Raw genomic sequence first — 144,179 nt, forward strand, 5'->3', positions numbered from 1 at the left:
AAACATTCTTGTCTTTTTTCTATCAAGAATCCTGAAAACTGTTATTCTATTCCTTATACCTTTTTTTTCAACGTATTTACTGTTCATAAAGTTGGTTGCGTAAAAATAAGTTATATTTTTTCTAAGAAATTCAAATTTTAATGAGTTTTAACAGTAAATATGTAAGTTAGAGGACACAAAAGAAACTCGATGTATGAAGTATCTGTTGATTTCCACACTGACATTCTTGAAAAAACACCATACATCATGGAATATTACAATCCTGTGGGTATATTGTGAATTCAGGGTTCAAGACTAACAGTAGCGTCCTTATCCAGTCATAGGCACTGGGCAAATCTTCATGAAGCAGATATTGCTGTGAAGTTATAAGAGATGATTTTATATTTATTCAGAACATTAAAATATAAGATTTAGAAAAACATAAAATTAAGGAGGCAAAATTTTATTCATGAAAAAAACTACATAAATTCGAAAAAAAATGACGTTGATGATTTTTTTAAGACTGGAATCTCTAATTACATCATCAAAATCTAACGAGTAGGTATTAAAAAAACTGAGGTACATAAATGCCTTGGAAGATACCAAAGAAGGGATTAAAAATGACATAGGACACTTTTCTTGAAACTTGAATCTCTAATTGGAGCATTACAATCTAATCAAAACGCTACTTCATTTTCAATTGATAGAACAGAGGAGCTGAAAGCCAATATTGTATTAAAATCGAATTTTTTCAATATCCATTTTAATCATTTATCCTCGGAAAGCTCACTTCTACAGACGCAACTGTCACTGGTGTACCAATAATCAGAGGTAATCTGATTTCAGCACCGAAATAATATCGTCGTTTCCTTCATATAGACGGCTAGCAGAATAATTGGAAGAGTTAGAGGACGTCATGGGGATACCCGAATATAAATATTAAACACAATAACACTAAGAAAATGGTGTGGGCGAGTCGAAGTTGTGGTGATTGAATTTTCAATTCAGTTTGTATTTTATTTTCAAACATAATATGCAACTTATCATAATCAACCATAATCCCACAATCAAGTAACACTTGATTGTGGGATTTTTATCTAGATAGTTTACAGAACCGCAGTCAGTATGAAAATGTTTGATAAAGCTTTTGTATAGGGAAACTCGTTTTCCCTTTACAAATCAAGAGATCAAATTGATCCTCGATTAAAAAGTTTTGAGTTCATCAATCCACAAATGTCGTTCTTCTAAATAAGGCAATCCGCTCTTTTCTTGAAAAAAAAAGACTAGCCTTAAATATTTCATTTGGAAATCTAGCCGAGAAACTAGTATAATTGATATAAACTATGGCATATATAAAAATAACATGGATCACATTTTAGTTTCATCTAGAGCACATAAGAACCATATGTGTTAATTTTTTTTCCACAAGCATTGGAAATACTACCCCTACTCTTGTCGTTCACTGCAATATATTTGTTTGAAGGTGGTTTACGGTGTTTCATGGTAAATTTCAATAGTTTGGACTTTCATTGTCTAATATGATATAAAATGATCTGAAATCCCTGAAAGAATCAATAAAATTTAAAATAGCTGAAAATAACAATTATAATAAGCAAAAAACCCTGAACTGAAATTACAATAAAACAAAATACAAGCAACAATTGAAAATTGAATACTTAAGAAGAAATAAAAACTAAAATATTTCAAGCCAAGTTACTTCACGACGTTTCGATTGTTAGTATCCACAATCGTCCTTGCAATCGAAACGTCTTGAAGTAACGTCTTGAAATATTTTTATTTCTTGTTAATTATTCAATTTTCAATTGTTGCTTGTATTTTATTTTACTGTAATTTCAGTTCAGGGTTTTTTTGCTTAGTATACTTAATTTCTATTTTCAGCTATTTTTTGAAATTTTATTCTTTCAGGGATTTTATATCATATTAGACAATGGAAGTCCGAACTAATGAAATAATATATATTGTTACGCTGTCGGCCGGTAATGTACCGCCACTGGGTGCAGCAGGCCCACGTCACCATGGCAAGGATTACTAAACCCGTAAGCTTCTACAAAGGGTGAGGAAAGCTTGAAAAGTTACTGACGAATATATGAATGTTCGTCCTGATGAAATATGAGGACATCGATGAGTTTGCTGAGGAGCTTGAGATAATTAACAAAGTTATCAGGTAAATGAAATACGTGCAATAATTATATAATGTAAAGTTGTTATATGAATAATTAAATAAAGTTTGGGAAAGAAAGGTTTTGGCTTTCTATTTTTCCATCATTATACAAAAAATGTAGTTAGCTTTCAAAGTACCGAAGATAGCAATTAATTTCGAAATAAACTTTTTACAAAGATCTGTACCTAGATCATGTAAAGAAGTAACTTTTAGACACAAATTGAAAAAAAGGCCTCTCGAAACAACTACTTTCATATATAAACATTGAATTACACGAAAAAAAAAACTTTTGAAACGACTACTTCAAATGAACAATGAATTAGACAAAAAACACTTCTTCCTATTCAGTTTGTACTCCAAACATTCGGTATAGAATTGATTCAGATATCATTCACAAGATTGCTATACAATATGATATATGATAGAGGTAAAAATTTCACTCACGTGGAACACTGACATCCTCAATGGCGAACATACGATGTTTCGGAATAAGACACTTCTCTTATTGCCTCTTCAGTACCAATCTGTATAACATTACGAGATGTACGCCATTGATGACAGTACGTTTTTTCCTCATAGTTTGCTCATAAATATTAAGGAATTTCTAGAATTTAACATCCAGTTACAACTCGATGTAAGTTATTGTGAAGTCATTTAATTATTTTTTTCTACGTTTTCTATATTTATTTACGGGCAAGCCCATTTAAAGTACAAACTACAACGTTAAATTATAATTAAAATGAAATAAGATAAAGTACTGAATTCTAAATTGCAACTACGAATAATAGCTTAAAATGGGGTAAATTTAAAGTTTAAAAGGGGTTAATTTTAGAGTATAAAACGACAAAAACAATGAGCGACAATAAAACATATACCTATACTACCTTAATTTACAATAAAACATTAAAGCACATTATTCTGTAATTGAGTTTTAAAATGATGCAATGAGATGTTAAACATTTTAAGATCAACGTTACTATTGTCTTATCCTAAGATTCTTGGAATACAGCTATTGCATGTGTGGTTCAAACGGTAAAATGGTACATAAAATGTTTGTTGCTGTGTAGTTGAGTGGTTTTGAACATGTAGATACATTTTTTCTAGGAGTTTAGCACGTCTGAATTTGCTGATAATAATATTGAAAAATGAGGTTTTAATAATTAGAAGTTTTAAATCATCTGCAAATAATAGTGCTTTGGTGTGCCGGAAGCAATGAATAATGTCGTTTATAAATAAATTGAATGAGGCCGAGATGTGACCCCTGAGGAACACCAGAGGTTACTTCGAATAACGTAGTGATAATTTGTATTGTTTAATGTTTTTGAAATGAAAATTATTATATACGCAAACGTTTTAGAAAAAGCATTGGTAATCTTACTAGAGATTCAAGTAGTATATTTGCTACGTGTCCAAAAAATTGTAGTCATTAAACTATAGTGATTCTCACTAAGTACCCTACTGACTCCCTTTCTTGTAAATTACAAATTCTCAACATCTTCCGTTGCTGAATGTATTTCATATAAATTATTTAATTTCTTTCCAGCTTAGATAGGATATTGTTTATATTGAAGGATATTTTACACATCCTTCCTATGTACTTACACTATAATAAATAAAAGAAAAACACCAAAATATGGACTTCTCATTTTTCATCCCTGGTCAACAATTCCCGAAAAAAAAAAAAAACATTTTCCAAAGGACGTAATTGTGAATTGGCATCAAACCTAAAACCGATTTCCCTCTTACCAACTCTGGTAAAACCAAGGAAAAAAATTGTTAAAAAATGAATGCTTTTCTCAGTAGTAACAAGTTGAACATGTGACTTGGCTTCAAATAATCTAAAAGTATGAATAATGCCCCGTTTGCATTACAAGTGACAATACATCTCAGTATCAAAGATGATGCAGTGTTTGATGATCCCAACAAAGTATTTCACTGCACGAATCATGAAATACTGTTGCATAAATTGAAAATAAATGAGTTCTGAGAATGCACTCAGATAGTTTCTGCCAACAGATTTCCAAATCTCGTTTGGTAATTTATGGGATTTCTCAGGGTTCGGTCGATTGTTGTTCCTCTCATACATGAATGGTCTATCTTTCATTAATATTGAAGGTGGATTTATACTTACTTTATTTGCTGATAACATCACAATAGCGCGGCACTCAAAGTTCATTCTTCTCAGCCTCAAGAACAAACTAGTGAAGGGAACAAGGTTTTTTTTTTGATGTGGTGGATGTGATGTGGAATTTGTTTCTGGAAAAAAAACCTTTCGAGTTCCAGTAAATGCGGTATTTGTATTGAAATAGATTGCCATTTGATATATTTGTAAGGTGAAACCCCAAGAATGTTGTAAATCCTTATATTTTTTCCCAAGAATTATTGGCATCATCTTTCATCTTTATTTTAGAAAGTGTGCACATGGAGAAACGACTTGACTACATTGAGGTTACGTTTCCCATAAAGGGGGCACTCTTATATGGAACCTGATAAGAACATGGGTCTGATTAACCAAAAATCTCCATGTGAGCTACCAAAGGATTGGCGTGAAGTATTTAGAAATGCCAGGACGAATCCCAAACCATTCAAAGTTGTCAACTTTCGACAAGAAAAATTCCGGGCTTGGACCAACTTTCTAGAGCCTAGATACAAAAAAAAATGCCCCTTCGGTACCAGAGCTGTCAGGATCTTCCAGACTGAAAAGAAACATCCTCGCCTCGTGTTTTTAAAGCAAACATACTCCGGCCAGTTCAATAGTTCTGTCTTGCCATTGACTGGCTCAAAAGGTTTTGAATGAATCCGGCTGCGGATAAATTCTATACTTCTCTGAAGAAAAATTAAATAAAGAAAGTTTCTGACATTATTATTTTTTATTGATATTAGCTTTCTAGAAACAATGAAAAAACGGGCTAGGTCCCATCTGCCATAGGACATGGCCTGTTTTTCCCCTGCGACTCGCAGATGGCATCTAGGGCCTTCTTACATTCAAAGCCATTCGTATAGATACCAACGATTAAGAAAATCTAAGAAAAAACGGTATATCATTAATAGAGTATGGCCAGAAGGTTTTAAAAGTTCAAAATTTGATTTCTCACGAATTTCGTTTTTGTGACAAAGCCCGATATTTCTCTGTGGTGTTCATATAATAGTTATTTTCAGCTATTCATTTCAATTTCATTGATTCTTTCAGGCATTTCAAATCATTTTATATTAAACATTGGAAATCCGAAGTAATGAAGTTCACCATGAAATATTATCAAACAACTATCCTGAGAGACTTTTACCTTCCATAGCTAAACACCTGCCATTATATATTTGCCTGGTGTAATATTTATTACTATATACATATATAACAAAACTAAATATTTGGCAATATCAATGAGTTTTTCATCAAAATATTGTCTTTGAAAAATACACATTCGATTCTGTCCTTTGATGCCTTCTAAATATGCCAACATTACAGCCTTTTCCCGGAATTGATGTGGAACAAAAAGATATAAATATTATGAAAAACATTTTATTTTCCAAATGTCATTAACAATTATATCCTAAGAATTTGACAGGAAGTTCTATCACAAATAGAATTCGTGTTTCCCGGGTTAATTTCCAGTCTGGCATAAGTTCCAGCTACATAGCCTTTCGTCAGTCTCTCAGGATTTATAACCAGACAATCTTGAATATTCTAAAAAAATCAATTATTAATAACATAAATGATAACTCAAAGGATGTTTTATTGAAAAAAGATTTTTCTATATTTGTCTTGTTTCGGGACTATTCAAGGTCATAGTGAGTTTCGATAACATGAGTGGACGACATTTTCAGGAGTACAATATTTTGTACTCTTCAAGAACAATTCATCAAAATTTTTTTCGTTACCCTTCATTCAATACTTACTTTGATGAAATTTTTCAAATTGGATGGTAATATTAAAACATGAGGCTTGCATTCCAAGGTACCGAACTGTTCCAATAACTCATGATCTATACACATCCCTTTAAATGGAGGATATAGAGGATAAAAACTGTGCTGGTTCAAAATATGTGATGCCATACGACCCATCCTGTCGATGGGACCAGAAGGATTTTTGTCACTGAAAAACAGTTGAGTGTAATTTTCACAATTAGTAACAATAACAGGGATTTACAAATGAAATATTGTGTTACTGTTGATGATGATTCAACGTATTTGAATAGGTATTTTATAACAAAGATCCGGTATATTGATGTATACATAATCTGTTTTCAAGAGATTATATATGTTATGTCTAACATAAACAACAGCTGTCCATAAGGTGACAGGAACACCCTAATTCAGAAATTCATTATTAATAACTTCTGATACTTTTGTGATAAAGTATTTACAAATACTTTCATGAATATGATCCTGACCATGGTTCTGAAATATAGGAATAAGTCGTTGAAGTTGGAGAGGTATATAAATATGCAGCAGTTATCGGTATAAGTGAAGTTTGGAATTCAGTGTGTAGAAGACAAGAACAATGATACAGGAATATGAACAGCACAAAATGAAAATACGCAAATAAGAATTATAGCGCAAACATTCAAATGCCTAGGATCCATAATATCAAAAGATTAAAAATATAATTACAGATAAAGGAAAGGTAGAGGTTTATCAGAAGGAAGTTGCATCAATATTTATACATGGATGAAGATATTAACAGAAGGACATAGGAAGGAAACTAACGGCCACAAAAATGAGATTTATAAAGATAAAAAATAAAAATTAATTAGATAGACTTGAAAACGTCATATAGACAGAATTTAGAGATAAAATCTAAAGACGAAAAGTTAGAAGAAAACCAAATCCGTTGGTTTGGACACATTCAAAAAAGCTAAGGAAGAATGGAAGACAAAATAACAAGGTTAGAAATGTTTTTAAGGATCGAGTAGTATTTGAATGAAATATAGATTTGTATCAGAATTTTTGAAAAAATTCATAACAGTTTTAGCTATGTAAGCATAATACAGGGTGTTTCAAATTCGATCCTCATCATTGGGATCTCATAAACTATGAGATACGAAGATGGTTAAATTGGGGCAAAGTTGCGCATTTACCTGACTAACAATATGCCGTTGAGAAAGTTCTGAAATTTGAGTACACAGAAATTTCGGAAAATGGTTTTTATTTTTTCTGGCTTCATTTTTCGAAGGATTCAAAAAAAGATTGCACTTTTACATTGCCACTTTTTCCCTGCTCTATAATGGTGTTTTCAGATTTGCTACCCGACGTTTCGTCTTCCGGCCACCATCATCAACTTTATTTTTTCTCATGGGTACTACACTGGATTCTTTCTGTTTTGAATAGAACCAGATTTCATATTTTCAATAATGTATCATAAGTTATCATTCTTTTCCGAAAAATTGAAGATATTGAAAAAAATTAATTCTTATAATAGGCTTTGACTTTGATGTTTCTAAATTTGACTTTCAATTTGTTACACAAAATGACATTTTGTTATTGTACAAATCATTGAATTTTTGGCGAAAAATTTCTTTCACGGATGAAGAAAAAAAAACATGATACAAATTTATTACAAATACGATAGAAACAGTGTTAGGACATCGGAAATGTATTTAAACTTGTATCCCGAAAGACGACAACCACATCGAACTATGTTCAAGTTATTGGATCAAAATATCACCGAGTTTGGTTCATTTGAAAAGCCAAGGAAAAATACGGAGACAGAATGGACCAGGAAACTAAAGAAAATTTGATAAATGAGGTATGTATGAGGTAAGTTAAACATTGTGTTCCTTTCAATAAAAATTAATGATTTGCAGATAAACATAAACCCGGGGAAATCTACACGTCAAATTTCCTCTGAAATGAATATTTGTCATACAAGTGCTTGGAGACATCTAAAAAAAAGCAGTTTAAAATGTTACAAAATACACATATCTCAAAAATTGCACCCAGGTGATCCTGAAAGGCGATTCTAATATTGTATTTGGCTAATAAGAAGACCTGATTTTCCTCTTTTTCTGGAAAATGTAATTTGGACAGATGAAAGCACTTTTACGAATTGTGGGATATTCAATCGAAATAACAAATACATTTGGAGCATAAACAACCCCAGGCAGTTCCGTGAAATTCGATCTCAAGTGCGATTTAGTACTAACGTGTGGGCAGGAATTTACAAAGATAGAATTTTGGATCCTCATTTATTTGACGGAATTCTGAATGGAGAACCCTATCACTAGTTTTTAATGTCGATTTTCGAAGACTATTTGGATGATCTACCTTTGGCTAACTATAACATCTGGTTTCAACATGATGATGCTCCACCGCACACTACCAGGCGAGTATCTAATTACCTGACTGAAAGGTTTCATGATAAATGAATAGGGAATAATGGACCAGCAAGGTATAAAGACTAAAGGGTTATTCATACATTATTATCGGGTACACTGAAAAATAGAGTTTATGGTCAGAGGGAATATCAAAATATTGAGGACCTTCAACACAGTATTGTTAGAGAGTTCGGAAAATTGTGGAGGAGGGAAGTTGATCGTGCAGTGAATAATATTCAAAGAAGGGCACAGTTGTGTTATTATGAACAAAGCCAGCATTTTGAGCATTTGCTGTGATTTACTTTTGTCTTTACATTTTAGTTGATTATTGTTATTTGTTCAAAGTTCTATTTTCATTGAAAAGGACACAATGTCTAATTCACCTTATACACACCTCATTTATCAAATTTTGATTGTTGATTCTATCTCCGTATTTTTTCATTGGCTTTTCAAGCGAACCAAACTCGGTGAGATTTTGATCCAATAACTTGCAACATAGTTCGATGTGGTTATCGTCTTTAGGGATACAAGTTTAAATACATTTCCGATGTCCTAACACTGTTTCTATCGTATATGCAATAAATTTTTATCATATCTCTTTTTTCTTCATTCGTGAAAGCCATTTTTTGACAAAAATGCAATGACTTGTACGATAACAAAATGTCATTGAGTTGTAACAAATTGAAAGTAAAATTTAGAAACATCAAAGTCAAAGCCTATTATGATAATAATCATTTTTTTTTCAATATCCCCCATTTTTCGAAAAAGAATGATAACTTATGATACATCATCGAAAAGGTAAAATCTGGTTCTATTTAAAACAGTAAGAATCCAATGTAGCGCCCATAAGAAAAAATAAAGTTGATGATGGTGGCCGGAAGACGAAACGTCGGATAACAAATTCGAAACCAGCATTATATAACAAGAAAAAAGTGGCAATGTGGAAGTGCAATTTATTTTTGAAACCTTCGAAAAATGAAGCCAGAAAAAAAAATTTCAGGATATCTCCGGATATACTCGGAATGTCAGATCTTTCTCAACGGCATATTACACCAATTCAACCATATTCGTATCTCTCATGGTTTCCTAGATCCCAATGGTGATGATCGAATTTGAAACACCCTGTATAAACATATGTGGCACATCCCCTCATGCAAAAAAAATACCTCCCATTAAATTCCAAACCATTCCACAACATTTTCAGTCAACATCACCTAAATAATCAGACAAAAAGTTCCAAATTTTTCAAATTCACTTTCAAAACTCACTGAAAAACTTACAAGTATAATTCAAAGTTGCTAATATGCAATAATACATCTGCCGATGTAGCTCCAATGACCAGTCCATTAATATTTATCATACAAGGATCAGGCACAAATGTTAGATTATTATACCGTTCCGCAATTTTAAATGGGGGCGTAGGATAAACAGGATGATGATGGGCATCTTTTTGAGAAGAAATTATAATGACGTGAGTGTCTATTGGTTGTACAGTGCCCATGATATTCTCCACCAATCCTTCGAAAAAAGAGTCGAAAGTTTGAGTGAGGCCACCGTCGTGTATGCTGTCATGGGTTCGTTCCAGAAATGGCCCCATTAAAATCAAAATATGTGGTTGGTATTCCGACACGTAGTGTAGTAAATCGTGTAATGGTTGATATGAGAGATTATCTTGCAACGTGAAAGGGCCAGCAGCAATAACAATTTGCATTTGATCTGAAAATTAAGGAAATGTATAAGATTACAAAGTTACAATAATTTCATAAATAATGACATATATTCTTGAGGAAAAAAAGGAAGAAATTCAGGATATTCCTTATCAACTCTTTTTATAAAATGATTGGATAGTTGTTTGATTTTTTTTGAATTATAGAATAGTTCTTCAGCATTATAAAATATATTTATAAATGTTGATGGTGTGAGTTTTTTACCCATTTCTCGAAAGCTCTGTAGATATTCTAGTCTTAAATGATACTAAACATTATCTTAAGAATAGTGATCTGTACAGTTTGTTTCTTGTATCATGTTTCTAGTTCAACTGGTTCGCAGATTTCAAGTAAAGTTGATTCAAACATAAATTATTAATCAATTTTTACCCAATCGTTAGTGCCTTCACATTGACATGGTGGTGAGCATTGCATACTTCACTGATTCCGAAAGCCATGCCGGCGGAGCTTAGCTACTGGTAGGGTCTCATGGGCTGGACTGGTCGAGGAAAATAAGTTAGACCAAGAAGGGTATCTCCCCCTGCGGTATAGGAGTTACAGTGAGTCTGTGGTAACCTTTGCTTTATCTAAGAGGCAACTAAAAAGGGAACCTAAACCAGTGGTGTTATGCGACCCGTGCTGAATGATGAATAGTTTCTGGGCTTCATCAGGTATTACCAACGGAGCCTCTGGATGCCAGGCGACCTCTCAGAGCCTTACACTCATGCAGATGTCTTTCTTTTGCCCATACTCGTGGGAACTTAATGGACCACGTCTATAAATGAAACGACTTTTAGCGACTTCTCTGACTCTCAATGAGAGTAGTTCAACCCAATGTACAAAACACCAAAGGAGCTTTGACGGTCCTTACAAAGATGATGAGAAAGTTTTATATAACTCTCATACTGAAACCCTGGGCCTCAAGGGGAAAGATCACGAGATACCCGGGGGAGTTAATTTATTACCTCGGAGATCCCAAGAACATGCATAACTATCTGAAAAGAGTTGAATATACTGCCTTTATATAACTTTTGTACCAGAAATATGAAGACGCTCAAATTAAAGATTGCTGGTGAGGTAGTTGCTAAGGAATTCGTCATTGGCTCAGCGTACCTTTTTTTTAAATAGTCAGAAATCGCCACCAACTAAGGATGCGGAAGAGCTAGTAAGTGCCTACCGAGCAGACAGATCACAGCTCATAATTGGCTGTAACGCCAAAGCACACCACCTGACCTGGGGAAGTACAGATACCAGGTGAGCATTTATTACAGTTTATTATGGCAAACAATTCGGACATTTCAAACGTACGAAATAAATCAACTTTCGTTATCATGAAAAGTAGGAAGTGATACAAAATTTGAAACTATGTTGAGAAATTAAATGTATTTGCTGGGGAAACTGGTTCAAATAAACGGTACATTAACTTTGAAATCGAAAAACAAACTTTGAAGCCTATGAGGCAGACCTGGAACCTTGTTTAGATCGGATTTGTAATATGAGATTCTACAGTTACAAATAAAAGTGGTGAAAAACATAGAATGTTTCATTTCTCATTTTTCATGATGATCTCCTACCACGTAGTAACTAACGGCTGCATCAATCAGTTTATTGAAATACTACCTCTTTCATATGTCATATTGTGTAGCGATCCTGTGAATGTACTCCGAATTTTTGGAGTACAAACTGAATATGAAAATGTGTTTTTTGTATAATTCAATGTTCATATAAAAGTAGTTGTTTCGAAAGAGAATTTTCCAAAGATAGGAAGAAAGCAATTTATTTCAAAATAAACTCTTTACAAAGATCTGTAGAACATACAAAGAAGTAACTTTCAGAAACAACCTGGAAGAAAACCTCTCAAAACAACTCCCATATAACCATCGAATTACAAAATTTTTTTTTCGAAACAACTACTTTTATATGAACATCGAATTAAACAAAAAGAAACGTTTTCCCATTCAGTTTGTACTTCGAATATTCATTTGGAAAATTATTTGAAAAAATTCTATATCTCCTAAAAAATATTTCCCCCTTCAATTCAAGCAAGATTCCCATGGCTGTCATCGACGACGTGAGTAGATTTGACTTATTCGTTACATAAAGTCGTAATTTTATGAATGAATTGAGTGCTTCATCTCATAATGTTATACATATTATTGCTGAAGAGGTAATAAGAAAAGTTTCTTATTCACCGTCAAACAACGAACTTCTGAAAGCAAAGATACTAGAAGAATTGACCTGGCAACCTTGTAAAATTGAGATAAATTATAAATTACAAACTTTGACAGTTATGCTAACATAACCTCAAAATTAATTAATAATCAATGAAAAATTGTCGACATAACAAATATTTTCCACAAATTTGAGATACATCACATCCAAAATATCTCGAAATAGTGACAAATAACTAGTGGACAATGATAGGAAGCAAAGTTGGACCGGCCCGTAAGTCTCTGGACATCCATAAAGATATTAAAAAAATTTAGAATATCTCATGGACTTTCAAGTTGAAGACCTCCAGAAGTCAATGAGATATGGACATAAATTGGATATTCAGTAAATATTCATCGGATATAATTTATATTTATAAGGCTTAGTTTGAAAAATTTGTCTCTCACTACCAATTAGTTTATCATTTAGATTCATGAGAGCATATCAAACAGATCCACACTAAATAGTATCTAAGGGCATTTTTAGTACTTTTTGAAAAAATAAGATAATGGTGTTACACCGTCGTCGCCGACGCAACCAAATTTTTTTTTTCAAACCTCGTTTGATATGCGTTATGCGGATAAATATAATTTCAAAAACAAAATGTATTCAAAACTCACTTCAGTTTATTCCAATAAATGTTCGAAATGTTCACATTCTCTTCCTGATCGACAAACCCAAATGAGTTTTCATTTGATGTTACGTTTCGCCATGATGAGGTACTTCCTTGACTAGATAATTATCCAAATTGGTGGATAGGCAACTGTGATCCCCTAGTTCACCTGATATAACACCTCCAAATATTTATGTGCGATGCATAACATTCAACTGTACCAGACCCAACCGCAATTCATTACAGAATTCGTGAATATAAAAAGAGGTTCTTGCAACAAAATTACACCAGAAACATTTGATAATATAAGAAATTAATGCTACTTCATTATTATCAGGAAGTGAAAACATGCACTTGAATACATTTTGTTTGAAATTATAATCATCGAACGAACATAAAACTAAAACTGTTCAGATCCGATTTGGTAAAATAAAAAAGTGCCGGATAGAGAATTGAAGATCCCATTTACTCAAAAGGTAAAACTGGAACTTCTGGCCTAGAATAAATCCAAAATAAGCATTTTTCCCAAAAACCAGAAATGCAATAATCTTCTCAAACTTTTCACCAACCAAGTTGACGTCTTCAGGGAAGGAAGAAAACTAACTCATCACTCTAAAATTGGCTCTATTTATATTTACCAGGTTGCTCTTTCACTTTCTGATACAATAGTTTCAGATAGAAATTTGCAGAATTTTTTTTCGGGAAAGTTCCCGCAAATTTTTACAGTGATTCACAAAATAGAATACAATGGGCTGTTTGGATTGGGACCTTTGTTGCATGTTTTGTTTTGTGATATCAAATTTCTAGCCTGATATTTTTTTAGGAAAGTGTTTATAGAAAATAAAATGGTAACACAAAAAGGAAATGAATTATGATCTCAGATGGATCAAGATACCGCATCTACATCTAATCCTATGAATCAAACAGAGATGGACAAATCCCTAATAGTATTTGTAAGACAAAACACAACCATTTGGGATAGAAATTGTAATACTTATCCAAACAAACATGTGAAGAGTCAACTGTGGGATAGTATAGCAGCTAGGCTGAATTTGAAAACAAATGCTTGTATGTTGCGGTGGAAAGCATTGAGAGAAAAATATATTAGGCAAAGAGTCAAATTTCAACATGAAGGAGAAAAATGGGAACTCCTTGATGAGCTAAGTTTTTTAGGTAAGTTAAAAACAACTTTCACTGACCTCTGGAAAATGTTAAATGTTTCGATAAAAAAATTGATTTCATTATTAGCATATTATGCCTTTCACCATACAGAGGAATTTATGAATTTTCATTTTGTTTTAAAGTATATTGTATCATATAGTATTCAGTTACATCCATTTCAACCATTAACGCCTCATTTCTAACTAGTCTAATAAATTTGTGTGATATCAATATTTTCCATTCCATCAAGTGAATTTCTAGATGAATAAATTACTCCTAGTCTATTTAGTTTTGAAAATGCTTTGACCTACAAGTAATCGTATTTCAGATAAAGTAATACAATACAGAAAAAAACAAAGTGACGATACCCATTACCAAAAAACGAATTCCGAAATTATCCGAAATAATTCACCCCCAAGCATGACCACGCAACAAGCCACATCACACCTTCTGGAACGTAAAAACAATTTCTCACAAATTACATTGAATTATGAAACCGAAGATGAAAGTTCATTGAATGAATCAAATGACTTTGGAGTAAAGGAAGAAAGTATGGCTATAGAAGTGGCTGACAGTTCTTGTTATTCCAATACTACAAGGAAACGATTATCTAGTACTCATAGTGAGGCTGCATCAGAAAAAAGAGAGAAAACGGATGATACTGTTCGGAATCCCAAATCACCTGAGGATTTGTTTGGAGATCTTGTGGCTGCCATGTTAACCAGGAAACCTGAGAAGGACAGGAATTTTTATATGATCGAAATCATGAGAGTATTATCAAAGTGATGAATATATTTATTACTTATTTATTTATTCATGTTTATCATAATAAAATATATTTTCAAAAGCATGGTTCCAATAATATCACTACTAATTTTTACATGTTTTATTCAAAAAGCGATGACTGACTTATCTGGAAAAATAAGTTTTCAAAAATATTCGGATACTGATGAAAAATGAGACAAGAAATAAACAAAGTAACTTAAATGAGAAATAAATAGTTCTGCGACATCAAGTTTACTATAATATCAAAAATGTTGGATTCACCACCAAAACTCACCAAGTCATTTGTAAAACTATTGAATAATTTGCATAAATTGATAATTCCGTCAATTATTGAATTACCCAGAGATGTTTCATAATTTTTCGGAAATGATTTTCAGGTTGAGTGAAAAAACATCTCCACTGTATTTCATTCATTATAGGATTTTTTTGCCATATACAAGCATATTTATCATACGATTTTTACGTTTAGATTTAGTTTATTTTAATTTATTTTAGTACTGCACTAGAGAATATCTATATTGAAACGATTGTCAATATGTAGTCTCGTTTACTAATAAATAATGTCCTTTTCTTAGTCTTTTGCCCACAATTTGTAAACTTTTAGGACTAAGACCAGTAAGACGTCAATAATGCGCATACCCTACAGGTATTTATTTTTCAACTTATCAATTAAATGGCCTACAGGATGCATGGAATATTCCTGGTGTGATTTGACCTTTTCTCCATGAAAAATGTTTTGCCAAAAAATCTCGAACTACGGCACTCTTGATAAAGAAATAATAAAAGATACAGCAACTCACGATTGAAAGGTGGCGAGTTCAGATATTCGACCAGATATTTTTCTCGAGGGGAATTCATCTAGTTGAAGTTGGGATGGTTCTGTAATGTTACACGGCTAATGGACTGTTTATAATCATGATGCTCCCTATGTATAGTCTATACGAAGTCAATCCGAACATTGAAATAAAAGACGAATGTACCGGGTCTGATAAATTTACTAGTTAATACCATATAGAACCTTCCACGTAGAAATAATGATTAGACCTCGTAAATTATACCACGCCGCCCATGCCATACAACGAAACTGCCGACGTTCGGTAACTATTTAGTTTTTATGCTATTCGAGTTGACTTCGTATGGACTATAGCTCGGGGAGTTATCAATATTCCCTATTCAGAACACGAGTCTAATGGCCAAAGCAGTTGATGCCATTGAGATCTCAAAAAAAATAAAAGATACAATAAATGTCAGCACTTCATTCATAGAGGTGCAGAGTACACAAAAGACACACAACTTGACAATGTTTAATTGGCACTTCAATTTTCAATGTTGTTTATATTTGGATATGAATTGATATTAGGTGAAAGACTTTTTTTACATCGTGGTCCTAAATTAAAGATCTTGACAAAATAATGTGCGACATATTTCGATTAACAGCTGATGATAATTTTTTTGATTCTATAGATAAGGTTTTATAATTTTTAATAGGTTTTATCCTTAAGGGTAGAATATTAAAAATTTTAGATGGTGTGTAAGTTAAAAAGCAATGACAAATATTTTTATTGAATTTTGGAGTGGGTAGCACTTCGTTTGTTGTACTTCTAGTAATATTAACTGTGGGAACATCATTGAGAAATATTTTGTTTTTGAATGCATACATACATAAACTATGAAAGTATAATTTTCGAATATTACTAAGATCTTCTGAATATACAAGATTAGTGTGATATGTTCTTTTTTTCTTCAAGATTATTTTCAAAATATAGTTCTGTATTACATTCAGTTTTTGCTGAAATTCTTATACATTGCTCCCCACACCAGAATACCATAACGAAAAAGTGATTCAGCTAGAGATTTGTACATTAATATGAGTTTATTTTTCGATAGAAACTTTCGTAGCTGGTAAAGTTTATATATTTGCTTCCTCACATTTTTTGTTAGATAGTCAATATGATAGTTCCATTTTAAATTATTGTCAATAATTATGTCCAAATACTTCACCTCGTTTATTTCTTTGATTTCCTCTCTCATACCTGAAACTTTATTAGAGATATTTGGTTTATTATTATGCAAAATGAGTCTTTAAGAGCCACATTTGTTGAAATTGGCAAATCGCCCAATTACGTTTCAATTGGAAACAAGTCTTAATTCTATAGTTCAAAATTATGCTGTATAAGTTGACCACTCTTAAAATTTTTCAAGACAGACTAAAATGGAGAAAAGGGCTGGGTTGTATAAATCATCCCTAAACTGATCAGCCTTAAAATTTCTTAATTCAACTACAGAGACTAAAATGGAGACAAATACTATATTATTATAGGTCAGCCTTATTTATAATTTAACGGAAGTCCTTCATAATGTTGAGTAAAATATACATATACAATAAATAATAAGATGGCTAAAAGTTATACAAATATACCTACAAGTCAATCATTCCAGTTTTTGAGAAAAATTTTGAACCCCTGCAATGACACAAAATTATTCGAATCAGTACTGAATTCGTTGTACACAGTTTACATCCTCGTAATAGGACTATTTTGAGCATAGTTGGTGGTATGGTGCAATTCCATGCCAAAAAGCCTGAAATGCTTAGTTCTAATGAAAGTGTTAAAATTCAATAGACTCGGTAGTTGTTTTGCCTTGACCAATCCATCCACCAGTTTGTGTCAAAATATTAGATTGTTGTTATGTCAGCGCGTTTCTAGAGTAAGGATATTGACAGTATTGAGCAACCCAGAGTAATCAGAGTTCAAACTATTAACCCTTTCAAGGGTATCCTTGTGTACATTACAGACTAGTGACATACAATCCCGAACAAAAAAAAATCAGTAAATGTTAAAATTTCGCGGGCTACGTACATTCAATTCATTTTTTATGTGGGAAAAGTTAGAAGTGTTTACGTTTTCGACGATTTTCTGTTATCGAAAAAAATGGATCAAAGAATTTCCATCAAATTTTGTGTGAAAAATGAAATCAAGTGCTCAAAAACACTGGAAATGTTCACAGTAGTACACGGTGATTTTACTCTTGAGTTAGAAAAATGTTTATTAGTGGTACAAGAAGGTCAAAAAGATGTGAATGACGACGCTCGCCCTGGATGCCCCAGTACATCAACAATTGATGAAATTGTTGAGAAAGTGAAGAAAATTATTATGGAGAATCGTCAAATCACTATTAGAGAAGTTGCTAGAGGCAGGTGGCAGCAAAGTTCGTTCCAAAATTCCGCTGAATTTTTACCAAAAAAAAACCGTCGCATGAGTATCGATCAGGAATTGTTGAATGACATCAACGGCAATGTCATAACTGGTGACGAATCATGGGTATAGGGTATGACATCGAAACCAAAGTCCAAGTGTCTCAATAGAAGAGCCCAGGAGAGCCAAGACCGAAAAAAGCAAGCCAAGTTCGATTAAATGTCAATCAAGTTTTCCTGTTTTCTTTGAGTACCGTGGCGTAGTACATCAGGAGTTCATGCCACATGGTCGTACGGTCAATAAGGAGTATTATCTTGAAGTTATACGAAGAAAACGTCCAGTATTGTGGAAAAAAAATTCATAACATCATTATAGATAATATATGATGATTTGAAAAAACTAGGTATGTCAAAACAAAGAAAACATTATTAGCTGCACAAATTGCTAGTTTCCATTCATCCAGAAATTATGAGCTACATGTGTGTCAAGATCTGATATATGGAGAACTCATAGTTTCTTATGACACCGGTAAACACCTATTGCTTTTTATTTAATACATACCAGTCTTCAGAGGAAATTCTTCAGGTAAATTCAATGTTGCGCCTGTGAAAATTTTTTCGGCAATAAATGTGCTGGAATTTACATTGTTTCCTTGGATAGCTACTACTTGACCAGGAAAAAGAGAATATTTTTGTAGTTTATTTATATTCAAGGTTGTAGTATTACACAAGTTTGTTTCTTGAGAACCTTCTAGAAGAACAGATTGGACATTTATTTTACCATCTGAATCTGAAACTATTCTGCCGTATGTTGTCATTTCTCCCTAAGAAATTTAAATGTAACGAATTTCGGTTCAGTAGAGAAATTTTGACACTTACCAATTGAGTTCTTAATAGACCCTCAGAAAGACTTAGACCGTGTGTTTCCAAAATTGCGTGTCCTAGATTGTAGGTGATATTATCAAGACACTTCGATTTCTTTCCCATAACTTCGTACATATATTTAACATCTGATGTTAGACTGTGTTCATTTTGATTTTTAACTGATAAAGTAAGGTCGGATTCTCTTTTATATTTTGCCGACTGTGAACCATAGTAGCATTGTACCGATCTTGAGTCTGACCTCTGAGAATATTTTTCTGATGTACTAAAAGAAAAGTGAAAATTAAATATAGAAAGATACGTAACACACACATTTCGTTAACTATATTAGCATTTTAAGATGATTATAACTAAATCAATTTATGTATCACGAGGAGAAATGACAAAAAAAATATATATAGATATGCATAAAAGGATTTACAAAATTTTGACAATAGACACACACACACTGGGTCACAGATACAACTTTAAAGTATCACTGGATATACTGGATATGAAGCCATGAGCAACTCTTTGGAAGTCGACACCATCATTGTTAATGAGCCAGATAAACCTACCCTACATTTCATAGGAAAAACTTTCAACGTAGTATATTAGAATGTTGAAGGAATTGGAAATTCCATCCTTTTATGCGTCGATCACGTCGCACACGTCTCTTTCCCACTCACTACCGTAAGTACGTCCCCTAGGGAATACGTAATAGAACTCTTGTATCTGATCTACTGAATTGCACAGCGTAAAATGAAATTTAATTGATGAAAAATGGGATATTATTTTGTATGAATGAACATTGAAAAAAAACAGCTCATGTCAAGTCCAATCATATTTTATGAAATGGCCAAATTTTTCAGTAGAAACGAATGCTTCAGGTGAACTGTACAAAACAAGGCATTACTTATGACAAAATACAGTATCTCACATGCAGAACAGTATCAATGACGAAAAATCTCAAATGGAACAAGCACTTAGATACTGTTACAATTTCCTGGAAGATTTTCACTATACAACGCAATACAATAGCGTTCACAAGTGGGAATGTTGAATAACTAGAATTTGCAACTATTTCATACTTTCATATCCTCCTATTAAGTATTGACCCGTTCTACACAATTTGCATATAACTTTCCTTAACTAACATAAGGTTAAGTAAGCCTGGACACCTCCCCTTATGACGACGCCATCTATGGGTTTGACAGAAGAATCAAGTCAGGAATATCAATGATATATCTTTATCATTGCAAAATCAAGCTTCGACATCGACCAAAGAACAGGATTTGTCTTTCATTGGATCTTCGTACGGGAAAATGTATGTGTATACTTTTACTCAGGCTTGTTCTTTAGGGACAGTTGAGTTCAACAATGGTTTCGCCTAGCATCTCTGATGGTACCCATGAAAGTTCGAAATACCTATGTCTGTTTTTGTATCACGAATGATTGAAAGAATTGAACACTTTTGTAAGATCAATAAATCATATCAATGGTACTAACCAGGTAATGGAGAAAGGAAGATGAAAATTCTGACAGAAGTCTTCTGTGGAATCAACAGAAAACTGAGACCCTAATTCATTTCATTATTAATCATAATTTAATAATAATAACAACCTTTTTCTTTTTACTGAAAAAATATTTAAGAGCACTGAAACAGAGAATTTATATATGATGTACATCCAATTATACTTACATTGCCGGGCTGTTAACATAGCTATCTGACAGATTTTTTGCTACAGGAGTCTTTGGAGTTTGCTTATTCTGTACAGAAGTATGTGAGATATTACGATTGCTCTGGAACAAATAGAGACGAATGAAAAACCAATATTCACATACGTATTTTATCCCGATTAAGAAGATGAAAACAAAAAAGCATGTCGAATTGTGGCACTCATTCAAATTGTATATGAAATATATTCTGAATTCAACAATATGAAGTTATTTTAGGATTTACATTTCCCAATCTGATTCCGTATCATAGATTTGGTACGCACACTCGTCAGCTTTTTCGTTGCCCATATTACCTGAGTGTCCTGGCACCCAGTATATGGTCAATCTATTCGTATCCACCAGTTTCCTCAGTTCCTCACGGCCGTTCCAGACCAGTCTCGATGCCACTTTTAGGTTATTCAGTGCTCCTAGTGCAGCTTGGCTGTCTGTAAAAATATCGATCCGCTTATTTTGTTGAGGCTTCAAATTAATGTTCCTTGCACATTGCAAAATTACATACACTTCAAACTGTAAGACTGATTTGTATTAATTTGTTTTCAATCCACCTGTTTTCTAAGTGTTACTGCCGAGCATGTTCTCGGAATGACTGTTCAAGTTTCACTCTTCGAGGTCTAAGACTTTAACGGCGTTTCCAGTCTGAATTGGCCCACTCTTGCTTCCCCATTGCTACAAGATGTAAACGAGGAAGATTCAAGAGTATATTTAATGCAGATGTTGGGGAGGTTTCAATTGCTCCAGTTATTCCCAAACATGAAAGTTTTTGCCCCTTGCTCAGTTTGTTAATAGCGATACTTACTTAGTTTCATCTTTGATCATCAGACCATAGACGCATGTTATCATTGGTATAACCATGTAGAGCCAATACATCATGTCTGGTTTCAGCATCCATGTCTTTCTATAGGTGCGTAATAATAAATCACTAGGGTTCGTTTCTCCTACCACGTAGTAACAGCTACATCCATCAATTTATCAATAAATGTTATTGGTTGGATTCTTCGCATCATTAGAGATATATTAAAAAAGTCCACAGTAGCAAATTTTAAAACTAATACATGATTTGATGCCCGCACATCCGCAACTTATGGTCTGATTATATTTCTGCAGAAATATGGTAATTTTTATAGCTCCTGATCTTTATTAGGCTTGTTGAATTTGTCATACCGTGTGGCAAAAAGTTAACTATACATCATAGCTATCTCGGTAATGGTAGAAGATACGATGTTGGTTGCAAGAAATATAATGAAGTATAATAGCAACAGCAGAGCAGAAATATTAAAATCAATGATTTAAATTTTTTCCATTATTTCGAGAATGACTCACGATAGTCAGGATTTCTGAATATAACTCCATTGCATTTTAATTTTTTCGTCTAATTACACCAACATCGTATCTTATACCATAAGCGGGATAGCAACAGTGTGCAATTAATTTTTGTCACAGGATATATATGAAAAATAATTTGATATTTTGACTTACCTTCAACATTCCTCATCAATTGAACACCATTATAAGCTTCTACATCCATTTAAACTTTCAATGTAAAAAACTAGATCGAATTAGTAGACATTAACCTGAATTAGTATGAGTTTATTAGAAAAATTGATCTTTGAAGAATGTAAAGAGTTGCTGAATATGATTTTTCTCAATGAAAACGGCTTCGAAAAATATGTAGATCTCATACAGATTTCATTCACTTACAAATTGAAAAAGAAGAAAGAAAGGTGGTTTTGGCTGTCTACTTCATCTTAATTCAAAAAATGTGGGAATCTTCCAAAAAAAGGAATGAAGAAAGCAATTAGTTTGAAAATGAACTCTTTACAAAGATGTGTAGATCATGCATAGAAAAACTTTCAGACGGAAACTGGAAAATGAAGCCCTCTCAAAAAACTGCTTTTATTCAACATTGAATTACATGAAAGAAAAAATACTTTCAAAACTATTTTCTCTATGAAAATTGATTAGACGGAAATTAGATTTGTGTTGATGGTATGGACTGTGAATTTAGGATCACAATACTAAATAACGAAAAACCAATTTATTGAAAAGTTAGTATTCTTAAATTCAAATTTACAAGGATTATTTGTTCATTTTTCATATTCTTGAGAAATAAATTTTGAAGAAAGTTCCAAGTTCTCTTTAAATGAGACTTAGAAACAGGTCATTTAAGTTTTAAAAATGAACACACCCTTGAATCTTGTTTCGTAATTAATTTTAAAGTATACCATAAGGAAGTCAATCTATTTTTCACATATGCTTTGAATAAATTAAAGAATGTAAAATTTCTGTTTTTACTTCATGGAAACTATCTTCTCTGAGAATTACCAAAAATTTACATATGTCAATGGCTACAGGTTTTCTTAGAAATATTTTCATTGAAATAGTTGACTTTGGAAAATTATTTGAAGTACCTATCAAATAAAATTCTTATACCTCAATGATTATTTATCTCGAGTTTTCTTCCTGTAATTTATCAATAAACTTTTCTCCAATATAAAAATTATCCAATAGGATATCACTCACTAAATTTAAACACAAGAAATAAGAAAAAAAATTTCCTGATTTCTATTGAGAGTTTAACTTGTAACTTTACTAAGATGAGACATTCATTTATATTCCCCCTTAGTAAAAAAAACAATCAATTCCTCAATACAATTTATTCCAGACATAAACTGCTGCACATTCAGCAAAGATAAAAATACAATATGCATAAACACCTAAATAAATGAACATGTGTTAAAGATGATCTGACTTCTCAAGGTATACAAATATTTACATCTTCATGCATTTGGAAAAAATTGTAATATATGAAAATATTGTTTTTACCACAATCTCACTTAACAAAATCTAATACATTTTGGATGCCAAACAATGTGTTATTCAAAGATAATAAACCCCCAAAACTTGAGGAGCAGAATATGCCAAGTCAACGAGAGCCAGATTTTTTTTCAATAAGGGGACGTCATGACTCACAAAATATGATTGTGAGTTTATTCCTCTCCTTCCTTTCATCTCTCAGGCTAACCCTCATATTTTCAATAACTAGTGACACACTGGAAAAATCTTTGAAAGCCTTAAAGTATTTTATAATGGAGATAATTTTTCCAGATTGTATTTTATGCGATTCCAATACTAGTTATTCCTAACACTAACACTCTTCTCTAAGCTCCATTCACCAAGTTAGTGACATCAGAAGAACTATACTTACTTCATCGTAGTTTGAGAACAATGTTATAATGCTGCTGTACAGGAAGAGTCCTAAAATTGGATTCGTTCCATATCAGAGGTTCTCATTTTACCTTTCATTGATTGTTCAATGACCAAAATTTTTGATAGTAAATCAAATGTTTCATTAATTCAAAAATAGATTACATTTAACCTGGTTGAACAGAAATTATTCTTTGTGCAAGGAATAATGAAACTGCTTAAGATACTGGTGGAATAAACCAAGGCAAGACAAATTAAATTAGTACATTAGTTTCTGAAAATATGTTCAGTAGCTCATAGGAAACATGGTACGAAATGTTACAAATAAATAATCAGAAGTGATCTAAAATTTTGAAATGGATATTACCATCATCAGAAAAGTAGCTATTCATGACAAAACTTTCCCTCTGACAGAAATTAATTCATCATTCATTTTCTTTAACATTTCATCATTACAAAATCAAATAACGACCATGATCAAAAACTTGAATTTTCAAAACGACTGGCTCAAAAAATGAAATATCCAACTGAAGTACTCATTTGTTTGGGTTTAATAGTCCTAAATACACCCAAGGACATTTATAGTTGCATGACCAAATAACACAGGATACCATTGTATGGAAAAGTAGACATGGAGATATGAGTTTTGAAGAGATCAAGGGTTGAATAAAGGCTGGTATTAGCAAAATAGAGGGTGACACTTTTAAGAGGATTCAATTTGAAATCTAAATGTGAGAATTAGTAATTTGCTGCTATTTGATGAAAATCTTTGAAAACTTATTCGAACAAAACCGCGAGATTTTTAGTTCACAAACTGGAACACATGTTCACTTTAAAATAGCTTCTTCAGGCATTTTCTACATACATATAAAAACACGCCTAAGGAAGCTATTATATAGCTATTATATTATATTCTCTAGTAATTTTGACATAAACTTGTTACAATATCTTGAATGAATCTTAATCGTAATAAGTTAACTCTTTGAAATAATGCATTTTGAATTTACCTGGTAAACAAAGATGAAAATATCATGAAACCAAAACAAAACTTATACATACAAAATTTAAATATTAACTATATAAATCTCTTGTTGTGTTTCAAATGTACACAATGTGATAGTTTCTTATTCGAAGAATCCATAATCCAAGTCTGAATTTCATTTCTGGAGTAATAATAAACCACAGGTTGTAGAAGCCCCCATAGACGAGTATGGATCTAGTCACGATTCAAAATTTTCGTGGACCAGCACCACACGCGCCAATACAGGAATCTAGAAGTCTTCAGTAATTGCTTCTTCTATGAAAGTTGTTTTTCCAGTGATGTAGGTATGAAATTTTCTTAATGAGTGTGGATCTAGTCACGAATACAAAAACCGTGAGACTAGACCCCCACCCACTTAGAACATTTCAACTTTCTAGATCTCCTCCGATTTAGATATATAAGGGATGGAATACATTCAAAGAAAAAAAATTATAAAATATCAATGTAAAACTATTTTGAGCATCCACAGAGTTTCTGTCAGATACAAACAAGAAGAGATCATCCAAAATCATGAATACATACATATATGAATCACTTTCAATCTCAGATCAAAATTCTTGTGATGATATAAAAACAAGTGTTTCTATCATAAATTCTGGGTTCAGTTGAGATTGAGAGCAATTCATGTAACTGAAATTTTATATCTTTTCATTTCTTTTGCGAAGAAATGAAATGTCAAGAATATATTTCAGTTTTCCTGAGTGTTCATTTACAAAATGGAAAAGTGGTTTATAATTCAATACTGTTAGAAGAAAGTAATCTTTCATTTTGTATTTGAAAAAAACATCTGTCTGATCTCCAAATTTTCTGGAGTTTTCATTTAATTTTTTCTTCCATTCTTTGTAAGTTTCCTATTATTAATATTTGAATAGAGGTAGAAACAAAAAAGCCACTCAAGATTTTTTTAACAAATAATTAGTGAAATCACTGACGCTACATTGGAATTTTGTTCAATTTGCTGACCAAACAAAAAAATCAACGAACCGCCCCACGAAAACAAAGAGATCTTACAAATACTAATATTTTTAACTATAATTAAATTGTTAGGGTAACAACAGAGGTTAACGCTGTTTAACCTTGTGAATAATTTGGTCTACAAAGTACAAACAAAATCTCAGTTAAAGGTTGTTTACACTTACTTTGTTCCCCTCGATCGCGAAACAAGAAACTAGACTTATCACACCACTCAAATATCAAATCAGACCGCGAAATGATTCAACAGGTTGCAAAAAAGCCGGCGACTATTTTTGCATGAGATTAATGAATCCGATCAAATAAAAGCTGAACGACGCACACCAACAAAAGCCAAGCGTCTTCTACATATTCAACAATGGCCGCTGAAGGATAAAATAGCCTTGAAGTTTCTCAGAAAACTTTTAAGTATTGTGCGCAAGTGCCACAACTCGACAAACGTCCTATTCGCTATCTCTTTCTGATCAATGATAACGGGTTGCCAGAACGAGATAATGTAGACAATTTTCGATGATCATTGAAGCGAGACGAGAAAGGCATAAAAAATGGTGGTAAAACTTTTGTAAATCATAAGCCAACGTTCCTAACGTCCGTTTTTGACCGCAGGCAATAAACTGATTTTTTGTGACACTCACCTTCGGTGTTAACTCCAAATAGGAACTGACCACCGCATCATCTCTATGTAATGTCATTAAGGAAATATGTTGGAATAAATGAAAATAAGTACAAATTAGCTATGAAAGGATACAAATCGCCGGTAATTTTATGGGGATTATGTTTTGGGGTTAACAAACTTTGTCGAGAGAAAACTTGGTCTTTATTCTTCTGAAATTCTTTCCGTTCCATTTTGTCCAAATGTTCAATGGTTGGAAGTGCTCCATTCAAATTTGAAGCCGTATATGCATACCACTGATCACAAAAATCTTCTGCCACAATATTATAAGTCAAGCACATTTCCAGACCTAAATGGAAAATACCGTTTGAATGGGATTTTTAGACTTTAAATATACTACTTACATTTATTGAGAACTGCATCACTTGCGTTAATGTTTAGTTCCTGAAAACAAGCAGCAATTTCTTCCTTGCTCGCCATATCAGCAGCGATGTTATGAGTAGATAAACACAAACACACAAGTAGAAACACCACGCAATTTTACTTTAGGCACTTTCCTTTCTCATAAATTTTGGCGCTAACTTACAGAGTAATATCTAACCAAACTTCCCGAACCAAACCACCTTACTTCAAACTAATCACATGGCCAATAACGTTATGAGTTATCTCTCTCAGAAATCATGATTTGAAAAGAGATTCAACTTGAAGTTGAAATGCATTTTGGAAGTGACTAATATTCCGACGCACTATTCCATTTCTCATATAAAGTTTTCGTTTAAATTGAGATATTTATAATCTCGTTAATATGAAAATACAAGCATACTTTTTGGATTCTCAACGATATTTGAACAAGTGAAATATTTCAGAAAATAAAAATAGTGCGAGTAGCTTTGTGACCATTGCAGTTTCTCGAAATTGTTGTCTAAATCATACTGCTGAACATAGAAGCTATTCTAGTGAAACCTTGAAAAACATTATTTCGAAGACATTTATTTGTGAGAAGTCGATGTCTCCTACTATTTTTCGAATTTACCATCTTTTGCAATCTTTCACAATCCGAAAAATGATAAAACTGAAACCACAAACCACTTAGAGTAAGTAGTTTGTGACTGAAACGAAACGTCAATAATCGTAAGAGAGCTAAGTATAGACATTTGACGGTTTCATTGATGATTCAGTTAGTTCGAGAAATGTATGGATACAACTAATTGGATTCTTCAGTGGTTTATATCACGCAGCTTAGTAAATTTTTCAGATTGTGGAAGGTTATAAACTAGAAAAGTGTAACAAACTTTAAGAAACACTTTTTTGAACAAACAATGAACTTGTGGACATCCACGAGATGTCCACAGTTCTCAAAGACGAATACACGCTGTCTTTGATTTTTGTTACTGACTTCCTAATCTTGATTTCATCTAATTTCAGAGTTGGGCTCAACGGTTCAACTGACTATAGAGGATTTTGTTCAGCGATAGTATGGAAATGTGAAGTATCTACCAGTTTTATAAACGAATATTACATAACCTATAACGAACAAGTAATATTTGAGTGTTTGTGCCTAGATCCTGATTTGTAACTACGTTTTCTATATCATTATTACTACACATTTTCCTCGAGTTTGACGCACGAATTTGATAATCTAGATTTTTTTTCTTATTGGTCAGTGGGGTATGCTTGAAGACTGGCAGTAAACAAATCTAAAGAAATGAACTTCAAATATTCAAGCCAGTCTCGGATATACCTACACACTGGGTTGAATGGACTGACGCCTATCAGAAAACAACAGAAAACAACTACTCCACTGGCTAATACTACGAACGGCGTTGGATTATATACGACAGGCGTCAGTGAAGGAATCTTCACAGAAAATTTCCTGCATGTGCAATTAGCAACACAACTGAAAGAGTCGATCTTCAATTTTGGAACGGGCACACTTGCCCGTTCCGCTATCAAATTATATCCGAATAAAAGGTTTGAACCTCAGTTCACAGAATACCGAATAGAACAGTCACATAACCATTTCTATCGATGATGGCGCTGCTCGAACGATGAACAGCTGATGGAATGACTGAATGTTGCACATAATTATATTTATTGTTTTAGTGTATTTTTTGTTTTGAGTTGTTTAATTGTTCATTTGTGAGATGATATTGGTACGATTATTATACACATGAGTAACTGATGAATAGGTGAAATATATTACTTCCACTCACAGGGAGCACAAGGAACCACAACGATATATGGAAACAGCTGACAGGACTTCTTCATCTTGATACAAAAAATGTGGGAATCTCCCAAAAAAAAGGAAGGAAGTAATCAATTTCAAAAAATTACCTCTTTACAAAGATATGTAGATCATATAAAGAAGTAACTTTCAGGCACAAACTGGAAGTAAAAACCCTCGAAACAACTATTTTCATATAAACATTGAATTACATGAAAGAAAAATACTTTCGAAACAAATACTTTTATATGAAGGGTGAATTATACGAAAAACACTTTTCCCAATTCTGTTTGTATTCCTAACATTCAAGATGGAGAAGTAGAAAGCCAAAACTTTTCTTTTCTAAAAATATCCGATTAGTTTCGGATAAGTTGAATATACTGCAAAACAATGATATTTCACACAGAATAGATCTCAAAGAAACTTGACACCTCAACATCATAGTGCAACCAAATGACTTTTTCTTCTGTTAGTTATTCTGTGCTCATTTGGCTACAGTGTACTCATTTGGCTATGTTATTGAATAAATGTTTTCAAGCTCAGACTGCTCAGAGTCTTTTGTTACTCTGAGTTTTCAAGTAATACCACAGTATAATACTAAAAGACCCAGTACTAAAAGACCCGACTATCCCCGCTTTTTGGTAATAAATCACAGCGCGCATGATCGAATCGTAGCAGATCGTTTTTGGATGCGCCGTGAATTGAAACGTTTTCATATTTAAACTTTTTCATGTAATTTACCACTTTCGGCCTATCAGACTGACGACGTTTCGCTTGTGGAATCGTGCAAAAAGAAGTTTTGTTGTAGCTAATATTACCACTTGGTACTACTGAATTTACAACATTTATAATTTTTTTTAGTGCTTACCTCAATATTAATATTCATAGTTAAGGTATTATAATTGTAATGTTGTAAATCATGCTCGAAAGAAAATAACGCCGGCCGTCACTGGTAACCATAAACCAAACGTGACGTAGCTAAGAGCGCGCGAATGTACGATAATTCTCTGCCACTCTAGAAGCAGCGAGAATAATGCTACCGATTTCGGAACTTTGGCGAAATTTATACGTCATTCGATTACGATATTTAAAGGCTAGCCACGAGGATAAGTGGACGTTACAGCGTGGTACGCGAAGTGATTTAGTAAGGCGATAGACATTCAAATAATTGTTGAAGTTTCAGTGAAGTGTTTCTTGTATTTAAAGTGAAATAAAGTTAAGTTTGATTATTCAGTGTAGTCAATTATTGGTCAATCCACGGGGAAAAACGTAACATTTAGTGTCGGAAGTGAAATAGTTGACTGAAGGTTTTGTTTCATGGTGAAAACAAGGAGTGTCGATTACGATGGAATGGAAAAGTTTGAGAAAATGTTTGAGGCCTGGCGGTAGAATGAAAATGCTGAAATGAAAAATATGAACGACGGACGGAGAAAGAAAAGGTACGCAGGAATGAAGATCTCCATTGTGTGATAATAAACCGGAATATTTGTTTACTAACTATTTATTGATAGTCTGAAAGCTATTTTCCGGTTTTTTTGGCCGTGGTCTGCAGGTTTCAATTCCCAACGTTTCGTCTACTACTGCGGTAGATATTATCAAAGGTGATGTGGAAACGGTCGCAGTGTTCGAGTTGGTGTTAAAATTGTTCCGAACGCTGGTATTTGACTCTAATTTTATATTATTATTAATGTGCTTGACTTGGTTTCTTTCAATTTGATCACCTGGTCTTGTTTATGTATCTTTAATGACAGGTCGGGTCAAAAGTGAATGGGTCTTTTCGACCCTCCACCAAAACCTGCAAGGTATTATTGTGGTTTTAATGACAGGTAGCCCTAAAGGTAGCAAGATTTCATTATTGTTCATTGCTTTTTTTCCTATTAAAATTATCATTGTGTTTTTAATTTCTGTTGCCTCTCTATATACTTTTGGATAGTAATTTTGAGGTTTATGGAGTATTAGAGTATCTTCGAATGAGATAAAATGAGTGCCTTGTTTGTTGAGAGCATGTTCGGCTACAGCTGATATGTCAGTTTGCCCGAGTCGGCAATTCCTCTTGTGTTCAGAGAGACGAGTACTTACACTTCTTTTTGTGGTTCCATTGTAGACCAACCCGCAGCTACGAGTCATCGGGTGTTCCTAAAGGTTCTATGGGATTTTTAGCTGATCTTAGAATTTCTCTGGTAGTTTTTGATATTCTCCTAACTCGGTCTGGAACATGTTCAACCTAGGGAAGGAAAGCTTTCCCCCTGACTAACCTAGCTGGGGTTACTTTTGGCATTCCTCCTCCTGAGTCATATGGCCCGCTCGAATTCTCTTTTGCTGTACCCATTCCCTTTGAAGGCATTGTGAGTTCCTCAGGTTTACAGATACATTGTGCTCTCTCAACCAAAGTTTTGATTACCCCTCTCTTTTGTTGTGGCTGGTGGTACCTGTCTGTGTGTGTTGGTTTCCTGTACACTCTGTGACCTAATGTACCACCTTCTCGTCTGTTCAGGAGAACATTCAAGAAGGATAGAGTTCCTTGAGTTTCTCGTTCCATTGTGAATTGGATTTTTCGGCCGAAAAAGTTTAAATATAATAGAAAATCGTTTAGTGTCTATTGCTCTAAGGGTGGTTGTTCGAAATTTTCCATGAAAAAGTTTGCAAGCGCTGGACTTGATGGACTGCCCATTGTGGTACCATCCGTTTGTTGGTATGAATTGATGATAAACAATGAACGAAGAGGGCGGTTATATCTGTTGGGAATACTTCGCTAATTAGCCGTATCGTGTCTTTGATTGGAACCATCGTGTATGAGAAGACTACGACGAAGCACTTTAGTGTTTCTTCAGGACCTAACTCCATATCTCTACTCTTTTTCGATGAAGTGTCCCGAGTCCTTAATAAATGACTCTATAAATGGTTGCAATAGGGTTGTCATTTGGACAGCTCATAAGTTGGTGAAACTATGGCATTCATAATAGCTAAGTGGCACATTCTCTTTATGAATTTTTGGTAAGCCATATATATGTGGCGAAAAGGTTTCGGATTTTTGTATAACCTTTTTCGTGTTCTCTCCGAAACTTGATGAACGGATAGGAAGACTTTTTTTTAATATCCCGGAGGTCAGGTCCCGACTTAGTCTTCAATATGTCCCTGGATTGAGTAAAGCGATAATTTTGTCGTTATAATTTTTGGTGTTCATCTCTACGGTAACATCTCTTTCGTCAGCAGGTAATTCTTACCTGTATTGAGATCTTTCAATGCCTCTCGTTGCTATCGTGTTGTGTTGGCCTTGGGTGATATTGCGCGCATTAGATTCCTTGACGTCTCTATGCAAATTTCCTAAACAATGTCCTAAGGTAAAGTACAAATACCTGATTCGATAGTAAAAATGATATCCTCGTGGGGTACCTTGGCTGGAACTATGATGAAGTTTCCACTTTTGGCGAGTAGGCAAGTCGCACTCATCTTCTGACACTGTCCGATCGCATAAACTGACAAATCAGCTGTAACCGAACATGTTCTCAATGAAGAAACCACTCACATTATCTCATTCGAAGATGCAGTAATACTCGATAAAACTCTAAATTACTATCCAAGAGTATATAGAGAGGCAATGGAAATTAAAAAACACTGGAATAATTTCAACAGAAAAAAAGGCAATGAACATTAACAAAATAGATGCAGATTTGATACCACGTGATCACAGCATCGACGGAGCGAAGTATATTTAACGAACGCCTGATTCCATCTGAATGATAAGTAGAGATTTGTTGTATAATTTGTTATCACAAAACTTGTAACAGGTTTTTTCACAAACTACACCTGAAGATTTGATCTTCACAAATTTTGTTTGAAAGTGGTTGACAATGTTTAAATGGTGATTTTCATTAGTTCGAACTTATATATAATTCTACTATGATCCGAAATCTATGAAAGAACAAATAAAATCACAATGAATAGCTAAAATATCAATTATATTAAACAATAAAACTTGAAATGAAAATACAGTAATAAAATATGATTAATTCAAGGAATCTCTGAGGGAATCGACAAATATAGATTATTGCAATAATCGAATATTTATTATTTTTCATTTTGATTATTCCGTCACTGAATTATATATACAATCATTGGATAAAGTCTATATACAAAGATACAATCACTGTACAAAAATATCAATGGTAGTTCAAAACCATCGATGTACGAATAGCATCGATCATTTACCAACGATGGCAAAAACCACTGACATCGAATCAAAATATCGATTTTTTGAAAAGTCGGCTATCGATGCTCATCCCTAAACCCACGGCATTAATTCCTTTTTAGGGTCAATGTCTCTTTCTAATGGCCAGCACAACTGAAATAAAAACCAGTGAAGTCAAGACTCAATATAGCGGACAGCAGAAATCATAGAAGTCATTGCAGAAGAAAGAATACGATAAAGTCTTTTGGCGAGACTGGTGCCAGTCCAACCCTAGCCAAAACTGAAGGACAGGAAGTTATTTGCATGTAGATCTTGGGTAAAGACTCACCAGTAAAAGCACATAAGGAAGAAGACGAATTGTTATTTATATAACCTATTTTTATGAAAATTATGATCAGTATGTATGATCTGCCCATAGAAGAGAGAACATTAATTCCAATATTTAAAAAAAGATGAAGAGATTCACCACTTGGCCTTTACGTCACTCATACACTTAACGTTAGAATCAACGTCACGATGTTTTACGTGTTGCATATTTCCATATGAAAATTTTGGGATTTCATTTGTCACATGATGTTGTGGCGCAGTGACCAAGACGTTGTGTGATCTGCAGGTGGAATATATTTAGAAGTAATACAATATGTCTAATCATAATCAATGATGCAGAAAATGTCCATGATTAAAATGAGTTGAAATTTGAAATGATTTTTCGTACCAAACACATTTTCGGACAGTCCGTATATTTTTTGAAACGATTTCATTCTACTAAAGTAGGTAATAAACTGCATTAATGATTTTTTTTCAAAGTTATTCATTATAGCTGTTGAATTTGACAAATGAAGAAAGAATCAGTTTTCTCAAAAAAATGGCTTTACCAATGTCAAGAGAAAATCCTGTTATTATGAAACTGGATACCCCTGAATTTCATTCAATATTTAATGATGAATTACGATCTTTAGTGTCCATTTTTAAAGAATATGGGTATGAAATTCGAATTGCTGGAGGGGCTGTAAGAGATCTTTTGATGGGAATGAAGCCAAAGGACCTTGATTTTGCAACAACTGCTACGCCTTCTCAAATGAAGGAAATGTTTACAGCAGAAAACGTGCGCCTAATAAATATGAATGGTGAGAAACATGGTACGATAACTCCCAGAATAAATGATAAGGAGAACTTTGAGGTGACTACTCTTCGTATTGATGTTGTGACTGATGGTAGACATGCCAAAGTTCAGTTTACAACAGATTGGATGTTGGACGCCCTTCGTCGTGATTTGACAATAAATTCAATGTTTTTGGGATTGGAAGGATCTGTTTATGATTACTTCTTTGGATATGAAGACTTGAAAAAGCATAAAGTTGTCTTTGTAGGAGATGCTGTAACTAGAATTCAAGAGGACTATTTGAGAATTTTGCGATACTTTAGGTGAGTTTGTGTAAGTATACAATTAATTGATGGATGTTACTATGTGGTATGGGATCATCATGAAAAATTAGAATAAACCTCCCTATGTTTTCATATCACTTGTATTTGTAACTAACACTTCTGCAGTTTCCTCCTATAAGGACATTTTGTCCTAATACGTTAATGGGAGACATTGACCTTATTGTTTATTGCCCTCATATGACGAAACTGCAGTAACATTAGTTACAAATACAAGTGGTATAAAAACATTGGAAGTTTTATTTCTTATTTTTCGTACTGTTTTGCACTGTCAATGTATGACTGTAAATATTGTTATCTATTCCTATTTTGAAATATCTCATGTTATTTTATTTATTTATAGTGGCAGTATTATTTTACCTTAGAAATAAATTATGTAAACTAGGTTTTTCTCAATATCAAGGCTGAAATCAGAATTTGTTACCTCTACTTTCAAAAAACTAATGTAAAGTTATACACAAACACGTCAAAAAAGTAGGTTACCCTAATTTTTGCTTTTTTTCAACAAAATAATTTGGAAACATCAGTGAAATGTTATTCAACTCCATGAAAAAATGCAATTAAGCAATCCACCCAGAGACCTGTTAGCAAGGAGTTGTAAAAAAATTGAAATTAACCCTTTTATGGAAAAGAATTTGTGATGGACTTTATATATGAAATGGTACCACATTCTGCTTTTGAAATATATATCTGATGACACATTTCCCATAGTTTGTAAGCCTCATGAGGGGGTTTGGTATGGGGGTAGTTACCTAAATAACAATAACTCGTTTCTGTGAAATAGTATCGCTTCCTTAATTTATAAAGTGTTTTTGCCACAAAAGAGAACCATGATGATACACTCCACGTAGTTTGTAAGCCTCTGGTGAGGGTTGGTGGCAGGTAGTTTTTTTGAATAATCGAATAATCCGTTTCAGTTAAATAGTACCACATTCTTATTTTATTATATGTTTTCATCTCAAGAAATGATTTTGATGATACACTACATATACTTTGTAATGCCTCAGGTGAAGGTCTGTAGGGGATAGTTTTTTCGACCAATCGAATGACTCGTTCCAACAGGAATAGTACCAAATTCTCATTTCAATAATTGACTACACTGAATAATCAAACTCAACTTTATTTCACTTTAAATACAACAAACACTTCAACTAAAACTTCAACTATTATTCGAATGTCTATAGCCTTACTAGATCGCTTCGCGTACCGCACTGTAACTTCCACTTGACTGTGTCGATATGCTCGTGTCGATATTCCTTGGAATCTTTTAGTCTAAATCAACTTTCTATCAAATCTGATTGCCTTAGTAGCTCTCACATCAAAGCAGAGAATAAATCAAAATGATCTTTCATATATTTTGAGGTAATATGTATACCTATATCTGAAAACACCAATAATAAATATTTGCCAACCAGTATTCCCTAACTTTATACAAAAACCTGAATTATGTGTTGCCTCTACTTTTTATATTATGTTGATTAAACTGAGAATAATAGACCAAAGACTGAAAGTAAACTTCTTATTACTATAAGAAAACCACACAAATCTGCTACACCACAAACATTAAGTAGATGGCTTGAGAACATTTTATGTGAGAGTAGTATAGATGTCAGCATTTTTAAAGTTTATAGCATTAGGCACGCATTGACATCTTCAGCGATTCACGACTAGGTGTGAATGTAGAAACTGTATTTAATGGATTCTATAACAGGCTGGTAGATTGAGGGATACCGTTTATAAGCGGATCATTGGGACAGACTCCAAATTTAAAATAATTGCTATATTTAAAATTCGTTGCCCGAGTTAAATCTAAAGTTGAATGTTCAGTTGTTTGTTAATCTTTTATGTTATTGTAGCTATTAGTTGAAACGAAAGAAAAGTGTATTTTTATACTTTCTATATTTGTTGTTTGTTGAATCATTTATTATAATTTGGTTACACTAATATAATAAAGTAACAATTCAATAATAAAATTGATTGCTAGAAAGAACTATTCTAGTTATACCTCAAAAACTAATATGTTTATTCCTCAAGTATCACTAGGCAAAATAGTTGTTAAAAAAATTGAAATATAATTAAGAATTTAATCGACTTACCTGATGATGTTAATTATATGAACAATCTCCTCTGAAAAGATTACATACCCACCTCCCCCTCAATACATAAGAATAACGTTATGTGATTGTACCATGTATGTACTTATTACTAACATCCCCATTGTTGAGCAACTATTTTAGGAGCTCGAAATGAACCGAACCTGAATAGGCAGGTTAACGGATACAATGGATTTATCATTGTTAACAAAAAATTATCTTGAAAGTTTGTGGTCGCAGACGCAAAGCGACGAAAACTACACGTTATGTAATCTTTTCGGAGATAGTTCATCTGATTCATATTAATCATTATCTAAGTCGAATAATTTCTTAATTGTTGAGGCCATCTACATTCCTTTTAGTGTTGGCGTATGTGTTTTAGAGTTTGAGGATATGAATCATTTTGCTCAAAAGTCTTTCAGATAAATATTGGACATCTAGAATCGTCCGATTTTCGAAAAAAGAAAATGTGTCTTTGTTCTATGTTCAAAAACTTGTGTTTTGAGATAACGTCCGGTTTGGCTAACATAGCATTTGCGACAGTTTCCATAGTTCAATTTGTAAACTATGTTGACTCATATATCAAGTGGTGTTTTAGTTTTCTGTTTGAAAACAATATTTTCCAAAAGTATTCTCATTCGAAAAGACCACTTTAATTTGTTTGTTAATAAGTAATCGGACAAGTTTTTCAGATAAATGTTCCACATATGGAATTTTATGATATTTTGTGTTTGCCTTGGTATTTTGCGGAAAGGAATATTTTTCGGATAAGAGTTCTTGGAAAATTATTTTTCACCAAAAACTTCTCGATTAGTTGGAAATTGTAATTGCCAGTTACCATACTTTTGGAAACTATTTTTTCTCCAAACAGAAAACACCACTAGATAAACAGTCTATCATAGTTCACAAATCGAACTGTGTGAACTGTCCCAAATAATGTGTTGGCCAAACCGGACATAATATCAAAACACGAGTTTCTGAACACATGAGAGATTCTTGAAAACGTAATACCAAGAAATCTACATCCCTTGTTAATCACGAAAGAAAGCATGGGCACATTTTTTATTTTGATCATCCGACGATTCTGGATGTTCAACCATTTTTATCTACAGACTTTTGAGAGTAATGATTCATATCCTCAAACACGTTAATGTCAACACTAGAAGGGATGTCGAAGGCCTCAATATTGCATATTTCAAATTGAACAGTAAAATACCGATTTTTTTTCTAGTCTAATTCTTCATTACCACTATGAAAACCGATACTAAAATTATATCTAGTTTAATTCTTCATTACCATTATGGAAACCGGTACTAAAATTATAGATAAAGCCGTTCGTTTGCTTCATCACAACGTGTTGGGTTGGTTTCAAATATTTGTTTTTTATTTCTCATGTATATCTGATGAGATTCAAATTCAGTTATAGTTTCAACGTAGAAAAAACTCCTTTTCGGTGAGTAGTTTTGTTAAAATTTCATTATTACTTACAACAGTGAAAAACGACAACAGTTATTTAGTTAATGGCAGGTTTGTTTTACAAAATTAATTGTTACGGAGTCCTGAAGAAGAATTCTATTGAATTCGAAACGTTGGCAAGAAAACATTTGTTTTTCTGCGATAATTTGATCCTGTCACCCAAGAAACCTTTCTTAATATAAGTAAATGTAGGATAGAGAAAATAACTTTTGTCTAATTTCTACTAAGATTTTTATTTGTTACGACTGGTTTCGGTTTATTAAACCATTCTCAAGTAAACCGATTACAAACAAATCCTTAAATATACAATTATATAGTCAATGTCATTTAGGAAGGTTAATTGAACGATTATTCAGTGAAACTATCTCCCACCAACCATCCTCCCTGACTATATGGAATTAATCATCATGGTTCTTTCTTGCGGCAAAAACATAATATACTGAAAAAAAAAGAATGCGGTATTATTTCACTGAAACAAGTTATTTAATTATTCACAGAAACTACCCCCACCAACCCTCACTAGACGACTTACAAACCATATGGAGTGTATCATCAGGGATGATTTTCAGTTTTTTTTCTATGATGGTCGATCGGTACCCAGGCGGTTCGACGTGGCTGCTTTGTTCACTCACTCGAATTGACTGCCGTGTTGGTCGGTGGTTCAAGCCCTAGTCTCAACGATCAATTTTCACTTGCTATCGTCCAACACGTTAAAAGGTAAGATCTCGTTAATCCTTAGCTCGCACAAGTTTCGACTTCTCAGGGTTGTCGTTCGTAGGGGTGCGACAGCTGGTTAACGGAAAAACAGATTTCAAACAGATTTTTTTTTAACAGATAAAGTCATATATTGACTACTTCATTGAAACGAATTATTCATGTATTCAGCAAAACTACCTTCACCGGAGGCTTTACAAACTATATGGAGTATATGATAATGGTTCTTTCTTGCGGCAAAAACATATAATGGTGGATGTGTCATTAGGTTTCTTTTCAACTGCTGAAATTAATTTCAAGAGCAGAATACGGTACTACTTCATGTATAGAGTTGATCACCAATTATTTCCTATGTAAGGGTTAATTTCAGAGACCATACTTGTGATGCACTGTTTGGAAATTTGGTGTAGTAATTAATATTACTGGAAATATTACTGGAGTTTAATCCCAACACGAAACCGTTATTTTTAACACCTCGATACGTGTTTCAATCACCAAATGATCATCTTCAAGAGGAAGGTTAAACTAAATTTAGTTTAATCTTCCTCTTGAAGAGGAGGTTAAACTAAATTTAGTTTAATCTTCCTCTTGAAGATGATCACTTGGCGAACTAAATTTAGTTTAATCTTCCTCTAGAAGATGATCACTTGGTGATTGAAACACGTATCGAGGTGTTAAAAATAACGGTTTGGTGTTGGGATTAAAATCTGTTTAAAAAGCGAAAATTAGGGTGTCATAATTTTTTTTTGTTCTATATATGGATGTGCATAGCTTCACATCGATTTTCGGTGAAACATCTGTAGTTTTTGGACCACTTTTAAATACGTTTTCGATTGAAGTTTTTTATTATTTTTCTTAAGAAATCCTCAAAACAAAAATATTTCCTAGCAACATCTAGCATACTCCGTTTAAAGGAAATTGTAGGGCACTACACATCTTTTCAGAAATGGAATATATCAAAAAATTGATTATTTTAGAGGTCCATTTTTGCCAAAGAAAAGCTCATAGAAGTACATGTCACAGACATTAGCATAACCATTTTATACTATACCAAATATTTACTTTTCCTAAAATTATATATTTTCATTGGTTGTGATGGCAGTGGCTGTCTTGAAACATCTTTTTTTATTGTCATAGATTTTATGGAAAAATAGCTTTAGAAGCAAATAAACATGATGAGACTACCCTCAAGGCTATTTATGAGAATGGTGAAGGTTTGGCTAAAATTTCAGGTGAAAGAATCTGGGTTGAGCTCAAAAAAATTCTGGAGGGAAATTTTGCCGGAGATCTAATGGTTACTGTTGTGGAAAATAATTTAGCCGCTTACATAGGTAAATATTGTTTCTTAACATAGAGCAATAAGTTATGTTATCCCTAACTTTCTTTTCAGGATTACCTGCAAATCCAAACGTAGAAGAATTGAAAAGGGTATGGAGTCGAAGTGGTCATCTGAAACTACATCCCATTACACTACTGGCATCTTTATTAAACAGTATAGATGATGCTAAAGAACTGAATGCAAGGCTAAAACTTTCGGCCTATGAAAGGGACTTGGCTCTTTTTGTAGTTGAACATAGGGAACCAAAATTGCATCCTAAACCTTTGATGCCATTCCAACAATTGATTGTAAAATCAAAATGTAAGCCTTCTGACACAAGGAGCATGTCGATTGAAGTTTTGAAATATAATAATTCTCCTCATTGGGAGGAGTTAGGTAATTGGAAACTTCCCAAGTTTCCTGTGAGTGGAAATATTTTAAAAGAACTTGGGATCGAGAGTGGCAGGTTTATGGGACTTGTAATGACTGAATTGAAACATTACTGGGCCGATAATGACTTCAAGTTGAATGTAGAAGAATTGGTAAAGCAAGTACCATCTATAGTTGATAAGCTCTCACAAATGAAGAACAAGAAATAAATATTCCATAAAGGACTTGTTTTTTTAAATTGAAATTTTGAATTAAAAATTACTATGAATCGAACAGGTATTAATAACGTGATGAGAATTTATAGTTTTTTTTTTATTTCAACTTGAGCAACCCTTTTTTTACACTTACTACAACACATAGTAGTAAATAAATTACAACGAATTGTCATGTAGGTAAATTTTCCTGCTGGTTTTTTTGTTTTCCTATTTTTTCCTATTGTTTGAAGGTAGTTGACAATGCTTCGTGGTGCATTTCATTAGTTCGGACTTCCATTGTCTAATATAATATAAATTTGTAAAAAATGTATAAAGACTATCTGAAAAATAAGAATTATAATAAGCAAAAAAACTGAAATTACAGTGGAATAAAATACAAGCAACAACCAAAAAATCAAAAAATGAACTATTAAACACGAGATGAAAATAAAAAAAAATATTAACAAGAAATGAAAATTAAAAGATTCCAAACCAAGTTACGTCACGACGTTTCGATTGTTAGAATCCACAATCGTCTTCGGGTGATTACTGGACTTATTCCTCCGAGATCTGACCATTTATAGGTCATTCGAGTGCTTTCACCTACCCACTCTTCTCTCTCTCCGCTTTATCGGTTTTAGCGGAAGCTGACCGTTTGGCGGAAGTTGGTCGTGTTCCGCTTGATTAGAGGTTTCCATATGTTGCGTATCTCTACGCTAGCTTGGCTTAATGCGTTGTTGGACAACATATATGCGGCTTCTTTGAATTTTCTCCTCTCTAGCTGAAATCATCCACAAGGAAGAACACTTGCGGTAAGTGACTCAAACTTAGATTGTGCAGTGAGCAAAATTAACAACATATCACAACTTTTGAACATAAATAAACTTAAATTGAATGGCGATAAAACTGAAGCAATAATTTAAACAACAAAACACAAATTCAATTGATTCCAAAGTTATAAATATTAGCATTTATGAATAGTCTATTGAAGTTGTTGAAGAAATTAAATATATTGGCTTCATTGTTGACAACACTTCTGAGTCTCAAAAATCATTTTCAATATTTATCAAACAAATTTCTAAAAAAATGTTTTTCTTTACAAGGATTAGCCAACCTTTATCGTTTCAATGACAGTTTACCTACCTATAATCTAACCACACTTTGACTTCTGCGAGAATCTAGTCTCATTGCTTGATGATAATTGCATTTCAGTATTGCAAAAATTACAAAAACAGAGGAATGCGAGTGCTGCTGAAATGTAATAAATATACTCCTATCATATCAATGATCCAAGTGCTAAATTAGTTGACTGAAAAATGTATTGTATTACTTCTCCATGATTTTTATATAACAAGTTTTTTCTGGAGAAATTCCATCATATTTCAATGCCTTCATTTTTTATCATAATCAAATTCACAATTATCCTACAGAAGTAACAGTAAAATGAACTCTCTTTCATAGGGGGCTGTTAGAATACAGTAAACTATCATATTATGTTAAAAAATCTTGCAGGACTTCAAATGTTTTTTATTTAATTTTTTACCATGCATGCGAATATATATGTGGGTATGTCTATATACAGGGTGTCACACACTCATGGTCCACCCTCCTTTTTTTATATTTCTCAAGCTATTTTTACAAAATTTGAAATATTGAATACGCTCACAAAGAAGCACTTTTTGGCGTAATGGCGTAACGGGAGATTTTTTTCCAACTTCCGTTTTTTTCGGATATGACATCAAAAGAATTTGATTTGATTTTTAAATGAAACACCCTGTTTATATTTCAGGGTGGCTGCACCCGATTTAATCCCTTCTGACCTCAATTAGGTTATCGGGGAAGTTGCTATGAAACAATAAAACAACTTTTGGCGTTTCAATGAACTGTTATTGTTAGTTAGTTACATTGTTGGAGATCGTATTGATAGCAGAAATAAGTTGAAAATGCCACAAGTTCATAACAGAAAAATGAAAGTGAATATGCAGCTCATTGATAGGGAATGTCGGCAAGTTGCATTTACCAGTTGTACTCAGGAGGATGAAGTTTAGATTATTCTCATTTATTCCTTATTCATTTCGCTATTTTTCCAAAATTTGGCATAATGAATGTACTCATAGAAAGGCACGTTTTAATGTATTGATTCGTCTGGTTTTTCTGGAAATGATATCGAAGTTTGATTTTCGAATTGAATACCCTGTATGTCATACCCTGTCAAATCTTCGTAATTTTTTGAATGAGATGATATGCTATTAATTTATGGGGAATGTCAGCCAAATTCAGTAGCTTTTCACCCGAGCGATATCCCTCACGAAAATGTCCGGCTAGAAATTACTTCAAGGGTCTTGAAGAGCAGTTCAGACGTGAACCTGATCATAATGAGGGTAATGAACATTATATTATTTCTAAGAAAATGGAAATGAATGTTATGACGCTGGAAATCGATAAAACTGCATCTCTCACGCAGCTGACTTTTGAGTTGGATATCTGTCATTTATTCAGAGTCTGTATTGCCAAATCACCTTAGACATTCTGTTCTGTTTTTTCCGTTAACCAGCTGTCACACCCCTACGAACGACAACTCTTAAAATTCGAAACTTGTGCGAGCTAAGGACTAGCGAGGATGTGAAAATCGATCATTCGGCCTTGCGGTTCGAACCACCAGTACACACAGCGGTCGATTGAGTGAGTGGAGCAAAACACCCACGATAACCCAACAGGCTACCGTCCAGGGCCGAGCCTAGAGGTTTTGCCGCCCGGGTGCAAGAACCAAATTTGCCGCCTCATCAGCAGTTTTGGAAAACGTGTATAAGAAAACATCGCAAATTAGGGAAAATTAATAAAAACATAATTTTGAACATTTAAATCATAAAAATATATTTATCAAGTCAACGAATAGATACATACCTATAACATAAATATGAGCTTATACAACATATTATGTACATAAATATAATTTGGTATAACCAAAATACAAAAATCTATATAGTTATTTTACGAAAAATAAAGTAAAATAAAGAAAAAAGAAATACAACACTAGGTAGGTATGTATGTACACGTCTAAATACTAAAATCGACTTTTCTTGCCTTGTTAAGTGCAAATTCCCTAACTAGGTCAGTCACATCTAAATTAAAACAAATATCTTTCTCGATACTTTATAGCTAAATTTGTAAGCCTGGATTGGCTCATAATTTAAGTTTTGAAAATGATCGTTCCCCATGAGCTACAGTGACTGGCATGGTTAAAAATATTCTAAGTGCAACAAATAAATTAGGAAATATTCCTTTTAACTCGTTAGCAACGAGATAGGCTAACACTTCTTTGACCGACATATTATTTTTATTAGTAATGTAAATAATCTCATTGTAAAGATCTATTTCATTTACATCTAACTTTTTTGTTTCCGGGTCAGTTAGTTTAGTTTCTAAATTGGTACAATATTTCATTATTTCCTCTTCAGAAAAGAAACTTAAGTTATTTTAAAAACCAAAAGATTCAACATGTGTTTCTAAATCTTGAAATCTCTCATCTAATTTTGAGATGGCAATATCAAGAACATAAAAATACACATTTACTTTAAAATGTAATTCTGGAGATTGAATTGGCTCATCTTTATGTTCATATTTATAAAAAGTCTTTTTTCTTCTTGGTCGAACTGCAGGAAATGAAATTTCTGCATCCATTTCTTGAGCTATTTTTTTTAGCTTCATTGAACAAATTTATAAACCCATAATCGGATCTCATGTCTGTTGAAAATATTTTAATTCTATTTAACATATGTACAGCTTCTGGTAAAATAACGTCAGATTTTTGCATTATTTTGCTAACTACATTTATTTTTAATAAAATATTGTACCGAACAACTAAGGAACATATACATTTAAATGATTTTATTTTATTGATCAGGGAACTTGCAGTATTCCTTGTGTCATTATCTCTAGATGTATCATTATAAAGGGCGAACAGTGCATCATAAACTTTTTCCAATTCATACCTGAGTGTTTACGGCATCATTTCGACTCTTCCACCAGGTATCAGAGAGCGGTTTTAGCGTTAACCTAGGCACTTCTTTTAAAAGAATATTCCATCGATATGTTAATGCCGAAAAAGAGACATATAGTTCCTGAATAATACTGAAAAAATTGGTCACTTCAAGCGAACTTTTTGCTGCATCATTCACGACTAAATTAAGGATGTGTGCCACACAAGGGACAAAAAAGGCTCTGGGATTAATATCTAATATTTTTTTTGTAGGCCAATGTGTTTGGCTTTCATATTGGCACCATTGTCATAACCCTGGCCTCGCATATCGGCAATATTAATATCAGATTCCTTTAAAAAACTTAATATGAAATCAGTTAAACCTTGACCAGTAGTGTTGCTAACTTTGCAGAATCCTAAAAAATGTTCTCAAACCTCTACAGTTTTAGAAAAATCATCAACAAAAACAAATCTAACAATAATTGTGATTTGTTCTTGATGACTAATGTCAGGTATGCAATCAAGAATAATTGAAAAATATTTGCACATTTTTAAAGATTCAATTATATTTTTTTAACTTTTTCTCCTACTAAAGATGATTATTTCATTTTGGATTTTATCGCCCAAATAATGTAGCATTTTTTTGCCATCTTTTTGAATCCTGCCGATATATGCCACTGCTACAATAGCTGCTACTGCCACTGCTACAATAGCTGGATATTGAAGCACAATCCTATTTTTTAGAACCAATTATCTACTACTGAGTTACAATTTCATCAGCTCCAGCCTTATGATTTATTTTATAAATGAAATTGGTCATCACACACTGTTATTTCTGCTCATTTTTCTGAACACTTGATGGTTTTTTTCTCAAATCAGATTGCATCAATTTGATATCATTTTTCAAATGCTCACATTTTCATACAAATTCTACAAATTTTAATCCAAACCAACATATCCATGAATAGCACAATCCGTATTCTCTTCTAGTTCTGCTAGATTTTTCAAACGTTTGTTTTTCATATCAAAGTTTTCATCGGAAGTTAATTTTGAATCAACTCCAGATTTTCCTTGCAGAACAGTTGATGATGCCTTTCTGTTGCGACCAAACTTATCGATGCTTTCTTTACTCATTTTTATGATACAACATTTTTTGCTTTCTTTGGTGTGTATCCATCAGACTTTAGTATCAAAAACACAAATATTTTTAAAAATCTCAAAATACCATTTCTCTAGGTTTTACTCCAATATGGTGTACGATTTAATAAACTAACCTTGAAATGTCAATGATGCCATAAACTTTCAAAGCAAGTGTACGTGGTTTGTTCTTTTCTCAGAATCATCATGTAATCTTTCAGCGGGTCCACAAAGACCCCTAGATACCAATTTTGAATGAAATCATGATTTCTAATAGAACATGCTTTATATCGGACATCACAAACCGTACCTATTGTTTATCAAATCTGAGAATGAATCACAAATTTCTTCATCTGATTTTATGAAGTACTTTTGAAATTAACATTTATCATTGCTATGAATTAGTTCATATGAAATAATTTAATTTTAACCCAGTAAACCACGCCCTTTATTATAAGGCCATACATAAATAAAAATCTAGTAGTTGGTAGAAAAAGTGGCCTCATTTCCATAATCAATAATAAATAATAAATCAAATTTCCTGTAGGAACCATTTGAACATAATACGTTTTCACCTGAAATGATTTATTTTATAAATATATAATATCACTCCGGTTATCAACTAAACCGGCCGCCACTGTTTTATGGTACAACTTATTTTTCGTAAACAAACAAAGTTATGCTGCCTTCAATGTAAGGATGGAAAAGGTCTCTGTATTGTCTTTTGTTACTCTGAGGTTTGTTTACATTGGGTTAAGGCCGAGCTTATGAGTGTCATTAAACAGCACCGTGACAGATATCGCCAGCATGTGGTGGATACAATAGCTCATGCTGAAGGCATCACAATTTTGAGACTGACTCCTTACCATTGTGAGTTAAACCCGATAGAATTGATCTGGGCTCAAATCAAGGGTTACGTAGCTCGTGAAAACGTGACATAACATTTCTGATGTCCAACGTTTAGTAGAACTCGCAATGGAACGGATACGGAAAGAAGATGGGACTAATGCTGTAGCCCATGTGATCAAGGAAGAAGAGAAAATGTAGAGATTGGACGGGATGGTAGACACTGTTTTCGACCAAATAATAATAATAGATTTAAGTGTGACTGGGGAATCCTCTTCGGACAAATCAATGGATTCTGAAATTTCATAAGCATAACATAGGTACCTAATTATTTCTTTGCTTTGTAGTTCTCTTCCTATATGAAAGGAACATAATAATTATTTTGTAAATTTTTCTGTTTTTTTGAAGTACTGTATTAGGCATAAGAAAAAAATGTAATCAGTTTTACCATTGACACCAGGTAGCGCCACCTACTATAACAATTTTTACGTAATTACCTATGTGTTTAAATAAATAAAAATATTATTTTGGTACGCCTCTGCAGAGTTGGTAAGAGGATTATCCGTTGGTCACTTCAAATGCAACGTTGCTAATGAATCACCTTCGATTGAAAATTGTTATAGTATAGAGTGCCCTGAAAATGAAAAGGTTCGTGACATCACTCATGAATTTTTATTGTCCTTGCTGTCCTTTCATTGCTGTCCTTTCATTGCTGACAACAGAAATTGTGGAGTAATAATCGCTTTTTTGGTAGCCCATCAAATTCGTCCATCTCATCATGTGCGACTACATTCACACCATTCATTCTACAATAACTACCGAAGTTTTTTCTCGTAGGTGGGCCATCATTCACATCGGAATTACTATTGTCCAGAGGAGGCTAGGGAGGCTTAGCCTCCCTATAAAATTTGAGGCTATTCATCGCAATAAATTAAAAGATATTGACAAATAATTATGATTATTTTTTTCTAAAAATGCTTGGGTATCATTACTTTACTATTAATTTTTAATATAAATACATAATATGCCCGAAAAAAAACACTATCACTCACTACGTAGTACGTACCACACTATATCCTGCATCAACAAAACTCAAACGCACCGCCCATGAACGAATAACGAATAAACTATCAACCCGAAATAATAAATGCCATACGTTGCAAGGGAGCCAAACCTCCGACCGCTTTAAAAAACACAGGCTCCACGACAAAATCGTGAATTTAATATTAGTTGGTACGATAAATGCGATTGGTTAACCGGCTCCATTAAACGAGAAAAACTTTTTTGTTGGCCATGTTTTTTATTTTCCGTACAAACCGAATACCAAACGTGGTCTAAAATAGGATACTCCGATTTAAATAATTTACCTCGTGTTATGGGGCAAATATGATTCACAATTTGGCACTTTTTTAAACGGTAGCGTTTTTTCGGGCACCTCAAAAACCATCCAAAATGAGCTTATTATAGACAGTGTGGCATATATTATTGGGGAAAATATAAGCAAGGAGATTGAAAGTGTTTCTTTTTTTGCATGGGAAATTGATGAAACTACCGATATTACCTGTACATCACAACTTTCAATCTTTTTTAGATATGTCAAAGATGGTAATGTAGTAGAACGTTTTATGGGTTTTCATGCACTTTTTACGCATTGTCATGCCTATGCCCTAACTTTAGTATTTAGCAAAGCGTGCAACAACATAAAAAATTTCGTGCCTCCGGCGGGCTTATATATATACTTATATATATACATATGCAATTTCATGTGATGCGCACTTAATCGGCAACTCTTTCGACATATCGGCGAGTTGATTATTACTCATTCTTCTCAAAGTGCGTAAGATGGAATAGGCGATCAATGAATGACCCATCCTCTTGATGCTCTCTCGGTCTTGCATTGATGTTATTTTAATGTTTTATTCTGGAGAAACATAAGACATGAATTACCACACCATACTGTATTGAATTTTTGCTGACGCTCATAAAATAGCCAATAATTTCTTTTAGAGGAGGTAAATCACCAAAACTATTAAAATATTTCACTGAGGCACTTTTCCTGTATGCTACGCAAATCGCAGAAAATAACCTTCTCCTCTAATATGAACTTATAAATGAGAAACACTGTCAGGCTAGTCGGAATTGTTATTGATGACAAACTCACATGGTCGAATCACATAGAACAGCTCCGTAACAATGTAGCTAGTACTCTGCTTCTCTTGAGGCAGTTGAAAAAACAATTCAACCTGATACTCTGAGAATGACATAATATTCTCTCTGTTTCATTCGCAGATAAACTATGGAATAATTTTATGGGGAAATGCCACTCGTGCAATAACCATCTTTTGACAACAAAAAAAGCAGTAAGTTGGATATAGAGAGCATATTGTCACCCACACTTTATAAAGTTTGACATCATGCCTTAAACTTCATTATATATCTACAATTCCTTATCAGAAATACACAGAAATGTCAACCAGTTACAAGCCCAGTCAGATATACACGAGCATAATACTAGGTATGCTAAGTTATTGAAAACTCAAGGCATAGATTAACCAAATATCAAAATAATTCTCTGAATATCAATCTACATAACTGCTTGCCTGAGAGGAGCAAATCACTAACTTTCGATCAGTTAAAAAAACGCACAAAAAATATATTCTTGAACACTGCTTTCACTCCACAGATGAGTTTCTCGTCATAACGAAGCAACTGATTCATGCACTCAACACATTGCTTCTCTGAAATGTTCCATTGTGTTTATGCTATTTATTTATGCCTCACTTGATTATGTTTGTAACACTTTCAAAATATTATATGTTTTATGGATTATTTTATCCATTGTATACTACATATTGTATCTCTTTATATATTGATATGCCATAGATGTATTTATAATATGGTGAATATATATATATATATATATATATATATATATATATATATATATATATATATATATATATATATATATATATATATATATAGAGAGAGAGAGAGAGAGAGAGAGAGAATGAAAAATCATCATTTTCTTAGCGTGATAGTTGAGGTGGATGTTGGAGAGAGCTCTCTTCCGCCTTGAGTAGAACATCGTACACTTTTTTAACGATTCTAGAACCGAACGCTACCGCTTTTGAAGCTTTCAATATTTTTTTAGTATTTTTTTTAATAGTAGTACGCCTCTTCATCTGTATACGTGGTGTGGGTAATTACTCATACCCCATAACAAATCGACGTTTCCCTTTCATTATATTTGTTGTCTTATAAGCAGCCCTTTTTCACCGATAGAAGCAGATTTGGCTTTGAATCGACTCTAAGTAGTTCCTTCGAGATCTTGATATACTGTGTCAGGTGGCAATGTCGTTTGAATTCTGTGATTATGCAATATCGGGCCTTTTGCAAGCAAAATCGAGTCGTACCATAATCAGAATATTGATAACCAGGTAAATGTAATTCGAATGGGAGATTATTAATGATGAATTTCTTTTAGTACAGTTTAGTAAATCTGCATCGGCTCGTAATTCCCATTTAAATCAAGGATGCCCCTCCGGGGTTGAGTGCTCTGAGAAGAATCTCGTTCATCATTTTGTAGCATACTTTTTACACATCCACACTCACCCATTTCTGAGTGGGGCACAACCTGCTGATGGGCACTTCAGCAAGATTGACATCTAACCTTCTTTGGTCGAAAGTCAGCCTCTAGGTGCTTTTCTTTCTGATCTGTTGAATTGTTTTATCATGACTTTCCTAACTGAATTATTGCATGGAGTCCCCAAAAACTAACCGGAGACGAGTCACTTTAGTCGCGAGCAAGTGTTGGCTCTCAGTGAATCTGAAAATGAAGTGAATTTGAAATCTGGTTGACAAATTTTTATACTTACCGGAGCCGCCTGATAGCGACTCTCGGGGGTGGTCTTTGATTCTACTTCGTTGGCATTCTGTGTTTGTCCCTCTCTCGGAATCTGGGGTCATCCCTATTCAGTGCGTTATGTAGGTCGCTTAGCGCTGGATTGGCGTGCGATCGAATTCTGTCAAACGTGTCCTCTGCGTGTTTCCTCATGTATCTCAGGTCTAGTTCCCGGAATATGTACCTATTCGGTACATATTAAGCAGAAGCAAAATTTTCTATTGTAATTTCGATGAAGAAGTTCGAGGCCTAGTTATCGGACCTTCGAAGTTTGAGAAGATAAAAGTAACAATTTCTCTGCTGTCTCATCTTCTGGGATTACGATTTGCAAATATTTACCTTTATTGAAAGTCTCTTTATCAACCCAAATATGAGTACTTACGTGAAATATTGGCTCCAATCAGTTGGAATTTTACACTTTCGCCAATAGTGCAGCTGAAATAGAACCATCAGATGTCAAACCTGATTCAAAATTAATTTTTGATGATGTTATGTGTGAAAAATAGGATGTTATAGGTTATATTTCAGCATGGAATGCCCTAAAAATGTGGATTACTTTTTAGTCTAGTTCACAAGTGCCTTTTATGTCAAACTTTTTTCATCGCCTCCGAAAAATATGAACGAGGTGTCATTGAATTCGGAATAATATGTACTTAGATGATTATTGAAGAAATTCAAATGTCGCTTGCCAAAATTGTAAAAATCATAAATAATCAACTGAAAAAACAATGGTTTGGTTTTTTGCAAATATCTCAAAAATTATTTGAATAAATTCAAAAATAGGAGTAAATTTTACAAAAAAAGTCTTAACCCCCGGAACTGCGGGACCTATATTTATAATTTTCAAGACACGTCAACTTTGGATCTTCAATGAAAAAATATTAACGTATTCCAAAAACACTTTATTGTGAGATTTTCACTAAATTGTTTTACAAAAACGCAACACGTGTTTCGCCATACAATGGCTTCATCTGGCGTGTCTTTCAACTAATTCTACACATTCAATACTAAATATATATATAGTTTATGGAGTACCTGAAATCAAAGTACCTGTAAACGAAGTACCTGAATTTTAAGTAGCTGATATTTTACCTGAGTTTCTAACGAATTAAATTACCTGCACTTATGTTCCATTTTCACATTTGAAAAAATATATTCAGTAACGGAGAGTTATTGAGTTCTAATTGATCATTCAGTAAATTACCCGAATTCCTGAATCTATTGATTTCTAAACATTCTAGATGATTAAGTTTCAAACTCTTCTCTTCTAAATGTAACACCTCGTACTCATGATTGAACTCGTGTCCTTCTGCTAAAAGATGGTTTGCAAATGTGGAATTGGTCTTTCTATTTACAAAACTACTCCTATGTTCTTTAATTCGTTGGAAAAATGTTCTTCCTGTTTGCTCAATATACAGTTTTGGACAGGAGCCACAAGTCAGCTTATATACTCCTGATCTATCCGACACCAAAGTTTTGTCCTTATTGTTTTTAATAAATTTACTTAGGTTATTATTCGTTCTATAAGCTACGTTTACGCCTTCTTTCTTCAAAAAACGGGCAATATTCCTGTTTGGTTTCCGCCATTGTATGGCGAAACACGTGTTGCGTTTTTGTAAAACAATTTAGTGAAAATCTCACAATAAAGTGTTTTTGGAATACGTTAGTTATGGATTTTCATCAAGTATCGGCCGATTCCATCATATATCTGAAAAAATATTATTTCAATTTATAGAATATAAAAATCAAGAATTGAAAAAATTCAGGCACCTACTGGATAAATGAATGAACAAAATAATCCTAGGTCAAAATTTTTATCGTGATTTTCCATTTGATTTTGTATTAGTTAATTAACAATTTTTTTCTATTCAAACAGGAACATTGCAAGTGCGATAATTGTTAAATAACAAATCTGAGATTTTTTTTTTATATGAAGCTATTTTTAAAAGGTTCCGAAATAGATTTTCGTTGGAAAAATAAAAAAAAATGTTTTTTTTTAAATTTGTTTACTTACGTTGAAAATTAAAAAGCTTATTTAAAAATAATGTTCGTTATCGGAATAGAAACGTTAGTTTTCCATGATTTTCAGTTTGATTTCCGGAAAATAAGATTTGAAATATTATTTCCTACGAGTTAGAAAAATATTTTCCAAGATTCATGAATATTTGATAATTTCAAATAGAAAAAAGGGACCATTTCTAAGAAATGGAAAGGAAATTGTGATTTCTTAAAAAAAGTATCGATAACGGATATTAGTAGATATCGATAGAAATCGCTAAGGCATTTTTAAATTGCAGTGTCGATTTTATTGCGAGTTTGGTATCGGAGAGTGCAGGGAAATCCCGAAATTTGCAATTTTTTTACGGGTTTTCAGCTAAGTCTTTGGGATAATCTTGGTATGAGATTATACATTATTGTTCCGCGAAACGCGAGAGCTACGTCACAAAAGTTGATCATCGCCTGTTGCAGATCCCACGATATCGGTCACAGAGGGTGTACGATGGAGATAGGTTAAAGTGAGAGGCAAATAGGTACCGTTAGAACTGCTATACCAGTGCGTGCATACAAACAGGTCGTAAAAGCTGAAAAATCCATATGTAATGATTTTTTTTCGACAAAATGTATGTTATTTTGACTAGGTCCGAGAATAATTCTTTGGTAAATGCTTTTTGGCCTAGAGGCCAATTTAGGGCGTTCACCACGGCAGAGAGGATTTTTCTATAAAATAAGCGAATTTTTTAATCTTTATTCATTTTTGTTCTGAAAGTTAGGCTCTATCATCAGTAACTGGTTTCGTCAGAAATACGACGCTGAAGAACCCGCATCGTGAAGGCGGGTCAAAGGTGGATCCCGAAGACGAGATAGACCGGGAGTAGGACGCCGTTCAGGCTCCAGCGAGAGGACCGCATAATTCTGTTTTGTGTGCTACAGGAGTAATTTTCCAACACAAACTGGAAAGAAAGCCCTTTCGAAACAACTACTTTCATATTGAATTGAATTACATGTGAAACATAAATACTGATTTATACAAAGAACACTTTTCTCTATTCAGTTTGTAATTCAAACATTCGTTGTGGAACTGAATCAGATATCATTCACTTACATGAAACACCGTCATCCTCACCGGTGGACATCGAATGTTTCGGCTTAAGACACTTATCTTATCGCCTCTTCAGCATCAAATCTAGTCAACATTATGAGATGAAATACTCAATTCATTCATAAATTTATGACTTTGTCACGAATGAGTTTAATCTACTCATGTCAACGTGACAGTACGTAATGACATTCATTCGCTTATTCGATTGAATCCCAGCCATAGAAATCTTGTTTAATTTGAAAGGGGTATATTTTTTGGAGAGATTAAGTTTTGGGAAAGGAAGGTTTTGACTTTCTACTTCTTCATTTTTATACAAAAAATATGTGGAAATCTTACAAAGAAGGAAGCAGATGTGAAACATGAATAATAATATTTTGTGATTACTGTAGGGTACTGAAATATTTATAAAAAATATGTAATTAAAATATACATGAAACATTTTTAATTTGGATTTAATATACTAGTGAACTCAAGAATCATAGCTAGTTATGGTAATATATTATTAAAGATCCTAAATTATGAATATCAACCTGTACGCGACTATTGTTGTGTCCTGTGATGATCGTTTTGCAATAAAAGTATTATTATTAAAAATTAACATTCATATGAGGAAAAAACATTCAACGCCTCTTTCTCAAATACTAGTGAATCTTCGAACGTTCGAACATTTCTGCCCAATTAAAATCTCACTTTCGAAAAATTGAATGCTCATTGAGCATACCTGAAACAGAATGTGAGCATTTTGAAGAGAATACCTGAATCACCCAGGATATTTGCAGCTCAGCTCTTTCATTAGCCAATACAATAGACAATTGTATCCAGAAAAAAACTCCAGTAATATTAATTGTATCCAATCAAATTATTTGGAGTCCTGAAAAAATTACTGTGTTTTGCATATAAATTATTTTGTATTACTTCATCCAAAAAACCACATGAAGAATCCATTCCTTCAATAATTATGAGGAATATAAACCCCCCCAATCTTTCGAAATTTCCGCCCAGAGATGAAAAACCACCAATAAAACAATATAAAAGTGAATATATAACCAACAAAGTTTCTGATGGTGATATTACTTCTGTTATACTAATTTTATCTTCGACTAACTCAATTTCAAATTTCGACAATGAAACATTTACGTTTCTCAAATCAAAACATCCCTTCGAGAATACCCACCTAGAACTTAACATTCCAGGAAATGAAAATGAAAACCCGGTTCCTCTTCAAGTAACTGAAATTGATGTTTTATGTGCTGTTAGATCATTTCGCACAGGATCATCTGGCGGGCTGGATTATCTAAGGCCTTCACAATTCCAAGATGTTTCATCAAAAAGCTACGGATCTAAAGGAGAAAAACTTTCTTCTATGACATCACTATATAACTTTTTACTTGCTGGCGGAGTTGATTCAGAACTTCGAATTCTTTATGGTGCTTCATTACTAGCTCTGAACAAGAAATGTGGTGGTGTAAGGCCTATTGCCGTTGGCACATTTTTTCGACGATTGGTGACCATAATTTCTTGTTTTACCATTGAAAACATATTCGGTGACTTACTTCATCCCGTACATTTCGGATTTGGAACTCCCGGAGAATGTGAGTTAGTCGCTAACGCAGCTCGCCGTTTCACGAATCAGCATCCGAATTCATCTTCAAAAATTTTTCTAAAACTAAATTTCCTAAACGCATTCAACATGATTCACGAACGAGTATTTTTAGAAAGAATCATAGATTTGACATTTTTAGTGTTCCACCGAAACCGAATTTCGGCAACGGTCTCAGTTTCGGCCGAAACCGAAACTTCCTTACAGGGAATTATGTTTTGAGGCACAAATGAAGAAAACGTTATTATAATCAGCCAGTCTTTATTTTTTCATCTTTAAATGACAACGTTATGCACTCTTCGAAATTTGTACTTATTGATAATTAACATAAAAAACCCTTATTCAAGAAAAAATATTAATTGCACCTTAAAAATAATTAAAATAGGTGAGGTGTTTATTTGAGTAGGTGTAAATTCTTCTTTTGAATATTATTGACGAGTTTTCAAAAATATTAAACATAAAATTACTTATTTGAGTTGTTACCTAATATCACAATAGTCACGACATGATAAGGCACGTGGAAGCGGCAAAATGTCTTTGACGCTTGTATGAAATTCAATGCGCCGAACATGACCGATCATAGCGCGGGAACTCCCGAATGCAGTTTCGGTTGTAGTTTCGGCAGGTTTGGCGCCGAAACCGAAACTAAACCGAAACCCGTTTTTTGCCGAAATTCGACCGAAACCGAAATTTCGGTCAAACATTAGACATTTTATCTTTTCCACATCATCAGCCAGTGTTATCATGGAGACAATGTCGTCATGTCGGAAATGGGAGTTCAACAAGGAGATCCTCTGGGTCCTGCACTTTTCTGCTTATCCATTAATCGTTTGACGAAATCAATTGAAACTGATTTCAACTGTTGGTACTTGGATGAGGGTCTATAGGTGGTCACTCGAATATAGTTTTCAGTCAGTTCAAAAATATATTATCGTCCTCTGAAGAAATTGAATTAAATTTGAATTTTGAAAAATGCGATTTTTTTTTAAATTCACAAGATGCATCAACGGTAGAAAAATTCAACAGTTTAACTACTGGAAAATCATCGGTAAATCATCTTCACTTTCTTCACCAGCTTTCCTCTCCTCCTTCAGTAGAGTAAAGCATCTGATTAATTTCATTTTACCAAATTTCTTCTCTGATATTGATGATACATTTTATTTGGAAGTTGAAAAAATATGGATGGAAAAATCAAATGCTCCAATACCTGATAATAAGGGCTCTCAAAAATCATGGGATTTTCCTTTATTGCATATGTTATCTACAGAACTGATTTTTTGCAGCTAAGTACTCGCTTACATATCAGGCTTGCCTGAAAACTGTAACAACTAAGAAATTTGGCTTCTGGCTCAACGCACTTCCTGTTACATCTTTGGGAACATTATTAAACGATGAAAGTTTCAGAATTTCAATAGGTTTTCGTTTAGGATGTTTGATCTGTGTAAATCACAAATATCGGTGTGGTTTCGTTGTTGATGAATATGGTACTCATGGCCTCAGTTGTAAATTTAGTGCATTATTAATAGCCAATATCTCTTCTCTGATTGAACCTCTGGGAATCATCCAAGATGATGGAAAACGATGTCTCTCATTCCTTGGAGACATGGCATACCTTTGGTATGGGACTTTACCTGTATTGATACCTTGGCTCGCTCTCCTCAATTTAACTTCGCAAAAAGCTGCTGGAGCCGCTGAATATGCTGAAAAAATTAAACAGCGGCAATACAATTATCTGGAAGATCGCTTTATTTTCTATCCAATCGCAATTGAAACATTTGGAAGCTCTGGTTTTTTTTGTTCCGACTTTTTCAGAGATATTGGTCAAAAACTAATGACAGTAACAGGCGATTCGAGGGTAAGATTTCTTTTAATACAACAAATCAGTATTGCAATTCAGAGAGGCAATGCTGCATCAATTATTGGTTCTATTTCTCCTTTTCAAAGTCTCAATGAAACTTTCTTTCGTCCACAGAATTGGTCTGATATAACTAAGTTTCCTGATACAACAGATTTATCCCCAGCTTCTTCTATTGAAAATTATCCAAACGGTAATAAAAGTGAATCAGATTATGATTCTAAAAGTGTTGTGGTAGAAGACTTAACAGGCAAACTGAGCACTAACAGTTTCAACATCATAAAAGGACAAATGCAGAAGAGAAAACATTTTCAAACCCGGGAAAATTTTGCGGTGATTCAACCAATAGCCGAATCTTCACCTTTTGACCACTATCCGCACACTGTGATCTCCCCGACGATGAACCACCAACATCCGCCTATGCCTGAACCTGTTAACAATTTCGACGAAGTCGCTATTGACCAGGACGCCGAAAACGAGTTTAAAACAATCTTCTCATATGCCCCTTCAAGAACTCCAGAAGGTCCCAGTTTGTAGATCCAGACTGTTTAAGGGTGGGCACGTTTCTATCTACATATACGAACGACGGTACGGCAGTGAACTTGCAGCCAAGGGGTCTGCTCAATCAAATCAATTACTGCTACATCAATTCGATTTTGCAAGCCCTGATCGCATATTCACCACTCTAGAACTTACTGAACAGTCTGAGCAAAAACATCTCTTCAAACGAATGAATGAAATGTGTCGTTTTGTGGAGCAGTTTATTTATTCACCTTCCTTCATTTAGACGCAAGACGAAAGAGTGGATAAAAATGTCAAGAATGACCAAGAAGTTTTTATCAACACTGGCATCCCATTTGTGATGCACGTGGATTTATAATATGTTGCATAACATGCGGACTGACTGGATCGAGGGTGAAACAAGATGCGGAAGAGTTTCTAGGTTTTTCATTAGAATGGACTCAATGATGAAATGTTTGAGCTGAAGGAGTTGGTTAAATATTACACTGAAGATGAAAAACCTCTTGTTGACTCTGCATTGAGCAATGATTCAAATAATAAATGGAACGTAATGGAATCGAAAAATAAAAGACATTCAACCAGAAGGATCAACTTGACCAGTACACCAATAAGTGACATTTTCGAGAGGCAACAAAAGTTGACTATTCATCTTACCGGGGACCACATTACAGAATATATCCAACCTTTTCTCATCGTGCCACTCAATATTGAGGAAGGACTGCCAGAGAAGCGCTCAAGGTACTCGTCTCCAAGAACAGTTTAGCAGGTCTGACTTCGTCAAAAACTAAGAGAAGGTCGCAGCGTGGGAGGAAATTATGCTCTGCAAACTTCCCGTTATCCTCATATTGTATCTGAAGATTTTCGAATACGGCATGAAGATTCTCAAAGCTTTGGTGTTTGGATTCGACTTGAAGATTGATTCGACACTGGTATTGTCGGAAACACAGTCTCCAACAGGAAGTAGTAGGTACTGGTGATCTAGCCGTGTCAAGTAGGTCGACTATTGTTGAAAAATACAAGGTTAATCACTCACGTACTCTGTTCATATATCTTCAATCTGATATTTTGTTTTTGTATTGACGCATTCCGCTGAGAATATTTCTGAAAATAATCTTCAAAAATACCTTCCACCTAAAATTTTCTCAGAAAAATGTTCATTTTTTCAACTCAAACTTTGTTATTTTTGAGCAATACCAGTCAAGCAATCAGTAATAGATAAAACCACTTGTGCAATGGACTCGTGGTTTTATCATGCTATTTGCTCTTATGGTATTGCCAAATAAAGTTATAGTTAAAAATGGAGATTCATCGGTAAAATGTTGAGGTCTTGAGATATTACTTTCGATAAATCTGAAGAGCAATTTTTAGTTTTTATTTTGACCTAGTGTAGTTAGTTAGTGTTAGTTATCTTTTTTTTCCTGCTTTCAAATTTGTATTTCAATTTCTTCCTAACATAAACATATATTTTTATGGTGACACCGTGGGTGATCATTTTTATATCTACTTTGCCTTAAAGATGTTAACTTCCTTCATGACAATGACGATGAGAAGGATTAACGAGTTTTTACTTTTTAAAGTTCAATTCTTAGCACGAGTGGGAAGATATGCAATGAACATCAATTATCCCAGAATTGGAATCGTACCAATGTTCAAATAGTGACAGACTAAGTAAGTATTTCAAATCATTCTCGCTAACCAACCAGCTACCGTTTGGCCCAATAAGAAAGGTTGATTACATAAAAGTGCAAAAATGTTTACTTAATTTATATTTCGTTTCAGTACAGGCTCCTATAATACACAATTAAAACTTTTCAATACAATAAGTACAATATTTTACAGAAAAATATATACATAAAATCAATAAATAAGTGATCTCTAAGATATCAAAATCAACTACATAAAGTTAAATATTTTGAATCTCAGCTCTACACATATGGTCAGTCAATTGCTTTACAAATATAGATTCAATGTATTGAGTTTTGAAATTTGTGTAGCTTTATTTGTGCTTTATTCAGTTATGACTACCAAAATAGTCAGAGCTAATATCTTCATTTAAATCATCACAGTTTCTCAGTTGAACTTTCTGGCTGAATATCGTAAAATGAGAAAAAAAAACCTGAACTCAACCGTTACGTTCAATTTTCTGTCTAGTTAGACTAGAGTTGTCTATTCTATGAATTCATCCTAGATTCTCGTTTCACAATGGAAGTATTTATAATGGTTTTCGAATTGTTTTCCTCAACACTCTTTAATTGAATCATTCAATCTATGATTTGGGTAAAGCAACGAACTACCAACATAATAACATTTTTCTGCTGACAAACAAATTGAATCGTTTTACATGAGTAACATCGAGAAAACTTTTCAATATAAATTTCAGGTAATATTAAATACAACGAAATATTTATGATCAATTCATAAAAAGTTAATAAGGATAAGAACCATAATGTTTAAAACTTCAAACATTTCAATAATTTATATTGTTTATTACAGTGACAATTTTGTGAAAAAGGCTCGAGCGTTCATTGGTATAAAAGAAAGTGATTTTCGTAAAATTCAACTTTGTGCATTATTTTTGGTATTGAAATCTGAACCGATGAGAGGTATTGAATGCCATACGAATAACTTTGATTTATCGGCATATTTAAAATTTACTTTTGGAGGAATCACATTTCGGGACTGTTACAATACAACTTTTTTGCTATGTATGCAAATTGTCTCATTAATTTATCTGCAATGTCGAAAGAATAGAATAGAAAAAAATAGTAATATCTTTTGTGAAGTTTCTGAGAGGGAGCGGACTGAATTCGAACTTTGTAAAATACATTTATAACATTATACTAACTTTTACTTCAATATTATGTAACTTTCTGAAAATATTCGTCTTGGGTTTTGTCACTGTCAAGTTTTTCAATTCTATGTACGAGGAATTCTATTTATAATGACACATTGGGTTCCATATTCATTAAGTCAAAATGTGCAAATCAAGTGTGATGGTATAAAAAAATATTTAATTTTGAAGGAATATTCCCTGAGATGAAACATTTTGAGAGGAATCTCAAAATTCACTCATCTCAAGTCTTTGATAAAACTTGAGTTCGATTCAATATCAAAGGAGAGCCTCATGACACAAGTACCCACCCACAGTTTTGAGATGCTCTTCTACCAAATGGTTTGATTTGTATTGAAAAAAAACCAGTCAAATTGCGGCTCATTCAAATAGTATCAAATGGTTTCAAAAATATTTCAAGGCTATGAAAATAAACTATGAAATGCATGCTATTAGAAGTTTCAACTAGAGTGATATAGTAGAGTGATATTTCATGACTTGTGAAAATGAATAGCACTTAAATATTTCATTTATATATCAAAATAAAAATGTTCTAGATACACAGTTATGCAGTTTCTTCATTTCTTTTAACGTGCCAATTGTATGATGAGTGCGGCACACATTTCAAAAAATTCCATTGTATGATGACCAGTTGCCTTCTGAGGGTTCAGGCTGGAGCTGGAACTTTGAATAGGGGTAGCTACGAAATCCTTGAGTACATGACTAATGTTTGATTCATTGTCTTCATTGCTTAAACTCTTGAAGTCCAAGAGATAGCTTTTATAGTCAACCTTGAAAAAAAGTTTTTACTTCATTAATCACGTTTTTTTGTTTGTTTTTACTGAGTAACTGATAGGAGACTGATCCAAGAAAAATTTTCTCTTTCACAATGAATTTCATCAAAGAGTGTAAATTTTAACGACCGAATGTAAATGTAGCGAAGCTATTTTCTATGTTTTGTTTGCGTGATCTGCAGGTTTTTATACCTTACGTTTCGTCCACTACTGCGGTGGACTATCAAAGGCGTTAAGACAAAGGACGAAGTGCTTGGGTTTTCCTCATAGCACATACTACATTCGAGGATGAAATTTTTTATTGGTGGTGGCCGTGCTTTCGTTTCTATTGGTTGAATTAAATGACCTCTTTCCACAAGATGTGATGACTAGATATGGTTTAGGGGAAAATTCAAAGAAGTAGCATATATGTTGTCCAACAACGCGTTTAGCCAAGCCAGCGTAGAGATACGTAACATATGGAAACCTCTAATCAAGCGGAACATGACCAACTCCAGCCAAACGGTCAGCTCCCGCTAAAACCAATGAAGCGGAGAGAGGGGAAATCACTCAAATGACCTATAAATAGTCAGATCTCGGAGGAATAAGTCCAGTTATCACCCGAAGACGATTGTGGATACTAACAATCGAAACGTCGTGAAGTGACTTGGTTTGGAATCTTTTAATTTCAATTTTTTGTTATTATTTTTTTAATTTTCAGCTCGTGTTAATAGTTAATTTTTTTTTGGTTGTTGCTTGTAATTTCATTGTTATTTCAGTTTTTTCCTTAACTCATATTTTTAATAATTGTTTGACATCTGGTATTTTCCCATTTATTTTCAAAATTTGTAATGTCATACCAGTCATAAAATAGAGCTACTACCCAAGACTATATAGGGCGGCAAAAGAAATTCAAAAACAGAAAAACAATTTCAATTGAAAATAAGGGGGATTCAACATCAATGTAGTCTGGCTACCTACAAGAAGAATACATATTGTGACGTTAGCTGTCAAACTGACAATCACAAATTTTTTTGGTGCGAATAAATTGTTATTTTCTCAGTGTTTCTGGTTGATGCTCAACCATAAAACCAGTGTTTATCTCTCGTAATAGTGTAGTGCGTTGGTTATTGTGTGCAAGTACCCTCCGGACTTCTGGTGAGTGCGTTCTAATTTATCATTTTGCGAGACTGTTCATAATATCGATCGCCCTTGGGATTATACAGGGAGTGAGTTATTAGTAGCAGTATGCTCGACAGCTTGATGGCCAGGGATAGGGGTGAAGTAATTACCCTTATGGGTTTAATACTTGATCGCCTAGGCCTGAGCCCATCAGAGTTGTTAAAGGGCAGACCCGGGGCGGTAGTTCGGACGCCCTCTGACCCCCCAACAGGGGTCAAAGAGCTTCTTGAGCGTCCGCCACGGAGAGTATCCCTCATAGATACTTCTGACTGTGCCACTCCCTCTGCACAGCCTGTTTCAATACAAGTAGATGTAAACAAGCCGCAAGAACCGGCTAACAAAAAGAGACGATTTTCAGAGGAGTTTCCTCCACTCCCGACTAAACCAGCCGTCCCGGCTAATAAAAGCACCGGCATGAAACCCAAAAGGGTAGTCAGAAAAACAAAGCTTCGTGACGAAGCCAAAAATAGCACTTCCGAGTCGGAACTTTCCACTACTGAATCATCCGTAGACGGAGAAGGTGAAATGTCTGTCGATGAAATCGAAAACAAGTCAGAAATTACAGTGACGACCATACAGGGTGGCTCTAGATAGCCACAACAAAATCAGGTTGGAAACCAAAACACTCAGGGAAATGTCTCTCCCATCCCTCTGCGATTTGAGGCGCCACAAAACGTCAAAAAATTACGCGTCCCCCCAATTGTCGTTCGTCAGAAGGACAAGTGGGTCAAATTAGCTACCCTACACAAAATTAGCTATACAAAAGCGGTGAACTTGGCTGACGGCATTAAGGTCCAGCCTTCCACTATCGAGGACTACAGGAAAATGTCCAAACTCCTGGTGGGGGAAAAATCCCCCACCACACGTACACCCTTCCTGAAGACAGACAAATTAGAGCTGTCTTCAGAGGAATACCAGAACATTTGGAAACCACTGACATCGAGGATGCCTTGATGGAGAAGGGTTTTCAGCCAACATCTGTCTCCAGGATGATGCGCGGGGATCGCCCACTTCCTCTGGTTTTGGTTCAAGTGAGCCAAAACCAGAAACATATATACGATGAACGTGAACTCCTTAACGTTAAAGTTAAGGTTGAGCCCCAACATCAGAGGACACTGGTAGGGCAGTGTCACCTATGTCAGCGGTTTGGACATAGCCAGAGGAACTGCTTAGCCATTCCCATTTGTGTTAAGTGCGCCGGCAGACACCTTTCAGGTGAATGTAAAAAACCAAGAGCTGAACCTCCGAAATGCAATAATTGCAAGGGGGTGCATACTGCGAACTACCGGGGTTGTCCTGAGTTCCCCAAAGTTCGCAGGAGGACCAAGGTGACCGCAAATGCCCCCAAAATGCATCTACACCTGGGAGACGTCCTGCTGGTGCATCTAGCACGCGCCCGGGGATGAGCTATGCAGGAGCGGCAAAGAGCGGCAACACCTCCACTAAGCCGACTGCAGCATCCAACAGTCCTAGTTCGAAAGTTAATGACATCTGCTCCGCTCTGGACCAGATGAAGAAACTATTCATCCAGTTCCCCGTACTTGAAAAAATGTTTACGGTGAACACCAACGTGATAGCTGGAACCTGTTAATGGCTAGACAACTAACATTGCCTAGTTCTCTTAAGGTTATATTTTGGAATGCCAACAACATTTCAAATAAAAAACTTGATTTCGAAAACTTCCTAATTGCGCAAAACATCGATGTCGCACTTGTGCAGGAAACCCACCTGCACAATGAACCTTTTGGCATCCCAAATTACCGTTTCTACCATAGAGAACGAGTTGGAAGTGCTGGAGGAGGAGTTGGCATTTTTGTCAAACGTAACCTTCCTCACGTACAATTCGGCATTGACTCGGATCAGTTACACGGCACGGAAGCCGTAGGCGTTGAACTCCAACTGAGAAGAGGTCGTCATAGACTAATCTCAGTTTACAACCCTCCGCGGAATCGTCTACTCCCAGAATCACTGGATGAACTGCTGTTGTCGACAGATACCCCCACAATTGCTGCTGGTGACTTCAACGCCAAGCACATCTGTGGAGCAGAATCACCAATGCGAACGGCCGAGCGCTCCATGCGCATGCTGACAGGCATGAGTATCGAGTGATGGGTCCAGGTGAGTCTACGTTCTACCGTGGGGATAACAGACCTGACGTGCTTGATATCGCACTACTCAGGAACGTCTCCATGTCCTGCGAAGTGTACACTTTGTCGGAATTAGACTCAGATCATAATCTAGTCATCCTGATGCTGGGTGATGATCCCCCTCCTCAGGACTATCGCATGAGATCATCCACGGATTGGGAAGCCTTCAAGGCTCATCTAGTGGAGACACCTACAGACCGCGAGGCACTTCAAACTCGCAACGGTCTCGACGCGGCAGTGGCAGATTTTGAACTGTCTGTGAACAACGCTTTTCGCGCGGCCACAACTAGGACAGAGTGTCCTCTGCGAAACTATAATTAGTTTCCTCCCTAGATAAAGAATCTTATCCGGGAGAGAAACCGACTCAGACGAGTTTATCAGCGGACCCTCTATCCTAGGGACAAGGCTGCTGCTAGCAGGATGGCCAACCAAGTTAAGCAGGCCATCATTGACTATAGAAACGAGAGGTGGAGTGAGTGTTTGGAATCTCTTGAACCTGGGGATGATGAGCTATGGCGAGTCACCCGCAGGCTCGAGAAGAGGAAAACTGCTCTTCATGGACAGCGCGGCATCTGCTACTCCCCCGCCGAAAAAGCGTTGGCCTTTGCAGATACAATGGAAAATCAGTTCCAACTTAACGTTGATCCGGATGATGATATTGACCGTGATATCCGGCTGGAACAGCGAGTTCAGCGTATCCTCAGGGAGAATGATGACGATATGATCCGTCCAGCTTCGGAGGAAGAACTGAGGGGGTACATTAGAGCCTCCAAACCCAAGAAGGCTCCGGGAATTGATTCAATCAACAATAGGTTGCTGAAGCAGCTCCCGGAGAACTTTATCAGATATCTGTTGGACATCATAAATGGCTCAATCGCCCTCAGATACTTCCCCCGAAGATAGAAGCATGCCGTAGTTGTCATGATTCCGAAACAGGGCCAGAACCCGCTGTTTCCCCAGAATCATCGTCCAATTAGTCTGCTTTGCTCAACGGCTAAGCTGGCTGAACGTGTTGTGCTACAAAGGTTAACTGAAGAAGTTGAAGACCGAAAGGTTCTGCCTGATGAACAATTCGGTTTCAGGAGGGCACACTCCACCGAGCTGCAGGCCTTGAGACTGGTCGAAAACTCCATCTCAGAGCTAAATAATAGGAAGACAGTCCATCTTGTCCTCTTGGACATTTCAAAAGCCTTCGACCGAGTATGGCACGAAGGCTTATTACACAAAATGCTCGATTTCGACCTGCCTCGGGGCCTGATCCGGTGGATTAGGTCCTTTCTGAAGGGCAGATCATTTCAGGTCCGAGTTGAAGGAACCCTGTCTCCCGTCAGGGAAATCCAAGCTGGAGTGCCTCAAGGAGCTGTGCTGTCTCCACTATTGTACTATTGTACAGCCTTTACGTGAGCGACCTTCCTAGGTTCGATCACGTGAAGGTTTCCCTATACGCCGATAATACGGCTCTCCTCGCTTCTTCCATGAGACGGGGGTTGGCGGTCGTCTACATGTAACGCGCATTGGACGACCTCGAACGCTGGTACCTGGAATGGTACCAGGAATGGTACCTGGAATGGTACTCAGGCGATAGATTTGGGGAGGCGCAACGTTTCTCCAGATACAAGAGTCACGATTTCAGGCAGGGAGATCGAATGGCAAACGCGAGTCAAATACCTAGGTCTTTGGATAGACCGCCGACTCACCTGGGTAAATCACGTTGATTACATCAAGGACAGAGTACAAATGAGGATAGCCAAACTCTATCCTCTGATCAACCGAAAGTCCAAGCTCAATCTTAGGAATAAGATTTTACTATATAACACGTTGTCCAAGCCTGTCATTATGTATGCTTCAGGCGCTTGGGGACAAACCGCTCCGACAAACCTCTCCATTCTGGAGAGATTGCAAAACAAACTTCTCAGGATGCTGGTGAATGCTCCATGGTTCGTGCGGAATGAAGCCATCCGCAGAGATTTGAAGCTGTTAACTATATAGCAGTCCATTCAGTTGAGGAATCAGAGAGTTTTCGAGTCAGCGGAAACTTATGATAACCCATTAATTAGGGAAGCTGTAGATTACACTATAGACGACCCCACTCGATTTAGAAGGCCCCGTCGCTCGGTTGAGTGAAGGCCCCACGACGTCTGTTAAAATGAACAGTTTGTTCATCAATACCCCAGTCAGGAAGGGGCGGCATAGATGTCATTGACCTTTATGCCGCCACCAAAACACTCTTAATTATGAACCACTCGTCCTCCTGACGAGAGACAGTTGAAAGGGTAAGGGAAAAGTTTCCAACCTGATTGAAATGAAGATGACTATCGACCTACAAGAAGAGATCATTCAATTTGATCAATAGAAATGAACCCACGTCAGTCGTCAATGGAATAAAAGTGGATCCTCCAACCTAGAATTTAATATTTGCTGTGAGAGGATTCGAGCTATTCTTCTGTTGTCTCATTGGCATTTTTTATGTTGTAGACGAAACGTCAGGCATATGAACCTGCAGACCACTCCCAATCACCAAATTAATTTTCATCAAAGTTATCACTTGCTCAAATATTCCATCGAAACATTTTAGTATAGTTGGTTTTTATTTTAAATTTTCTCTCGGAATCCACGAGAGATGTGAGTTCCTGTATATAGTACAAAATTGCAAAAAAACACCACTATACAAAATAATGTAATTATGCAAGGCCAAATAGGAAATGATAATGAAAATCTATCAACTTATTCAGCTATTCAAAACCTATGTTCATCCCACCATCTCCAAAACACGAATGCATCATTATGTAAACATTTTACAAATAATACAAATACAAAAAAAATAGTCGAGATTAAAAAGATAATTTATTTTAGAAGAGATTTGTTTTTGGGGTTTCTACTTCTCCTTCATTATGCAAAAATTTAAAAAGGAAGAAAATAATTAACTTCAATATGGATGTTTTTCAAAGATGTTTCTTTCATATACAAATTGGAAGAAGCCCATCAGAAACAAATACTTTCCGAAACATATAAGTGAAATTTCCATCAATACTCTCTTATGTTTGAAGGTGATTGACAATGTTTCGTGATGAATTTCACTAGTTCGGACTTCCATTGTCTATTATATAAAATGATTTGAAATCCCTGAAACAAGTAAAAAAGAATAATTAAAAAAGAATAGTTGAAAATAACAATTATATTAAGCAACAATAAACCTGAAATGAAATGATAGTAAAATAACCTACAAGTAAAAATATAATAATTGAATAAATAAAAATTAAAGGAATGCAAAAAGAAAATAATAAAAATAAAAAAGTGTAGAGATTCCAAGTCACGTTAGTGAACTATCATTTCATTTCAGGTTTATTGTTGCTTAATATAATTGTTATTTTCAACTATTCTTTTTTAATTATTCTTTTTTACTTGTTTCAGGGATTTCAAATCATTTTATATAATAGACAATGGAAGTCCGAACTAGTGAAATTCAATACTCTCTTATATTATGACGTGTAACATTAACTGTAAATGATACTTGTTTCAATTTCATAACGAACATATGGAGTACAAACTGTAATTCAATGTTTATATGTTCAAAAGTAGTTCAACAGGTTTTTTCTTCCAGTTTGTATATAAAAAAACTGCATGATCTACACATTTTTGTAAATAGTTCATATTGAAGTTGATTACACTCTTCTGTTCTTTATCAATTTTTGACATTTCTTGAAAAGGGCGAGTCAAAAAAATTCCATCAGTTTAGTGCTCTCGGGTGTAACAATTTTTCGAACCTTCAACTGTTTTCTTACAGATATCGATGAAGACTATCTTTTAAAGTAATAATTTTTCAAATGAAACCCCCATGCTTCTTATTTAAACAAACACTGAAAAAAGTATAGAACTTTTTTTTTGGAGAACAGTGTACTTTTTGAGAAAAATAGAGAACTATACAGTGACATCCCCAAAGCATGCACCTAATGGAAAACTTATTTATTGAGGGTTTTTCGACAAAAAGTTATTCTTGATAAAAGTTTGTGCATCCCCTAAAACTAAACATACATCAACAAAATAGGGTAAAACACACGTAATATACGAGGAGCCTTCAAATATTTGATTGTAAGGCAAGAGTAAAAAAAATCTGTTTAAAATCTGTTTTTCCGTTAATCAACTGTCGCCCCCATACGAACGACAACTCTCAGAAGTTGAAAACTTGTGCGAGTTAAGGACTTCCGAGGTCTTACCTTTTAACGTGTGATTCCTAACACGGTTGCAGAATCATCCCAGCTTCGAGAAAAATATCTGGTCGAGGCGGGAATCGAACCCACGGTCCTCCGATCGTGGGTCGGGCGCACTACCACCGCGGCCAATTCCACAACAAAGTACTCTCATTTTGAAAAATCTCAGGAAATGTTAGTTAGAAAAGTTGTTCAGCATTGAAAAATACATCTAGATTTGAATTCATGGCCATCTAAGTGAAGTTTCATATTTTACCAATTTTTTTAAAATGGGGACCACGGAAAAAAATGTTTGCTTAAACGATAAATAGACAGCATCCTGTATACAACGGTTTATTTTAAAACTCTGTAATATTACAAAAATACACCACTATGGTGTTAACCACGGTTAATTTTTTGAAGAGAAAAATCATTTTAAAACATTTTTGGTATAAAGTTATTTTTATTTTTTGTCAACACCGAAAATTACTTCAAATTATACAGTATTGTAACAAGAACTTAATATTCAATAATATCAAATCACAAAACATCAAAATGAAATAGGTATTTTGGAACAAACTCATTGATTTTCTGGAGATTATTTTGGAGAATTATTTTGGTGTGTACAGTTTTCTGGTTCAGAACAGTGTTCCGAGCTTTTGAGAAGCAGCCTTTGCAATTCCAGCAACATGATTTTGCCAAGACATATTGGTGTCCATTTTAACCCCCAACAAACTTATCGAAGCAGAAAGCGGAATTGTCTGACCTGACATTATTATATCCGGTTCGGAGACATTTATCTTCTTGAAGAAAACCGATGCCAGGGTTTTTGTGGCATTGAATTGAACCTGGTTACTATTACATCAATTCGAAATCACTTCTAGATCCACATTAAGATATGCAACCTCCTGCTGCCGGTTAAGATGTGCCTTCGTCGACGATGTCCTGAAATGTAAATGGAATGACGAGACAGTGTGCTGTCTTCAACAAACCAATATATTGGTTTCTTGTTTTTTTTTTTCAATAAGTCGTTGATATGCAATAAACAGAGGGTTGGAGATAATATGGATCTCTGGGGAACACCTGCGTTGATGGTGACAGTATTCGAGAGATATCCATCGACATTCACCTGCAGGAACGTTCTTTTAGGAAGCTGAAAAGCCATACACAGAAATGATCCTCATAGCATCGAAGTTTGGCCTGCAAACCCTCACGACGCACACGGTCAAAGGCCTTAGAAATATCAAGCTCAACAACTCATGATTTTCCATATTTGAGGATATGGTGGTTTACGACTTTCTCCATGATTTTTGATATCACTGATAGCAAAGCGACTGGTCTATAGTTATTTGGGAATAGGCTGAACGCGAGCAATCTTCCAACCTGTCTTGTAAGACAGGTTGAAAAGTCTGCAAAATACTGGTGCGAGTCGATTTGCGCACTTTTTAAGTACGATGACGGGCACTTCATCAGGGCCAGTCGCCTTGTTGATATTGAGCTGTTTCAAAATTGTGGATCACAAGAGGTTAATTACTGAAACAAAATATTAGGTTGTTTCAAAAAATTTGCTCGCTTTAAAGTCATATGTTTTTGTAGCTCCACATTTCAATTAATATTTATTCTACCGTGTTGTGAATTTATTACTCTATACATTGATGCTCTTCATTTTTTCAAATTTTAATTTTTTTAGCTTCTTTTCGGCTTATTACTATATTACTACAAATTTGAATTGAACCAAAGTGCTGCCGAAACACACCAAAAAATTAACCAGGCAATCCAATCAGTCTAGACTTCGGTGAATACAAAAGGTCGGATGTTTTGTTTCAATATTTTAATTAATGTCTTGGCACCCCAATAGTGGGAAACAAAGTAAATCCAACAACATTTTTATCGGGACAACTTTTGGGGGCCTAAAAACCTCGAAATTTTCAGTTTTTTGCTTATACATCTTTAAAGAAGCCTCCTGCAAAAAACAATCTTTCTCAAAATAAAGTCATTCTGCGTTGAATGACTGATTGAAACATCAAAATTGGTTCGGCCGTCTAGGAGCAATCGCTCGTTGAAAAATGGCTATTTTTTCCAACTTTTTCGAAAAACCCATTTTCGGCACTTTCAAGAGCCGTAACTCTAAAACGGTCACTCCAATCCAAGTAATAGAATTAAAGTTGTAGAACATGAAATTCTCCGTTCAGGAAGTACCACGATTTTTAAATTGGCACAATAGGCTAATATCAAATATTTCAACAGACGATTTTACCATCTTACTTATCTGTTTAAAACCCTTTCTAGTCAAAAAACCATTGTCAAAATAACTTAATAATAGTGGGAAGTGGTGTTCAGGCTAGCAACAATAAAAAATGTGTAATTTGGTATTGAAAATTATTAACATGTTCATAAGTAATTGAAAATTTATGTATAGAGAATTATACCAATATACTACTACTATACTAATAATACTTCCAATAAATTGATGGATGTAGCCGTTACTAATAATACTTCTCTCTCAAAAAATCAATAGTGATCAAAATGCAAATGAAGAAAGGTGTTTAAAATATCTTTAAAAAACGTTCAAAAATGTCTGATTCTTCTTGTTCTGGCGGAGGACGATGGTTTCATCCCCGTCATCAGATTCGAGAAGCTCTAGGAGGTCGTTGTAGTTATTTTCGTCTTCGTCAGGAGTCGTTGGTGGAAAGGGGAACCATTGCAATCACTGCCAGCGGAGTGCTTGCACGTGGTTGAATACAGCAGGCCTGCTTTCTGACAAGAACACGCGGAGGTACACCCTCGTTTGCAAGCACAGGAGATGCTTCTGAGGAGTGTCTCTGGTGCTACGTCTCTTGTCGTTTAAATGGGGGCCATCCCCACTGCTCAGGATCGAGCGTGTTCCCAAGCCATACTTGTATTTGATGGTAGGTCTTCTAGCATCGCGCGTAGAGTGCAACCGTGCCAAGTCGATCTTTGTGCGGGAGACACACTTCGAAAAAATTACATAACTCATCTGATCAAGGGTGGAGGATGGGCTCCCGTCCCCATAGCCAGCCTAGAGTGCTATCATAACCTCTTCACCATAAGAGGCGACCTCTTTAGGTGTACTCGACGGTTTTCTCCAACAATGATGAGTTATTGTTGCAGAGAGTTCTACACACCTTCTGCTTCCCCTGGCCGGTGTTGTGTCTCAGCCACAGAAGGCGTGTGTGAACAAAATGGTCGCTGGATCGAGTCTGAACAAAGAAACATCATAGTTGACGTCACCAATCCTACCTCTTTCTGGCTTCAAGGAATACAGATTTCTGGTTGAGAGCTGGTTAGCACATAATTTAATTTAATTTATTGATCTTTTAGATACAAATAAGATAAGTCAAATATACACACATACATTATTACCCAAGAATGAATATTATACTGTTTCGCCGTTTATTCGTGTTTCTCTGGATAGGACAGATATATATTCGTCAGTAGAATAAACATAATTCGAAATCAATAGATATTTCAGATACTTTTTGAACAAGTATTGATTTAACTTTTTGACATGGGGAGGTAGAATATTGTATAAGTTGACATCGATAGAGTTTCTACTTGACTTTTTCAGTCTGAATCTACTGGCCCTCAACAAATCACATTCTCTAGTCTCATGATCGTGGTAATCACAATTTCTGTTTAATGTTGATTGATTTTTATGAATATCTATCAAAATCTGATATAGATAAATAGAAGGTACTGTCATTATTTTCATCGAAAGGAAATGAGGTCTACAGGAATCTAAGAAACCAGCCCCAGATAATATCCTCACGGCCTTTTTTTTGTAACATAAATATCCTATTTGCGTTAGTACTATTTCCCCAGAGAATTGTTCCATATGATATGTGAGAATGGAAAAAAGCGTAGTAAGCTGATGATAGCGCCTGTTGAGAGATTATATGTTTCAATTTCCAAAGAAGAAATGTGTATTTCGACAGTTTAATACTAAGTTGTTCAATGATGTGTTGAGTTTTATTGTCGTTTAACATTAGATTATTTCTTTTGAACCGTGTGCCAGCATTCTTTTGAATTTGATTTATATCGCGCACCAAATTACCCTTGATTTTTCCGGATGCCGTAAGAGTAGTATCATCGGCGAAAGCAAAACAATTATGGGATGAAGGAAAAGAGATCATTTATATAGATTATGAATAAAAGAGGCCCCAGAACCGAGCCTTGGGGAACTCCACATGTAACTGGTTTTAAGCCTGATACATTGTTCGAGTCAATTGATACATATTGGTATCTGCTTGTCAGATATGAAGAAAAAAGAGACAGGGGGGTTCCTTTTATGCCATAGTCATCAAATTTTTTCAGTAGAATAGAATGGAAGACGCAATCGAATGCTTTTGTTAGATCACATAAAGCAGCAATAGTGCGTTCTCCTTTTTCAAAGCAAGTTATTATATTTTCGATTACTTTCTTTACCGCACTTATTGTGGAGGATGATTTCCTAAATCCGAATTGATTAGTGTTGAATAGCTTGTACTTATGAAAATATTCATAAAGCCTATTTTTTACGATGATTTCACATAATTTGCCGAAAATTGGGACGATCGATATTGGCCGGTAATTTTCAATTGCATCCTCACTGCCTTTCTTAAAGATTGGGACAACTCGGGTCACCTTGAATTCACTTGGAAATATACTTTTTTCGATACACACGTTAAAGAGTATTCCAAGCGGTTCAATTAGATACGAAGCCATTTCTATGACAATTCTACTTTAAGTTCATATGTATCAAACGAGTTTGAGTTTTTCAGATCAGATATTGCCGCAGCAACTTCACTGTTCAAAATTGGTTCCATGAAGAAGGATTTTGGTGTATTTGGTTTGTCCGTTATTGATAGAGGAATATAACGGGAATTTGAGGGTGACAGATCCTCAGATATTCTCACACCTACGTTAACAAAATATGAATTGAAGTCATTCGCAGTGAACTTACTTTCACGATGTTTAATACCATCTCCATTCTTTTCAAAATTGGTAAGTTTCCAACTGTCTCTAACTTTATTTTCCGAATTTAAAATAAAGTCATCATATGAACATCTTTTCGCTGATAGTATCATATTTTGGTATTCAACGTTCAATGCAAGATAAGCCTGTTTGTGTATCTTATCCTTTGTACAATTAAATATAGTTTTTATAGCTTGAACTTAATTTTTTATGTTTTTTTTTGGTCATTCATCCAGTGGCCTGTCATGAGGACCTGAAAGTCAATATCTTCCCCAACTATTAACACAATGAGATAGTCCTGTACCTTTGAAATAGCTGAAGTAACAATTAGGTAGTTTGCGTTCTCATCCGCTTGCTTCACTTCTATGACACATTCTTCGAATTCAGTCTTCAGTAAAAGTATGAATCGGCTCTTATTTTTGTCGTTTGGCAAAAATTTGTCCTGTGCTACTTGGCTTGTCATTCTGGCTTCAACAATAACTTCTGCAGATTGATGGCTGAGCATTATTAGCAGCCGCTCGGTTCGTTTTGTTCCAGCAGCTTCAAGATAGCCGTCAAATACCACAACCACCTGGATGCCATAATGCTACTTCACGTATGATGAATAGCATTAGTATTTTGAGGCCTAACGACTTTATGGAGCATCCATTAACAACAATAAAGTGCTCCTGCTTAGCTAAATTAGCAGAGTCTATGGGACGAATACTTTGTACAAAGATACTTTTGTTCTCTTTCTCGGATCTCATTCGGAGAACTGGGACCTGGGGTAGGGTGCCAATTCATATTAAAGATAAATTTCCATGTCCTCATCAGACTGTTTTGGAACACAAAACCTATGAAACAAAGTTAGTGGATCAATTGCAGTCACTTTCATGATTCCTGCTTTCCAACTGTTGACAACAGAGGCCAAGGTTGTTACCTTGTCTGCATTAATTTTGATCACTATTGACTTTTCGAGAGTAGGAAAATTAGTTTTAGTATAGTAGTAGTATATTAGTATAATTATCGACTGTATATACATTTTCAATTACTTATGAACTTGTAAATAATTTTTAATACCAAATTAAAATTTTTTTAAACATTTTTTATTGTTGCCGGACTAAACATCCTTTCTCACTGCATCGAGTTATTCTTACAGTTGTTGATGAACCTAGAAATGGTTTTAAACAGTTAAGAAATAGCATTGAATCCTTATCTCTTGAAATACTTGATATTAGCCCATTGACTTTTTTGAGGGAAAATGGAAAAATTGTCGGTATGTATGGGAGAGTGTGTATGAAAGAGCCAGTTTTGAAAAACATCAAAAAAAGTTAACGTCAGGTGATGGTTATTGAATAAAATTGCTTTTTGTAAATAATTAGTTCAATAGTTGGTTATCCAATCAAAATAAAATGAGATACTATGACAAAAATTAGTAATATGACAACTTAAAGAAAAAAGGGAAATCTGCTCTTTCAAAGCAAAATGTGTATGAAAGATCTGGGCATGTGCTATGAAAGAGCCGGGTTCCTCTTTACAAAAAAACAGTCTTTCAGCAAATAAAAATCACTTAATAAACTATATATGTTATATAAATCTTATCAAACTGAAAAATTGCTCATTTCTGTGAAAATCAGTTATTTATCAGTCTTAAATCATAATCCACTCGTTCATAACTATTCAATATCTTGTTTTGAGTTAATTCTGCTGATATTTCCACCTTATTGTAGCCATAGACTCCAACCTCAAAGTGGATCAACTAAGACAACAGGAGACATTCACAATGGACATCGATGAGCCACTAAGGCACTTCCCAAAGACAAAAACCGACCAGCATCAGTCGGCACCGGTCAACAGAAGAGGTCCGATAACGCCCATGTCCGCACGTTTCACAAATCACCGTCCGAAAATTAATAGAAATGAGCGTCGAAGTTCTGCCTCACCCACCATTCTCCCCAGACCACTTGCCAACCGACTACCATCTTTTCAATTGATACCTTTCTCACTGGTAGAACCTTTGCCAATTAGGACCAGGCAAAAGCAGCCTTGGTCGACTTCATCGAATCCCAAGCACGCATTTTTTTTACTGGCAGAATTAATCGACTTGTGTTACATTGGCAACAGTGCACTGATTCAAATGGCGCTTATTTCAATTAAATTGAATAAGTATTCACTGATATATTACAGTAAAAAGTAGCGGACATTGAAGCGGACAAAACTTTTGAAACAACCTAAAAATATATTGTCTGAAGAAATTGATAATTATCATGGTATTCCGAAAGGAAGTTTATTAGAGCCATTATTATTATTTTTATTGTATATTGATGATATTGTACACATTGCTGGAAATTATTCAATACATTTATTTATTTTCAATGGAAGAGGTTATCAAATCTACACTTGTACAAGTGCAGAAATGGTGTAGTCAGTATAAACCCGCTTAAAATGATTACTATCTGAATATTTGAACATGTGGACATTACGAACATTATAAAATACACCAATAGTTTTTCATTTCAACTATTGTGGAACTATTTTGTATTTACTCAAACAAAATGAGAAATGTAGGTCACAGAAGTTACAAAACAGAGGAATTCATCACATATCAAAAGAATTGAATTGGATGTCAGTAATCAAATATTTCCGTGTTTTAAATTAATATTCATATATAAAATTCACTTTAATGAAATGAAAAAAAAAACACTTTTGTCTAATTACCACTGGTACATTTTATTTATACGACCGGTTTCGGGTTTGACCCCATTATCAAATATAAAACTGAAATCTGAAGTTTGAAGCCTCGGTTATTTCAGATATGCTGCAAGGACAAATATTTGAAAGAATAATATTATGCTACATTGTGTTAGCTCATATATAAATTGCAGATTGAAATATTCATTGACCCAAGAGCATTTGACCGAGGGAATCTTGAGGACTCAATCTGTAGAACGATGGAGAAGTAGAAAGTGAAAAAGCTTTTTTTCTTATACGATAGTGTTAACTGAAAATGAATGACACTGAATCAATTTGGTCAATACCTTTTGTCATAATAAAGAGAAATACTCTGACTTTTTTTTATTTATCTACTCTAAAATCAAAGTTGCTAAATATGTCCAACAATTAGATACAAAAAATAATAAACCCTGGTTAGAAATTCTCTACAAATGATGCCATGTAGTTTGCTTATAAAACTTCGATCAAACAAATCTGAAAATGACATTTTGTTTTTGCTTGAACAGCAAATTCAAATTGTTGATAGAATCGTTAAATTTAATAATAAATAGTGCTCATGGCCAACTTATCTTACTTACTTGATACAGCTGCAGAGACATCATGATATGCCTATTGAGCATTTTGTTCTTGTGTCTAACTCTTACATGATACGGATTTATAACTTTCCATTCGTAATCCAATGCCTTCATAGCTCTATACACTTCCATCATGATGTCATTAGGTTTACTTTGGGAGCGAATACCTAAATGCCACTTGGCTCTTTTAGCTGAAAAATATATATCATTAAGCTATGAAAATAAATATTTGGAATGGAAATTCAAACAATCAATGGAAAACAACTATTTTCCTGTTTAATACTGGGACATACATTTCGTTATATCCGACAGATATTTTTGCAAGGTGAATCATCAATAAAATCAAGTGAATAACATAAATCTGTCTTGGTTAGATATGTCCTGCACTGACGAGAAGTAATTCTCTGAAACCGATTCGTAGGTGATCATTTGATTCATTTCAGGAATTTCGCGATTTGAGAAGGAAATTGAGAAATGACACCAATTCAGCTCACACATTATATTCAAGCAAGGTTCAGCAGGAAATTGGTAGTGATTCTAGATCATTCTGGCATTATCTAAACAGTAAAAAAAGCAGCATAGGTATGAACAAAATTGAATATTCAAATGGCATTGATATAAATGCCTTTGCAAAACACTTCAGTTCAGTTTATTCAAATGACAGTGTTGATAGTTCAGCATTTACTGATAATACCAGTCTTGAATTGATATATATATATATATATATATATATATATATATATATATATATATATATATATATATATATATATATATATATATATATATATATATATATATGCACTATATAGATCATGATGATATCATTGATGCAGCTAGGAGTTTAAGATAAAAAAGTCGATTGTGCCTGATTATTATATACTACTGATTATATTCAAAGATCTTGTCGACTTCTTGTTATACCCATTTAAAACTATCTTTAACCTGTTCTTGAAAAGCAAAACAGTTCCTGACATCTGGAAAGAAATAAAGGTTATTCCAGTCTTCAAAAAAGGTGACAAAACTTTTCGAGACTGTCATTGTCAAGTATCCCTATAGATTAGTTTCTCCTAAAATATCACAGTTCCAACAAGGCTTCATGCAAAAAAGATCCACTCTTAGTAATCTTAGCAATGTTACCCAATTTATAGCTGAAAACTTGGATAGTCGTGCTGAAGTGGACATTATATACATGGACTGTGCTTAAGTTTTTGATGAAGTCTCACATCCAATTCTTCTAAGAACACTAGAATATGATTTTTGTTTTCATCCCAACCTGATAAAATTTGTCAGTTCATATATATCCAATCAAAAACAAAATGTAATAGTGAAAGGGCATAAGTCCAGTCCATTTATTGCATCATCTGGAGTTCCCCAGGGTTCCAACTTGGTCCTTTGTTATTTATTATATTTATCAACATTCTTGTAAAAAAAATATCACATCATCTTGCTACTTGTTGTTTGCAGATGACTTGAACATTTTTAGAAGAATATCAACAGTCGAAGATTGTGCACATCGACAATACGATATAAATAATATCTTTGAATGGTCAAAAAAGAACAAATTGTTATTCAACGTTCAAAAGTGTAATACTATGATCTTCTTCCAATAAGATGGATGGTATAAAACTCAACAGAACTCGAGAAATGACAGACCTTGGTATTTCTTTTGATTATGAATTATCATTTAGATCTCATATACTTGTGATGCACTGTTTGGAACCTTGGGTGTACTAATGAATATTACTGGAGTTTTATCCCAACACCAAACCATTATTTTAACACCTCGAAACGTGTTTCGATTACCAAGTGATCATCTTCAAGAGGAAAAGTAAAATAAATATACTTACAATGTTATTCTTATTTATATCATAGATACCTTTTCTAGGTACCTGCGTCTTAAGTGTCTTAAATTAATTTCACAATATTGCCTTATCTACTAGTCTTAAATTAATTTTACAATGTGTCCTTATGTAATACTCAGGTAAATCTAATAATTAAAATATTATTTCAATAAGCTATATAGTATACTATTAGGTATTGGTCCACCATCCTTATTCATAATATTATTATGTTTACTCATTTCCACACTCTCATAGGCATCTAGATGACTATTGTTGTTATCTTGTCTAACTAAATATTATTTCAATAAGCTATATAGTATACTATTAGGTATTGGTCCACCATCCTTATTCATAATATTATTATGTTTACTCATTTCTACACTCTCATAGGCATCTAGATGCATATTGTTGTTATCTTGTCTAACTAATCTTAATGTCTATAGAATGGTTTTGTTGCAAAATATGATGCCTGTTGCCTGGTATGGAAGATCACAAATTCGGTTTTTTTCAAATTGAGAAACAGTCGGTTGGCGGAGAACCACTCCCCTAGTTTCCCTAGTAATGTGGTGCAGTCATCTTCAATGGCCTTGATGCATTCTCGTTCCACTATAAAGGCTGAATCATCAGCGTACATAGTTATATTATAGTCTGGTATATATTCAACGAGATCAGCAGTGTATAGTGAAAACAGTATTGGGGCTAGTACGCTACCTTGCGGAACACCTACTTTCATCCTTACATGTCCTGAGCGATACCTACTTATTGACCCATCTGGTTCATTATGAGATATTTGAACGAATTGACTTCTATCTGACAGGTATGAGGTAAACCATTTTGCCGCTGTACCCCTAATTCCTACCAGCCAGAGTTTTTTTAAGTAAAACTTCATGAGGAACGCAGTCAAAGGCCCTACTTGGATCACAGAAAAGCCCTATTGGTGTTCGATCGTTATCATTTCCGTTGAGAATTTTGTTATGGTCGCCGTTTGAGTGGATTTTCCTTTTCTAAAGCTGTGTTGTTGTTCAGGCAGTAGATTATATTTGTTAATGAATGAAGTGATTCTGTTGAGCATGCTGCAGTATTCGAAGATCTTAGCGAAAGGAGAAATCCCTGATACTGGCCCATAGTTTTTGATACTCCATTTTTCTTTCTTTTTATGTATCGGTGTAATTTTTGCTGACTTCATATGACTAGGAAATATCCCTGTTTCCAGTGATCGGTTCATTATGTGTGCGATAGGTATGGCCAACTCTTTGTCAAATTCTCTCACAATACTGGCAGGAATTTCGTCTGAACCTGTTGACATTTTATTTTTTAGTTTTTTTTATTATAGTAAGCATTTCTGCATCGCTAAATGGCAATAAAATGATGGAATCTGGAATACTTTTTCCCGTAAAATTGAAGTTGTGCACTTGAGGTATTAGTTTAATTACTTTTTTTGGATCTTCCATAAAGAAGTTGTTGAAGATATCTGCAATTTTTTGAGGATTTGTGATTTCTACAGAATTATGTACGATTTTCATGTTATCCTTAGTTATTTCTTTATTTCTGAGTGTGTTTATAATTTTCCATGAGGTTTTACTTTTATTTTCCGACTGTGCTATTTTTTATTAAAGTATTGTTTTTTTACATTCTTCTACTAGACGTGAATGTTGTTTTTTCTTGATCTTATAACTTTCACAAAGTTCATTATGTTGTTTTTGTAGGATAGAGGATCTTTCAACTTTTTGCTAGAATCCTTGAGATCGTCTGTCACCCAGCTGGTTCTTCTGTGGCCATTTTTATGCTTTCTGTAAGGAAAGGGGAAACACTGGTAAAATATAATTTTAAATCTTTTGAAAAAGAGGTTGAACATCTCGTCGGGTTCATTCTTTTCATATATCTTACTCCAGGTCTCGAATTTCAACATTTCTGAAAACTTCTGTTTGTTTTTGTAGTTAAAGTATTGACTATATGTCTGTGATGTTTTAATAGTTTTATTCAATTCATTTGTATTAACCATTACCATTATAGATTTGTGAGCCGACAGAGATGTATCTGTAAGGATTATCTTTGCTTTAACATTCCCAAAAATGTTGTCGATTCTGGTACTACTGTGATCAGTTACTCTGGTATTTTCGAAAACCAGTCCAAATTGAGACATAATATTTATGATTTCTCTTGCTTCTAGGAAAGAAGTATCAAAGTTTATATTAAAATCGCCGGTAACCCAGATACTTGCGTCTACTGAAAAGCAGGTGTTGAGAGTTGCTTCCAGTCTAGAGAGGAATAATTGAAAGTTTCCAGTGGGAGCTCTGTATATGTTCATAATGACATGCTTCTCTCCATTTGAGGTCCATTTCAGGCAGCATGCCTCAAAATCTTGTTCAGAACTGTATTCTCTGACATCTATTATGTCTGCCTCAATATCTTTCCTAGCGTAAATGGCACAGCCACCTTCACGGAGGATCGACCTACCATAGTAAGTTATCAGTTTGAATCCATTGATTGAGATATTACACACTTCAGTATCCTTAGCCCAAGTTTCTATTATTGCAATGAAGTAGAAGTTTCTCTCGTTTAATTCCAGCTCTAAAAGATGGTTATTGTTTCCTATACTAAGGACATTCATGAAAAATATGAAGTCAACTAGTTCTTTTGCGGTGGTACCGCGTTTTGGCGGTCTTATATTATTTTGCATGACTCCTGTAGACGGTTTAGGGTTTAGGCAGCGTTCTGTAAATTTTTGTCCATTTGTGCATGGTTCTGTTTGGGTAGATGTTTCAGTTAGGTTGCCTTTCAAGTTTATAAAAAAGAATTTGGTCAACTATCTTCATCATTTACTTGATTATCTAAGAAGTGTTGACCTAGCTTGAAATTAAAACGATTAAACCTTATTTTGTTCGGCCAGAAGCTTGGATCGTAGATTTGGTCTTTCAGGTGAAATTCTACTCCAATCATGAATGACTGATTATCTCTTTTTTTATATTTTGCGTCTCTAATTTTTTTACGGAGATATATTCTGACTCAGTGCAATCTTTTATATATTTGTTTATATGTTCCCCTGTAACTCGATCGGGGACATGTGATACAAATAACCATATTTTTTTATCTTTGTTTTCCGCAGAAACCTTCATCACCATCTCCGCTTCCTACATTATACCTTCTTTTCAATTGTGATACTGTTTTGTATTCTTATGTATCCTGATCTTCCTGTTTTGTTAGATTTATAATTTCATTCATTTTCTTTTCGGTTTGGATTTGAAGTAATTCACCAGCTACCTGGTTAGCTTTGATATCTGGGACACACTGTCTACGGAAGTTCCCTCCTGACTCAGGTTGCTTGTTTTTACTGCTTTTTCCTGATTCACTGAATGAATTTTGATTGTTTATGGTTTTTTGCAGTGGCCTCTTTTTACTGGTGGTGACTTTTTCTTCTGTTTCATTAGAGTTTTTTGTTTGTCCAGATGTATCGTTTTGTAGATATATTAGTTTATTTTTTAGGGATGCTATTTTATTATTTAATAGTGAAATTATATATTCTTTATCACTTAAGATTGTTTCTTTATCCCTGATAATTTTTTTCAGGAGACTATTTTCTTCCTTTAGGAATACTTCCTCTGTCATGTGTGGTGGGTCATTCATGCTCTGGTTCTCTGCTTCATGTCTGCATTCTGCTTTTTTCGATTCACTGGGTTGTTTTAAACATGCTGGATGATAAGTCTCTCCACATTTTATGCACTTATTTACAACTTTTTTCAGACAATGTTTGCAAGTAGAGTCACTGTTTTCTTTAGCGTGTTGTGGCACTGAACTCACATCACCCACCATATCTAAGAGTTCAAAACAAGTTTCTGAGATATCTTCACTTCAAAGAAACAGGTAACTATGGCCTTCATATTTACAAAGTAGTACTATTTAAAAAGTACAACATACAAACCCTCGAGAAAAATAGTGTATTTGCATACTTAATATACCATTGCATCCATACTGAAGTAGATGATCCCCGTCTTCTATCAAAAATCAATTTCAATGTATCTGCTTATGAAACTAGATTGTTTCACACATTTTATATTGAATTGGCAAAAACAAATTATAAATGAAAATGATCCATTAAATGCTATGTGCAATGCCTATAATAATGTACAAATTGACGGTGATATCTTCTTCCAAAATCTTACTAGTTTTAGAAATAGGTTGTATCAAATTGTATAACTCTTTGAATATTTCTTTTTAACTTGTTTGTCATTTTGTAGTATGTACAAATCTATTTGTGATATTTACCTTTCCTAATCTGTAACTGGGCCATGGTCTGTAGAGTTTGTAAATAAATAAATGTACTACTGCTGGACGAATGAGAAACATGTGAAAACTTGCACAAATATTCATCAGATATAATCTATTCTCTGTCATGGTTTTAGCTAGAGGAATAGTTGTTTTTCAACAAGTATTAACCAGATCCAACTAGTAGAAATAAATGGGGATTGTACAAAAATTTACAGAGGTATCTACCCAAGATGTTCGTGTTTAAAGGAAAATCTTTCTTATGCAGAAAACTGAACAATTATGACATGAGGGCGGAAGGACTTCAGTCGATAGCAAGTTGAGCAAAATTGTAATTTTGTTCAATAAATTACAATTATTATTATTACGACATGAAACTTAATTAATGAAATTAAAAAACAATGTATATTATTTAAAATATAAACTAATTGAATGAATAAAATAAAATACTCTGTCTGACCATTCTTTACATAAATGAATTTTCTGCTATAATCAGAGCCTCACCTCTTTTTTCAGTGCTACTCACAGGTGGCTTCTGTGGAATAATTCTTTCAGGGTGGGGTTTCATTGGACTGCTATACTCGGATGTGCCACTACCCATTAAGTTAACTGGTGGTGGACTACCAGCAACATAAAAATCTTTTATTTCAGCTTTAGCAGCTTCATCAGCGATTCGCTTATTGTCAATTATTAAGTGGTAGGCTATGGCTAATTGATCATGGGGATCCCCACTCAGAAGGGCACTGTGAACCTCTGTCTCTTGAACTCCAAATTTATCACATACCTAAAACACAACATTCAATCAAAAAGATTCCAATAGAAATGGTTGAAGATTCTTACTTCTTTTATGGCATCAGTATCAATGACCGACGAGTCCTGTTCTACAGGGGAAGGGAATAAATAGGCTGGGCATTCCTTTTGGAACCAGTCATGCTTTTTTATATCATCTATACTAGCTCTTTTCATTGGATCTATCTGTAACATTTGACAAAGCAGGTTGACTACCTGCTTATTCAAATACTCTGGGATAGGAAATATTCCTGCTTTGATTTTTCGAAAGAGAGTGGGGACATGCTCATCATCAAATGGCAAAGTACCACAAAGCAGAGCATAAAGGATTACCCCACATGACCATATATCTACTTCAGGTCCTGCATATAACTTTCCGGATATAACCTTGAATATAAATAATACAATTATTTATACAAAAAAGAATGTTTAGCGAGTGTGCTGATACACACTAATAAAAAAAGCTATTAGACAAATATTCGATGGAATTGGCGGATATTTGAAGAAAATCCATGATAACTCATTTGAATAATATTTATTGCGAGATTTTCTCTCAACAGTTTACAAAAATCTCAACATACGTTTCCTTATATGATAGCTTCTTCGAGTGTTCAGTACTCATACGAGCTCCTCGATTTTTACTTCCAACTGAACAACAACTATTTATATATTTATGCATCCACTACTCTTACATTAATAATTCAATTGAGAAATGCGAAATAGGAAGATTGTTAACATCATTTTGCACAATGGTAAATGTCTTGTTCAGGTATTGAATATTCCCTTAATTTTAGCTAAACCTCCTAAATAAGCTCCCCTCACTTCCTCTTATAGAGATAGCACCAAAAGAAAAATCAGATAGAAAGTACTCTAGAAGAAAATCTAATATTCAATGAAATCAACAATTTTCTTCTATACACAATCGAACATTTCTAAATTCACTTCCCTTACATGGGAAAAAATAGCAAAATATCTTTGGCCTAATAAATGACTCAATTATGACTTTATTACTCTGGGTATCAAGTGTTATAACCAATGCGTAAAATTAATTGGTGAAATAAAAAATTTTGGAGTTTTCAAAGCAACATTCCATGACTTTTTAATTAATCATGCGTTTTATTCTGTAGATGAGTTTTTAAATTTTCCTATCGATAATTCTGATATGTAAATCTATTAACCATGCATTTATGTTATGTGTTTGTTCATGTTATATGTAATTGACTAGTCTGATAAGTTTTAATACTGTACTGCACTGTGTAAAGCTTCATGAATGAATAAATATTATCTATTTATCTTGATGCTGTGAAAGTGGTGAAACGTGTTCTTTAAATCACCCCAGTTGAGCTTGCAGAACTACTTTGGATTTTTACTTAATTTTCAGGCCATAATTTAGACTAATTTTGTACTCTATTCCCGGATATTTACTCTTCATTTAACGGACATATCGTCGCTCAACTTCAAGCTAGCAGGACTGAACCACAGAAAAACATTTTAAAAATGTCCTTATAGGATGAAACTGCAGTAACAGTAGTTACAAATAAAAGTGGCAAAAAACATAGACTGTTTCAATTCTCTTTTCTTCATTGTTCAAGTCAGTTAATTCTTTAATTCGTTACAATATGTTAAACATTAGTGAGTTCTGCTAGCGTAACTGTAAAAGTGGTAGAAACAAATTGAAATCCTCCACTTTCTAGAAATTAACAACTTCAAATAATTTTAGGCTCTTTCGTTACCCAATTGAACAACTTTTTACCTCTAGTTTGAATTGAATAATTGGATGACTAACTTGATAATGTCTAACACAGTAGTGGAGGAAATGTCAGGTGTAAAACCATGCAGATCATGGCCAAAAACCTGGAAAATAGCTTTAACACAGATATCTTCGGCTGTGACAGTTATTGAACAAATATAGGTTTCTGAAAGTCAAATTTCAGTTTGTCTGAAATCTCAGTGGAAAAAAATTATCGAATTTTGAAGTAGAACCCATGTATATTCACTGAATATGAAAAAAATGGAGGAAGGTTATACCTCTGGAGCAGCATAGTTTGGTGATCCACAGCTGGTTCTCAGAAATTCACCATCCATCATCATGTTGGACAATCCAAAATCAGCAATTTTTACATGCATATTGTGATCGAGCAATAAATTCTCTGGTTTCAAGTCTCGATGGACAATCATATGTCTATGACAATAATCAACACCTGATATAATCTGCTGAAAAAATCTTCTTGCCTCATGCTCATGTAGCTTTCCATGTTTAACGATGTAATCAAAGAGTTCTCCACCAGATACATATTCCATTATCATGAATATATCAGTGGGAGTACTTATAACTTGGTAAAGTTTAATAATATGAGGGTGTCTAAAAAGTTTCAGGTTCTGAATCTCTCTTCGAATTTTTCCTACCACATCTAAACTTTTAATTTTTTGTCTGTTCAAGATTTTGACAGCTACTTTATGTTTTGTAAGCTGATGTTCTCCCATTTTAACTTTTCCAAAAGTACCTACACCCAAAGTTTTTCCTAAAATGTAGTGTCCGATTTTCACCAAGGGCTGTGCCCCTGGTTTACTTTGTTCAGACATGTTTCAGAAACCAATTAAAATTTTTTGATAACTCCACAAGTAATTCAAGTCATGAAATAACTAATTTTCATAAACGTTTGAATCTTTCAAAAATATTCTTCCATATAAAAACATTATTATCCTATAATTTATACAGGTTATGTATGTTCGTTGACATGTTGACAAATGACTACAGATTACAGAAAAGTTTAAATTTCAGTGTTCTGTAAAAATGACTTCTTTGTGACCGTGATGACTGTGGGTTCTCCTTACATTAACCACAAAGAGTTTGTTCTTGTTCCTACTTCACTTTCATTTTTTGTGAAGTAACTTGGAATCTTTTAATTTTCAATTTTCTCATTTCTTGTTAATAATTTTTTAATTTTCATCTCGTGTAAATCGTTAATTTTTTTGTTTTTTTGGTTGTTGCTTGTATTTTATCTCATTGTAATTTCAGCTAATCTTTTTTCAATCTTTTACAGATTCTTTCAGGGATTTCAAATCATTTTATATCATATTAGACAATCGAAGTCCGGACTAATGAACTGCAGCACGAAACATCGTCAACCACCTTCAAACATAAAAAAATCAAACTAACTCTTGAAGTTCGTTCAAAATAATATGAGAGGCTTCGTCCGAATAAATATCTTCATAGCAGTTGCTGTTCAAGCAATAACATATGACAAGTTTCATTACCTTCCAAGTGGTTGCTGCCTACGAAAATACAACAATAAACATCTAATGAAAAGTTTCCTTTAGTTTTGCGATTACGTTAGAACTATCTGACGGTCCTTTCAAAAATATTTCCTCCCTTCTCTTCAGGTTTGACCTTGAAATGTCAAAATAAACATTCATATGTTCATCACTTTCATCAGCTGTCAGAGTCAAAGAATAATATCAACATGTTTTAATTGTGGAAATGGATTGTGAGAAATATGTAAAAAAATACAATTTCCAATGCTTTTTTGTTTTATATTGTTGAACAATCATTATTAAATGACATTTATTATTGTGGAAGTCTTATCTAAAAATAGTTGTTGATGATTGAAGCTTCATCCTTTGTGATAGTAGAAAATATTTATTAATTTAAAATGTCTACCCCAGTTCAAGAGAATAATTTCAACTATAATAACTCACCAAATCAAAATGCACAATCACCTCTTGAATTCTGTGAGTATTTCAAAGCAAATTTCATTGAATAATTAATATATTCCAGTAAAGTAGAATTCAAATTGTAGAAAAACTTTCAATAATGTTATTATTGTTAATGTTCAATGAATGGTTCTTTCGAACCATTTTATATTTCAGCATATTCCCACAGTGTTAATACAATTTCTTCAGTTAGGGATTATATCATTTCTGAAGATTTGATGGCTGGACAAAGGCTAGATGGAAGGATGTCGAATGTTAGGCGGTTTTTCTGTCTGTTTGTTACTTTTGACTTTTTGTTTACATCCTTAATGTGGCTTATTTGTGTCATGGTAAGTTTCTCAAATATTTTAATTTTTAGTATCACATATTTACTGTAAATTTCAATAACTATTTGAGAATTAGTGACAAGATTGTATTAAAACTGTTCAAATTTTCAACTGTAGATATGGAAGAATTATAAAATAGCTGGACAAGAAATATGAAATAACTGTAGAGGAATTATTCAATAGGTGTGAGAGGAGCCATCTCATGATTCTTGAACAAAGAACTATTTTTATTAACACACACACTTTTTCTTAGACCACATAATAATTTGAAATTTAATGTGAACTGCAATGACTGGTTTACATTATAAGTAATCAGATTTTTATATTTTCAAAAGCCAAAATATATTCTAGTGTAAGCAATCAATCAGGTGTATGCTAGATCAAGAGCTGTACAAATATCTATTTTCCAATACTGACACTTTTCCCAATCACCATAAATGTAATACCCTTCTTGGTGCCAATCAGCTTGGCATCTTCTGCATCTCCTGTTAGTGAAATGTGATCCGAGAATATTGCATTTCTGGTAGTTGATAAAAGTGCCAGTTTGGACTTATTTTATGCTAAAGGTTCCAGTTTTACTTTTTATCATCTGTTATTATAAGATACACTGAACAAGTCTCAGATTAACTATTGAACCTAAGTATTAACAAAATTGAAAAAAAAATTCTAAGTAAATGTAATCTAGATGTATGTTTGTGCATATATAATTTCAAATATGTTGACAGTAGTTTACGAAATTCTCAATAATTTGTATTGATTTTTTTTATTAAAAAGGCAATATATATGTAGAAAATTTCTACAAAATAATATGTATCTATGAAAAATAATTATTGAATGTCCACAATAAATTTCAATTATGACATATTTTGCTACACAGTAGCTTCATCAGTTGGACTGGTACATCAAAACAAGTATTCTACAATGTATTTTATACAACAGTAGGTAATTACCAAACCTAATTAGATAAATGTTTAATTCTGGTAAAACAGGTAGATTTTGAAAAACCAATTTCAATACAATATTACTTCTAGGAAAACAGATAAAATTATGGCATTTAATGTCAAAACTTGATGAGAGTAATTCTGGTAAAAGAAGCAGGTTTTGAAAAAACAATTAGGTACAATAAAATATTACTTCTAGGAAAACAAGAGATTTATAAATATGTTAGTTCTTGACATTTTATGAAAACCTGTTTAATAAAGATAATTGAATAACTTCTTGTTGGTTGTTTGAAAGAAAATTTCAATATTTGCGTTTACTGATTTCCAGAGATTCATGAAGGTGTAATTTTTGACCTTCATTTTCTGTATGTAATATGTCATATTTCGAATTGAAATCGTGGTTGTTCTCTAAAAAGTAGGTAGAATTGATTTTCTTTAGTACACAATTACTTTAATGTTTGGAGATTCTATTTTTTATAAGTATAGTAAATTAAATGACCAAAAATAAGTTATTCATTCACCATTATTGAACTTGTTTTCCAGAAATGTTATTAATTAACATATTCATATAAATTTCCTGTTTTTATAGAAGTTATGTTGTATTGTAATTGTTTTTTCAGAATTTACCTGCTATACCAGAATTAATAATTTATCTAATTAAGTTTTATAATTACCTACTGTTATATAAGAGACATTGTAGAGTAGTTTGATATACCAGTTCAACTGATGAAGCTAACTTGTTGGAAATAGCATCTTAAATGAAATTTATTGTGAAAATTGGATGGTGTTATTAATTTTCATTAAGTAACAGGTCAGTGTATTTTCATAAAGGCCCTCTTAAACGATTTTCCTCCTGAAATTAAACAAAGCAAAAATTTGAATGTATTTAAAATGAATTTTACTTTTTGGGAAAGAAAGGTTTTGGCTTCCTAATTCTCCATCTTGTTACAAAAAAATGTGGGAATCTTCCAAAGAAAGGAACGAAGTAATCAATTTTAAAAAATTAACTCCATACAAAGATGTATAGGTCATGCAAAGAAGTAACTTCTTGAAATAGCTACTTTTATATGAACATTGAATTACACAAAAGCAAAAAATTAATCTCTCCTAAAAATATACCCCTCTCAATTTGAAAAGTTTTACTATATTGTGGTCATTAGTTTTGATGTTTAAATTAGTTTATTTGTTTTATATGCTTTTATGTAAGAGTTGATTAATTATTATGTACTTTAAACAAATTCCTATTATATTCCTTCCGATAAAGGCGAATTTATTAAAATCAATGATGTACAGGATCATAATACAAGAAAAAAAATTATATATATTCACATTATATGACTCCACTAAAACAAAGAAACCCCAAAACTTCATCATTAAAATGTTTCCAGTGGAAAGCTATTTATATGCCACTTGATTTTCAGCAATATTCATGTATTTTAACATATGATTTTTAAATATTAGTAGCAATTAAATTGAATAATGAATGTGCAACCAATCTGTTGAAAATTATTGAAATCATTTTGAAATTGAAATTATTGAAAACATTTTATTTTTTAGCTAAATGGTGAATATATAGTTACTGCATTATCAGAACAAGTTATTCATTATAATATTCACACTTCCCTATTCGATATTGTGTCTGCAGCCTTCCTTAGATTTTCCATTTTGATAGTCTTTTATGCATTCTTTTATATAAACCATTGGATTGTGATATCGGTAAGTTAAAAAATCTGTTTAAATGTGAATTTAAAGTATAGTTATTCTAGTTATCAACTGCTTCCACGTGTGTGTTCCTCATTGCAAAAGTATTTTATTATGACGTGAGTACTATCTAAGTATTATTAGTATGTAAGTAGTACAGTGCTTCTTGAAAATAATGGATACATTCTATAATCTATATAATCGTTGACCAAAATATTGCATACATATTTTCGGATACATAAGAATTGATAAAGGCTAATCAATATTTACCAAAATGTATTGCAGTAAGAAACCGTCAATAAAACGATTTCCTTGATTTAACGAATTTTTCAAAATCCGCTAGAACAGCCCCTATAATGCGAAATATACCTTTACATTATGAATGCATTCGTCAAAAACCTTTTTATAACGAATTTTAATCATTGCAAAATATAAATAGAAAGTATTATTTACTTCTATTTAATGAATTTCGTCAACTTATAACCTCAATATAACGAATTCTATCAGTTATCTACATTCAATTTCACAATTAAATTCATGTCTTGATAGGTTCTAATTTCAATTTTACGTAAGACAATCATTAATGTTTGAAGTTCAGTACTGTGAACACTGCTGTTTGACACTGTTGTTAGTTCTAAAGTTTGCAATGACTGATTAACGAAAAGGGTGGTCTTAAGGGTCGCAGAAAAACGAAAAATCATCAAGTATTTAAACGAGAATCCTATACTGAAAAAAAATAGACATTGCTAAAAATTTCGAAATTCCCACTAGTACATTGGTCACAATTTAAAAGTTTGGAGATAAATTTTCAGAAGAAAGTGTGTTGCGTGCAAACAGTAAAATAATAAAATTATATGAATACACGACCCTAGAGGAATGTATTTTGAAATGGTTAAAACAGTGCCGGGACAAAAATGTGGCAATCGGAGGCCCTATTCTTTAAGAAAAGGCTCAACAGTTTGGGACATGCAAAGTTTTGTGCTAGCAACGAGTGGCTTAAAAAGGAATAGATTTTTTTTCGAAAAATATGTGGTGGAAGTGCTAGCGTCGATGATGAAGTATGTGAAGAGTAAAAAGACAATCTTGCAGAGCAGACCGTGGGTTATGAATCTGAAGACATCTTTTACGTCGATGAAACAGGACATTTCTATAAATGTTTACCTGACAAGACCTCATCATTTGAAGGCGATGAATGTCATGGTGGCAAAAATAGCAAGCTTCGTTAGCTAGGAACAAACTGTACCGGGACGTACAAACTTAAGTCACTCATCATTGGAAAAATATAAAAGACCACGATGTTTTAAAAATGTCAATAATTTGCCAACAGATTACACGTTAAACACTGAGGCTAGGATGACCTGTGATGATCTTAACAAATGACTTAAAAATCTCAACAAACATTATAAAAAAAAAGAAAACTTCAACCACTATACCAAGGCATTATTCAAACCTTCAAAATGCACTATAGGAAGGAAGTTGTCAGACAGTTTCTTATTGATATTGAACTACAAACATCAACTACAATTGACGTGTTATAATATATATGGATGATTGTCAAAGCTTGAAATCAAGTCAGTGAAAAAATCATCACAAACTGCTTCAAGAAGAGTGGCGAATAAAGAGAAATAAATTATCGAGTGGATATTCAAAAACTCCGCCTTATTGTTGAACACATATTTGGCCCCTTCTCTTGATACTATGTGTTGCTTTCAATACAATTTGGCCATCAATTCTTTTGATTAAAGTTTCAATATAATTTTTCAGTTTATCTACATTATTATGTAGAAATCCCCAAAAATAAAAATCTAGAGGTGTCATGTCTGGTGACTGTTTCCAAAACAGTCTCACAATATTATGTGAAAATTATGTGCTGGTGCTCCATCCCTCTGAAAAACTCTTCCAACATTCTTGTTAATAAATTAATGTAGCGGGGTCCGTTCAAAGAACCATGGTAGAAAAATGGACCGATAATTCTGCCTCAAAATAGACCATACCAAACATTAATACTAAATCGTCTTTGCGGATTGTGGGGATGGATTAGAAATGGATTATGTCTACTCTTTATGTTTACTCTAATAATGAAAATTATTTCACACACATACATTACAGAATTTGAAAAATTAGCCAGATCGCTTAATATAATATTTCTATAGAAGTTGGGATCTTGTCTTCATTTATTCATAAACCAGCAAAAAAACTCCAATCGTCTCTCAGGGTCACAAGGTTCTAGTGTTTGTACTGATCTTAACTTATAAGGAGAAATCTTATGTTTCTACAGAATTCGTTGAACAACAGACGGTGGAACAGCTATTTCTTTAGATACATCTCTGATGGAATTATTTGGATTTACTTCAAAGTAAGCTAAAAATTCAATTTCAATATCTTCAGATACTACAGTCCTCCTCTTCTCAAAAACTTTTTCATTGTTCCTGAATCGACGATGAAGCACAACAAAAAACCCCGATTAGGTAATTCACGATCGGGAAACGAATAACTGTAGTGTTGGAGTGCTCTTACACTGTTTTTCTGGCAAACCAAGTAGGATTCTAACACATTTTTCTTGATGAAAAAAACACATTTTGAAAAATATTCGAACATTAGTTGACAGTTAGGTACAATAATTTATGACATTGTCATGATATAGTTGAGAGTATTTATCAAAAATTATTTCAACAAAGTTAAGACAACTTGATTACTCATGATCATTCTGTTTTATCGAATCAAACACATTTTTTTCCAACCACATTATTATGCGTACATAATAATGCGGTTGGAACGTTATGTACAAAAACGGCTTCAATGTTATCATTATAGTAATAATTTGATTCATAAAATGAATACGGCTAGTGGAATGTCTTTAATATGGGAATTATCGTTTGGTAAATTAATTGTAACAAAATATTGTCATTCGTATAAGTACTAAAATTGGGTTTTTGGACAATCATGAGGTTTTATTTGCCAAAACAAAGAATTTTTTTTAAAACTGAAATAAATAAATAATTCCACATAATTCGCTCAACTTTAGGAAGAAAGGTAATATGAGCTTTGTTGTTGAAAATGTTATTACGAATCGAAATGCATGGTAAAATATAGTGAAGATAAGAGAAATGAAACTTTACCACTTTTATAACTTATACAAATTATTGTATAAGTTTGAAAATGCCTGTATAGGACGAAACTGCAGTATCGTTAGTTACAAATAAAAGTGGTAAGAAACATAGAAAATTTCATTTCTCTTTCTTCATTATGATTTCCTACCACGTAGTAACGGCTACATCCATCAAATCATTGATAAATATAGGGTGTTCCATTTAAGAAAATATCACTTTATGAAATATTTTGAAAACGCGACTGTCATTTTTTTTTGTTTCCGGCATCGAAAAGATTATTAAAAATGCTACTAGTTTGCCCAATTTTTTATCATACTAAATTTCATATGAAATACTATTCATGGATTGAACAGTTTGGGAAATGTCGTTTCTAATTCGGATTTTCTACTATTTGTTTTTTAGTGGCCACATTCTTCTCAACCAGTTTTTGAGGTACTTTTAGTTTTGGTATCATTTATTTTAGCTTGGGGTGAAGCTTGGTTCCTAGATTTTAAAGTTATACCTCAGGAAGTACATGCCAGCAGGTTTTTAACATGTGAGTATTTCAAACAGAATGATTCACCAAATGTTAAAAATAAGTATTATGCATATTCTTTGAAAGACATTTTTTGTAGGGGACTCAATATTTCTTAATGTTTTTTTGGGTATATAACCTTCTACAATTTGCAAAAATAAACAAAGATAAATCAAAAGAGTTAGAGCTGTTCACAAATTGAGGCGAAAGTTTTAAAGTGAATTCCAGGTTCTGGAAAGGAAAAAAGATTGTTTTCCGAAAAGTCAACCACTAAAGGAAGCTAAGTATAAATGTTTAATTTTTTTAAATTGATTTTTTCTGTTACTGACTAATTGCACTCTTCAGTGGTTTCTACTTCCCAGTAACTATTCTGGGTGAACTTTACAGTTTGTCCTTTATTCATCAGCAGATTCTCTATTGATTTAGCTTTTTTTTATAAGGACAAGGACAAAATACAAGCACTACAGGAAAATCCTTGAGGTGCTCTAAGAGCGGTGCCTGTGCGAAATTCACATCTCCGATCACCGATCCATAATTGTTAAGATTAATTCGAAGGAAATGTATTATAACAGTAAAAATAATCTATCAATTCAAAAACGGTACTTAAATTCCTCAATAAACAACGATTTAGAAATGTCCTAACAGCGGAAACTTGGGGTGAGGTATATAATACAAACGATTGTAATCATAAATTCAACATCTTCTTAAATAGTTTCTTTGATATTTATGATAGATGCTTTCTAATGTCAAGAAGAAAGAATCAGAGTAATAAAAAAAATTGGTGATTGACAATGTTTCGTGATGAATTTCACTAGTTCGGACTTCCATTGTCTACTATATAAAATGATTTGAAATCCCTGAAACAAGTAAAAAAGAATAATTAAAAAAGAATAGTTGAAAATAACAATTATATTAAGCAACAATAAACCTGAAATGAAATGATAGGGAAATAACCTACAAGTAAAAATATAATAATTGAATAAATAAAAATCAAAGGAATGAAAAAAGAAAATAATAAAAAAATAAAAAGTGTAGAGATTCTAAGTCACGTTAGTTCACGACGTTTCGATTGTTGGTATCTACAATCGTCTTCGGGTGATGACTGGACTGATTCCTCCGAGAGATGACTATTTTATAGGTCGTTGAAATACTTTCACTTTCTCTACTTTCCATTTTCCGCTTCACTGATTCCGTGAGAGATGACCGTTTTGGCGGGAGTTGATCTTCAGCGGAATGGATACTCCAAAGCGATGGTAGAAAAGACTTTGGCTAAAAGACAGCAGGAGCCTCGCAAGGAAGAGAAGCCGTCACAACCAGTGCTTGCACTTCCCTACATCAGAGGATTATCGGAGAGGATAAGAAGAATTGGTTCCAAGTACAACATTAGAACCTGTTTCAGATCCGGTAACACTATCCGCAGCAGCCTCACGAAAACCAGGCCCCAAACGCGGACTGCGATTCCAAGAATTGCATTTACCGGATACCCTGTGAGTGCGGAAAATCCTATATTGGTGAAACTAAGAGGCCATTGAATGTTCGCATTGCCGAGCACAAGAAGCACACACAGCGAGGAGAAACCAGCAAATCAGGAATAGCAGACCATGTTTGGACCCATCAACACAACATCGAGTGGTCCCAAGCTGAGATCTTGCACAGAGAGGAACATTGGTTCAGGAGAAAATTTAAGGAAGCCGCATACATGTTGTCCAACAACGTATTCAGCCAGGCCAGCGTAGATATACGAAACATATGGAAACCCATCATCAAACGAAAAATGACCAACTCCCGCCAAAACGGTCATTTCTCACGGAATCAGTGAAGCGGAAAATGGAAAGTAGAGAAAGTGAAAGTATTTCAACGGCCTATAAAATAGTCATCTCTCGGAGGAATCAGTCCAGTCATCACCCGAAGACGATTGTAGATACCAACAATCGAAACGTCGTGAACTAACGTGACTTGGAATCTCTACACTTTTTATTTTTTTATTATTTTCTTTTTTCATTCCTTTGATTTTTATTTATTCAATTATTATATTTTTACTTGTAGGTTATTTCCCTATCATTTCATTTCAGGTTTATTGTTGCTTAATATAATTGTTATTTTCAACTATTCTTTTTTAATTATTCTTTTTTACTTGTTTCAGGGATTTCAAATCATTTTATATAGTAGACAATGGAAGTCCGAACTAGTGAAATTAAAAAAAAATTGGATTACTGCTGAGATCAAAAACTCTAGCGAGAACCTTAAAGATCTGTTCATTCTACAAAAACAGCATGCTGAAATGCAAAATTACTACAAATCTGCGAAAAAAGAACACATGCATCTCGTTGAAACTGCAAAAAACATTCTATAGTACTTTAATAGAGAAATCTGAAAATAAAAATAAAACCTCTTGGGAAATCATCAAGCTAAGAAATAAAACAAGTTACTCTTCTAAGTTGAAAATTCTGCATGATAATAGTGAAATTACCAACCCCAAGACAATAGCTGACACATTCAACAATTTTTTTACTGAAGCACCTAGGAGCGTAGCAAAGTCCATAAAAAAATAGGTAAATTTGATTTTTCGGAGAAAAGCAACACAAACTCTATTGCTTTGATGCTTTTTACTGAAGATGAAATGTTACATATTGTATCAAAGCTGAAAAATAAAATGTCTACAGGTCCAGATGGAATTCCCTCTGCTTTAATAAAGGAATTTGGTAAAGATATAGTCGGTATTCTAACCCATTTAGTAAATCATTCATTTGCTTGACGCTTATTTCCAAACTGTCTTAAATCAGCAAAGGTGACTCCAGTGCATAAAAAAATGAAAAAATCAACATTAACAATTACAGATCAGTATCAGGTCTCTCTACGTTTGCAAAGGTGAACGAATATTGTATGCTAGACAGACCAACTCCCTTCATCAATAAATACAGACTCATACCAGACTAGCAGCACGGTTTTCGGAAGGGAAAATCCACAACAACTGCAACAGTTGACTTTTATAGTAATGTATTAATCGAGATCGACAAAAGAAACTTCCCTGTTGGAATTTTTTGCGACTTAAGTAGGGCTTTTGACTGTATTCCTCATAAGGCACCGCTACAAAAACTTTGGCTTTGTGGCATACGAGGAATTGCAGCCAAATGGTTCAAATCATATCTTTCCGATAGAAGTCAGTTTGTCCAAATTTGTTTCAAAGAAATTGACGGATCTATCAGTAAGCACCGCTCAGATGCCTCGCAACTGGAGCTGGGAGTGCCACAGGGTACTATTTTGACCCCAGTACTATTTTCACTATTCATTGCTGACATAGTGGAATTGTTACTGTATGTCGATGACTCATATTTTCTTGTCTCCCAGGAATGTAGTGAAATGAATGAACAAGCTTGTAACCATCTTCTTAGAAAACTAGGACTATGGTTTTCAGCTAATCAACTACATTTCAATATAGAAAAAACTGAGTATCTAATCTTCCACACCAGACAAAGAATAATAGACAATCCACTCTCAAAGTGAATGATTTAAATATTATCAGAAAATCAACAACAAAATTCTTGGGAATAATCCTGGAGAACGATCTCAGCTGGAACGAGCATATCACAGCAACTATAAATAAATTAAATACAAAAATATATCAAATTCGATGTATGCGGAATGTGGTTGATATCGGCAGTCTGAGAAATTTCTACTTTGCGGAAATCCAGTCTATTCTACTTTATGGCATTTTACTATGGGGAAACTCTCCGGCTGCACAGCATCTATTTCTTATTCAGAAAAAAGCAGTAAGAACTATAAAAAATGTATCGCCCAGGAATTCCTGTAAGCCATTGTTTGCCGAATTGAATATTCTTCCTCTAGCTTGTCTTTATATAATGGAAGTTGCCTGCTACATTCATAAAATAAAAAACACTCTTCTCAGGCATTCGGACACGCATGTATACCAGTGACGGCTCGTACATTGGAGAACAGGGGAGGCTTAAGTTATATAGACTATATACACACAGAAAAGCCCGCCGGAGGCGCGAAAATTTTTATGTTGCACGCTTTGCTTAATACTAAAGTTAGGGCACGGGCATGACAATGCGTAAAAAGTGCATGAGGAGCTATGGACTTTATTTTAGTTTGTAAACCATTTAAATGGCCGGCCATGACCGCAGCCCCATCATAGGTTTGCGCAATTAACTTTTGTCTAAAATTATAAGTGCCACACGTACGAATTAAACAAATCGTCAGCTGTACGCCCAGATGAAACATCATGAAAACCCATAAAACGTTCTACCACATTACCATCTTTGACATATCTAAAAACGATTGAAAGTTGTGATGTACAGGTAATATCGGTAGTTTCATCAATTTCCCATGAAAAAAAAGAAACACTTCCTTGCTTATATTTTCCTTAATAATGTATGCCAGACTGTCTATAATAAGCTCATTTTGGATGATTTTTGAGGTGCCCGAAAAAACGCTACCGTTTAAAAAAGTGCCAAATTGTGAATCATATTTGCCCCATAACACCAGGTAATTTTCTTAAATTGGAGTATCCTATTTTAGACCACGTTTGGTATTCGGTTTGTACGGAAAATAAAACACAGGGCCAACAAAAAAGTTGTTCTCGTTTAATGGAGCCGGTTAACCAATCGCATTTATCGTACCAACTAATATTAAATTCACGATTTTGTCGATTTTAATATTGTAAAATTTATTATCATAAGATGAAGACTTAAAATTATTTGTCAGCAACCAATCGACTATGTCGTCAGATTTTTTAATTTCGTCCAACTTATCCATAATAAATGAAAAAAAACACCGAAAAGTGAAAACCTGAAAACACCTTGAAATTGAAAGAAAACACTTTAAAAACACATTAAAAATATTACCAAAAAGCACTGCTATAATATAATACTGCCTGTTTTATACACAAATAACAAATATCAAGAAACACTAAAACGATTTACCGGAATATTTTTTAGTCCCGGTCCGTCACGGTATCCCGTCCGAATAATTAAATAAAAAACAAACGCATTCATACACTAACGGAGACCAACTGGAGGTAATCTTCCTCTGACGCTATAATTTCTGCAACTGAAATTACAAATCGGGACGTATGTCGCTGGTTGGATCGGTCTCGTGGAGCCTGTGTTTTTTAAAGCGGTCGGAGGCTTGGCTCCCTTACAACGTATGGCATTTATTATTTCGAGTTGATAGTTCATTCGTTATTCGTTCATGGGCGGTGCGTTTGAGTTTTGTTGATACAGGATACAGTGTGGTACGTACTACGTAGTGAGTGATAGTGTTTTTTCGGGCATATTATGTATTTATATTAAAAATTAATGGTGAAGTAATGATACCCAAGCATTTTTAGAAAAAAATTATCATAATTATTTGTCAATATCTTTCAATTTATTGCGATGAATAGCCTCAAATTTTATGGGGAGGCTAAGCCTCCTCTGAAGAGCCGCCGCTGATGTCTACCAAACCAGAAACAATAAGATAATCTATCCAAATCATAGCAATCTCCAAATAACATCAGATGGACCACTCTCAACAGATGTAAGACTTTACAATCAGTTATCCACTGGCATTAAAATTCAGCCTACACTCTTAAATTTCGAAATTCCATAAAACGCTTTCTGCAAGAAAATTTATTTTATATTATATTTTATATGAATTTTTAAGGTAACTTTAAGCAAATAATTTATATTCTGTTGTTTTCTGCTGTTCTTTTTTGTTGATTTGTCAGGAGAACACTGTAAAAAATATAACCCCTTTAATTCAAACACTGTAAACTTCTTGGAATTACAATCGACGACACTCTCAGCTGACACTATCATACTCAAAAACTGAACAGCGAGCTTTCCAGTATATTTCTCTTGAGAAGATTGATATATGTTGTAGGTCCCACATCACTCAGGCAAATATAGTTCGCTTTGTTTCACTTGCGTATTAGCTATGGATCCATTCTATGGGGAAATTCCAGCAATGCGCTAAACATCTTCAGATCACAGAAGAAAGCTATTCGTCTTCTGGCTGGAGTCGGACTATGAGAACACTGTCGTTTCCTCTTTACTGATATGAAAATAATACATATATCAAATCCTTTGTGAAATACACTCAAACAAAGGAAACTATACTGTTTCGTCAGATCTTCACAAATACGACAGCAAATCAAATAGCACTAAAACGTTTGAGGCTAAATAAGTCGAACTTAACCATCACTGACTACAGAAACGAGAGGTGGAGCGAGTGTTTGGAATCTCTCGAACATGGGAATGATGAGCTATGCTCGAGAAGAGGAAAACCGCTCTTTTCCCTCTTCACGGACAGCGCGGCATCTGCTACTCCCCCGCCGAGAAGGGGTTGACCACAATGGAGAGTCAGTTCCAACTTAACGTTGATCCGGATGATGATATTGACCGTGATATCCGGCTGGAACAGCGGGTTCGGCGCATCCTTAGGGAAAATGATGACGTGATCCGTCCAACTTCAGAGAAAGAACTGAGGGGGTACCTTAGGGCCTCCAAACACAAGAAGGCTCCGGGAATTGATTCAATCAACAATAGGTTGTTGAAGTAGCTCCCGGAGAACTTCATCAGACACCTACTGGACATAATCAACAGTTTAATCACTCTCAGATACTTCCCCCGAAGATGGAAGCATGCCGTAGTCGTCATGATTCCGAAACAGGGCTAGAACCCGCTGTTTCTCCAGAATCATCGTCCGATTAGTCTGCTTTGCTCAACGGCTAAGTTGACTGAACGTGTTGTGCTGCAAATGTTGACTGAAGAAGTTAAAGATCGAAATGTTCTGCCTGATGAACAATTCCGCTTCAGAAGGGCACACTCCATCGAGTTGCAGGCCCTGAGACTGGTCGAAAATTCCATCTCAGAGCTAAACAATAGGAAGACAGTCCATCTCGTCCTCCTGGACATTTTGAAAGCCTTTGACAGAGTATGGCATGAAGGTCTACTACACAAAATGCTCGATGTCGACCTGCTTCGAGGCCTGATCCGGTGGATTAGGTCTTTTCTGAAAGGCAGAACATTTCAGGTCCGAGTTGAAGGAACCGTGTCTCCCGTCAGGGAAATCGAAGCTGGAGTGCCTCAGATAGCTGTGCTGTCTCCACTACTATACAGCCTTTACGTGAGCGACCTTCCGAGGTTCGATAACGTGAAGGTTTCTCTTTACGCCGATGATACGGCTCTCCTCGCTTCTCCTCACATCGATTATATCAAGAGCAAAGTACAAATGAGGATAGTTAAACTCTATCCTCTGATCAACAGAAATTCCAAGCTCAATCTTAAAAATAAGATTTTATTATACAATACGGTGTTCCAGCCTGTCATTATGTATGCTTCAGGCGCTTGGGGACAAACCGCTCCGTCAAACCTCTCCATTTTGGAAAGGTTGCAAAACAAACTAATCAGGATGCTGGTGAATGCTCCATGGTTCGTGCGGAATGAAGCATATGGCAGTCCATTCAGTCGAGAAATCAGAGATTTTTCGAGTCAGCGGAAACTCATGATAATCCATTAGTTAGGGAAGCTGTAGATTACACTATAGACGACCCCACTCGATTCAGAAGGCCCCGTCGCTCGGTTGAGTGAAGGCCCCACGACGTCTGTTAAAATGAACAGTTTGTTCATCAAATACCCCAGTCAGGAAGGGGTACCCAAGGCCAGAGCGGCATAGAGGTCATTGATCTTTATGTCGTTACCAAAAAACACCTTCAGTTATGAACCACTCGTCCCCCTGACGAAAGACAGTTGAAAGGGTAAGGGAAAAATTTCCAACCTGAAATAAAATGAAGATGACCAAAGGAAAGTTGAAGTCAAATTCCCTCAATTTGAAACTTTATAAAAAGTTGAGCTCAGAAATGCGTTCCCTGAATGATACATATTTTAAGGCTAATGTGAAATGTCTACTCCTAAAAAATTGTTTTTATAGTGTAGAAGAATTTTTGAACTATTCTTTTTAATGTAATAAAAAAAATGTTTTTGTGAATGACCTGATTGTTTTTACATTTTTACATATTGTCTCTCAATATTTTTTGTACTATGTGACGTGCTGTAAAGTCCAATAAAGTCTATATATCTATCTATGTACGTAGTCTTTACTATATTTATATACATGTATTAAGACATTATATCCTGACATGTTCTATAGCCTGATTTGATTTGAAAAATTATCCGACAAGCTGTATCATCGAAGTTTAGCCAGCAAACCCTCATGCCACACACGGTCAAAGGCCTTAGAAATATCAAGCGCAACAGCTCTCGACTCCCCATATTTCTCAATTGCTTTTTTCCAAATATGGGTGACATATGATAAAAGGTCGCCTGTTGATTTTCGTTTCCAAAAGCCATATTGATGATCGCTCAAGATGTTAAAGCCTTCCAAATATTTATTTATTAGATTTTGGAAGGTTAAATAGCGAAAAAAAAAGTTTGAAGTATTATGCACCAATGATCACAGTGATTTATTTAGCTTTGTTTATTTATTAGATTATGGAAGGTTATATATCCAAAAAAACAGTAAACAGTATTATGCACTGATTATTACAGTGGCACTTCGTGTTATCAATGGAAAGATCAAGGACTCCTGCAGAAGAACAAATTATTAACTTTTTTTAGCTGCCGAGTCTGAGAGAGCTCCTTTGATAAGAAGTTATGTGCAAGGTCTGCCATCTTTATATACTGACAGCATTGGAAATTTCTACTCTCCTCGGGGATCCCCAGAAGGTTCTATGTACAGATTTGAGCAGACTCCCAATACATGTTCATTTTTACCTGTTAGCTTCTCAAGAGATCAGGTAAAAATTAGAGGTAGTAAACATTAGGCCTAAAGTAATATTTATTTTGGTGATACATATTTAGAAAACTATTATGTCACTAGAGTACTTATCACATTTATCTCCCATTTTATTTTTACTTTTACTTTACAGACTTCTTAAAACTCTAAAATTTACATGCCGACTAATATATTGTTTGAATATTACTGGAGTTTTTTCCCAAATAACGATTTGGTGTTGGGAAAAAACTCCAGTAATATTCATTACTACACCAAAGGTTCCAAACAGTGCATCATAAGTAATATATTGTTTGTTGAAATCATAGTGGAAGGTCGTATCATTTCAGTTTATTCTAATGAATGTCTGGTTTTGCTTATGGAATCGAAAATGTAATCAATTATTCAAACCTCACATACTAACCATCATCTTCAGTTCCGAATTCTTCTTGTACATATTTATCTGTCAACATTAGAAATTATAATACACACCAATTACAATTTCAAATACCGTAGGATAGTTTGAAAAAGTCTACTCCATTGAGAGTATTCAGTTGCTTTATGATTTGATGAGATATGTTGAGAACTAAGGTGTAGATTTTCCAATTATTTTGATTTTCTTTTCAGTTTAATCAATTTTTATTTCAATATTGGTATTTGCTTTTTGTTTGGTAATAATATGTTTTATTATAGGAGGAGAAATATAAGATCCTAGCCAATAAAACCCTTCAAGAGGCATGGGAATTGTTTCAAATGAAGGACTGGAAAGTTAATCGTCAAAATGAAAATGATATTGTATTTAGTGGGACAAATCGAAATGGGAAAAAAATATTCAAACTTAAGGTATGTTTTTCTATCACTTTTACAATGTTAAAATGATAACTAAAGGGGCAAAGTGAGTTAGTATGTTGAACTACCACAAAAGAAAGTTGTTGAGATCAAACTATTGGATGAGATATTAAGGACACTGAATAAATAAATTATAAAATAACCTATTACTATCACTAACACCATTACTTATGTAGAATGTAGCTGATGCAGTCATAGGGGTTTTTATTGGGAAGATAAGAATGCGGGGTGCACATGTGAGCCAGACATGTCTTACTCAGAAGCGCATGGCACGCTTTCGAGTAATAGGCCAGTTTGAACAAACACTTAAGGCATTTCATGAGCAACAGAGATATGCATATGTGATTGATTGAATAGAATATAATATATTTATTTCATCACATTTACTACAAAAGTACAATAGTGACAAGTTAAACTGACAAACAAGAATAATAATAATTGAACGATAGTTATTGTTATACACGCTAATTACATCTAAAACAATTATTATGGAAAAAATAATAATGAAAAACTCATGTAACATATTAAAATATTAATGTCTCACAATTCAAATATTCGTCGATGGAGTAGAAACAGTGTCTTAATAGTGAGTGCTTAACTCTAGCCTTGAAACGATTGTAACTCAGACCGGTAAAATGTCTGTTGGTATTTTATTGTATAAATGTAAGTTGAGTGAATTTCGAGCCGATAGATCCAGTCTATAAAATTGATTGAATGATAAAATAAATCAATTTTAATAAATTATGAAAAAACTGATTTTGAATGTTTCTGATCACTTTTTATTATTATATGACTTTTGTAATTCTAAGTTATCCATTTTGTTTCGAAACATAAAATAACTACGTTTGTTTGAATGTGGTTGAGAATATTTCATGGTGAATTTGATTAGTTCGGATTTCCATTGTCTAATATGATATAATATGTTCTTTCAGGGATTTCAAATCATATTATATCATATTAGACAATGGAAGTCCGAACTAATGAAATTCATAAAATAACTAATATAAACAAATATAAATTATTTAAAATAATTTTTACTTGGTTTTAAATTGACTTCACTTGGATTGGTTTATTCTTGACGAAAATCTCTGTCCTCCGAACGTAATTTTCATTTGAGAGAACAAAAAGAAGTCGCTTGGAGCTAGATCTGATGAGTAAGGTGGATGGCCAACAGTTCAAACCGTAATTCGTGGGTTTTCGCCATGACAACCGCTGTGGTGTGAGACAGTGTGTTATCTTGGTTGTAAGATATTCATTATAGATACACTCTGTATGTACATCGAGCGGTGGTATATTGTTTTTACGGGAATGTTAAACTACTTTTTTTTTTGTATATATTTTTATATTGACATTCCAGTCAGTGGAAAATAGAATATGAAAAGTGAAACATCTTGTTTTATTATTCCAGAACGAATATTTATATTAATATTAGTTGTGAATATTCTGAGTTCCATCAAATTATTGAGTTCAGTATATTACAGTGGCGACGAGGAAATTAGTGGTGAATTCTGTCGGTGGTATGGCAGATAAAATAATGCAGTATACCGGTCACATTCAGGAGTTTTTACCTTCAGTGTCGGACTGGTCGATTTATAAAAAACGTTTGCAAAACTATTTTACGGCAAATTCGATCATTGAAGAGGATCGTAAACGTGCCATACTTTTGAGTCTTTTAAATGAAGAGGCTTATAAGTTATTGTATGATATGTGCATTCCTGCGGAGCCCGAAAAAAAGTCCTATGCGGAAATATTAAAAATGATGGATGGACATTTTCAGTCAGTAGCATCGATGTTTTCTTTTCGAGAAAAATTTTTCGAGTCAAGGAAAATTACAAACGAAACCCCAAGAGAATGGGCAGCCCGTTTGCGAAGTTTAGTGTCCAAATGTGAGTTCGGAGGTACTGTGGAAATTGAAAACGCGTTAGTAAACCGTTTTGTAATAGGTAACGAAAACGGACATGTGAAAGATAGGTTGTTTGAAGAAAAAGCTACGGTGTCATTTTCATCGGTAGTGGAAATTGCTTGTTCAAAAAGTGCTAATAAGCCATCTTGCTTTAGTGCTGTAAAGAAGGAACCGGAAATTTATTTCAAGGCAACGAAAAATTCCGCGCATGCTCGCCCTTCCACGTCTAAGTCAGCTGGGCCACAAACAGGTGAGGTCAACAGTTCCAGCGGAGGAAGAAAAAAAGTTCAAGCAGCAGGAGGGAGTAAACTTTCCAAATGTACTGTTTGCGGCCGTCGAAATCATGTATCAGATAAGTGTTTTTTTAGAGATTGCTATTGCCATTATTGCAATAAAAAGGGCCATCTAGCCCCATTGTGTCCAAATAAAAAATCTTTAAACAAATCATCGGCCGGGAATAATTTTTTAGAATCAGAAGAATTTTCTTTATTTAATGTCGATGGTAAAACTGATCCAGTACTGGTTGATTTATTCATAAATAATGAAAAATTTACTTTTAATTTAGATACAGGTGCTAGTTATAGCGTAATATCTGAAACATTTTATCAACAAAATTTCATCGGCAAATCCATTCAAAATACAGAAAAAGTATTTAGTCTGTATAATGGTCAAAAAATATTTCCTTTAGCTTTAATAACATGTAATATTACATATAAGGAAAAATTTGCCACTTTGAATTTTTTTATAATAAAAAATGGGGGTCCACCTTTACTGGGGCGCGATTTCTTTAATCTGTTTGATCTATCAGTTTATAATTTAGAAGGAGTAGACCTCCACAAAGATTTAAATTTTTTATTGAATAAATATAATAATTTATTTTCACCGGGACTGGGTAATTTTAAAAAAGGCAGAATTTCAATCAGATTGAAATCGGAATCTACACCCCCTAAATTTTTCAGAGCACGACCATTGCCATTTGCAATGCGAGAAAAAGTGGAGAAAGAACTAGAACGCTTATTGAGCTTGGGTGTTATACAACCGATTGATTTTTCGGAATGAGGAACACCCATTGTTCTTGTTTTGAAAAAAGACGGTTCTGTGCGTCGCTGTGGAGACTTTAAAGTCACTGTTAATCCGATTATTGAGGTCGATTCTTACCCGTTACCCAAAATAGACGATTTATTTGTTCAGTTACAAGGTGGTGTGCATTTCACTAAACTTGATCTCTCTAATGCATACCAACAAGTTAGTTTGGATGAAAAATCCAGGGAAATCATGACAATTTCTACTCATAAAGGATTGTTCCGGTACAACCGTGCTCCTTTTGGAATAGCGAGTCTTCCGGCAAAATTCCAGAAAATTCTAGAAACACTTCTGCAAGGTCTTAGTGGTGTAGTTTGTTTTTTGGACGATATTTTAGTTACTGGAAAAGACAGACATGAACATTTATTTCATTTAGAATTAGTATTATCCAGACTCCAAGAAGCAGGATTAAAACTTGCTTTAGGCAAATGTCAGTTTTTTAAACCAAAAATTACCTATTTGGGCTATGATATTGATCAAGAAGGTTTACATACATCTGAAACAAAAATTTTTGCTATTCAGAATGCGCCTAGGCCTACCGACCTAACCACATTAAGATCTTTCTTAGGTTTGATAAACTATTATGGCAAGTTTGTCAGAAGTTTGTCAACATTGTTGCATCCATTATATAATCTCTTAAAAGAAAGAACAAAATGGGAGTGGTCGGAGGACTGTGAATCTGCATTCATAAAAGTAAAAAATATTTTGTCTTCGGCACCAGTTTTGGTACATTATCAACAGGAACTACCCTTGCGCCTCATTACGGATGCAAGTGACTATGGGGTGGGAGCATTGATAACACATGTAATGTCTAATGGTGTTGAAAAAGTCATCGCGTATGCTTCAAGAACATTATTAGAAAGGAAAAAAAATATTGTACCTTAGAAAAAGAAGCATTAGCGATAATTTTTGGATTATGTAAATTCCATAATTTCCTATGGGGAAGATTTTTTACCTTAGTTATAGACAACAAGCCATTGTCATATATTTTACATCCAAATAAAAGTATACCCCAGTTTGCAGCCAATAGACTGCGCAGGTGGGCACTTTTATTATCGGCTTATCAATATAATATAGTAGTAGTTCAGTCCGAGGAAAACAAGGCGGATGTTTTATCAAGACTTCCTCAAAGCATAGAAGAGTCCTCTGTTGAGGAGGTAGAGTTAAATTACGTGACATATTTTTTGGGGAATGAACATTTTCAAATTGACTTTAAGATAGTTTCAGAAGCCACGGCCAAGGATGAAATTTTATCTTTAGTTATTAAAAAAATCAGAGAAGGTGGGATTTGGCAAAATTCAGATGAACGTTTGCGAAGTTATTACAAAATTCGAAACGACTTAAGCATTGAATCAAATTGTTTGTTGTGGAATAATCGTGTAATCATTTCAGCAAGTTTACAGGCAGATGTTTTAAGAAGTCTTCATTTATCCCATATGGGCATCATTAAAATGAAGAGCCTCGCTCGTTCATATTTTTGGTGGCCTGGCCTGGATCACAAAATTGAAGAAATTTGTAAATCTTGCGAAAGTTGCTTAATAAATAAAAAATCTCCCGATAAAGCAAAATTACACCATTGGCCATTTCCTAACAAACCTTGGTCTAGGATCCACCTAGATTTTATGGGACCTTTTCTTGGTAAACAATTTTTAATCATTTTAGATGCTTTTAGTAAATGGATCGAAGTTTTTCCTATGACTTCGATTACTTCGAAATTGACAATTGAAATATTAAGATCTTGTTTTGCCCGTTTTGGACTTCCTAACCAAATAGTAACTGATAATGGTACTACTTTTTGTTCGGTAGAATTTAAAAATTTTCTGTCGAAAAATCAAATTACGCATACCACGAGTCCTCCTTTTCACCCTTTCTCTAACGGAGCGGCGGAAAATGCCGTCAAAACAGTGAAAAATGCACTGAGAAATGCTTTTGGCAAAAATAGGAATATTTGCATTAACTTGGCATTGAACAATTTTTTATTCGATTACCGATATTCGATTATTTCGTCCGGCGAAAATGTTATTAGGTCGTGATTTGCGAACTCGTTTTGATATCTTGTTACCGAAAGATCAAACAGAGATAAGAAATCGAGTGTCAGTGGCACAATATAATCAAAAAATGTATCATAATGGTAAGAGATTTTTGGTGTTCGAACCCGGGGAAGAAGTGACAGTGCGGGATTACCGAAAACAAAACTCGAGAGAGTGGATAAAAGCGGAAATTGTAAAGAAAATTGGCAAAACAATATATGTAGTACGAGTGCCAGATTTAGGTAATGTACAGTGGAGACGTCATTTAAACCAAATAAAAAAATTTCATTTTCGTTCGTCTTCGATAACAGAAAATATTAAAAATGAGGAACATAGTTCAAATGACGGACAACCAACTGTTTCTTTAAATAGTGACAATTTAGTTAGCAGTAGACCAAGACGATTTATTAAACCTCCAGATAGATTAACTTATCAATAAATTTTTTTTTAATAATAATGAAATACAACTTTTTATTTTTTTTTAAGGGAGGAGATGTAGGATATTCATTATAGATACACTCTGTATGTACATCGAGCGGTGGTATATTGTTTTTACGGGAATGTTAAACTACTTTTTTTTTGTATATATTTTTTATATTGACATTCCAGTCAGTGGAAAATAGAATATGAAAAGTGAAACATCTTGTTTTATTATTCCAGAACGAATATTTATATTAATATTAGTTGTGAATATTCTGAGTTCCATCAAATTATTGAGTTCAGTATATTACATTGGTGAAACAGGATTTCATTTTTCTGCAAAAGTGGCCGATTTCCGCAAGTTCTGCCTTCAGCTTGTCAAGTAATGGTGTCCCCAAAAACAGTTGGCATCACTTTCCCAGCTGAAAAAATAGTTTTTGCTTTTTTTGGAGCCGGTTTTTCCTTTGCAGTCCACTCTTTGGGCTTTATTTTTGTTTCGGGCATATAATGGTGTATCCAAGTTTCATCTACAGTAATAAATCAGCGCCAAAACTCGGATGTATTGCGCCTAAACTGCCCCAACATGGCGTTGGAAATGTTCATTCGAACACGTTTTTGGTATAACGTGAGCAAACGAGGCAACCAACGCGCGGACAACTTTCTCATTCCTAAATGTTGATTTAATATGTGACAAACAAGTTCTTTTGACATGTTTATAACTTGTGACGCACTGTTTGGAACCTTTGTTGTAGTATTGAATATTAGTGGAGATTTTCCCAACACCAAACCGTTATTTTAACACCTCGACACGTGTTTCGACCACCAAGTGATCATCTTCAAAAGGAAGGTCAAAACAGTTTTGATCAATTTTCAAGTTGAATCCAAACTCCAAGGCCATGATGTTTTTCGTGTAACCGTTGTGGCTGTGATGTAAAACCTTCAGATCCAATATAAGAATAATCTATTGAGTTCTGTAACTACCATTATATAAAAAGCATTGTGTAAAGTATTATTTAAATAATATGTGACCATGAATCTTGAAAAATGGAAATTCTAATTTCAACTATATCTTCGAAACAATTGAAAATATCAGAAATTTCCTTAGAACCAATTATACATTTTTTTAAAATCATTTTTTGGTTTTCTATCTAGGATACTAACCAACAATAATTAAATTTCACCCATAACATTCTGAATTGAACTACTAATGAAATATTCATTATTCACCACAAATTGAACTCAAATGATAGCTATGCATTGAAATATTTTCTTTATAATTGTACACTTTACCGTGTTGGTATATAAAAAAAACACAATCAACAATCGTCAGAAAAATAATGAATTAACCTCTTTACTGTCGCGTCCTAGTTGTGTTGTGTACTATACCATTTAGAGATATTCTCAGTGAATCCCACTTGTAAGGAATGATTTTTCATGGTCTGCTGGGGTACATATACCTCAATACATATTTTCTTTTCATTGAATCGGCAAAACACGTAATTCTTGACTAATTGGTCGTTTACAAGAAACTCCATTCCAAAAATATAACATAATTGGTTTATTGTTTTTAATGTTATCATTCAACACATGATAGTTGATCAAATCAGCTCAAATGAGAACAAGGAATAGTTTCCAGTATTGGTTATACTGGACGAAAATATTATATAGTGAAACACTTCTTGTGGTTAATAAAATAGATAGAGTTTCTAATAGCTTCGTCATGGAATTTGCATCAAATATCGAACATCAAGAAAAATTTCATCAATCGCAATGTAGCTTCATATAACGGTAGTCAATCCTGGTATAGTGAAATTTCTCAAATTGTTAATTTTAACTCAATTTGTTTTATTTCAGGTACAATTAGATACATCACCTGATCACCTTTTAGAAGAGCTATTTTTTCGAATTCAAGATCTTCCAAAATGGAATACTGCTATCAAAGAATCACAGAAAATTCAGTCATTTGATGAGCACACTGACATAACTTATCAAATATCTAAAGATGCTGCTCGAGGGTTAGTCTCTAGTAGGGATTTTGTCAATTTGAGGCATTGGTCAGTTATTGATAAGTGCCAAGTAATTTGTAATTACAAAACAGAGCATCCATCTGTACCAGTTAATGATAAAATTGTCAGGTAAATATTCATTATCAAATGAAAACATTAGGAATGAATATTGTTTTTGATTTAGGGGGGAGAATGGTGTAGGTTGTTATGTGATAGAACCTACTGAAGATACACATAAATGTATTTTATACTGGATAGTAGATATTGATCTCAAAATGTGGATACCAAGCCAAATTTTTGAAAAAGAAATGGCGCAAATGATGTTCAAATTCACAGATGATTTGAGAAACCACATATCTTCAAAAAAGACTCAGGAGGTAGTGTGAAGTGACTGAAAAGTACCAGGAAATATTTTATTTTTGCAATTGTACAGTGTTGCTGGTTACACACGTCTATTTTAGAAGAAAATATGGTATTCATCCAGGACCAGTTTTAGATAGGAAGTAGAGTGCTGCCTGCAAGTATCTGACTTAAGTTGAATTTAAGATTTTATATTTTCAAGTATATTTAGGGCTCTGGAAAGGTGCTATCTCAAGAGAAAAATATTCATGTGATGAAATGTAAGACTTTTTGAGACTAGTAAAGTTTGATTTATATTATTTTTTCATATTTATAATAAACTACGATTATCAACTGATGTGTATAAAGACTTATAGAAAACTTTTAGATTCCTTAAATGATTTTATACTCCTAGATGATGACTATCATATAATTTTTATTCCTCTAAATGATTTAATTGTTTTTGACAAACATTCAATATTCTTTAGGAATGCAGGCTTTCACGGCTGGGGTCAATGTTTTGGTTGGTTTCCGGGTTTCCTATTGAGCACTAGCTGAGTTGCCGAAAGGGACAGACCAAGAAGTCTGCAGTTGCTGAACATGCACTCTCCAACGGGAACACAAGATTCTGTTCGAAAATACCGAGAGGCTAGCAACGTCGAATCATTATTCAAAAAGAATGTATTTAGAAGCCACACCAAGAGAACTTTAACAGAAAGGAAGAGAGAACATATTGAAAATCACCAAAACAAATCCAATTTACTAAAATCGCGCGAAAAGTACGCGTGAACCCACTATTACAGAAAGTGAGCAAAAAATCGTTACTATAAATGACATGGCAGAAATGAGAGCTTTTTTTTTGGTCCCTTGGGAGCTGTCTGACTTGTCCATTTAGTCCAAGTCGCCAGAAAACACTGCAGCCTCTTGGGCTTATTGCGGTTATTCTCCCATCTTCTCATGACACCCATTCCATCAGTCTCGTTCCCTGTACTAGTTTGTACAGGCTACGTGTTGGATGTTTTTTATATTCTGGACGTAATTTTGTACATCCATATATTGCCTGCCTCCTGTGATTCGCATAAGATGTGTAGAGCTGTTTCTATCCCTTCGTTGCATAATCTGCAGCTGAGGTCTCCGTTGTACAGCCCCATTTTATTCAAGTGTCCTCTAAGCTTTAGTTTCAGTTGTTACGTCAAGAAAAGTACAAAAACCAACCAAAACATTCAATATTTTGTCGTGTTCTTTACATCTTTACAGACACCACTGTAAATGAATAATTTTTGTAGAATAAAAACACTGGACAGATTTTCCATGGAATAAAAATGATTACTTTTCCTATGTACTGATACTGATATTGATGTAGTTAGAACTGATAATTTATTTTAATAACATGAGTATCAATAATAAATTCAAACATTATTACTGAAAATAAATAATTTCTTGATGAAATGAAAATGTTAATAATATTCTATTCTATTTGAAATTGAAAATATTCAAACTTGTAAACACTGGAAGTATGTGGAACTATATCTCTATAATTGCCATTTATATATTTATAACAGTTTATTTTAATGTTTATTTTGTAACTAAATACTTTTGAAAAGTAGATCATTTACATTTTAAATTTTGAATTCATGATCTCAAATAAGTTTTACACTTGCTATTCATTGTAAAAACTTGCATAATTTTCTAAATAACCCTAATTTTTCATAAATTGTGGAGTTACTTTTTTATATTATGGAAATATGATCTCTTGGTCACTGTAATAATTCTCAGAGACCGCTACGTGAGTCCGCTCACTATATTATTATACAGGTCGTTTCTTTTATCATGTGGTAACATTGCTATATTCTAAACCGTAACAGATTCGAAGACTATTAAAAGAGAAAAAAAGGTAACTGTCATCGGGAACAATACAATGGTCGAAGAAAATTTACGGGGACTCTCGCCCTTCTCCAGGTTACGGGGAAAATAAAAAATGCTGTTTTTCGTTTTTTTTCGAATGGAATTGTTATTTCGGAGAATATCAAAAAATGGAAAAGTTATTGTATTCGAAGTGTACTATGACGTTGTAATAATAAATATTCGATAAAACGTTTCGTGTCAACATGACCACCATCAACTTTTTTTTAATACGGACCTGTCTTTTTTATTCTAGATATTGATAAAGCGATAAATTCACAATTCGAGGGTATATTACATTTGATATTTCTATAGCGTTTCATTTGAAATAACTACATCATCAGTGACAACAATTTTAAATTACAGTCCTGTCGTTACTTCTTTTGAAAGTTGTTTCGATTTATTTAAAATATAATTCAGATAACCCAATAAATTCGACAGGTAGGTACCCTAACACAATGAAAATTCGTACTTTTTCGTTTTGGAAATTTTTGTATTGCCGTAATCCTTCTTTCAAGTCATTTTTCTCCCTAATCAATTATAATTCCTATTATTTTTATAATTCTCAATCCTTGAATTAACGAAAATATCAGTTTTTGGTAAAAATTCGATTGTTGTTTAATTTGGTATGATCATATAGCATCTCAATTCAATTACCATCTTGAACTCGTATGCTTTGCTTGGTTTCTGTGGCAGGAAAAATGAATGCGTTGTTGATATCTGTTGAGAACTGTCAGACGTTTATGAACATATCAAAGATGTATTCAAATGATGACTGATATGCTATTTAGTTATGCAAAATCAAATATGAATTTTTTTTTGGCAAGGAATATGTACGTTGAGCTATACCTGAATCGTCGTATTCCGCACATCCAAATGTTTAGACGATTAGAAAGAAATTTGAGGTACTATGGTGCATTTGACAGAAAGAAAACAAGAAAATGTGTGGTTACTGGAAGTGTGAGAAATCAAATAAATATTATGGGTAAGCAAATATTACCACATAAAAATTTAGACAGTGAAAACATTTTTTTTTAAATATAGGATTGGCCAGTTACAAAAATTATGCTAATTAAGATTCTTCTTTACGAGAAGTTGCCCACGAAATGGGGATTTCTGTTCATCACCTCAATGAAAGGGATTGCGGAAGGAGAGTACGATTTGCGAAGTGGTTAAGACGTAGAAATAGGAAAGTTGGAAATATTTGTAAAAAAATAATATGGACGGACGAATCAAAATTCATCAACAATGGTCGGTTTAATAGAAATATCCATTATAGGTGGAACAATACTAGTGAACATTTACATAGGGAAACCAATTTCCAAGAAAGGTTCAAAATAAATGTTTGGTTGGGAATTGTGGGAATAAACATTCTTGGAACTTTCTTTTACGATGATCATTTGAATAGTGAAATGTTTCTTCATTTTCTATTCAAAGAATTCGATGGCTACTTGGATGAATTGCCACTGAATATCCGCCATGAAATACAATATTTTCAACAGAACAGTGCTCCTCCCCATAATGCAGCAATAGTAAGGGAACATTTAGATGCAATATTCCCAAGAAAATGGATTGAAAACAATGGACCAACTAACTGGCCAGCTCGATTCCCAGTTCTACCTTTTTAGATTTTTTGTCTGAGGATACATAAAGGATAAAGTTTTTTCATCACCAAGTACAGATATCGACCATCTCAAACAAAAAATAAGAGATGCATGTATTAGTATTACACCTAATATGCTAGAAAATTGCCATGTAGCTTTGATTTTCCGTATTGGTTTCATTTTTCCCAAATAAATTGTTTTTCTGTTTGATTGTTGTCACTGATGACGGTGGTTATTTCAAATGAAACGATATAAAAATATCAAATGTTATATACTCTTTGATTGTGAAATTATCGCTTTATCAATATCTGTAATAAAAAATATATCTGTAATATCTGTTAAAAAAAAGTTGATGATGGCCATACGGACATGAAACGTTTTATCGAATATTTATTAATACATCTTCATAGTACACTTCGAATACAATAACATTTTTCTTTTCCATTCTTTGATATTCTCCGAAATAACAATTCCATTTGAAAAAAACGAAAAACAGCATTTTTGGTTTTCCCCGTATAACTCGAGAAGGGCGAGAGTCCCCGTAAATTTTCTTCGACCATTGTATTGTTCCCGATGACAAAAAAAACTGACATAAACTTCTATTTAAGGTTCTCATAACTTTTTACGTTATAGTCTTCTGTTTATTTTATAGAATAATTCATTGGCATTATGACACGTAACTTAAAGTTTTTTCAGTGGAGTTGTCTCTTTTTCTTAAATAATAGTTAGTTACTTTATACGGTAGATTCAAAACACCATGTGAATTCTACTAGAATTCAAGTGAGATTTATTGATTAACCTGTTGAGTAAACGTCCTTTCACAGTTTGGTTTTCGAATCATGTCTATCCTAATTAGTTCAAAAGATAAAAGCTTAAGAATGATCAAAAAGTCCTTTTTTTATATGTCTTTCAAAAAAATTAAGCATTTCTATTTCAGTATTACTATACAACAAAATTATAATGAGTTGTTCACTAAACAGTTTACAAAATCTCAACAAGTGTTTCACTTCAGGCTAACGAAATTCTACCCAGTTAGTGCTTTATATAAATTAACAATTTGAACATAAATATCTGTTCAAATTGAAAAGAAACTTTTTAGGAGATATTAATTTTTGGTAAAGAAAGTTTTGGCTTTCTACTTTTCCATCTTCATGCACAAAAATGTGGGAAACTTCCAAAGGAAGGAAGAAAACTATAAAGATGCATAGATCATGCAAAGCAGTTACTTTTAGACACAAATTGAAAAAAAGCCTTGCACGCGAAAAAAAAGGTACTTTCGAAACAACTACTTTTATAGTAACACTGAATTATACAAGACACTTTTCTCTATTCAGTTTGTATTCCAAACATTCGTTATGAAATTGAAGCAAATATTCACAGGATTGCTACACAAGATAGTAAATGAAATGTAAAATTTCACTTACATAGAACACTTTCATCCTCGCTGGTGCACATCCAGTGTTCTGGAATAAGAACATCTGCTTCTTCATCACCAATCTGGACAACATCATAAGATAAAGCACTCAATTCTTTCATAAAATCACAAATTTATGTCACAAATGAGTTGAATCTACTCATGTCATCGATGACAGTACGTAATGACATTCATTAACTTTTTTGATTATATCCTAGCCACAGGAATCTTCTTTAAATTGAAAGGGGTATATTTTTTCATAACAGTGGAATATTCAATGATCTGTGAGTCATACCATAGAATGCCTCTTCTTCATGCTAATAGGGATGTGTCAAGGAATTATGTACGAAAATCTCGGTGTAAGATGTATTTTGGAAAATTTAAAAATCATGTTTATTATCAATTTTAGTAATAATCAAGTTTAGAAAATGTATTAGATATTTACCTTCATTTCAGTGGTGAATTTAATTGACGGACGGACTGAATTGGCAAATTCAACAAACTTGTCCAACTGCTAGCTGTACCAGTAAAACAGGTTGAAATAATATACGAAATAAATACTAATTTTAGCAAATGTATTGAAAACAATAAAGACAAAACTTCAGTGTCGGATAGATAAGGAGTATATACGTTAACTTGTGGTTCTTGCTTAAAACTTTACATTGGTTCAATGGAAAGAACTTTTTCCATAAAAAGAAAATAGCATAGAAGTAGTTTTGTTTAGTGTGAAGACCAATTACACATTTGCAAACCATATTTTGGCACAGGGGCATGAGTTCAATCAGTACTATGGCTTGTTACATTTGGAATAGAAATGTGTGAAACTCTATCTTGTGGAATGCTTGGAAATCAATAGATTTGAGAATTCGGAACATTTATTGAATGATGAAAAAGAATTGATTAAATCTCCTTCAATGAATCTGTTTTCTGATGTGGAAATTGGTAATTAGTTGATACTTGAACTCAAGGTAGTTTTTTTCATTTCATGTCCATTAAAATGGATTTTTTTGTAAATATTTCTCTCCTAATTTAAAAATTTTGATTAGTTTATAACTATACCTCAGGTAAAATTATTAATCAATATGTAGGCAGAAAGTTATATTATTTGAATTTTCAATTTATAAAAAGCATTAATTAGGTAGAATTTAATATGAACACACCTGTAAAAGCTATTTTATAGTGGGATATGTGTAATGGTTTTATAAACTGTTTGGTAAAATCTCACCATGAAGTATTACTTAATGCACAATAGATTTTCATCAAGTATCTGCCAATTCAATCACAAAATACAAATTGTATGCTTAATGAATTTCGCATCCGTTCCCATTAGGGTTTTTATCAGGAGTTTCAGAAGGATCACATTTTGGTATATTAGTATTCAATTCATACGTTATCGCCTTGTATAAAAATAAAATACTCTAGTTAAATATTGTTTGAGTCGAAAACTTCTGATGGACCAGAATGTGTTGTGGCTCTGGTGTAATCAAAAAGGAATTTCTTTGAGTATGAAAAAATGACATTACATGATTTTCTCTAGAATGAAAATCGGTATTGAGTTAAATCACTTGTTGAATATTGATTTAACTCTCGAAACGGGCCACATTTAACTCTTTGGTAGAGTTCATGTTGAAAATAGGAAACATTGGGGCGAAATATTAGCTACAAGTGGCTTCACAGATTAGAAGTTCTGATAAATTATGAATAATACATTATTTACAACTATTTGAACAATTTTGTGGTAGGCTCATTGATATAATCTGAAGAATAATAACCATCTTGTATAAATAGAAAATAATATAATTTTAGCTGAGATTGATTTTGGGGAAAGAAAGCTTTTTGGCTTTCCACTTCTCCATCTTTATACTTGTACTTGTATCTCTTTATCTCTATCTCATGAATACACACACGCAAAGAAAATTAAAACAGGTTTTCAGAATACCAAAATAATGTATTATTTTGGCATTTTGAAAACAATATTTGTGTCAATTTCCTGCAGGTAGATCAGAATATATATGTTGTTACAATTGGATTTCCTTTTCAAGCTTCTAATTGTAGTAGATTTGTTTTTTAAGAAACTAACTTAAAGTGAATACACTGTGGTACTTGGTGAACAACAAAACCAATCCCATTAAACAAAAACGTGAAATCTCCTTAAATTACAATCATAAAATCTTAACTGAAAATAAAGATATTGCAAATATATTTGGAGTTCACTTTGCTAACAAGAGAAAAATAGACTCGCTCAATATCACTTGCGATATGTGTACTAAAGTTGAATAGACGAGTCCAAACTTTTTCGCTCCCGTTACTGTACATGACATAAATCATATAGTTCTTAATAAAAAAAAACGCTGGAATTGATGAAATTCGTGTGACAATACTAAAAGAATTTGTTGATATTATATCTAGCATTTTAACGTTAATAGTAAATTACTCTGTAATGAAAGGAACATTCCCAAATACACTGAAAATCACAAAATCAATTCCTTTATTCAAAAGGGGGATACTAGGTATGTTGAAAATTATAGGATGATTTGCCCCATCAGCTGTTTTTCAAAATAATGAAAACAGCAGTATACAACCAAATAATTAATTATTTAAACAAACATAATTACCTCATCTCAGTATGGGTCAGTTCATTCATAACATCAATAATTGTCTTTTTTACTTTAGAACGCATAACTTTCTGTATATTTGTTTTCGAGATAGATAAAGGACAAAGATAGATGAAAATGTTTTTATTTTCTACACAATTTTACAAAATTGAAGAGCTCTCATTAGGTTTCCAAAGCCAAGTCCAGTGCAGTGGTCCATATTATCGGAATTATTTTTCTTGTGTTGGGAACCATGACTGACATGCTTCATTTGCTATTTCGCACATGGCTGAAAGAGCTTTACCGGCATTATCATATTCTGAAAAAAAAAAGAAGTAAGTGGTTAATAGGAACTACTTGATTAATACAATTCCTATTTCATAATATTTCTTAATTAAATTCACTATGGAAGTTTACTATCTAGTAGTTCATATTTTATTGAACTTGTAGTAGAATTAATTTTGGAAATTATTTGCAAGTTGAAATTACTATTTCATCACTTCACTCTTGAAATAACTAGCATTTTCAGTGAATAATGAGAAATTGTCATTAATGAAAATCCACATTGACTCATGAATAATTAGTGTTCTCAGTAAAATCTATTTCAATGAATAATTAATAACTCACCATTACTTGTTCCTGTCCTCTTCCCAAAGATGGATCCATTGAATGGGGGTCTTCTATAAGCTGCATCGGAAACTGAGATTAGAACTCCCAGAATGAGTACTGCTACACAAAGGCAGGCAAAAACTTTTCCAAATTTTTGTTGCATGTTGTTTCTGTGAAAATAAATAGAGGTTGTGTACAAGACACGTGTAAAATGAGTGATTAGCACTGATTTGTACCCTTCAATGATAGAAAGTCAATCGAATCAGCTATACGAGTATAACCATCTTTTCACATTGAGGGTAAAAATTACTGAGTACTGATATCTCCATTTTAAATTCATGAGACCACCCATATTTAAGTAGAAAACGTTTATGAATGGATATTTGGTAGTTTTTCCACTAGATATTTCCCTCGATGCATAAAACGAAATCAGTTGAAAGCTAGGGTTGTGCTCATATTTCACATAAATCCTAAAACTTGGATTGTAAAGCTAAGTTTTTTGAGTTTAATTTATCGTTTTCTTTTCCTGGAAATAATTTCTATGTATATCCCTTGTACACCAAGCTCCATTGATCAAAATTTTGTTTTTAAGCAAATGCTTCAGTGAATAGTAGTCTCTCAACTTATGGTCTCGAGATTTCATCAAATTATACACTCAAGTGCTCAGCTCAATTTCAAAAATTATGGATTTGTACACATTTTAACCGATGCATTCATTATATAACCCTCGAGGAATTTTGTCTATAATAATATCATTAAACAACAGATCGCCGTTGGTATCCTCGTTGATTTGGTATTCATAGTTTGAAATTTTTTGTCGATCCCTTAGATGTCATCTTCGTAAGGGTAATCTTTAATATTCACTTAACTTTACACTTGGTTAATTTTCAACTTGACTTGTAAAAAGCTGACCATTTCAAAAAGAATATTTGGAAAAATTTTAGTCTTACATAGAGTCATTGCTTTTTTTACTTTTATAACAGTACCTTGAACGACTGTACAACTTTCCATTAGTTTGATGTTTAATAACTTTCCAATACACCATTGTCAAGGCAGTGATTTCACTACTGAATTTGAAATACTAATCAAGAATGATGTTTTTTTGAAAAATGATTTGCTTGATATTTTTTCTTATAATTTGTATAATGATCAATATACCGAGAATTAAATAAGTAGGTTTTGCCATCCTATTACGCAATATTGATAAAATTATCATGTATTTGAGAATTTCACAACTATTTCGAATAGAAGAACTTCATCAGGAGGTTTGTAAATGTTTGTCATCAAGTCCAAAGGGGTGATGCAAGAAAATGCTCTACCATCAATCACATTCAAAATCAGAGAAATTACCTCAAACAGTGGTTGTTATAGCAGCCGTACACAGAGTTAAGGAGACTTAGAACTTTCTCTAGATCTCCCTTTCCTGTAACATGATTTTGAGAATAAGATGGGTGAAATTCTGAATTGAATAGTAAGTTACTTGAAACCTGCCTGGGGACCTAGGCGACTGTATTTCAAATCGAAATTTACGTCATCGATTTATGTCTGGTAGAAACTAACTTCAGACATAAGTATTACCTACTTGCAAGTCACTGTGCTCTGAATCATAGCTCGAAGAGATTTGGACTGTCGAAGGAGAGTTTGTGACATTACTGTTTAGAAGGTGATGACACTCATTGTAACTGCCCCGCCGTGGACTAAATCAGGTTTTCAATCTGGCAGACACCACCCTTACTATCTGACCTGAAAAGTCATCCACCAAATGACCTAATCACTTTCGTTAAGAAGCTAGACTTATTTTGCCGAGTTTGAATAGGTGGAGGGTCGAATAGATCCACTCACTTGGCATCTACCCTACCTAGATAGAGGGCCTCTGCTTTCGACCACGTCCTTGTCACAAAGATTTTCGGACTGTTTCGCTTGATATTATCAAGGCCTCTGATAGTTCCCTGGCATGAGGGTTCACAAATTAAATCTCGATGTTCGTGGTTTTTGAGCTTTCTGAAAGACCCTTCTTGGCAAATAGATAGCCATGTTGCTATCTATTTGCCAGGAATCCATATTGTCTCCAACACTTTCTATTATACATGAACGATATATTGGAAAAGTCCACACATCCAGTATTTTGCTCTGCCGAGGAAATTTTATGTTCGAACATCATGCCAATGCCAGAGAAAACAAGATGTTTTATATTTCAATGAAGATCTGGAAAAAAATTAGCTTAGGGTGACAGAAAGCAAGTAGAATTTGATGTTACAAAAACTAAAGCATCAGTTTTCTCTAAGAGGTTGAAAGTGGTGAAACCGGAGATCATTAATTTTGTGGTACATATGTCTACGTTGATTAATTTGTTGGCTGTCATATTGGATACCAATATGTCTCAGCATAGCTAAGTCAGCTTCTCAGAAACTGTACTTCATACATATCTCAACGTGCTCAACTATATGTGCTTTGGAATATTGTACACATATCTGGAACTTTTCTCCTAAACATATATACCTATATAAACATATCAATAAATACTTTCACAAGAAATGTTTGACAGATTCAGCCCGCTCGTTTTCACCCAAAGCAGTATGTGTCAGAAATATGAAGCAAAATACAGCCGCCTAACGCTTCGAGGTTCAATTTAACGTACCTCGAATTACGCTTTCTCAAAACTTTGTCATCTGTAGAACGCCGTTATTATGGAATGAACTCTCCGAGAGAGACCAATTATTATTATTAGTAAATGTAACGCTAAAGGCTACCTTCCTAAAGCAACCGCTTTCACAACGTTTCAAGGATTGAGAGAGCGGAGGCAGATTTTGACCTAAATTAAGATAATTTTCTTAGCCCTTTTTTTGATAGGCAAAATTATAAAGTTTCTGATAAATAGCGCATTTTCTTTTAAAAAAATCTATTGAATTTACGCAGTAACTCATCAGATTAAATCGGGTGTTTACCCTTTCTACACCTGTATGAAGTTCTCCATATTTTTTTCAGTTTTTGAAAGATGATAATCCCCAGAAAGATCCATAAAAAACTGATTTTCTCCACAAAAATGACTTTTGTTCAATATAAATGAAATATAACTCACCTGATGCTTCCCAGATGAGATGCTTTTCTGAAGATCTTCTGCAAGACACTGAATTTTCTGTGAAAATCACCAACGTTTTATAGATAGTGGCGGCTGGCTTGTCTATTATTACTGTGAAAACTAATTATGATTCCATTTGTTGTACACACCTTCAAAATAACTCGATCAAGAAATCCGTGCATTTCCCTCGCGAGCGTCGTGAAGCGTCTGAAGTTTCATTCCTCGAATAAATCCAATCAATTTCTACTCACCACTTTGTTGCTTTCAATCAGATTCTTCAGTATTTTATGGCTTGGGTTAGAGAAAATACGCTATTTTCCAGACGAATGAATTCTTGCACTTGATATATTTTCATGATATGATTCGGCTGTGTTATTTCTCAGGTGGAGGGATCTGATTACTTTTAGGCACAAAGTTTTAGTTGGATGTACTTTCATTCACGATTTCGTATAAAATAATTTTATTGTACTTTATTTTATTACTTTAATATTTTGAATGTTGTCTCAAGTATTATTCCCCTTCTAATACAAATTATTAGATAAAAACTTAGTTGCTTTTTTTCAATAGGTACTTATACATTTTTTATTGGTTCGGAAAAAACTTTCGATACTTCAGTATGTTATGGGGTATCTTCAACTTATACTATTAAGTTTCTGAGTGGTGAAGTCATTAATTTGTTAACTCTGTCATCCGGGACTTAACGAAAAAAAGATATCCAGTGAAGTTAGAGAAGATAATAGTGAAGTAGATTCAGTGATTAAATACACGATCAAGTAATCACGACGAGATGGCAACGTTGAGACATCTTTGAGTTTTTGAAGTCCATACGACAAAATACAAAAGAAAAAAAACGAGATGACAATAAGAATGAAAAGAACAGGAAAAAAAGATGTCGAAAGGTTTTGATGAAATAACTTAAAGTAACAAGAAATGGAAGCATTAGAAAGGATAATACAATCAAGAGACGAAGCTAAAACAACTACAACTTGGTAGACTATGCCAATAAAAAAGAAGCAAAGCCAAAAAAAAAACGAGTAGAAGAATGAAATAGTATGACATGAGAAGTATTCAGTTGTTTCGAAAGTTTTGCCCGTTTTACTGTTATTTGTTTTTGTAGCTCCATATTTCAATAAATATTTATTATATTGTGTCGTGGTATATACTGATCGATAGAGAATTTTGTACTGTATACCGTGATGCTGTTTATTTTTTTCCAAGCTCCAATGCGGTTTTTGATGGTTTGTTTCAAACGTATTGGAAAGGTCGGAGAGCTCGAAAAGTGGTGCCCCACGACTTGAATGATCGATAGAAATGGTCAAATTTCGAGGTCTGCACTTCTTTGCTTTTGCACAACCAAAACGATCTAAACAGGATTACTATATGATGGTCAGCGGTGGTGTGATTCATTATAACTTTCTGCAACCGGACAAAACCATCACAGCAGGGTCCTACTGTGAATAAATCGACGAAATGTACCAAACATTGCGTCAACAGCAGCCGGTACAGAAGAGGTCCGATCTTGCTCCACGGTAACGCTTGTTTCACAAATCACCATTCGAAAATTGAACGAATTGAGCGTCGACGTTTTGCCTCATTCACCATAATCCCCAAAACTATTGCAAGGTAAAACACTGGAGCATCTAACTTTCTTTAGACCGTCATCGTGGGTTGTGGCTAAGTACTAAGAAACAGCAACCAATACCAACGGCTGGTCGGAAGAGAAAAGGGCTACCACACTAGTTCCAGTATTGCCAAACGAAGCATTAGACTTGCTACGAAGTTTTTTGAAAGCAGCAAAAATGAATATGAAAGGATTGGGAAAGCTCTGGAATAACAATAATACTTGAAGCCAGAGCTAATTCAGGAGCAGATAACAACAGCTGTATGGACCCTCCGCTAATCCCAAAAAATGGTGGTACAGATTAGAGTATTAATGGTTTGAAGGAGATGCAGCAAGTTCTGAAACTAGGTTGACATCTAAACGTGGAGTACAGAATCGACAAGCTCCTAATATTCTGAAGAAAATTGCTGTTACAACTTGATGCATCAGGGCATTTGCAGTTGAAATTGTTGGAAACTATTTAGGTCTTACATTATACCAAGAAGACAACCTACAGTTGTTCAGCAACTGGATGTAAAGCGGTTGAACAGGAAAGCTAGAGGAAAAGTTAAATTTGCCCTACGCTACAGAGAAAATGGAAATGTCTCTACCAAAAAATTAATGAGGGACCATGGAGCATAGTAAAATTATTAGTCGTTCACCAGGTTCCTTATAATGGTAATGATCCTCACAGTTGGTTACGACAGAATCAAGCTGACAATTTATCAGATACTGATCAACTTGAAGAGAGTGTCAATGTGGAGAATACGACTTTGACAGTCGGTGGAAGTACATGGTTGCTATTGATTCTCGAAAAGATAGAGGAAGTGATGATTAATGAAACTGGAGGAAATAGAGTAGTGGGTAGTATTAGAGATATTTCCATTGCTGTATGAATTACAGGGCAATTGCAGAGATCAGGAATAAACCAGAGAGCAGTGAAATAATTATAAAAAGATTTGGAAGTATTAAGTTTTATGTAAATGAATTGATCAACAACCCAAGAAATCCAGCAGATGTATCCAAAAAAGATCCTTTTCCAATCATCAGAAAAGCAATACTCTCTCCGACGCGCGTTTTAACAACTAAATTGGCGTCTTCAGGAAATGAAGAAAATTAATTCCTAATTCTAAAACTCTTTCTCTGATTATATCTACTAACAGTGTACTTTCACTTCTACTTTCTGATATATATCAATGATTTCGGGTAGCAATTTGTGGGAAATTTTCTCGTGAAAGTTCTCGCAAATTTTAACAGAGTGGGAGATCATGTACTGATCCTAAAAATTTCAGACAGTTTTCATTTATTCTATGACCATTCTCCAAGGCGTGTTGGAGGCATGCTGCGTGTTCTTTAAACCGAGTTTTAGTGACTCGCTTAGTCTGGCCTTTATATTTTTTGTCACCGTGCTCATAGCTCATTTTATATATCCTCGACTTTTCATTTTCCAGCATCTTGTCTTTAGGGTTACCTAACATTTAATTGAATAGAACTGGCCGATACTTGATGAAAATCCATATTAAAACTCATTAATATACCTAGTGTATTGTACGATTTTCACTATAAACATTTTACAAAAACCGCAACACGTGTTTTGTTATACAATAGCTTTCTCAAGTGTTAATAACGCGAAACACGTGTCGCGGTTTTTGTAAAACCCTTTATAGTGAAAATCATACAATAAATAGGTTTACCTAACATTTGTTGAAGTGAGCAAGTAGTTTTTGAAGGCTACTTTCATGTTCAACTTTTTGAAAATAAGACCTAGTTCTTTAGTGTGTCTTGGTTTACGAAGATTATCACTAAATTTACGTTGTCTTATTATTTCATTTACAATATTTGAAGAATACTGGTTGCTTTCAGCTAAGGGCCTGATGACATTTTTCTCAATATTAAACTTTTCTTTACTCACGGGAAATATGGATAAGAAAGTTTAGACGTTACCGCCTTGTTAAACTTTCATGTTTTTTTTTAAATGATATATTTTGAGACACCTTGTACAAATTGAGGGATCGCACATTGAAACGTTACAGCCTCGTTGAACTGTCACGTTTTTTGTTGATTGATGTATTTTTGCCACACCGTGTACACATTGACGCCATTTTTTTTAATGTACTTTACGCACCGTTTATACATCACTTAATGCCCCTTATATTGCAGACATGTTTTCCTTTACTCCGATTTTTCATTCTGAATCTTCGATGACAGTCGACATAACATTACATATCATTAGTTCACATTCATTTCCAACATCTCACGTTGGTGTCGAGGCTATCACAAAGACTACCAAGCCGACGACCTGGGTGCAATTCTCATACCGATCTTTTTTTTAATTCAATTTCCCTGACCTGCCGATGACCACTGGGACCACGTGCCTGGTGCACGACAAGGGAGCTCAGGGATGATCAGTGGTGAAGTCCTAAGGAGGCCTGAGAGGTGAGGCGAAGTTCCAAGGGGACTCAAGCCTACGCTGTTATTTTTTAATCTCTCCGATACTCATTCCATCTTTCTCTGCATCGTTTACGTCGCACGTGTCTCTAACTCACTAACGTCTCTCTCTGAAACACTTACCAACGACGCGTGACCTTAAAGTTGTTCTTACATTAATATTTATATATTACAGGTAACCACAATTGAAACTACCTCAAAAAAATTACCTAAACCTCTACCTAAGGTATCTGTTCAATTATGATTACCTGAAGCATATTACCTCACATCTACATCAAAAATGAGAAAGAATTATTATTGATGTAGATGTGAGGTAGGTAATATGCTTCAGGTAATCATAATTGAACAAGTACCTTTGGTAGAGGTTTAGGTAATTTTTTTTGAGGTAGTGTCAATTGTGGTTACCTGTAATATATAAATATTAATATAAGAACAACTGAAGTATAAATCACTTGAAAAACCTACTGTATGAGCGAAACATGTTATGATATATTTTTCAAAATAAAGTTTGTGAAGATCAAATCGTGAGGTATAGTTTTTGAATATTCATTTATTAATAGATATAATGGGTATGCAATGATACTGGCAATACTTTTGATGATCCCACTGTTGAGCACTGTTGAGTCCGAACAATTGGAGTTCCATTACTAACCCTCGGGGAGGTGGGGAACAATACGAAGGAGATAACTAGCGTTATATAATTTTTCAAGACATCAGTCGCTTTATTATTCACTTCAGGAAGAGATGAAATAAGATGATCTACAATATCAACAAAATAATCATTAAATTCGTTCTCCGTTTGCAGTGTATCAACCTCCCTCGAAGGTCTCCTATTACATTCATATTTTTTGTTGATCCTCCAAGTATCTCTACTGATATTTGGAGAACATGCCAAAAAACTGTCATATGATTCTCGTTTTACCAGTTGTATTGACTTTTTGTAATCTTTGCGTAAAGTTTGGTAGATTTTTTCGGTCACTAAACCTTATCTAGCGTTTTGGACAACCCTGTTACTCGAGAGGATTTTCCTCAAGACCTCCTAAAGAAGTTCACTCAAAGCATCCGAAGAACGGTCTGTGTTCTAGAAAATACAGTCGAAACATTCAAGGTCGCCCTTAAATGTGTCTATAGCTGAAAAGGAAAAGTTGGGAAATTTCGGGCCGTGAATTTAGAAAAAATAATAGTAGAAAACAATAAACACAATATTATTCAAATGCCGTTTCTTTTCACTTGTATTTAATATTCCTATACATGGTGGATATAGTGGAAGACCAAGGACCTTGGTCCAAAGTAGAATAATTCCCATTATTATTTTTATAATTACCAAAAATTTTTTTTTTGTTTGTGCATACCCTAACGGGCATAAGCATTCAGACAATCTCTGGATAGCTAATAAAATTGGTAGAACTTGGTAACCAAATACAAAAAAGGAATACCAACCATTATGAATTTAAACTAATTATTGTATCCAATTAAAACTAATGCCTACATATCTATTTACTATCAGGAAGTCAATGATTTGAGGTCGAGAACGTTTCCCTTTTTCAAGGCTGTTTCATGCTATATATGTTATCTGCAACTCTGAAACAAATCTCCAGGCCAATGTGTTTAATCAAAAACTTTTCACTATGCAGATCCAATTAATAATGTTTAAAGAGGCGGAAGAACTTTAATAGGAGTCAGATCAGATTATAACTCAATATCAATCGATTCAGCTACATTACGAAATTTACTGGTATTGGGCTAAGAACCTGTAATTTCATTTTAATAATTGATGTGTCTGTCACGTGTTGATAGCATAACTTATACATTATTTTAAAATTGCGAGGATATTTTGAATGAGAAATTTGTGTTAATAAGGTGGCTTTACTGAAAAGAGAAATGAAATTTTCTATGTATTTTACACTTTTCAGTATGATTTCCTATCACGTAGTAACGGCTACATCCATCAATTTATTGAAGGTGGCTTTAATTTTTTCATCGACCTTTTTTGGGTATTTCACCTTCCATAATCTGAAAAATATGAAAATTATAATGGGGAACTATACAGGGTCCTGCAACAGTGGCGCGGTGTTCCATATCTCTATATAGGAAGCAGATAGGAATCTAATTTTCTATAATATTACCTTATTGCTCGAGCTCGACAAAATAAAAATATTGGCGGTCACACAGGGTGTTCGATTTTTTCTGGGCGGATCCCAACTGTGTCTTTTTAAATGGCAACCTATATTTTTTATCGCTTTTTCGGTTTCTTCATAGAAAATAAAATAAACTTTATGTATATCTGCACTTCGAAAATATTGACGGTTTTCGAGATATCTAGCATGACAGGTTTTTTTTTCCAATATTCGTCACTCAGAATATTTGAAATTATAAAGTGGTGCCAAGTCCAGTTGAAATTTTTTTTTGGTTGAATATTCTACATTGGTAACTCTCTCAAACGATATATCTGAAATCGACCTGTGATATACAGGGTATGAAAAACCGCTTGCCAAATATTGTAAATGAAAATTTGCAAAATCTTCCTTATATTAAATGGAACACCCTGTGTATTATTGATCCATAAGAAGCGCCAACGAAACCTCTACAAATTTCATTAAGTATTCCCTATGGCTAAGTTCAATAGTTTTTCTTAAATGAGCATTTGTTTCGAAAAATGGTCATTTTTTCAAAGCGAAATCCATTTGACGACTGATAAAAATATACGAAAGATATCTTGTTTCAATTTTGTACATTAGAAGGTGTCCAAACAAATATTTTTTAACGAAATAAATGTATGTACCTATCACTTTTTGCTAAATGGAAAATTATTTTTTCATTGGATGCAGAATTTCACTCATAAATCGTGCAATATCAAACCAAACAAGAAAAAGAAAGAAACATTATAAATAACTATTTTTTTCATGTTATTATATTCATTCAGAGCTTGAGTTCTAGATATTCAAATTTGTCAACTGGCAAATTACAAAACTACAAAAGGGAGAGTTTAATTAAGGTTGATAATGAAACTTTTATAAAATATGTTCAACATGTCTTCCATTTTCTTGAATGCAGAGCTGAAGTCTATGTTTGAAAGACTGTTCTACCCTGCGCAAGACAGCTGGTGAAATGCTGCGAAAAGCATTCGTTATTCTAAGTCGCATATTTTCGGGAGAAGTTGGTGGCTCAACGTAAACCATATTTTTTATGTATCCCCATAAGAAAAAATCTAGTTTCGTCAAATCTGGTGATCTAGCGGGCCACCGTACATCGTCCTATCCATTTATTGGGAAATACTTCATTTAGATCATCTCTCACTTCTGCCGAATAGTGAGCAGGTGCACCATCATGTTGTAACCACATTCTATTGCGGAGGTCAAGAGGAATATCATCTAACAAACCTGGTAAATCATTTCGTAAGAAATTGAGATACATTGCACCATTCATATGTCCCTCAAAAAAGTATGAACCAATTACATATTCTCCAATGATGCCTCCCCAGACATTTATCGACCACCTATGTTGATAATCCACCTGTCTCAATAAGTGAGGATTTTCTGTCGCATAATAATGGTAATTATGTCGATTTACAAATCCATTTTTATGGAATGTCGATTCATCCGACCATAAAATATTATTGAAAAAATATTCGTTTCGACGAATTTTGTTCATGGCCCAATTGCAAAATCTCACTCTTTTCTCGAAATCAGCATACAGTAGTTCTTGATGTAACTGAACGTGGTATGGTTGCAAGCGATGTTTCTTCAATACTCGTTGCACTGATCTCTCACTTATATCCACTATTTCCCCAATTTGTCGTTGACTCCTACTAGGATCTTCTTCAACAGCAAGAAGAACTTGCAATTCATTATCTTCATTAGTAGCTGGCTTGATGCGCTCATGTTTGGAATAATTAATAGATCCAGTTTCAACGAATCGTCCCAAGACCTTTCGGAAAGATCTTTCATCTGGATGCCTTCTATCTGGATACCGTTGAGAATAAATTCTACTTGCCAATAAACAATTCCTGTCTGATTCACCTAATATGAAAATCATATCAATCAAATCACTTTTTGATAACAACATTCTGATGAAATTATACCGACAGTTCAACTTCACGATTGACTAAAAATTTCAATATTCATTTGCAGCCAAATATTTTGTTCTGTCATTTGCCAGACTACTTAATTTCCAATAAATATTTCATTCGCTGAAAGGTTGTTTTAGACCGAAAGAATATGGCACAAATTCCGAGATTTTTGAAATTATTGTAACTATTCAAGAACGTCCATTTTGTGGTGTAATTCGCAACTTGTTTATCTAGCAACAGGTAATTTTAGGAATGGGCGATATTTTAAGGAAAGGGTATTTTTTGTATATTCTTATCAGTCGTCAAATGGATTTCGCTTTGAAAAAATGACCATTTTTCGAAAGAAATGCTCATTTAAGAAAAACTATTGAACTTAGCCATAGGGAATACTCAATGAAATTTGTAGAGGTTTCGTTGGCGCTTCTTATGGATCAATAATATACAGGGTGTTCCATTTAATATAAGGAAGATTTTGCAAATTTTCATTTACAATATTTGGCAAGCGGTTTTTCATACCCTGTATATCACAGGTCGATTTCAGATATATCGTTTGAGAGAGTTACCAATGTAGAATATTCGACCAAAAAAAAATTTCAACTGGACTTGGCACCACTTTATAATTTCAAATATTCTGAGTGACGAATATTGGAAAAAAAAACCTGTCATGCTAGATATCTCGAAAACCATCAATATTTTCGAAGTGCAGATATACATAAAGTTTATTTTATTTTCTATGAAGAAACCGAAAAAGCGATAAAAAATATAGGTTGCCATTTAAAAAGACACAGTTGGGATCCGCCCAGAAAAAATCGAACACCCTGTGTGACCGCCAATATTTTTATTTTGTCGAGCTCGAGCAATAAGGTAATATTATAGAAAATTAGATTCCTATCTGCTTCCTATATAGAGATATGGAACACCGCGCCACTGTTGCAGGACCCTGTATACAGGTGTAGAAAGGGCAAACTTTTTACTTTACCTTGACAAGTTGCTGCGTAAAACAACAATTCACAAAGAAAAATGTTCTATTCATCAGTAACTTGTCGTATTCAATAATTGTGTCTATCAAAAAAAATAGACAAGAAATAATACAATACTTATCTTAATGTTTCGGACACCACAATCTGCCTCCGTCTTCAAAAATGAACAAAATTCAAATATTTATATGCAGTTGTTCCTTTGCTGATTTTTATTTCTCAACTTCTTCTACAGATGTCAAAGGAGTTTTGAAATGTGTCAAAGAAGTTGAGAAGTTCATTTCTGAAGAGGGAGGCAGATTTTGGCTTCTGAAACGTTAAGATAAGTATTGTATTATACCCCAGCTATTTTTTTGATAGGCAAAATCATTGAATACGACAAGGTACTGATAAATAGAACATTTTTCTTTGTGAAAAATATTTTGATTTTACAGCTCTGTTACGCCAGCGATGCAAAGTAAGAAAATCGCATTTACATGCGTACTAGGTACTTTTTAAGTGTTTTTTAGGTACCGAAGTCAAAAATTAGGTGCTCTGTATCTTACACCGCAACTCAGTACCCAAAGTTGCGTTGCTAGCATTATGTAATGCTAGTAACGCTATGAAAATAATAATGAAATAATGAATGTTAAAGAAACACTATTAGGTGCTAATTAAGTGCCAAACGGTGAGGATCAATTTCGCTAAACAACAGATCTAAGAATCAGGTCTCACGAAAACGAGGACGAATGCTCTATCAGGTATAAACTAAGCGTGGTAATAAAGTGCTAATTAGGTGCTCACAAGAAATTAAGATGTAAACGACCGTGAATAAGCGGAACAAAATTCGGGATACCTGATTTGAGAAAAAAAAATAATAAACAATAAAATCTTGAAATGCTCGTAAACTCATACATAGACAATCAAAATAAAGTACTAATTGAGTGCTCACTAATTCATAGTAAAACTAGATTCTATAATGCCTATGGGGCTCATGGACCTGAAAACTACCGTGACTGATGCACTGAGTTTTTATAGTACTCTTCTCAATAAATAAGAGCAAGTGCTAATTAGGTGCTCATTAGATATTTATAGTAAACCTAGATTCCATAATTGCTATGGGGTTCATGGACCTGAAAACCACCATGACTGATGTACTGAGTTCCTATAGTACGTTTCTCAATAAATAAGGGCAAGAGAATAAAGTGCGAATTAGGTGCTCACTAGATATTCATATTAAACCTAGATTATATAATACCTATGGGGCTCATGGACCTGAAAACCACCGTGACTGATGCACTGAGTTTTTATAGTACTCTTCTCAATAAATAAAAGCAAGTGCTAATTAGGTGCTCATTAGATATTTATAGTAAACCTAGATTCCATAATTGCTATGGGGCTCATGGACCTGAAAACCACCATGACTGATGTACTGAGTTCCTATAGTACGTTTCTCAATAAATAAGGGCAAGAGAATAAAGTGCGAATTAGGTGCTCACTAGATATTCATATAGTAAACCTAGATTCTATAATACCTATGGGGCTCATGGACCTGAAAACCACCATGACTTATGCACTGAGTTGTTATAGTACGTTTCTCAATAAAAAATGACAAGAGAATAAAGTGCTACTTAGGTGCTCATTGGATATTTATAGTAAACCTAGATTCCATAATTGCTATGGGGCTCATGGGCCTGAAAACCACCATGACTGATGTACTGAGTTCCTATAGTACTTTTCGCAATGAATAAGGGCAAGAGAATAAAGTGCTTATTAGGTGCTCACTAGATACTTATAGTGTCTAGTGATTTCATAGTTGCTATAATCTAGATTTCATAGTTGCTATGGGGTTCAAGGACCTGAAAACCACCATGACTGATGAACTGAGTTCTTATAGTACGTTCCTCAATAAATAAGGGCAAGAGAATAAAGTGCTAATTAGGTGTTCACTAGGTATTCATAGTAAACCTAGATTCTATAATGACTATGGGGCACATGGACCTGAAAACCACCATGACTGACGGACTGAGTTCTTATAGTACGTTCCTCAATAAATAAGTGCATGAGAATAAAGTGTTAATTAGGTGCTCATTAGATATTTATAGTAAACCTAGATTCCATAATTGCTATGGAGCTTATGGATCTGAAAACCACTACGCCTGATGGACTGAGTTTTTACAGTACGTTCCTCAATAAATAAGGGCATGAGAATGAAGTGCTAATTAGCTACTCATGATGCCTATTGACTTTCGCGCTCAAAATTTCCGTGGTTGATGTTCTTTATTGGGTCATATTGGGTTCTGGGTTGGTAACCGATTCATTTCGTTAGTGCACGTCTGAAAAAGGTGAACATAATCTATTTCTACGAAAATGTCAAGAATTGAATAAAATAACGTTTTGATTCTCATTTTTATAAAAAACAATTGGAAAGAAAGTCATAACTTTCTTATTTTAAAAACATATTATTTTTTATTAGCAGGCGTTTGCAAGATGACTGTTAACTGGTTCGTTGAACCCAGGTTTGTGTTTAATAAACCCTACAAAATACAAATTAAGCAGAACACAGAGTCAGATGCTACAAATGCAATACGGATTTATACAGATGGCTCAAAAACCAAAGAAGGCTCAGGATGTGGAGTGTACTCCAGATCACTAAGCCTAAGGATTAAGTGGGGAATGGGAAGAAATACCAGCGTGGTCCAAACAGAACTGGCTGGTATCTCAATCGCCACAAAAGAAATAACCAAGAAAAGAATTTCTGGCAAAAACATAACAATCTGCCTGATAGCAGACAAGCACTATTAGCCTTGAACAGACAGCGTGTTACTTCAGGGCTAGCACTAGAGTGCCACCAAGATTTAGCCAAAGCCTCGGTGGATAATAACATTATCCTGAGGTGGGTTAAAGGGCACAACAGGAGTAAAGGTAATCGCATTGCCGACTCTTTAGCCAAGGAAGCGGCTGGACTAAGAATTTTAGGACCCAGTGGCACCCACGGCCTGATGACTTCGACAATTGCGGAACTAGTCAAATGTTACACCCATGTTCAATCTTTAAAGAGATGGGATGAAATCAAAGGATGTAATCTTGCCAGGATCACCTTGGGCGACCCTGGGAAGCTGGCGCCGAAGAAATATCTGGCGATGACCAGGAAAAATCTACGCCTTACAGTAGGATTTCTGACTGGCCACTGTCAGCTAAGGAAACATCTACATAATATGGGGCTAGTGGACACACCTCTATGCAGGATGTGTGAACAGGAAGATGAGACTGTCAGGCATGTCCTGTGCGAGTGCCCGGAGTTATCGTCAATAAGAGAGTGTGTGTTCGGCGAGTCTTGGCCTACACCTGCCGATATAAAGGAGATGTCTCCCAGCGACCTGTCCACCTTCCTGGAAAGGACAGGATGGACGATGACCTAGGAGGACAACTCCTCGGGAGGATGTACAATGGGTCACATGTGGCCTAAGTGCGTGGGCTTACACTCACCCTCCCTACTCTACAGATACAGAGATACAGAACTGGTTCGTCTATATGAATGGAGTGATCTAATAAAAACAGTTTTTCGCTTACCATCTAGTTTTTTTTTAGAATGTTACAAAAATTCTTTCAGAAGTGCAGCTCGATTTCTTAACTCTTTATGGAGGTCACTGAATTTATAATTTTCTTTCTAAATAACACAAAAAACAATTTTTTTTTCAGTTTTCTTTCAGTTAAACTACGAAAATGATTTTGAATTGAATTTTGAAGCTTCTGTTCTTGTCGGTAATTCAATTCTCATTGAAGAAGCTCTGATCCTTTTTTGTCAACTTAACAGATGAAGATGTATGAAGCTCTGAAAACCTACGAGGACAAATATTTGCTATTATTATTGTAAAAAAATTAAAATTCGAAATTTTCTCTTTAGTCTGTTTAAGATAATATCTCACACTTTTTATATTAAATCAAATGGTGGTTATCGGGTCCATAAGACCCATAGGAATTATGGAATCTAGATTTACTATAAATATCTAATGAGCACCTAATTAGCCCTTATTTATTGAGGAACGTACTGTAAAAATTCAGTCCATCAGTCATAGTGGTTTTCAGATCCATAAGCCCCATAGGCATTACCGAAACTAGGTTTACTATTACTTTATTTTCTTGCCCTTATTTATTGAGGAATGTACTGTAAGAACTCAGTACATCAGTCATTTTGATTTTCAGGTTCATGAGCCCCATAATGCTAGCAACGCAACTTTGAGTATTGAGTTGCGGTGTAAGTTACAGAGCACCTAATTTTTGACTTCGGTACCTAAAAAGTACCTAATTTTGGCATTTTCCAAATGCGATTTCCGTACTTTGCGTTGCTGGCATAACAGAGCTTGATTTTACGCAGTAACTTATCGGGGTAAATGAAAAGTTTGCTCTTTCTACACCTGTATAAAGTTCTCTATTATAATTTTCATATTTTTCGGATTGTGGTAGGTGAAAATAACTAAAAAAGGCCGATAAAAAACTGATTTTCCTCCACAGAAAATGACTTTCGTTCAGTATTTAAGAGTGACTCATATTCCTAATTATGACTGAATAAGACGATGTACTCAATGCCTCTAAATAACTGGAACAAATTGACTTCAGGCATTGACATGATTCCCATCGATGAATACTGTATCAATGTATTATGTAAACCCTTTCTCTTTATTATCAATCCCATTCTAAGTTCCTCCAAGATGATCATCAAATAAAAGATAGCCGATTAGTAAATCGGCTTAATGCAACACATATTATAATCACCAACCTGGCGTGTCTTCATCAATATTTGTGTTCGTCCCTTGATTCTCGAAGACAAGTAGATGTTTATTCAGCTCTGGTGTTCCACAGGGTTCTAACCTCGAGCCCTCATTGTTCATTATCTTTTTAAACGATCTGTGTGACATCATAATTGATCTGTATGATATCATAAATGTTCCTAGTTCATTGTAAGCTCATGATTTGAAGTTGTATAACAAAATTGAAAGTAATTTCGGTAGTCAAGATTTGCAATCTGGCTTTGGGATGGTGCATAACTGGTGCCAGCGAAATAAATTATATCTAAATATTGAAAAATGTAACGCTAATCTATTGAGTAAATTAAATTTTGTCATGCCGAGACTGGAAAGTATAATGTCACGCACCATTTCATTTGGATACTTCCCGAACTAATGTAGGTTTGAGATCACCTACATTTATTATGTGCAGTAACTTCATTGAAATAAGCCAGTTGTGCGACATTCATTACAATTTCATACATAAAATAATTTCTGTAATTGGTGAATGTTTGTGACCTCTGGGAAGTATAAGAAAAGTGGATAAGGGTTCAAAGGAAAAGAAAATAATATATAAAGTCATCAATTATTGAAGTCTATTATTCAGAAATGTATTTGAAAATAAAATGCTTTTTTTTTAACAACACTGTAATGAAACAATTAGGGTTATTATTAAACGTTACCCCTTGTTCCAAAAAATACATTGAACATTCTTAAAACATAAAAAAACTTTTTCATAGTGAGAAGAAACATTTTAAGAGCTCAATAATCGTTACTTCCATTAAAGTCATTTTTGAAAAATGTTCCCCATTCATTCATATAACATTTTTGAGAATATTATAATTTCCTTGCATTTCATTAACTATTCACAAACTGCCGTTCTAATGTATATAGTTATCACTGAACATCTTCAAACAAAATTCCAAAATAATGAAAATGTTTTTTTTGCATTGACACTGCATCATGTGGCACATAATAGAATTGGTAAATTTTCCACAATCAGACATGTCTGCATGAAAAAATTAATTTTGTTATTCAAAACTGAAAAAATATAGATATTCTAAAAAGGCACATGACAGACATGGACTCTGAATAAAATTGTGTATAACTAAAAATGAAGTCGAGATCGATCATTATCAATTATTACTTCTTGTTCTAAATTGCAGATTCCAATTTTCTATTCTCATTGGAACACCTGTAATTGGCACTAATCAAGAATAACCGTTTATTTTTTGTTTTTCGCTAAAGCACATATATATTATTATTAGTTTAATCTTAATTACATTCAAGTATTAAAATGTATTCAATTCAACCTAAACAAAGTTTTAATTAAAATTCAGTTATGTATCAACTAAACTTTCCTAGAAGGTTTAATTTGTTTCCATTTCAACTTTTTCAAAGTAAAAGAACATAAAAACCTTCACAAAAGTTACCCTCAATTGCAAAGTTTTAGGAGATACTGATTGAAACTTAACATCAGAATAACAATTTTTGCTAACAGGTTGATCGAAATACAATTTACAATGTAACCATAACTGAAAATGCAAGTCTAGTTTTATTTTTTATTTATAATATACTATACAATAACGGAAACTACATGAACTGCTGTGTCACAGCAATATAATGATTTTTACCACATGAAGATGTATCGTGAACCATATTTGGCTTCGGGTCTAGGAGCATCTTTTGGAAGACCAGGAGTGGCATCTTCGTAAACAGTTGGCCCCTCAACCTCTGGTTTGGGCCTGCTGGTTTTATGAACATGAACTCTTGCATAATAATCGAACGGAGGTCTTTCCATGCCTAAATTGTCTTTAACACACTTATCAAATACTGCTTGTGTTTTACGACACCTGAAACGTTTATATCAGTTAAAATACCTTTTTTTCCTGAAAAAGCCTTGTGTAACTGTATTTTCATACTTGTAGAGAGAAGAAAAAGGAAGTATTTTTGGAAAAAAATAATTTTTGAAAAAACTTTTTCGATTTTTCTTTTTCTATTTAAGTATAATGAATAGAAAACCTTTTGAAAAAAAAATATTACACTCTATTTATCAATTTACATTAAAAAAAATCAATGAATTTTCAGTGATAGTATTTTTGAGTTTCCACCCATATTTGAGAAATGTCTCATTATTAATGAAAAAATGTTGAGCCTAGAAGGGGTTTTTCCAATAATTAATGTAATCCCTATTTCTGGGAAACGTACATATATGTTAGTCCATGTCCATGATAATGTCATAAGAAAGATTATTCAAACAGTCACTGTGAAAGAAAAGAGTTAAATTTGAGGTAACATATAGTTTATGCCAATTGTAAAATTATTCACTAGTAAACAATTTTGCCAATCATGAGAGATTATGAAGTACCACATTTACTATCTAGAAAATAACACACTTGAAAAATCCGAAATTAATAGTCCGTTTTAAACTCTTACGGGTTGCAGCAGAGAGCCGAATAGACCCATCTGCTTGTTTAAAACTTATGTTATAACTCTTGAAATATTAATATATATTGAGAACAAGCTATCTAGAAAGAATAGTTGGGGTTATCAAGTTTTTTTTTCATGCGATGTTAATGATTTTAACTGAGGAATAAGTAAATGTATAATATAAATATCTTGGCAGAGAGCCTCTCAAAAGAAAAGCAGTGTACTTGATTCAGAAGTATATAAATAAATGTTTAATCGATGAAAAAGTGATCCAAAAGGTTGCAAAAATAATTTTTCATAAATACATAATTTTTGTGGCAATATTAACGACTTGCTTCATTAGTGGAATTTGGAACCTCTGCTATGAAAGGAATCTACTGAAAAAACTTTTTCTTCATTAGAATAAAATTGCTGCCTCTAGACGTGTGTTTCGCTAATCAAGTTAGCATCATCAGGAGATGACTAAGACTACTCCTTATAAGCTATGTTAGTGTTTTTGAATGATAATGAGGGTCAATTAATTAATTCCTAGTATTTTGTTATTCACTACCTGACTGATTATTCATTTTCTTTTTTTACCTGTAATTATGTACTAGTAGGAACAATAAGCTATTAGGAATGGGACCTTTCCTAGATCTCATTCCACATTTTTCGATTTCTAAGCTTTCAAAGGTATCTCTAAGGCATGTTGACCAACACTCGAAACAGAGGAGTCCACGGTACATAAACAAATAGTAATTTTTTCTTATTTTTCTTTATATGTTATTTGTAAAGTACATACATTTCATGTGGAATTGGTCGCGGTGGTAGTGCGCCCGACTCACGATCGGAAGGCCGTTGGTTCGATTCTCACCTAGACCAGATATTTTTCTCGAGAGAATTTATCTGGTTGAAGCTGGGATGATTCTGCAATCGTGTTAGGAATTACACGTTGAAAGGTAATACCTCGTTAAGTCTTAGCTCGCACAAGTTTCTCAACTTCTGAGAGTTGTCGTTCGTATGGGGGCGACAGCTGCCTTCATACCCAGGTATAACACTCGTCTCAACTTGTGTTTCAGCAACCAATTTGTGGTATCAAATGAACTTTACTCAGTAATATATTACTTACAGGGAAAAACATTTTTTTGGTTAAAATTTTTCAGGCAAAAAATGCAAGATCATAGGCACATCATTTCCAATAATTGACATGGTGTAGTGATAACGCTGGTGAATACTCCCCGAGTTATTTATAGGTACGCGTCACCAGCCCCACGGCCGGTACCGACGCAACCGCTAAGTCCCGGCATTTCACAGCTGTAATGTATTTAAGGTACTTAATTGGATTAGGATTAAAGCCGTATTGCTTGTAATCGCTAGGTGAATAAGCAATTATTTTTCGAGGATAAAAAATTATTATTGTGGGTTAGCCCCAAGAGTAAACATATACCTAGCAGACCTTTTTGAAGTGTACAATACTGTAGTGAATTTTTTGATCTATCTCATATGGTTCAGCCAGCTTTTGCAATGTAAGTGCAAAAAAATGTGTTTACGATATCATATTGGAAACCTCTAAAATGATCAGTGTTTGTCTAGTATATTATGCATGTTAACCATATAAACCTTCCTCTTGAATCACTCTATCTTGAAAAAACGTGAATTAAAATCTGTTGCATAGTTTCAAAGATCTAAGTAGGTATACATAGTAACAGACAGCGGAAAGGGACTTTGTCTTATACTATGCAGTGTTTTTACTGGACAGTTTACAAAACTGCAAAACGTGTTTCACTATACAATAGATTTCTCAAACTTTTCATACTCATAGTTGTTGCAGTTTTGAAATCCTACCAATGAAAATCTTAGAATGTGTTACTTGCACACATTATAGTTTTTCACAAAGTATCGACCAATTCCATCACATATATCAATTTCATTTTGTTGCACAAAAGGTACACACTGTATGAAACAACATTGACACTCACGGTATAAACGCTTGATCAGGACTAGATTTATCAAGGCAATGAACATATTGCATAAATTCATCAGCACAGGTTTTCTTAATTTGCCTAAAGAAATTTAAAGCACAACTAGTAACTTCTTTTCCTTCATTGATACAAGCTCGGGGATCTTTTGTTTCCTCTCTACATAAAACGAACTCCTGAAAATTAACTATTTTGTATTTTGATATTTATTAGGTAATATATAACCCCACATTATTTTGAAACTCGCAAGCTTTTCCTAAATGAAAAGCACCTGCTTTCAAAGCTGGACCAGATAAAGGTACTTCTTGTACAGTGATTTCTTCTTCAGTTGGGAGAGTTATGTCTTCCGTAATTCCCATTTTTTATAAAGCAAAAGTCAACTTTTCTTTCGAAATTTTCACGAAACCAAATAACCATATAACCAAATGACAAAATTGACAAATAGACGACAACCAGACGTAACACCACACCAGTGTTGCCAATGATGATTCAGTAAATTACTCACAGACTTCAAAATCATCCAAATTCAGTTAAATTTCTAATTCTCGAAGAAAATATTGTACAAAAACAAATTGCAACTCTTATGAGAACTGAATGTAACGTTATACTAAGACTAATGAATTGCGTCTCTTTTTATTGATATCCAGTTTTTTTATTTTCTTTGTGAATTCTTTTTTGTAGCATAACGAGGTGACGAGTTGGAACCTGTTCAGCAAAAAGCTCAGATAAAAGCCGCAGAGATCACCGTACTTCTGCGGAAACACAAGGATAAGCCAATGCATGGGGTCTTCTTCAATAACATTGGAGACCTTGGCTTATCAAAGCGCCTGACCTTCGCTTTTCTCAGGTCGAGTGAGCTGAAGTCGGAAACTGAGGGGTTCATCATGGCTTGCCAGGATGGTGTCTTCAACACCTTAGTCTACCGCAGTCGCGTGATGGGTATAGAGGTTCCTGACACAAGGTGTAGGGCCTGCCGCGAGACGCCCGAGACCCTAATGCACTTGCTATCAGCATGTCCAGCATATGCGGGCTCGGCCTATATCCATCGACATAACGTGGCCCTAAGAGTGCTATATTACCATCTACGGCACTCTTACGGTATTGACGAGACACCGGTGTTGCCCTACGCTCCGGGGGATATTAAATCCGTTGTGGGGAACGAGAAGTGCCGAATTTATTGGAACTATTCGTTTCCCACCCTCAGGCTCATACAAGCTAATAAGCCTGAGTTTTCAGCTCCTGGCGAGACGAATATCGTCAGAAAAGAGGAGGAAAAACGGATAAAATATCGAGATTTTCTCTTCGAACTCCGCAGACTCTATCCAGATCACTCTGTCAAGATGGTTGTTTTGATATTTGGAGTCCTTGGTGGAATGATGTCCTCTCTACTCTCGAATCTTAAAATCATACCGGCTTGCCGCACTAAAGGCAGAAATCTTAGCCGCACAAATGCAGAAGGCTGTCATTCTTGGCTCACTGCGCTTGCTCAGGGTACATGATTCTCGGACCCAATGATCACTTACCCTACGTTGTGGGGAGTGGTCATTGGTTGATAATGCTGATGCGCCCTACCGAATGTATCGGGGCTTCGGGGGATAGGGCCTGACCAGCGCACACTACGGTGAAAAAAAATAATAATAATAAGAATAATAATAACAAGACCGCGACCGAGCATATGCGGTCTCGGCCTATATCCACCGACATAACGCGGTCCTAAGAGTGCTATATTACCATCTACGGCACTCTTACGGTATTGACGAGACACCGGTGTTGCCCTACGCTCCGGGGGATATTGAATCTGTTGTGGGGAACGAGAAGTGCAGACTTTATTGGAACTATTCGCTCCCCACCCTCAGGCTCAAACAAGCTAATGAGCCTGATGTGGTCCTTCTCGACCACCAGAGCAAAACGATATTTGTCGTGGAGTTTTCAGCTCCTGGCGTGACGAATATCGTCAAAAAAGAGGAGAATAATAATAATAATAATAATAATAATAATAATAATAATAATAATAATAATAATAATAATAATAATAATAATCATGGCTTGCCAGGATGGTGTCTTCAACACCTTAGTCTACCGCAGTCGCGTGATGGGTATAGAGGTTCCTGACACAAGGTGCAGGGCCTGCCGCGAGGCGCCCGAGACCCTAATGCACTTGCTATCAGCATGTCCAGCATATGCGGTCTCGGCCTATATCCATCGACATAACGCGGCCCTAAGAGTGCTATATTACCATCTACGGCACTCTTACGGTATTGACGAGACACCGGTGTTGCCCTACGCTCCGGGGGATATTGAATCTGTTGTGGGGAACGAGAAGTGCCGAATCTATTGGAACTATTCGTTCCCCACCCTCAGGCTCATACAAGCTAATAAGCCTGATGTAGTCCTTCTCGACCACCAGACCAAAACGATATTTGTCGTGGAGTTTTCAGCTCCTGGCGAGACGAATATCGTCAGAAAAGAGGAGGAAAAACGGATAAAATATCGAGATTTTCTCTTCGAACTCCGCAGACTCTATCCAGATCACTCTGTCAAGATGGTCGTTCTGATTATTGGAGTCCTTGGTGGAATGATGTCTTCTCTACTCTCGAATCTCAAAATCATACCGGCTTGCCGCACTAAGGCAGAAATCTTAGCCGCACAGATGCAGAAGGCTGTCATTCTTGGCTCACTGCGTTTGCTCAGGGCACATGATTCTCGGACCCAATGATCACTTACCCCACGGTGTGGGGAGTGGTCATTGGTTGATTATGCTGGCGCGCCCTCCCGAATGTATCGGGGCTTCGGGAGATAGGGCCTGACCAGCGCACACTACGGTGAAAAAAAAAATAATAATAATAATAATAATAGCCCATCAGTTTCCCATTTACAGAGCAAAACTAACATACTTGAAGGATTAATACTATTTGATATAAGATCAATACTATTTGATATAAAAAACATAAATGACTTATAGGTACGCAGGAGACTTATTTTTAATTTCACAAATACTACAACAAAAAATATCGATGTAAGTAGAGAGCTTGATCGTATTACGACACATCAGATTGATTGGTGATTTCAACATTGAGTTAGTTTATGCCCTTTTGCATAAAAAAGTATTGACGTGCCTAGAAGATATTCTTGGAACAAAGATATCAATTTCTGATGATAGTACAGGACAATCCAATTTGCCATTCAA

General features: G+C 34.1%; 7 protein-coding genes and 1 long non-coding RNA gene across 10 annotated transcripts; 3 read left to right on the forward strand and 5 right to left on the reverse strand.

Moving 5' to 3' along the window:
• Nucleotides 1-5,662: 5,662 nt before the first annotated feature.
• DNApol-alpha73 (DNA polymerase alpha subunit B) lies at nucleotides 5,663-27,240 on the reverse strand. The gene is made up of 9 exons (XM_023168040.2): nucleotides 26,979-27,240; nucleotides 26,710-26,923; nucleotides 26,597-26,639; nucleotides 20,706-20,806; nucleotides 19,022-19,289; nucleotides 18,705-18,966; nucleotides 9,753-10,188; nucleotides 6,056-6,251; nucleotides 5,663-5,843 (listed from the first exon to the last, which is right to left on the reverse strand). The coding sequence occupies exons 1-9, from the start codon at nucleotides 27,052-27,054 to the stop codon at nucleotides 5,703-5,705; spliced, it is 1,737 nt and encodes a 578-aa protein (XP_023023808.2). The 5' UTR covers nucleotides 27,055-27,240; the 3' UTR covers nucleotides 5,663-5,702.
• On the forward strand, nucleotides 10,478-15,011 carry LOC111511960 (uncharacterized). 3 transcript variants are annotated; one of them, XM_074176025.1, is made up of 3 exons: nucleotides 10,478-11,432; nucleotides 13,826-14,175; nucleotides 14,492-15,011. In XM_074176025.1, the coding sequence occupies exons 2-3, from the start codon at nucleotides 13,884-13,886 to the stop codon at nucleotides 14,947-14,949; spliced, it is 750 nt and encodes a 249-aa protein (XP_074032126.1). In that variant the 5' UTR covers nucleotides 10,478-11,432; nucleotides 13,826-13,883; the 3' UTR covers nucleotides 14,950-15,011. The 3 variants fall into 3 exon arrangements, with proteins under 3 accessions (XP_074032126.1, XP_023023809.2, XP_074032125.1); XM_023168041.2 differs by lacking the exon at nucleotides 10,478-11,432 and adding an exon at nucleotides 12,429-12,623; XM_074176024.1 differs by lacking the exon at nucleotides 10,478-11,432 and adding an exon at nucleotides 12,716-12,734.
• A 6,298-nt stretch (nucleotides 27,241-33,538) lies between the features above and the next one.
• LOC111516967 (CCA tRNA nucleotidyltransferase 1, mitochondrial) lies at nucleotides 33,539-40,722 on the forward strand. Its single transcript, XM_074176026.1, has 4 exons — nucleotides 33,539-33,757; nucleotides 33,808-34,412; nucleotides 39,851-40,044; nucleotides 40,104-40,722. Exons 1-4 carry the CDS (start codon nucleotides 33,689-33,691, stop codon nucleotides 40,628-40,630), a joined length of 1,395 nt encoding a protein of 464 aa, XP_074032127.1. The 5' UTR covers nucleotides 33,539-33,688; the 3' UTR covers nucleotides 40,631-40,722.
• Nucleotides 40,483-49,116, reverse strand: LOC141482542 (uncharacterized). The gene is made up of 2 exons (XR_012465585.1): nucleotides 42,823-49,116; nucleotides 40,483-42,769 (listed from the first exon to the last, which is right to left on the reverse strand). It is a non-coding gene; the product is annotated as an uncharacterized lncRNA (long non-coding RNA).
• Nucleotides 49,117-59,309: 10,193 nt separating this feature from the next.
• AMPKalpha (AMP-activated protein kinase alpha subunit) lies at nucleotides 59,310-86,589 on the reverse strand. The gene is made up of 5 exons (XM_074176027.1): nucleotides 85,863-86,589; nucleotides 83,886-84,221; nucleotides 83,550-83,829; nucleotides 76,942-77,129; nucleotides 59,310-61,179 (listed from the first exon to the last, which is right to left on the reverse strand). Exons 1-5 carry the CDS (start codon nucleotides 86,415-86,417, stop codon nucleotides 60,976-60,978), a joined length of 1,563 nt encoding a protein of 520 aa, XP_074032128.1. The 5' UTR covers nucleotides 86,418-86,589; the 3' UTR covers nucleotides 59,310-60,975.
• A 308-nt stretch (nucleotides 86,590-86,897) lies between these two features.
• Start1 (Steroidogenic acute regulatory protein-like) lies at nucleotides 86,898-111,896 on the forward strand. The gene is made up of 9 exons (XM_023164702.2): nucleotides 86,898-87,566; nucleotides 87,705-87,877; nucleotides 90,373-90,531; nucleotides 90,582-90,635; nucleotides 94,029-94,161; nucleotides 102,759-102,937; nucleotides 103,606-103,755; nucleotides 111,052-111,332; nucleotides 111,388-111,896. Exons 1-9 carry the CDS (start codon nucleotides 87,488-87,490, stop codon nucleotides 111,587-111,589), a joined length of 1,410 nt encoding a protein of 469 aa, XP_023020470.2. The 5' UTR covers nucleotides 86,898-87,487; the 3' UTR covers nucleotides 111,590-111,896.
• A 7,289-nt stretch (nucleotides 111,897-119,185) lies between these two features.
• SIFa (neuropeptide SIFamide) lies at nucleotides 119,186-123,269 on the reverse strand. The gene is made up of 3 exons (XM_074176029.1): nucleotides 122,745-123,269; nucleotides 119,684-119,835; nucleotides 119,186-119,375 (listed from the first exon to the last, which is right to left on the reverse strand). Exons 2-3 carry the CDS (start codon nucleotides 119,826-119,828, stop codon nucleotides 119,287-119,289), a joined length of 234 nt encoding a protein of 77 aa, XP_074032130.1. The 5' UTR covers nucleotides 119,829-119,835; nucleotides 122,745-123,269; the 3' UTR covers nucleotides 119,186-119,286.
• Nucleotides 123,270-138,152: 14,883 nt separating this feature from the next.
• On the reverse strand, nucleotides 138,153-141,434 carry ND-19 (NADH dehydrogenase [ubiquinone] 1 alpha subcomplex subunit 8). The gene is made up of 3 exons (XM_023164700.2): nucleotides 141,223-141,434; nucleotides 140,993-141,168; nucleotides 138,153-138,457 (listed from the first exon to the last, which is right to left on the reverse strand). Exons 1-3 carry the CDS (start codon nucleotides 141,349-141,351, stop codon nucleotides 138,235-138,237), a joined length of 528 nt encoding a protein of 175 aa, XP_023020468.1. The 5' UTR covers nucleotides 141,352-141,434; the 3' UTR covers nucleotides 138,153-138,234.
• Nucleotides 141,435-144,179: the final 2,745 nt, after the last annotated feature.

This window comes from Leptinotarsa decemlineata, unplaced genomic scaffold (assembly GCF_025532065.1).
Source record: "Leptinotarsa decemlineata unplaced genomic scaffold, Ldec_3_MD MMD2_tig00001393_RagTag_RagTag, whole genome shotgun sequence".
In the NCBI taxonomy this organism is placed as follows: domain Eukaryota; kingdom Metazoa; phylum Arthropoda; class Insecta; order Coleoptera; family Chrysomelidae; genus Leptinotarsa; species Leptinotarsa decemlineata.

What these genes read in the sequence shown, in the direction of transcription:
- LOC111511960 (XM_074176025.1), top strand. Translation starts at nt 13,884, where the DNA reads ATGGATCAAGATACCGCATCTACATCTAATCCTATGAATCAAACAGAG. An exon ending in TGATGAGCTAAGTTTTTTAG is followed by an intron (nt 14,176 to 14,491) that starts GTAAGTTAAAAA and finishes ATCGTATTTCAG; the next exon opens with ATAAAGTAATACAATACAGA.
- DNApol-alpha73 (XM_023168040.2), bottom strand. Translation starts at nt 27,054, where the DNA reads ATGGCGAGCAAGGAAGAAATTGCTGCTTGTTTTCAGGAACTAAACATT. An exon ending in TATGTTAACAGCCCGGCAAT is followed by an intron (nt 19,290 to 20,705) that starts GTAAGTATAATT and finishes CTTTTCTTTTAG; the next exon opens with TACATCAGAAAAATATTCTC. An exon ending in ATTTGAAAAATTTCATCAAA is followed by an intron (nt 5,844 to 6,055) that starts GTAAGTATTGAA and finishes TGATTTTTTTAG; the next exon opens with AATATTCAAGATTGTCTGGT.
- LOC111516967 (XM_074176026.1), top strand. Translation starts at nt 33,689, where the DNA reads ATGATTTTTCGTACCAAACACATTTTCGGACAGTCCGTATATTTTTTG. An exon ending in AGAATTTTGCGATACTTTAG is followed by an intron (nt 34,413 to 39,850) that starts GTGAGTTTGTGT and finishes TTATTGTCATAG; the next exon opens with ATTTTATGGAAAAATAGCTT. An exon ending in TAATTTAGCCGCTTACATAG is followed by an intron (nt 40,045 to 40,103) that starts GTAAATATTGTT and finishes CTTTCTTTTCAG; the next exon opens with GATTACCTGCAAATCCAAAC.
- AMPKalpha (XM_074176027.1), bottom strand. Translation starts at nt 86,417, where the DNA reads ATGTCTGAACAAAGTAAACCAGGGGCACAGCCCTTGGTGAAAATCGGA. An exon ending in CAAACTATGCTGCTCCAGAG is followed by an intron (nt 84,222 to 85,862) that starts GTATAACCTTCC and finishes TTTATATTCAAG; the next exon opens with GTTATATCCGGAAAGTTATA. An exon ending in GAGTAGCACTGAAAAAAGAG is followed by an intron (nt 77,130 to 83,549) that starts GTGAGGCTCTGA and finishes TATATTTTTCAG; the next exon opens with CTAAAAGAGCCAAGTGGCAT.
- Start1 (XM_023164702.2), top strand. Translation starts at nt 87,488, where the DNA reads ATGTCTACCCCAGTTCAAGAGAATAATTTCAACTATAATAACTCACCA. An exon ending in ACAATCACCTCTTGAATTCT is followed by an intron (nt 87,567 to 87,704) that starts GTGAGTATTTCA and finishes TTTATATTTCAG; the next exon opens with CATATTCCCACAGTGTTAAT. An exon ending in TGCCAGCAGGTTTTTAACAT is followed by an intron (nt 94,162 to 102,758) that starts GTGAGTATTTCA and finishes AACTTTTTTTAG; the next exon opens with CTGCCGAGTCTGAGAGAGCT.
- SIFa (XM_074176029.1), bottom strand. Translation starts at nt 119,828, where the DNA reads ATGCAACAAAAATTTGGAAAAGTTTTTGCCTGCCTTTGTGTAGCAGTA. An exon ending in GAGGACAGGAACAAGTAATG is followed by an intron (nt 119,376 to 119,683) that starts GTGAGTTATTAA and finishes TTTTTTTTTCAG; the next exon opens with AATATGATAATGCCGGTAAA.
- ND-19 (XM_023164700.2), bottom strand. Translation starts at nt 141,351, where the DNA reads ATGGGAATTACGGAAGACATAACTCTCCCAACTGAAGAAGAAATCACT. An exon ending in CTTGCGAGTTTCAAAATAAT is followed by an intron (nt 141,169 to 141,222) that starts GTGGGGTTATAT and finishes GTTAATTTTCAG; the next exon opens with GAGTTCGTTTTATGTAGAGA. An exon ending in CCTGATCAAGCGTTTATACC is followed by an intron (nt 138,458 to 140,992) that starts GTGAGTGTCAAT and finishes TAAACGTTTCAG; the next exon opens with GTGTCGTAAAACACAAGCAG.